Source organism: Lytechinus pictus, chromosome 3 (genome assembly GCF_037042905.1).
Source record: "Lytechinus pictus isolate F3 Inbred chromosome 3, Lp3.0, whole genome shotgun sequence".
NCBI classification, from domain to species: Eukaryota; Metazoa; Echinodermata; class Echinoidea; order Temnopleuroida; family Toxopneustidae; genus Lytechinus; species Lytechinus pictus.
The window spans coordinates 25,290,962-25,431,203 of NC_087247.1; the positions used below are offsets into that span (position 1 = coordinate 25,290,962).

General features: G+C 34.8%; 3 protein-coding genes across 4 annotated transcripts; 1 reads left to right on the plus strand and 2 right to left on the minus strand.

Moving 5' to 3' along the window:
- Positions 1-18,501: 18,501 nt before the first annotated feature.
- Positions 18,502-57,120, minus strand: LOC129255753 (SWI/SNF complex subunit SMARCC2-like). 2 transcript variants are annotated; one of them, XM_064096692.1, is made up of 26 exons: positions 56,900-57,120; positions 52,419-52,538; positions 50,743-50,828; positions 49,910-50,084; positions 49,302-49,371; positions 48,685-48,833; positions 47,977-48,054; positions 46,861-46,941; positions 46,203-46,309; positions 45,460-45,584; positions 44,123-44,226; positions 43,367-43,509; positions 42,384-42,455; positions 41,781-41,894; positions 41,132-41,297; positions 40,411-40,539; positions 39,652-39,853; positions 39,067-39,189; positions 38,276-38,538; positions 29,665-30,007; positions 29,123-29,253; positions 27,033-27,167; positions 25,418-25,817; positions 24,043-24,192; positions 22,400-22,522; positions 18,502-20,647 (listed from the first exon to the last, which is right to left on the minus strand). In XM_064096692.1, the coding sequence occupies exons 1-26, from the start codon at positions 57,065-57,067 to the stop codon at positions 20,553-20,555; spliced, it is 3,852 nt and encodes a 1,283-aa protein (XP_063952762.1). In that variant the 5' UTR covers positions 57,068-57,120; the 3' UTR covers positions 18,502-20,552. The 2 variants fall into 2 exon arrangements, with proteins under 2 accessions (XP_063952762.1, XP_063952761.1); XM_064096691.1 differs by having other exon boundaries at positions 43,367-43,512.
- A 4,806-nt stretch (positions 57,121-61,926) lies between these two features.
- On the plus strand, positions 61,927-73,731 carry LOC129257567 (ER membrane protein complex subunit 6-like). Its single transcript, XM_054895928.2, has 5 exons — positions 61,927-61,991; positions 63,575-63,738; positions 64,263-64,355; positions 65,106-65,125; positions 72,017-73,731. Exons 1-5 carry the CDS (start codon positions 61,946-61,948, stop codon positions 72,045-72,047), a joined length of 354 nt encoding a protein of 117 aa, XP_054751903.1. The 5' UTR covers positions 61,927-61,945; the 3' UTR covers positions 72,048-73,731.
- A 3,086-nt stretch (positions 73,732-76,817) lies between these two features.
- LOC129255761 (uncharacterized) lies at positions 76,818-99,635 on the minus strand. The gene is made up of 10 exons (XM_064096695.1): positions 99,134-99,635; positions 97,387-97,457; positions 94,568-94,675; positions 87,703-87,766; positions 83,913-84,004; positions 83,179-83,297; positions 82,493-82,585; positions 81,999-82,111; positions 81,355-81,432; positions 76,818-80,720 (listed from the first exon to the last, which is right to left on the minus strand). Exons 1-10 carry the CDS (start codon positions 99,419-99,421, stop codon positions 80,595-80,597), a joined length of 1,152 nt encoding a protein of 383 aa, XP_063952765.1. The 5' UTR covers positions 99,422-99,635; the 3' UTR covers positions 76,818-80,594.
- Positions 99,636-140,242: the final 40,607 nt, after the last annotated feature.

Sequence of the window (140,242 nt, forward strand, 5' to 3'; positions counted from 1 at the left end):
ACTCCGTCTATGGTTTTGTAGGAGATGCTGTTTGGAGAAAAAGAACTCTACATAAATAGGTCTTTTCCAGGTGAGATCTGTTCTACAAGGACAATTTTGGCAGAACCTCAACAGGGGGACATGTCCTGTTGGTCCCAAAGAAAGCAAATTCACATTCTGCCATATTATGAAATATTTCAAATAAGATTTCTTACTCGTATTCAGAATGGAAAAAAAGGTGATAATACACATCTGTCCTTCTCGAGGATTTAACCTGTATTGCTTCTATTATGTTGCCAGCAGAGTTGCATTCACTTCATTGCTAACAATTAATGATAAACAATCCCATGTAATTAATTAGAAGACAATTAAGTTACAGACATAATGTTGCTCACATTAACATCTAGATAATTCTGTCTCGCGCATGACATGTGATGCGACAAGGCCACACAATGACAACTTTGTCAAAGGGTAAGAATGTTAGAGGCTACACCCTTGTCTACATACCACTACCCTGTAGGGTAGATCTGGGATTTCATTATACATGAGAACAAAAGCTTGGTTGATCTCCACAGAATTTGACAAGCGAAAGAAATATAAAATAAATTATTGCACTTTCCATTCCAAACTTTAAAAGGGGCATTTTTTTATATAAGGAGGTTGTCAATGTACAATTTTGGCCAAGAAGGGGGGTCACAGGCTCATTATGATCCGTACCTGCTGTTACAACATGCACTTAAGCATAATTTGATGCATCAGACTCATATACCCATTGATCAGAGTCTAGAACAGAGGTTACAAAAAGGACCGTAGACTTTGTATGCACAACTATAAACATACGGCAATAACTGGAAAAATGTGGTTATGAGACTGGCTTTGATTTCATATCAAATGTTGCACTTCTCGCTCAAAAAAAAAATGACGTAATTTCAGCCAAAAGAATCATACCATGGTACTGATGGGTTTTAATTCCTTTCTTCTTGATATGTCAACATCTACTGCTGATTATGGCTATGGACTATGGATAATGGCAAATTTGTATATTGTGCTAAGTGCAAAACTAGCTTGTAACTTGAAAATTAGTATTTGTCACATAAGTAGCAAAAATGCCCCGTTTATGAAATTTGTGCATATTGTGCATAATTGTTCTTTCACAATTACAAATACCATGGTACTAAGGGTGCTTTTTCGTCTTCTACCCTAACATGATGCCCTAATGTGAGCTCTGACACCGAATGTTGATAATGCACTGATGCCCTGTTCAAATGTTTGGTACCAAAACTTTTTTTCTGTTTATGCCAGCAATTTAGTTTACAACTCTCTATCAATTCTTCAACATCTACTACTGATAACAAAGCAGCATCCATCATGGAGTGTATAAAAAACTGTCAGGACACTTTATTATTTTTGGACACTTTATTATTTTTCTAAATATCAGATAATGATGGAATATCCTTCCATCACTAAATAACCAAGACTCCGTTTTACAAATATCCGAGTATGTAAAGGGGAATGGTGGAAGCTCAACAGTAGAGTATATTTACCTCATGGTTTCGATCCTCCAGCCAAGTCATATATCAAAGACTTATCAAAATGGCTCAGCATTTAGATTAGAGTAGGGGAATAACAACTTCTCAGGTTATGCAGAGTCAGCTGGTAACTCACTTTCATTATTTAAGTGGCTATCTTGGGGTAAAACATTTTTATCATTTCATACTATTTATCTAAAAAACATTAATTCTATGACAAATTCATCAATCAATTGTTCTGATTTCAGAAGCTTAGAAGAGTATTTTGTAAAGTGTCAATGATAAAAAAATTATGTGATACTAGGATTAACTTAAGCAAATTCAGCTTTAAGTACATTTAGCTGAATACAAAGTCAATTTTTACATTCTGTAGATTATTTCAGATATAAAGGCTACTAAAGCACAAGAAAGGAATAATAATAAATATACAGTTCTTGTATAGCACATATCACAATTATGAATAATGTCTCCATGCGCTTCCAAAGGACTTGGATATTATTACCCCAGCTGTAGCTTGGCAGCCATAATTACTAAGATTACAGCGCACATGCATTTCAAGGAATCAATTCCTGCCAGGTACCCATTCACCTCACCTAGGTTGAGTGCAGCGCAATGTGGATAAATTTCTTGCCGAAGGAAATTACGCCATGGCTGGGATTCGAACCCACGACTCTCTGTTTCAAAGTCCGGAGACTAATCCACTGGGTCACAATAGACACAATAGACCTTCAACTCTACGGCCGGTATTCTCAAATGAGGTTTCAAATGTACTTGGTACAAAACCATTAATTGTGCAGATTTCTTTTATTATTGCGCTTTCCTCTTAGTACCCTTTGCCAAAAGCACACATTTTTTTTTATACACAATAAAATAAGCGCAATTATGTAAAAAAAAAAATCTACATAGTCCATGGTTTTGTGTCATGGTACAGTTCAAACCTCTTTTGAGAATACGGGCAAACATGCATTTGGAGACCAGTAGAAAGGGCAGGTGGATCTAAATGGAGGTCTGGTATGTCACCTCAAGTCAAGCCCCAGTGATCTGAAGATGGGATTGGCACCTCTGCAGACTCAGTGATCAATTATCCAATGCATTCAACGATAGTCATTATCACTTTGCCAGGAGCATCACCTATAACACAAGGTAGACGTGTGTCTAATGAGCCATGGACCGTTGTCAATTATAAAGATGGGAAGGGCAATAGAGTCATATGACAATACTACATGAAAATGTTTTTCAGTACAGGTAGAGGCCTACTTTAACAAGAGTACTTGTTATTTTCATTGTAGGATACCACAATTCATATAAAGTGTTTTGCTCTACATGTATATCCCAATTTCCATGAAATGATTGTGTGGTTTTGTTGTTTTATAATGAAGAAGGGGAAAAATTACATTAGGTCTAAATGGCAGTAAAGTTCATAAATCGCTTGCTCACAAAAATTGTCTGGAACATCCTCCTTGACAATGTTACATTGACAGTAAGATATTGTATTTTGGTATATAAAATATACTCATTTAGTTTACATTGAGTATATTCCCAATTAAATCATTTCATATTGATCTTAGAAAATATGATGATGACATCATACATTATTTAAGACTTTATACAGGGAAATTACTAATACAAATCTAGTTGGACAATTTTGTACGAAGGTGTCCTCTATCCATACATGTGTTGCATGGAGAACATACTGGGTCAAAACCACTATCTCGGCGCAATTGGAAAGTCAACAAATCAGAAAAATAAACTTTGTCCAACACATATCATTTAATTGTGAAAAGAATGCATGTATTGTCAAGTTAATATCCGTTGATTATTGGCTTTTGAATTTTGCTGATTGACTCAATTTTCACGTTTTCGTAATGACATGTATAATTCAGTGTGAAACCTACGTTACAGAGCATTACACCTTTAATAGTCGTGGTGAAATCTATTTCTATATATTGAGTAGAACTTATTTGCCACTTCTGAAATAATCAATTTGGTGCCAAAAATTGTACGATAATGGTCTATTACTTCCCTTGAGTTTGATTGCGAAAACCACTGAGGGGAATTGAAGTTTGAAAACATTAATTTCTATAAAAAAATGTGACTGTCAAAATCATGATTTGTATCTTTTTACTTCGAACAATAAATCTGAAAAATAAAGGTAAGATTTAATCATTTATAAAGTCATGTAATGATTAAGTTTACAGGATGTTCATCAAATTCAACGAACGGGCAGCATGTAATATGTAATTGTCTCATTAAATATGGTAACGTAGGTTTCATGAAAGGTAACGTAAATTACATGTTATAAAAATCTGAAAATAACTACGAAGGTTTAGAATTGTATGCACGAAAATAATTGAAAGTTGATTGGTTACATTCTCAAACAATATCATGAAACTAAATGGACCCAACTATTATCACAAAATGGTTTTAATCCACGGGAAATTTAGATTACATGGTGCTCAGAATATGGGCATTTTATATTCAAATGTAAAGTGCCAGACATGTGGAAGTGAGTGATAATCAAAACGCGGTAAGTTGTGTTTTCAGATAATGGTATTTATATCAACTCCCTCTTTCTGTTTGCAATTTTAATTAAATGTAGAGAGTGAAAATTAGAAATAAAGTTACTTTGAAAAGAGTAACGTATGTTACTTTAATATCTGACAATGCTAAACAATTGTCCTACCACAACTAACATTTAAAATCTGCTAGTTTGGATGAAATATAACACCAATGTGCCAAGAAATTGCAATTGCAACTTTAAAATTTAACTATTTACAAGTCTTTTTGAACTTTACCAAGGTATGAAATACTGAAAGTGTGGAAGAACTATAACACCAATTTGAAATTGTGAATAAAGTTAAACTATAACTCTTATAGATCAACTATACGTCAAACATATATGGAAATGTGGTTGATCATCAAAACGTGGTTACCTTTATTTTCCCGATGACTTTTATATCAATTCCCCATTTTGATTACAAATTTTGAGTACGTTTACATAGCGAAAATTACTAATAAAATTATTTTGAAAAGAGTAACGTATTTTAACTTCAATATTTGACAATGTAAAACAATTATTTCATCTCAGCTAACATTCAAGATCTGAAATTGTGGATGAACCATAAAACCTAATGTGCAAAGAACTCGCAACTTAAAAATTCAACAATTAGCCTTTTTGAGCTATAAGCAGTATAACTATACTATGGACTGTTGATTTGCATTCCGAAGAAGGTGTAATGAAAGTTGAAAGAGAGAGATGAAATGAGGAAAAGGGAGATTGCAGTAAGTAGATACAAGATGAAAAACAAGAAGAAATTAACCCCCCCCCCCATTATTATATTCCAAATCTTATTAAAAGGTGTCGCGTTTATCTGATATCAACAACTTCTTGACACAAATATGCCTTATACTGCTATTCATATTTTTTTCTTCTCTTTCATTACAAAAAATATTAAGGTATATATACATATATTTTTTTAAAGAAGGCAATTATATAAATTGATATATATATAAAAGAAATTTGAGGGAAGGAAATCAACAATAATACATTTGATAAACCGATATACGCCCCTCCTTTATATTGCGAAAAATAAAATTTGATCATGGGCTTGGGAAAAATCTTAACTACATGTACATGCACTCCAAGGTGGATAACTTTTTCTTCACTTTTAGAGTGGTATTTGACTTTAAGTTTGCTTTTATCGTTTAATGGATATTTATGCCACACAAACTTTCACAACTGAAAGAATTACTGATCGTTTTTCTTGCAATTTCTTTTACTGACATTGCTATTGTTTAATACCTGTAACCAGCCATGCACTGACTGATCCATTTCTTGCAATTTTCTTTTACGGACATTGCTATTGTTTAAAGCATTTAACCATCCATGCATGACTGTTCACATGAAAATGTCATGTCATACTGGAAGAGGAATATTTTCTTGTCCGGTTGACATAAATATGGAATATTTTAACTTTTATAAGTGTCCAAGAACTTTTTTTTGCCGATTGTAGTATTAAAAACTCGGTACCAAATCCTGAAACCTACGTTACTATAATTTGAAACCTACGTTACTATAATGAGGTGGATAAAATATTAGCATATGAACTTTGTTATATACCTTAATTCAACCAATTGAGAGAGATCTTATTTTTAAAGAATATTGGCAAGTATAAATGTAAGAAATGTATAGACAGTGCAGCAAAATACCGAATCTTTTAAAGAGCTAGTTTTATCTTTAAATATTTCATGAAAATAAAAATTGAACGGAACATAAACAATGCTTGAAGTGATAGTAATTGTACTTTTTTTCTTTTTTTTGTTCCCGAAATTCCACTGGTAATGAAATTGAATGTAGTACTAGCTTATTATAAACATAAAGTTACAATTAGCAAGATTAAATCCCCTTATATCATCTTTGTATGGGAGAACTTCTATTTTGAAACATACGTTACTAGAGTTGAAACATACGTAACATCATTATTACTAGCTTCCAAGGTATAAAATATCGATTTAAGAGTAATTTCACATTCTTAAACTTTTGTTTGATTTTCTACCACTTCTTAAGAAGCCCTTGACTAATGGTTGCACCTTAAATACACTCAAATATTTAGAGGAGTAGAACCTTTAAAAATTTTGATGGAATCGAATACTTACTAGTCAGCTTGTGATGCAAGGGATTAGAAAAATGGGACGAGATCCACCATAGACTTGTAAAAAGTTGTTGCTTAGCTATATAGGCTTTCTGAGAATGATCGTAGATGGCTCATCTTCGTTATATATCGAGAAAATTTCTTTTAACGCCAAAAAGGCCGAGGTCTGCACATACGGTAACGTAAGTTTCACAACGTAAGTTACATGATGGAGTAAATAAATAGTTGCTGATCCAAAATTGCTCTTTGCAAGTATGATTTCGTTGGCCCTCTGACTTTCCTTTTATCAATGCTAACTGCTGATATACATATCAGCATCTAAAGTCTATACACATTTCCCCAAAACGGTAACGTAAGTTTCATCTCTTAACGCTACGTTTCTATAAATTGCATTTAGTTTGGTTTTGATAAGATAATTCTTATACTTAGGAATGGGAGTACATATGTATCATTTCTTATCATATACCCGAGGTGTCAAATAAATAAAAATAAACATATTTACGATGACATAGAGTAATTAATTATTGATCTAAAATACGGTAACGTAAGTTTCACTACATTTGGGGACACATTTGGTTTTATCCGCATGTGAAAACAAAACATTTTTATCAAAAACTTTTGATTGTATTTTGTGGAGGGATCACTTATATGTATATTAATTTAGTTTTAGGGCAGTTGCTATTTACTTTATTTTGGCAAGATACAGAAATTTAGAAAATATATGACCGGCGACACGCTGTTTTTCACTATTACAACGGATGGGTTTGCTAATTTCTCATTATATACCAAAAGAAGGTCAATAATATGACTTTCTTTTTAAAGAATGGATCTCATATAATAAATAGAATAGCTTAACTCGACCATTCTATATCGATTTTATTTTTAATTGGACCCATAACATGCGGGACACGAATTTCACGCAATTGCGCCGAGATAGTGGTTTTGACCCTACTATGTGAGCATGTCTCCTGCATGCACAGTTACATCAAATGATCAAAGAAAATCTACATATCAGTATCAATGGGAATAAAATATTCCAAAGGTACCTATTCCATTTTCAATAAAATTTGAACTTAAAGTACAAATTGACAATTCCCCCTTATTTTCAAGAGCATGTACAGAATATCCCATGGGAACAGATTATAACAAAAGATGTACTTCATGAGGCAAAATAAGTATTAAGAGTCAACAATATTTTGGCACAAACATTCATATTTTCTTATCAGGGGGTCTCTTATACAAAAGAATTTGATGGGGATGTGAACAGGACTAACTCAGACGTGCAACAAGTAAATAATAGCTCCACCCTATATATGAAAAAAAAAAGCAAAACAAAGGTGCAGAAATTCACAGATATTTCTGACAGCAGGCCAAGTATCCATCAATACATACTTCTACATAGCAACAGCCATTCTTGGTAGATGTGCATGTTGGGAGAAATGTGGCAATTGGAAAGAAGATACAGGCCGAGAGGTAATCTTAGGTGTTCTCCATTTATAAGCCATGAAAATACCTTACAATTTCTAATAAACTGTTAAAGATCACTCATCCTAGCTGTGACCACCCCCCCCCCCTGCTCATTAAAGTAGTGAAAAAATCATTATTTTTAAATAAAATCACATTTCAATAAAATAGAAAAAGATGAATAAAATTCACAAATGTATTAACAGAGGTAAAAAAAAAATCGAAGAAAAGTCAACATGACGTGAGGTAACAAAAGCTACATCGGGGGGGGGGAGGGGTGGCAGTGGATAATTAGACCATCCCACCCTCGGCCTAGCAGTCGCCATTTTCCACCATTAATAAACTTATTCATTTAGATTTCTACCCCACCAAACCAGGGCAGGCTCGAAGAAGAACATATAATTGTCACTCAGTCTCAGATAAGTACCATTCACACAGTAAGGGAGCATCTTTACTGTGGATGTCACTGGTAGATCTAAATGTGATCTCGTCATTTTTCAATCGACTGTTGCTTGTATTTATCATCAAGGTGCAAATAAAATTTCAAGCCCATATATGATATAGCTCAGGATTACTGAAAAATTGTCCTGCTCCTGGCCTAGATCTACTCGAGTCTCGAGGTGATTATTATCACTTGTCATACTAGATTAAAACACTGTATGGTCAAGTCGTCAAGATCTGTAAAATCAGATGTCGAGTGAACGTGAATGGACCCAGACGATTGGGCCTGAATTGTTACATTATTTTACGATACATAAAGAATAAATTAAATCTGAACAGATCTAAACGAAAATGCTTGAAATTTAACACAAGATGCCTGAACTGTAATAGTAGTAATTGAACTATTGTGAAATAGATGACTGTTTACATTACTCACTGGTCCGCCTTGATACCATCATCAGTTCACCTGGCTTGGCTTTGTTTCGGGCTTTGTTTTTCAGGCATGCACGACCGATCCAGGTACCATGCACAAGACGCAAAATGGAGTACATGAGATAATACATCGCGCCTTTACGTCTAGCAGCCAGTCTCATATTTTGCTAACAGGTGCATGTGGATGACGTCATCATCGCAGACGACAACGAAAATCCGTGATCAAACCAAAAATACCATTCCGAATTTTTTTTTTCATCGTTTAGTCTTCAAGTGAAAGTTTTATCAAGTTTTAGATCCAGATTGCATAATATTAGGCCTATTGGGGCTTAACGAGTACAAAAGAAATTGTGTTAATAAATCCTTTTTTGGACTGATGACTAGAGGCAATTAATACTGCCTTATGTGACCTGGTATGTGACCCCGTTATTTATCACTACCGATATTATTGTTTTGGTTCCAAAATCACCATATATTACAACGAGAGAGCACAACGAGCGAACACAAATAAATAACGTTTTGTGATAGAAATGTTGTTCAAGAATCAAAATAAGATATAATATGTTATATAGCTATAGGCCTATTTTTGGAGGACTAAGTTATACAGGCTTGCCACAGAACAGCTATGTGACGATGCATTGATACAAGCGCCTGGTTCTATTGTTCTCCTTTGTTTTGTTTTATTTTGTACGTGATTTCAAAGCGTCAAAAGCCAAAATTAAGCATGAAATAACAAAATTTTAACTTATAGTGATTAATTTGCCATATGAGCCTATTTAATGGTTTATATTTCCTGTCATTTCATTTTATTTATTGATTTCAACACGATAAACTCACTGCAGATTTCGGACTATTTTCTCATAATAACAAAAGTATCAGATAATGTTAATAGCAAAAGTCAAAATGATAAGAAAATATAACAATTGTTGAATTAATGGGGAAAATAACACAGAGTATTATATTCAGAATAAGAGGCGAATTAGAAATTTGGAAGATGTATATTAACAAATAAAATTATCTAAAAGAAAAATAACCAAAAAGGTGATATATATCAAAATCAACGAGAAAGCAGCTATTTTTTATGTCGAACATTGAGAGATAAGTTCACTTTCTACCCGACGCCTATATACGTATTTTGTGTAATTTTGAGATAGCTGGTGTTGAAAAGCATTATGATAATCAACATGATGCCAGAATGAATCTGATTGCTGCCAGATATTGCATTGCTGTATTTGGATTTCACGAGGTAGAATATCATGAATTTTATATATTGACAACAACCCCAATAATTGTGAATTTCATCTTTAATGGTTTGAATGATCTCTTAATTATTAATACATCTATTGATTCAATTCCGACAATATAGATCACCACAATGAAAATTTACAGGGGATGCGGAACCGGGGGCGCTGGTAGGGCTCCCCCCCCCCCCCCCTGGCCTCTCTCCTCACTTTTCTCAGTAATAACGTTTTCAAAAAAAGTGAAAAAGGGGCCATCAAATTGTGATTTTATGCACTTAATCAACCCCTTTTACATTTAATCCGTGCCCCCTTGTTTGAACAGAGGATGATAGAACCGCAAGTTTTATGCAAGTTATACCTAAATCTCTGGGACTTTGCCCCAGTTCTACGACTGAATCCTCTTGAACTAAAGGGGGCGCTAATAGCTCAGCGCTCTGCTCAGCGGTTATTCCGTCTTTTTTTTTTTTATCATTCAGGATGTCTTAGATCCCCTAATATTAAAGCGAAAAATGTAGGAATTCATATCTTAGGCCGTGTTAACAAGAAGTACACATTCTTCCCTCTCCTTTAATGTTAAATTAAACTTAAACCACAACATGACTGACAACCATCTCATGAATCGAATACACCAGGTCTCTGATGTATGAATAGATAGGCGGCAACATAAAACACACCAAGACGGAGTTTCTAAGAAATGGCACATTAAACCATGTAGAATGCATGCATGACTATCATGATACATTAGCATCATGGGCAATGGTTATGGCGGAGGAAGTGAGCGGTAAAGTTTAAAGACGACGTTAATGAGAAAAATAATTACCGTAAAGCCGAACATGTTATCGAAGATTTAAAATGGATGAGGACTCTCAGAAGGAAAAGGATAGAGAGTTAAAAGCGAAATATAGGATAAAATGAGAAAGGTCAAAAGCAACTATACTGTAAAAAAAATATTGGGTAAAATTTTAACCAGCACGAGGGTAAATATGTGTCCAACCAAATTTGGGAAGTATTTTACCCAATGCGGGAACATTGTCCAGTAAGGTTAGAAATAAGCAGCAAATACTTTAGAATGGGCAAAGTTTTCATCACACTGGATAAATAAAAATGCCCAAAAGAAATGTCCAATGTTGGTTGGACACATAATTACCCTCAAGAAGAATTTTACCCAATATTTGTTTAGAGTGTACATTATTTTCGACTACATTTTATGATCTTGCATTTTCATCAACCCCCCCCCCCCCCCCCAAAAAAAAAAGATAACCTACTAGTATATTAGAATATAAATATTCAAAATGTTTTTAATCAGGAGAAAGTCAGTTAATGAATGATTTTTTTAGAATGAATGGATACATATTTATTAATCAATTAATTCACAAGTCAATACATGCATAAATAAACCCATTAATAATTAGTAAACTTAAGAAAATAATTATTTAGAACCGGAAACTTTCTCCCCTTGGATATGCCTCAAGAGTCAAGTATAGTGCCGTAATGGACCAAAAAGTTAGGTTGCACAATAAAGCGTGTGGCAAGATTTCTAGATCGAGATTTCAAGATCTAGAGCGAGCAAGCAATATTGTGGGCCCTTTTCGGAAATCTAATTTTGTGTTACATTTGAAAATAATATTCAGAAAACAAGATTTTCAGCCCTTTTGACATTCCTTTTCCCCGTTTTCTCCTTCTTTTTTTTCTATTCTTTTTTTTTCTTAGTCGCATAACTTTTTTGGGCCAAGCCCCTCCAAAAAGCTCCCCACCCCTTATAATATCCTTGCTAACCACAACCTATATCCTCAATATTTTCCCCCAGTTCAAAAGTTCACCAAAGTTGTGATGTGTCTGATTGGCTGCAGATGACTTATTTCAAACATTAACAAAGGAAATCTGGCTCACCAGTCTTAAAACAATCTCACACTACCACATAGGGTGCCTAGAAAGTATCACATGAAGAAGGTTTGCTTGTCATCGTATAATGGATTTCAAGACAGAGGAGCGAGAGAGCCGTGGGCAGAGAGGGTGATTGCATCGGTTAAGAGTAGATTTTAGAAAAGGTACTGAATGTGGTTGAGTGTTCAAGGTGCTGGGGCGGACGAAGATAAAATAATAATAATAAAAAAAAAACATTGGTATGAAGGGAAATTGTGCATTTAAAAAATACTGAACAAATCATCATTTTTTTTCTCGGGGGGGGGGGGGGAATAAAAAAAAATCATACATACATGTGAAGTTAACAAAAAAGTTAAATCATCTCGTCATTATACCGTTTCGCAATGCAATGTTATAAACCTAGACTTTTATATCTTGAGTATTTTTTCTTTCTTTTTATCGTTTTACTTATTCTTCTTCTACTTCCTCTTTTCCCTTTTTTCGCTTGACAGATAAGAAGTATCTAGATCGCCTTCCGACCTTCTGTTTTGCTAGCGAATGCCCGCTGCTGTACTCGGCACGGTGGATCTCCGGGAAGGGTTCCTTGCTGCGATGGTTTTAGCAAGAATTCACAACTTGATGTATGTTCTCCATTAATCGTGTTTGTTTTATTTAAACAACTGTTGAGTTGTCACGAACTTGACATTGTCACTCAATAAATGATGACTTATTTCAATAAAGTATAAAACAAACTTAAAGAACCATCAAGATTTGTTTTCTATTGGAGACAGAACGCATCCACAAAGTAAGTCTTCACTTCTTATTACCAAACCATTTCAACATTAATGTTGATAGATGAATTGAATGAGATATTTACCCTGTTCATGCTTTTAAACAAATACCAAAATGTACCGTTTTCAGGCATGAAAATTACATATATACATGTATTAAAAATATTTTAAAAAGGGCCTGCGTCTCGCGCTCGCATTTTATAGGCCTATATTTGTTTAGTATCCTGTTTACAAATTGCGACAAACAATCCCAAAAATGTCCCTTTTCAGGTCTGTATATCCAGTAGTTAAGCTTGACTTCGTCCTCGCATTATTTGTGTAGTAACATTGGCATTATCTTCATTATTAGACAAAATAACCCCCCCCCCCCCGTTGCATCGAAATGTCGAAAATTTTAAGTTTGCGCTTCGCACTCATATTATTTGTTTAGTGAGCTACGTCCCATGTCCATTCGTCCGGATAAACAGTCCTTAGAATGTCCCTTTTTAATCAGTGTCACCACACGCTTCGCGCTCGCATTATTCATATGGTTAAATTTGTCTAGTTTGAATGTGTGTAGTAACAGTGGCATTATCTTCATTATTAGACAAAATAAACCCCCGTTGCATCGAAATGTCAAAACATTTAAGTTTGCGCTTCGCGCTCATATTATTTGTTTGGTGAGCTACGTACCATGTTCATTAGTCCGGATAAACAGTCCTTAAAATATCAATTTTTTATCAGTGTTACCACGCGCTTCGCGCCCGCATTATTTACATAGTTAAATTTGTATAGTTTTCATGATTACACAAAGTTCTTAGAATATCTCTTTATCAGGAAAGTTTATAAGAAGATTAAAGCTCGCTTCGCGCTCGCATTATACTATTTTAGTGAGGTGAATAATGTTGTTCATAAATGTCTAAAACAAAGTTTTATGTCCCCTTTTCGGGTCAGTATACCTCGCTATCGAGGGCACTTATTTAAAAATAATTGACACAAAAAGAGTTTAATGGCCCCCATGCAGTGCCTTGACCCACGGTATGACATTGATAGTGAATTATCAATACACATTCAACCGTTCCTACCCCTTTCGTGTGTCATGACGTCTTTAAAAACATGTATTTAATTTCAGTGTATAACTAAGAGGTGCTATTCTTGTGTCATGAAAAGACAAATTGGTGAAAATTGTTTACCGACCTGTTTAGGAACGGAAAACAGGTCAGTTAATTAAATTCAAACGAATAATCGTAACCTGAAGTGAATTTCACGTGAAGCATGAAAACAGAAGCAGAGGAACGTGAGTGGAAATTACTCACGGAAGCAGACGACAAGGACTTCATTCATCCTTACTTTCTTCCATTTTTTCTACATCTTGGAAGTATTTTAAGGCATGTCAATATAACCCAACCCTGCTGTTTTCACATCACTCCGACAACGAATCATTTTTCATCGGACCAACCGACTTCACCATCCACCGCCATCCACGCCCGACTTCCAGCCAAGAAAACCCACAACGACACCCTTTGAAGTGGTGTAAGATTTAAAATAGAAAATGCAAACAGAAGTTCTGTTCACGGCGCTAGAGAAAACAAAGTTGATATCGGCGATGATGACGATGACAGCGCCAATTAAGGTCAACCCGTGATGTGGAATAGATTGGGGGATAGGGTTTCTGGTGATGCACTGTGGGTATATAGGCGACGTGATGGGGGTACCATGGATACGTAAATATTGGTCCCGGGATATTGTCGATGTCTGGTATATAGGTCTACTATCATGTTGGCATTACTTTACAGGTTACATGTGGATAATGACATAAGGTAATATGAAAAGAGCTCTAAAGATGGACAGTTGAGTAACTTCCTATCAAAGATTGTGAAAAAGAAAGATGAAACGCCACTTGGTCGAACACTGATTGGTCAAGATCCCAGATCATTAAACACCTTAATGACTAAACTCAGTTACTGATCAATATGATCTGTTAGTAACAATGTGCTAATTTTGGTTTGGTACTTTGGTCTAATCATCACTAAAAAAATAATTTGCCCATCATTCCTCATTTGTGTCCCTCATCATATTAAGAAAATAAGTGCTGATATTGATACAGTTACACGTGATCGTCTTCAACATTTTGCTTCTTTTTAATTTGATTTCTCGGGATTTTCTGTTCGAACGGAGGGAGGTATATTTTTCAGCACGTACCTAAGAAGGCAATCTATTGTCAATCATTGCCTTTCTGCTTTCGTTTATGCACTGTAAATGTGATATTAATCAATAGCTCCATGTAAAATTCACATTCGGGTACAAAATAAACATGTACGTACATAATTATTATCTTCATGTTACATTAAATCATTGGTAGCAGGTAATTATCCCTGCAGTAGTTTAATGACGATAAGGAAACTGTTAGATATGTTTTCGTTTAGCAAAAACATTATCAATTGAATATAAACATATTTTGGTAGAATTAGTTTCGACTAGCCAAGTGGTACTAGTTTACAATGACGTCATTGAAGCACGAAAGTTGCAGATGAGGAAAAGTTTGAGGCAGTATCTAGCAAAATGATTGCGGCAATAAATTTGGAATCAGACATGTACGAACTATAAATTGATGAGTTTAAATTAGATTTCTTTAAAGTGATATTACAACACAGAATAAGGGAACATGATAATGCGACGAAATTAATTTCAGAAAGCTGTTATTAAAGTTCTTCTTCTTCATTTTTCTTCTCATTCGACTTCTTCATTTTTCTTCTCATTCGTCTTTTTCTTAATTTTTCTTCTCATTCATCTTCTTCTTCATCTTTTTAATATTCTTCTAATTCTTCTTCGTCTTCTTCTACCTCATCTACTTCCTCTTCTATCAGGGAATTTCACAAGAATTTAGGTCTAGCATATAATGTTTAATAACAAAATATGAAAATTAAGTTGACCCAAGCTTTAAAGTTCTAATTTCATTTCCGAATTTTGCCCTACTTTGTGGAACATGATCAATTAAAAAACAATATTTCTCTTTTCAAGCACTCTTTGGCCTAGTTAAAAAAGACATTTTTGATGACGATAGTAACAATAGTGATAATATAGTGATGATAATAATAGAGATAAAACAATCAACAAATCTGGGCTGCTAAACAACTGCCATTTTGACGGTAACAGAATTGAGATTAACCCATCTATCATGAAGAAATAAACATGTTATCATCAAAGGCCTGGATTTTATCTGATGCCAAGACAATTGGGGTGTGATTCCATTTAATTTTTTACAACTAGAAGGCGTAACTTCAAACAAACATATTTTTATATAAAAAGAAGATCACTCGAATATTTTAAAGAGACAAAATCACTTTATCTAAACTCGGCGTCAAATTTTGTTCTTAGATTATATATATATTTTTTTTTTGAGAGAGAGGAGTATGTTATCGGGGGATCTGATCGTGTCGCCATTGTGGGGATTTTTCGTCTGTGTGAATGTGATCGTAATCTGTTTGATGAACGAGGGACGGTCGCAGAAAAGGGGATCCGACCTATTAGTTTTTGACAAAGGGCATATCTACACAATGTCAAGTTTAAAAGGTTAAGGTCAGTATGAGATGATAAAAGAAGCAACGGGTAATGGATTCTGAAAATTGAATTCCAGGGCAATATAATCAAGCCTTTGGCGTTAGCTTGAACCCCAAATTACCTCTTTAAAAACGTTGGACACGAACACAATTTCAATTTGCAATTAGCATACCCAGTTCTATTCTGATCAAAATTGAAATCACATTTCTAAATGCATACCATACAAAAGGTGATTATAACAGTTTGTAATTTGGCACCCCACCTCATTCTTTGCATTCATCTTCGCCCAATCCATTTTGCAACCCTCAAATAATGTCTCGCCCTGTATCCAATCCATTCTACGTCACCTGCCGGACTCGGTTTCCTTTGCTGTACTACATGATATCAAGCACATGATCACGACACAGAAAACACCTCCATGACACAGCAAATCATGCTCCCAGGTAGAAGAAAGGAGGATAAGAGAGGGTTGTATAGGTGTGGGGGTTTGATAGGATGCGACAGCACCTTCCTGAACCCAGGTATTACACCTGTTTTCGATCACCCAAACGAGTTGGAAATGATTATTGCAAACGAGTAACATAGGCCAGTACCAATGTATGGAAAATTGTGTGGTACATACCCTGAAGAATTATGTGCAGTACGTCAACATAAAAAGATTATATTAAATAATTCAATGCTTAAACAATAAGATCTAAAAGATATGAAATAATTAGACATATCGATATTGAATAGGAATCACTGAATATCAATTGGAAATACTGTAATTAGACACCGTTAAGACAAGGGGAAATCCGGGGGGGGGGGGAATAAATCAAGCAGGAACAGAATTCTTCCGTTACAAAATTACGAACTAGCGGATCGCGTCTGATGGTCTTGTCTGCGTAACGCATTTCAAAATGTAACAGAAAAAAATGGATTTGTGGCAAACTGGCAATTATAAATATCAAACATTTTGCAATAGGCAGATAAATTGTATCAATTGTTTAATGTAAACATGTACTTGTTGCACAGACATGAGAGTTTCATGTGACATTTTGTTTTGATGCTGTAGCCCCCAGTAACCGCCGCCGTTGTCGGAAAAGTGGCGCCTATATTTCATTTATGCTATATGCTGGAAAGACAAGAAAACAACATGAACATTTTTTCGTGATGAATAAGGCCTACATATTTTCATGCAAGAAGTCGACTTAAACATAATGTAATCGCAGAAGAAAAAAGTCAAGATTCCAGTCATTTCATGTCACAATTGCATCGAATACCATGACAATAGCCATTTCACGCCATTTACTTCGCAATCGGGATATCTCACATTTGATCATTCGCGCACATTAACAGATGAATGCAGCCCAATCAGGGCATTTAACGCTCGTCAAATCTCACAAAGATATATCGCCCAAAGAGCACAATGTACTGAAAATTTTATTCAAAGGAGACACTTTATTTCGACCCTAAAATGTTACCTGATCAATATCATTAGTCACGATAAGGGGGTCATAGGAGGAACAGAATGGGGGAATGCGATCATTTGTAGAGGACATTCTCCTGTGAATTTCTTCCCGCCCACCCAACATCTGCCTCGGAATGGGAACATGAGTGAGGACGGCGGGCGGGAAAAGATCAAAAGTAAATCACGAAACGCGATCGGGGGTTTGTCATGTACACAAACGGGACTAAAATGAAGGAATCGAATTCACATAGTGTATTTGTGAGCTTAAGAATGTTTTCTCAATGATCACCCGCCGATTTGTTTAGAATTCTCGCGCGGCCTCTCCACATTTTATTTTTTATAACGAGCATACGTTTCATTTACTCGGTTTGAAATGAGAGTCCCCCTTTCTCCATGTCAAGTGTTTAGTGAGGGTCGAGACGTAAACACTTGAAATATAGACTGTAGAGTCTGTTTGGAGTTAAAGCTATATAGACATCTCTTTAACTCCTACAGAAATCAATTTGTCACACATTCTGGTTTTATTTATAGGATAGGTTAAGATAGTATACAATTAAAATCATACCTTACTTTGTGGCATAACTAATAAGTCATGAAGGTGATAACGCTTGGCTTTGATTTGCGAAAGCCTTTGCAGATCCAGATTCATTTTGTACTTGTCTGTCCATCCCTTTTACCATCTATACATTTTATTTATCTCTTTCATCCAACTCAATTATTTGCTCATTTAAGCATTGAACAATTCATTAATGCACTTATTGGTTATTTATTCATTCATTCAACATATCATTCATTTTAATAAATTCACTTAATTCAAAAGCATTCATTTCAGATTTTCAAGCTCTCTTCATGTATCCATCACTCTCTATCCATCCATCATTTATGTACACGAAAATTTTTAAATTTTTCAATCTTGCATGCATTTATTAATTCATACATTCGTTTGTTATATTTATTCTCCGTCCATAAGTCAAGTCACCCATCTATCTATTTAGTAATTTGTTTATTTATCTCTTCACCCATTCATCCATCCATCCATCCATCTATTCATTCATTCATTAATTAATTCATTCAATCAATCAATCATTCATTTACTCATCCATATATTAACCAAACAAATTATGATTTTTTTCCATTCCTTTGTTACAAAATGGCTTTATTCCTTGATGCTTACAGACACAATACAAGATATCAACAAAACAAATTACAAAAAAGTAATAAATAATAATGATAACAAAAATTAGTGGCTTTTCATTGATGGACAATACAGGGCATTAAATGAAAACCAACCAACAAAAATTACTGAACACTAAACATAATCATGATTTTAGGAGAGATGGGACACGTCTAATGTCTGAAGAAAGAAGAAATAATATAAAGGTTGATTTGTATTAGCCTATCCAACCCCCCTTTTATGAATTGATTTACAGGAGATCATCAAAACCATTCTCCCTTTCAACTTTGAATTACAACTCAGTCACATCAAGGAAATTTCACATCCTTGGTCACATTTGCCAGTATATCTTTCAAACATACAGTAAATTAAAAATAACATGAATAATGGATGCTTAACGAAAAAGTAGAAACCCCAATGTAATAATTCTCCATGAGAATACAAGTTGCCATCAAATTTATATCAATCAAGTGAAAGTTTAACTGATAAGTATTCTCAAAATATAAACCTTGATAATGTTTCTGAGGACTATGCATCACTGACTGTTCTCTCTAACATGCACAAAAATGTAGGAAGATCACTTACACTTTATGTAGAAATAGACAGACAGGGTAATGTTGTGTGTTGTATTTTATTGGATGTCTTTTAATGTATCATAAATGTTCATGATTGTGCACTATGTGTGAAGCTGAAAGGAAAACAAATGCAGTCCTGCAAACTTCGAAACAAGTCTTCAGTAATCCATGGTCCTAGAAACCTAATAATTTCCTACTTGATGCCAATATGAATCTTAACGGCAGATGAGTTACTGAATATATCATTAAAATAATTGAAGCTGGGTTTCTATTTTTTTGGGGGAGGGGGATGTGAAACACCCATTAGGTATTCTATTTTCTGCGAAGATTGGGCCAACATATTTTCTTATGTTAAATCTCTACCTGAAAGCTTGCTATTGTTGGATAAAAGTTCAGGATTAGACTTGGGAAGCCATTATGAATACAGTCAACTTTGTTCAAATTTCAAGGTAAGACTTATTAGATACCCTAATACAAGAGAACTAATGGACAAAGAAAATGAGTCCCATTTCATGGCCATTATTGGAAAAAAAAGAACTGTATGAATAAGAGTTTAAATGCTTGATGACTTTACAATTTTTATCAATATTTTCCTTTTGATGATTTATAAAATGGCATACTGCTTTTAACATGGTAGGTGGGCTATTAGTGTTTCTGAAAAGGACATTGATTTTATGACTAATTTCAGTCAAGTGCTCTTAATAGGTATAATTCAGGGTGAAAAACTTCTTTGTGTCTGTAACGATTTTATGGCGATACTGTGAAAAATGCCTTGGGGGAAAAGTAATTTGAAAAAGGGGGATTTATCTCTTTTACAATGCTAGTCTTAATGATCGTCAGGATCAAAAAGGACCATTTATCCATCTTTCAAATCTAGAGCTTTAATGTTCATGCGGATCATTAACTTAAAATATGGCAAATCTCCTCAATCTCAAAGATTTCAAAAGCACCAATGTCATTCCAAAAATATTCTTAATGTTATGATCATTTTACATTCATAACTTGTGCTTAGAGTAGAATTAAACATATTGTACAGTTTTCTGTAACAAGCAACATTTTTCCTTGATGATCAAGGAATATTCCAATCCTATTCCCCTACACTATCTTATGATTTGAACAAAAACGAGGCACTACAAGGATAGCTAAACATGTACAATATTTACATCAAAACAGGCCATGATAAATGACTTGCCTTTACAAAGACGTTTATAAATAAATTGCAATTATCTGCAAATTACACTGAACTGTTTTCTACAACTTCTTTACATCTCCTCCCTTTTAGGATATTTTATGGGCATAATAAAGCTGAAGCAACATCATTCATCTATGATAAACAGTTGAGAATCAAGATAAATGGAGAAGATTGCCTTGACTTTCAGGGAATGGTTGATGATACACGGTTGTCATGGTTACTGAGAGGGTTACGAGGAGGGTTTGGGTTCCGAGCTGGTCTCCGAATTCTCTGGTTTCTTCCCTTCTCCCCCATCACTGCTTGGTGGTTTTACTTCACCCTCAGCTGTACAACAAAGAAAGCAGATATGCAATAGTGTGAATAACTAAGGATTCATGAATATCAAATCAAGTGTATTCTAACAGGCTTATAGCCACCTAGTCTAATACCATATGGTCTAAGATCAACATGATCTATCACCACTACAGATTTAACAACTTGGTCTTAGCACCCCCTGAGCCATCTATCATTTTGTCGAATGTTTGAAAGATATTCCCAATATTCCCAAATAATCTAATATAACCATAACCATTTCATAAATTTCTTAGTAAAACTACTAAGATTAAGTGATGCTAGACCAAGTAGGTCTTACACAAGTAAAAATTTGAAGATGGATGAAATAGTAATTAGACCAATTAGTAACAACTACAAAGAAAGTGGTTGTACATACAGGTGAAATGAGATTAGACTAGGTTAAAGAACTAAAATAGTCAAAGAAAATATGACATAAAATGTTTTCTTTTCATGAAAAATAAAACAATTTTATATACTCTCTTATTCAATGTACATATCTTTTGAATGCTGGGTAGGCTTACTCATTTTTCTCACTAGAAAAGAGATAATATATAAAACTAGGAGAGGGGAATTCCATTCAATTGACCTTTTTAAAATATCATTTAAAACAGGAAGCAGACAGGTTCGGCAAATAAGTTGCCAATTTGCACCAATTATCTCCTAATGAGCAGAGTGCACCCATATTTGCCACTACATTAGACTTAGAATTAATTCCCAAATTTTATGAACTGGAGTACTTATTCCTCTCTTTCTAATGTTCATCCCATTATTTTCCAAGACTTTACTGATGTATATATTCATTTCATCCTAGTTTTAAAAATGATGTTTTGTTGGGGGGGGGGGGGGGGGTCGTGTCCTCATTTCCTTCTAATTCTTATTATCGCAGAAAGTCATGACACATCATAGAGAGCAGATTGGGATTTATGTGTAAAATGCACTCCTTCATGCTGAGTGTTGAATGTAGACAACAACACTAGAATGTTTGGCAAGCCCAGGAAAACCAAAATTTATTGAATGTAATATTTCATCACCTGACTTGACAGTTAAATATCTAAAACATGGCAGAACTTGAACATTTTATATAAACATCACTTCATGGTGGGGTTCACAAATTTTTTAGCACAATGTAAATCACTATTAATTGGGAGTGAAGACCCCTTTTGGGGGGTGGGGGCTTGTTAACTATTTTCTGTACGAAAATGCCCCCCCCCCCTTTGGAAAATCATGGATCCACTCCTGATCAACATGCATTTGGTTTCTAAGATAGTGATGTAGATCTTTGTTATCTGATATATACTATCCTCATCTCAAAACCATAACATGTCATCATACTTTACTTATGACCAGCCAACAGTGATACAAAGCACAGGTTTGCAACCAATCATATGATTTAGATCCCCTTACAATGTCTTATTTTTTTCAATTCATTACGTGTCTGAAGACTACCTAAATGACAGGATATAGATGTATAAATGGGTTTTTCTTTGTAACATTAGGACAGTATTATTTCAATTCAATTAAGAGTACACGAATACAGATTGGAGAATATTACACAATTGTTCTCCTATTTCTAATACAGATTTCTATAATTCTACTGATCTCTCTAACTCCTATGTGTTTTTATTTTCTTCATCAATCATACAATTATGATTAAAAAAAAAATCAAACATGTAACAAAATCAAAATAACCTCTTTTCATCACATAATATCTGATCCAATTTTCATAACAACTATACCACTCACCTTCTGTGCTGGTGGGTGGGGCTTCCTTGCTATCTGTTTCCATAGCAGACATCTCACCAGATGGTGGGGTTGTTTCTTTACTCTCACTAGAGGGGGTACTTCCATCTGGTTTACTTGGTACATCTGTTAAATCATAATTTACATTATATACAATCAAACTTTCATAAAATATTCTACAAGTAGAAAGTTTGCAGGAGTCACAGCAAAATATATATTTTTTTCTAAATAATCATCTGTTCTTTAGTAAGGCTTGTCAAACTTTATCAAATCTAAAGCTATTTCATCAGTCCTAGATAGTGAAAATGCTCAACTAAAAAAAATGGACAAGGGCCCCATTTATATGAATGCATAGATTATTGTGTATGACCAGTAAAATAAGCCTCACAATCAATCGCTAAGCTTTAAATCACAGGGCCCTGAAGGGACAAGAAAGGACCATAACAGTAACAAATGTAGAAGTTTTATCAAAATGTGAAGCATGTCTTCTAACTTGTAAAGAAGAATATCATACATGATCTCAATGACACACACTATGGGAGAGTAATCTGAGACATTACTCATTAGACTTCAGTATATAAATGTCAAACCATACAGGATATACATGTTTGTTCAATATATTTAACTGCAACATCTGATGTTCTGCAATTAGAACTCTCTATCTTCAGTTTTTGCTGCGAATCATGCAGAACAACATCCAGATAGTATCTTGAGACGCGGGACGATTACCCTTGAGGGTGGTATTTGAAGCATCTTTACAACTCTTTAATGAAATAGTTCCTCTAGGTGTGCTTTGGGCATTAAATAGCACAATATACACCGCTGAATGAGGTGCAGGAAATGGCAAAATGAGCAGGAGTATGTTCAGTGGTTACTATGATTGACTTGTCGACTGATTGATTCATGCTTAGACAAAAACAGAAATCAGTGGCATGTTTATCTGATGTGAATAAATGAAAGTCGTGTTATTTTTTCTGCACTTTATAAGATTTACATGGAAAGGAAGGCAGGAAACCATGTATTATACAAAGGCCGAATGTGATCAGGGAATATATTTCTCTGAGGCAGAAATACTCCAAAAGACATTTTACATCGTTAATATAATGCCAATAAAGGAAATGCAAACTCCCGGTAAGTCATATCACATTCACCAATATTTTAAAGTCATGTTTGTTAAGAAATCTAAAATTGAATTATAAATTGATGTCAGTCCAACTTTGGAAATTTTTGTTCTTTACCTTATGACTTACATGATATTTTTGTATGCTGCAATTCTATAATGAATATATGATATGAGCAAATATGAATATCTATCAGGCTGAGACCCCATAAGAGGATTGCCCAATATAGGCCAGTACAAACAGGGTTAAAGTGATTTTGTAATTTATAGGAATAATATTGATTATGATTTCAAGTGGGTAAACAATTAGTCTCTTTAGTAGTAAACTAATCAGATATCTTATGACTATTTACAGATGTGCTTTAATGCCTAAAATCTAGGATTCCATAATTCGTTATTGTTATATCAGGTGTTGCATGGGCAAGCTTTGTTTGAAAGGTTTGTATAAACTTTGAAACACTAACAAGTCTTCTGATGTTTTTTAAGGTAAATACCCCCCCCCCCAACACAATTGCTTTAAACTCACCACTGGTGTCCATTGATTCTTCGGAATCCTTTACATCACTGCCACTTGTAGTCTCCATAGGTTTGTCACTTGATTCTGGGGGTGGGGCATCTTGGGAGGGGGGCACATCAGGGGCATCAGTAACAGGAGCTCCTGCTTCAACTGATGGAGCTGAAAATAGTAAGGAAAACATAAATTTTGTCAATATTCCTCGAAGAGAATCTACAAATTCTGTTACTGATCAATTATATTGAATTTGAGCCAGTATTTGGACATCAAAATATAAATACATTGTGGTTGTAAATTTATCAATGTTAAGGTTTAACAAAGGCAGCTGCATTCTGAATATATTTTCCATGTAACATCGGGCTGCTTGTCTCAAGCTTAAATGATTAATGATATTATCAACTTGTTGATGATGACATTCCTGATGATAACCAGAGTTATCAGCTTGTTTTATTTTGTTACCATGCAGATGTCCTCAGACACAAATGACATTTCTTTAAATTTTCAATGCAATTATTTCCCTTTAAAACCTTGTCCCTAACAGCAGTCAATACAATACTTCTATATTCTATTACATTAAGTTAAAACTATTTTTCAAATATCCTGATGGTTATTACTATAACATTTAGAAATACATCTTGCCAAGCTTTTACAGACAGGGATGTTCATAGATAACACCATTCTGTCTTCTACTCTATCCCAATTGATCTCAAACCCGGAAGTCAGCTACTCCGGATTGGATAATCCATGGCAATCCCTATCGGGGGATAATCCCTCCATCCTTCCCCCTTGTCTCCCCCTTGATATCAATGAGGGGAATATGTAATCCGAGACAGGGTCATTGATCCACAATCTGGCAAAGGTTAAGAGGGAGGTCAAATGAAATGCCAATCTTCTGACGATCTCCTTCCTGGAGACAGACATGCTAGATATGCATGAAGCATACATTCAAATAAACTTTTAATGGGAATATTCAACAGAGAGATTGAGACACCCCTTGATGAACACTCGAGTCTGTATATTTGATGTGGATTAAATAACAGAGGAAAATTTCATTACTTTATTCTATTTCTGGATAGATAGATAGGAGCTTGATTGAGTGCCCTGAAAAGTTCCTATACAATGAAATCAATCTCTCTTTTTTTGTCACTCAATTTCAATGGTGTAAAGACACATTTAGTGATTTTCCCAACATTGATTAGTGGAAAAGAAGTGGTCCTTCACCAAATTCATAAAATCAGAAAATGCAATGGTCACTAGAGTGGCCCTTGCATGATTCTCAGGTTAACAGCCCATCCCTGGAATCATCAGTCTCCTTTAGAGGGATATAGTATGGCTCCTAATGCAAACAATAGCACAATGTATTATTCTTGATAAAGAGCAGCTATACCTAGCTGGGGAGGTTGATTGGAGTTGCCTTGTTCTTGACCAGTAGCGGGCACTGCTTCCCCCGATGCATCCTGGGACTGCTCAGTTGGCATGCTACCAGATCCTGCTGGTTGCTGTGTTTGTGGTTGCACAGATGGTTGGACACCGGGTTGCTGACTAGGTTGCTGTGGTGGCACGGCTCCCGCAGATGTCACTGATGTTGCCGTTGATGTAGTCACTTGTGTCATGCTACTAGGTTGCGGTGCTGCCGAGGATGGCTGTTGAGTAAAGCCCGATGACTGTGCCTGGGACATGGCTGCCATAGCCTGGGCGTGCTGGCGTGCCCTCATCTCGGCTACTCTAAGCTGCTCCTGATGGAACTGCTGACGATCGGCCAGAAGTTGCTGTCTCTGGTACTCCAACTTTATGACAAGAAAATAAATAAAATAAAAAAAGGTAATTTTGAAGTCCATAATGCCAAGTATAAAGGTAATAAGGATTATTTTCCATTTTTTCCATGCCATCTTGCAATGATCTCAGCTAGTATTTCAAAGTATTTTATCATCCTATCATACTTCAATATATATCTATTAATCTTACTACAAATACTTTTGAATTGCTTGATGATCCATTTCTAAACTTGAAAACAGTCCTTTTTAACTAAGAGTGCATATTGATATTAATAAAATTGCAAAATTTGAAGTAATAAATATCTTTATTTCAATTTCATACTTTTTGAATAACAGATTAGAAAACTAGGTCATTTATGTCACAAAGGTGATGAAAAAGTAGAAGGGCGTGAAAAAGGGGCAGCAGCGTTTGGCACAAAGGCTATGGAAGAGCAATCACACACAGCTTGATCTCCCAGGATCTGCTTCAAGAGAAAATGAATGACACACTCCAGTTTGATAATGGACAGCTTTGATTTGTGAACCGTGACGTAGAAATAGCAGGCTCGTTAATCTAAAGCTGGTCACATGATCTATGGATGATGTCAGGTGATAATTAATAAACCAAGAAAATCTAATGCTTGATAAACCCCAGCATTCACATCAGATCATTTCTAGTTTTCCCCTCAAACCTCTTTTTTTTAAATATTCAGTCAGATAAGCAATGAACCCTTTTATCCAGGTTCGTCTGAATACCAACTATCATTCCTTTTTGGTGATAAGAATATTTACATTGGAGAAGAACAAAAACTGAAAAAATGGAGTCAACTATCATTATAAAATAATTTTTTTCAAACACCCACACACATTCTAATCCAACAGAACACGACATCACTAATGAACTGTTGAACTACATGCCTTTATGTTATGTCTACTACATACAGACAAAAAAAGATACATAAGAACTACAGTAAAAATGAAACAAATAAAAACTGTGATAGAAAGAGAAATATAGTTAGAGACAGCTATAGGGAGGAGGGGGGGGGGGTAGAGAGAGAAAGAAAAAGAGAGAAGCATAGAACGAGAATATCTTGATTACTTATCTAGGATTGTTTTAAAAAAAAGATCACAATAAGAATAAAATAATTTCACAACATGGAAAACAAAGATGAAACTGATGATAAAATAATGATCATTATGGTACTTTTTCTCCAATCAAAATCCATCTTTTGCTTTGGTACTACTCACAGCTTCTCTCTCCCTGTCCATGATTGTCTCTAGCTCCTCAAAATGACGGAGCTTGATCTCCAGCTTCTTCATCTGTGTCTCCACCAGGAGGGCTACTAAGCTCTTGATCTTTCTCTCTTCCATTGCAGCAAGGTGCTATAGATGAAAATAAACAGAAAATCAATACATTAGCTTCCACTTTCATTACTGTTCCAGTGTAAACAAAGCAGTCAAATTTAAAGTAGTATGGTGCAGAATGGCTCAGGAGAACATTATATCCAAAACCGCGTAATCAGCATTGTCAAATCTACAAAAAAGAAACCCAGAGAAACTTGTGATTATACCCGACATACTATTATAATCTGAATCTAAGTAGATAGGTTCATTAATTTGACATTAATAGTTCTAGGGGTTTCACTCATCAAATCTTAATACATCTTTGTATTTTTTTATCCTATAAATCATGGAGGTAGAAAAATGCAGGTTTACTATAGTTGAGGCTAATTTCAATCGATTGTAACTCTTTACAAGAAAGAACATTAGATATACTTGTACTAAAATAAATGTATTAGGGTGAAATCAAAGACAATGTGTTTATTTTCTAGTGATCTTACTGATAGTGTCGCTTCTGTAACCCCTTTCTTTCAATTCAATACCTGTCACAAAAGCAATTGAACCCCATATCACCTTGTAGGCATCGAATCATGTGGAACATAGAAAGAGGGAGGGAGACATGAAGAGAATATAATGTATTATAAAACCACCTCTTTTAGTATGACTGATTATCAAATCTTATTCTAGCGTTAACAATATTGTCTGCTTAAATCAATATTTGACTCAGATTCTTTCAAACACCAAAGGATGTGAACGTGAGAATATGTAAAAAAAATAAAGTTTTGTACGACATTTCTACCATTCTCTCAAGCGTTTTCTTATTCTATAAATGATGAACTGAGTACAATACAACCGGCCTTCCCTTTTCACCTATACATAACCTTTAACATGAATGGCTATTACTAATCAGGGAAATTTCAAATCATACAGTTAACAATAGTGGCAAATATGCCTGATGAAACAGATTCTTAAAGATAATATGCTGTCTTTATGCAAGAATGGCATTAATGCCATTTATTACAATATATGAATTAAGGACCTTCTTTCAATACGCCATATAACTGCTACATGTACCTGTAGCATTTTCTTTTATCAACTGATCAAGTGGAACTGAATTCACTGGACCTTGTATGCCCTTCAGTGTTAAGTAGCAGGTATGTATTAGTTTTGTCATGGTCTTTATTTGCTTAAGGATTGACTATGTACATCAACTTTGTGTTCCACTTGGTAGTTTGCAAGCACAGGTGCATCACATTCTATTAATTCCTCAACAGAAAATTAAAAAAAAATTTAACCATCTATAAAAGAGAGTCCATGCTTTTTACCTGAGGAAATCGAAGTGTCAATTGTCCTAAATTGATTTCAATCTTTCTCTTTCACACCCTGACCTTTTCCCCACTCAGTTTGGAATATGTATATATCATTTTATGCTTTATAATATATTTACATTATCTGTGACAGTTAATAGTGCAGATGCAAGATGTACAGAGTGTATCATCTCCTCTCAGGGATTTAGCCCCCAAAATACTCAAAAGAGCCCTGGAAACCCCCCCCCCCCCCAAAAAAAAAAGAACCATGGGAATCTCCATTCATTGCAATGTTAAAGCTCATCCAATGTTGCAGAGTTAGGCAGTAAGTTGTGAAAAGTAGCCCCTAAAATGAAAAAAAAAAATATATATATATTTTTTCTGCCTGTATTTCCTTTCCCTTATTCATATTACACATGGTGAACCATAAACCTTCTCCACGTTATATTTTGTTTGTTCTTCTATCTCTCTCCCTTCCTTCCAATTTTGTTAAACGTTGGCTTGATCAATTAATTCCTGCAAAATAAATTTCAAATGATCTCTCTATCTCATTCTGTTGTATTCTAATCCCATTTTTACTGTAACGGCTGATAGAATAGACATGTCAAGGTTGCCATGAGTTTGGATAGTCTCCTAACTTCTTTTCTCCCACCCCCACTCTTTCTTTTCCTCTTCTTTCTATTTTCTTACCTTTGCTTTGACTGCAGCAGCCGCCAGTGCAGAAGCGGCAGCAGTTGCAAGGTTTCCAGTGTCTATATTCTCTTCAAACTTTTTAACTTTGTCTGGTTTTTCTTTGGCCTCCTCTTCTTTTGCCTCTTCTCCTGTAAAAAGGAAATGAAATGGACCATATCAGAACACTTTACATTCACGTTACCAGCTTTGTTTCATTAAGTTCTTATCAATGACAAGTTACAAGTTGCATAACTTCTGAATTCTTTATTTGATAGGACGCGAGCATATTTTCATTGAAATATGTAATTGCTATGAATAACAATTTGAATGTAACAAGTTTCTCTTTCTTAACAGATTAGCCAAGTGCAGGAAATCAAATGGATAACTTAGTTCATAAATGGTAATAAAATAACTATATGTACGAACTGGAATCAAAATCTATAAAGTAGTAGTGTCAATGATCATTCTTCAACTTTTTTCTAAATATTTTTGTTAAGCAATCAAATCCACAGTAATATCTGATCAATTTTTTAATACCAATATGAAATAGCAGCAATTACCTTCTTTCTTTTCACCAGCATCTCCACCTGCATCCATCTTTTCTACTGCTCCTTCTCCGCTCTCTCCATCCTTCTTCTCTCCCTCCTCTCCATCAGTCATTCCTTCCGTCTCTCCGGACTCCTTCTTGATCTCTATGGCTGGTGGTGTCAGTTCCTTTGGTGATTGAGAAGGTTGCTGCTCTTGAAGCTGTGTTGGGGCGGGTGGTGCCGTGGTGCCATTGCTGGTGTCCATCGGTTGTGCTTGGTCCTCGCCTTCTTTTGCAGCGCCGTCTGTTGACGTTGGAGTCTCATCCTGGGAAGGCGGTTTGGCCGGGGATTTGTTCTCTTCTTTCACGATGGGCACCTGCGGCAATGATTCAGAAGTCAAGTGTTTATTTATTTTTTATGATTTAATAGAACAATTGCACATCTCATTTGAATGGAAATTAATGTATTGGAATCATGTTAGGATGCCACTGTAAAAGGAAACACTTTCGTTGAAAACAAAAGATGTACTTACATCCTGGATCCATGTACTTGTGGAGTAATACAATGTACAATTTGGGGGAAATAACAGGAGCTTTAACAATTTTCATACAAGTCATAAACAAGTAAATATTTAGCCTGCCCCCCACAAAAAAAAAACACCCCAGGGTATAAAATACTGAAAATTTGACAGTTGAACAGTTGACATTTGAATATGAATCTAGTTATATACATAATTAAATCATATCAGTCTGGGTGTTCATGGCATACATGCTCCAAGAAAGGTTCAATGTTTTAATGTCATTCAGTGAATCAGTGTTCACTCACTCTTCCTGGAAATTCAGAATGCAAGTAGCTGGGAAAACATATCAAGCAAGAAAATGAAAGGAAATATGATAGCATGGAATGCTGTACTTGAAACACCCTTCCTGGCTTTACTAGTATCCTTAAAAAAGGTAAAAAATAGATTGTATACATAGATAAGCAATGTACAGTACGTATGCTAAACACAAGATACATGAAATACCCAAAGTAAGCATTTAATTCGACTGTTATTCCCTCTTCAATCTCTTGTCTCTTTATAGAGTTATCAATGAAGATTTACAATTTACTGGAAAAAAAAGAAAACCATTTAGAGCAGGGACATCCCTCTCACGTCCCTGTTTAGAGGAAATAACTTAAAGGTCAAGTCCACCTCAGAAAAATGTTGATTTGAATCAATAGAGAAAAATCAGACGAGCACAATGCTGAAAATTTCATCAAAATCGGATGTAAAATAAGAAAGTTATGACATTTCAAAGTTTCGCTTATTTTTAACAAAATAGTTATATGAACGAGCCAGTTACATCCAAATGAGAGAGTCGATGACATCACTCACTCACTATTTCTTTTGTTTTTTATTGTTTGAATTATACAATATTTCAATTTTTACGGATTTGACGATTAGGACCTCCTTGCCTGAAGCACAAAATGTTAAAATAATGGAATTCCAGGTGTTCAGGGAGGAATGAAACTTCATTTCACATGACAATGACGAGAAAATCAAAATATTTCATATTTCATATAATAAAAAACAAAAGAAATAGTGAGTGAGTGACATCATCGACTCTCTCATTTGGATGTAACTGGCTCGTTCACATAACTATTTTGTTAGAAATAAGCTAAACTTTAAAATGTCATAACTTTCTTATTTTACATCCGATTTTGATGAAATTTTCAGTGTTATGCTGGTTGAATTTTCCTCTTTTTATTCAAATCACGTTTTTGTTGGGGTGGACTTGTCCTTTAAGGGGAGGGGCAGACTCTTAAGAAGTTCCAAGTTCCTTTACTAGTGTGATGAAGAAGAAAATATTGAAAAAAAGTTGATAAAATGTTTGAGGGTACATACATAAACATGTCAATGATGTCACGTGTATGAATATGAGTAAAGGCAACGATCATCTGTATCATTCTCTGAAAAAAATACTTAGACATGTTTCACAAGAGAAAATGAAAAAAAAAGCTGCCCCACAATATGTGTACTCCTTTACAACACTTTACTCTGTGATAAAGGAATACAAAATAATTATGTATGCTTTGAATTACGACGTTCTAACAGATCGAGAGGGACTGTAATGGTGACATTGATTGCTCTTTGAGTTCTGACCATATGGTCTACCAATATGGCTTCTATACACAGTTTCAATTTGCAAATAAAATTTGCTTTCATACAATAAGAAAATATTTAGTCGAGTCCAATTACATATAATTACTAAGGATCATTACATTAATTTTAAAACCACTAACCTTTGTGCTTAAACTTTATGCATATTATTTCTTAAATCGACTTAAATGATGCAAACGTACAATGTAGGAAGTATTCAATATTGACTGAATGGATAATTGCTACAGGTCATGAACACTGCACATTAAGTTAGACCATATCATCAATTACATGGACGCCAACCCATACACAGTAGGCTATACATGTACAGTAAGAGGGAAAAATATAAATATATTTTTATATAAAACAAATCTCAGTTTCCTTCTATGTAAACTAAACCTAAAATAAGTTTGCAAATATCTATATAATCTGCTTTTTGGAACTAAATTTCTAGAGGGAAAATTCACCCTAATGCCAGGTTGATTTTCATAAAAGCAGCAGAATGAAAAAAATACATATCATTAAAAGTTTGACAAAAAACCATCAAAAAATATAGAGTGACATACATGTAGTTTTCAAAGTTAGATTTTGAAAAGTCACATGCGAGCTGTTTGAAGAAACGCTTTCTGGGGTGTATTTTCTGGAAATATTCAGAATGTTCATTCTACACACACATTGCTTGACAGTGTAGTTTATTGAGATTGATTCAGCCCAAATTTCTTTTGGAAATCATTTGATATCACATTCATTGTACAACATTTGATCTACTGAATTAAATCTAATGTATGGATGATAGAAGTGCAAATTATATGAAATAAAATATAGGTGGGGGGCCTTTTAATCAGAATTTATTTAATAACAAAGGGATACCAATCAATAAATCAAACTTTAGAAGCATAAAGGCATATTCAGTGTTATACTGTGCAACAGACAGTGGTTAGTATCATACCCTGAAATCTATTTCCTTCTCTCTCCCTCCAAAAAAAAAATGCATGAAATATTTCTAAATAATAGGATAAATCATAACAATCATCCTTGATTGATGACCTAATTTTCTTCAAATGATAAAAGGTCATTTCTTTCTTCTCTTGAAAAGCTAATAAGCCACTCATTCTAAGTGGATATCCTAACAAATTTTGATTTGAAAATTTTATACAATTAAAGGTCCTGGACAAGTGATTTTGATGGAGTAAGTAGATCAATATCTCTCATGTTCATTATGCTATAATCATTATAATTTTGTGCCTGTGATAGAATTAAAGCAAATTTGTAATCAATGGAAATAATAACAAGTAGTTCTTAGCATTGATGGTGAGTGATTAAAGAAATAATGGGGGAAACGCAAATAGTTGATGACTCATTACAAAATTCTATTCATGCATTGATGTACCGTAGATATCTCTAGATAATACAAAACATTTTCAATAAAAAGTTGTCTCTACAGTATTTATACCTGAATTGCTTTTGTATGGTGTCTATAGACAATTCTGACTAAACTAGGCTTCATGAATTAAGAAGACATACAAAATACATGTAATTGTAAATAACTTGTCCTAAATTTCCACCTATGTGCAAAAACAGAGCTCTGCATACAAATTGTACCCTCTTAAAACAGCAATGACAAAGAATGGTTAAAACAAAATTTTGTTAGCTTAGAAGAAAAAGGTAGTTATGTAATTAACTTCCGTCATCATCATCATCATCACTATTAGTAGCAGTATCAGTATTATTGTTATAATTAACGAAATTACTATCAATATAATTTTTAGTATTATCATTTTTTATTGTTAGTACAAATTTGTTACTTAAATATAAACTTGCAGAATTAAATTTTTACAAATAGAAAAATTATTCAAGATAGTTAACTTAATACTTGAAATCAATCCAAGGCCAATACTCTGAATTATGCTTTAAAATCATGCGAAATGTACATGTATTTTGTTTTTAAATCACATAAAGCCAAAATATTAAAATGTTCACTGTTTATACATGTTTGTGTTTACTGGAACCAAAATAGTGGTTATTTCTGAACAAATCTTAATAACCATATACTGAGATCATGAATCAAACATCTGTAGTTGAAAATAAGGCCACTTTGGATATCAGCATTGAATTCAAACAACTGATTTGGGTTTTTAGCTATATACATGCAACTACATACTCCATCTCTCGAGAAACTACAGGTACATGTAAATATACTGTAGTTACTTGCGAGAAAGTAGAAAAAAAGTGTTGATGTAACATGCTTGAATTTTTTTTTTCAAGTGCATGTCATTCATTGCTCATCAGCAGTCAATTACCCTATTCTATGAATCTATTCCGTGTCCTTGTCATATCTCATGACCAAACAAGACAATCGAGTGAAATGGAACAAATCCAAGACAATAGAACACCTGTCCAAGTGAGAACAGGAAAAGGCTATAATGGAACTTATTTTACCAAGAATGTCATATCAGAAAGGAAAGGAGTGTTCTAAACAGCTTCCAATCTTGGGAGTCAAGCGCTAACAAGATTACCTCAATCCAAATAATGAGTTCATATTATAAAAAGAAATAATGTTCTTGCATGGGTACTTTGAATTGACAATGCCCCCCCCCCAAAAAAAAAAAAAAAAAAAAGAATTGAAGAAAAGATGAGACACAGAAATATCAAGGAAAACAATACCAAACACATTTTGGTAAAGTTAAAAGTTTTCTCCACTTCCTGAATTACTGAAAGATTTTTTATTTTTGTTAATTCAATGATAGCTAATTTAAGCTGAATAATCCTAAACCCATTTTTACATTTTCAATGAGGACACAATATTGCTTACTTTTTTGTGGCTAAAACCCTTTTCAAGTCATACCAGAGGAAAACTGATGAGCAATAACAAAAATTTGATGGATTTTCTTTTTTTGCCTAACTATAAAAAAGTCCCATTTATGTTTAAATGCATACAGTACGGTATGCTGTTCAATTATGATTCCTTTAGCCCAGAGAGGTGTGTTAATAAGGTTCTTAGGTACTACAGAATAAATTTGTGTAACTTAAGCTCCTTTTCAAGTTCAGTCTGATGGCTGCTCTCTTTTCAAAGATAAGTCAATGCAGAATTCTTCATAAGTATTAAGATATTCTTTTTTAATTTAATGAACAAGTAATATCTACATTTTCAAAAGCAATATTATTAAGTCGGAGTAGAATAATTCCTAGTAATACACAAACCACTTGATTCAAATTCAGATCTAATTTTATTACAAATGAAACTTGTCCAACAGTTAGGATGATCAGCGTCCTTAGAGAGTACAAAAGTAGGGTACTTTTTTTGTGACCTTTGGCTATTAAAAGGCAATAGCTTAAGGTCAATTCCATCCTCAATGACTTAACTCAAAAGTACAAAGACCAAGTTCCATCTTATCAAATATTACCAAACACCTTTAAGAACAAGCGCTTCTGGTAGAGAATGACTCACACTTTATCCATAGTCAAGGCATAAGGATGTCACAACAGTAACCCACTCTGTTCTAATAATTCAATAAGGAAATTCAAGAACAACAGGTCTTTGTTGACTAAGCACTGCATGTGGTGCAGCAGCAACAAGTGTTTTAATATCTACAGGAATAGCTTATACACCTGTAATACATCAAATAAATCATTTTTGGCAGTGTGTAGGAGTGCATGGTTCTCATCACAAAATATGTCTTTTAAGTCAGTGATGATTTTGGCTGAATGGGAGGCCATTTTTCCCCTTGGTAATTTGATATCCCCACTTTGAGAAGAAGGAAATTTGCAAATGTAAAAAAAAGTAGCTTTATGAATCTAATTAAAAACAGTCATGAACAAGATCGTCTTTGTTTTGTCATGATCACTGAAGCAAAATATTTAACTTATTATTCAGCCGGCATGACAACTGCTATGTGCAGTACTACATGCACATACAAGTTCATTTACACTGTATTTGTAACTCCTGATAAAACAAGCATAATGTAGGATCAGAAAACAGAAGTATGAAAAATGTGTGCTTATGAGTTCACATGAAAAGTATTAGAAGATGAGCAAACTATTTGCATATCATTGATGATATTGAATAAATCTGTATCATTTAGATCATTAAAAAAAAAAAAATCAAATTTGTAATTCCATGTACATTGTACATGGAAACAAAACGTTTACGTTTCATTACTGATTAAGTTCAATATAAACTTAAAAGGAATATTTGGGAACATTTGAATAAGTAACAATAATCATGGTAAACTTCTGAACCTTTAGCATACCATAAGAGTTAATCAATCTTAACTTTAAAACTTCAGCTCAAGAGGTGGCGCTATTTCATTATTCTAAGGAGAGCAATGAAGACTGCATGTCATGAAAAATAGGCATATAATTAAAATTTATAAAGCTACTTCATGTAATAATGTACATGAACTCATACTGCATCTAAATCATTTGTGAAGTTGTATTTGAATTCTAAAAAAAATGATTATATGGCTGCTAGCTTTAATAAACATAATACCAATTATGTAATGACAGTAAACCTTTTTTCAAAGACATTACATGTTGAACTCTGAATTTGAAGTTCATTTTATCAAGATATCCTAATTTTTGCCGAATAGATAAAATATTAAGTATGAGCTTCTGATGTATCATGAATTACATATTTGTATCATGCATTCTATGTACATGTAAATGAGTTGCAGCTTTAAATATGACTCAACTATCATCACCAATAACATGGTACACAAAACACACCAGCTCTAACATACATGGAAATTGTTTTAAAACAAATGGAATGTCTTTAGAAGTCATGCCTGCATTACACAAATTTAATATACACATGTAGCAGCATCCCTGACTTTGAAAACAACTACATGTATAGTAAGATGAATATATTCTGCAAAAAGAGAGAAAAGGCACTCATTTGATAATAAAATCCGAAGTTTGTCGACCTCAAATCACCTTGACCTTGACTACGTTTGACTTTGTAATATCCAATAACAAACTCATCATTTGTCAGGTATTTTTTTCCTAAGAAATAAAAATACACTGTCCCACGTGTGCTTTGTTTGTGTTGCTAATCTTCAGTGTGATTGTTTGTCAGCTTAGATTTCATGATTTCAGAATGTTCAGTTCATACAAATGTACCAGATCTGGATCTATTATTATATTGTGACAATTAACCTTGGTTTACTGACTGTCTCATGAAAACTGTGTTTACTGCAACTACTTTCATTAATCTTTAGCCATTCTTTAATCATTCTAATATAATACTGAGTAAGACTAAGACAAGAACTTGTTATTCATAATAAATTATATAATTTCACTAAAGATAGCACTTACAGATATCATTATATCTAAGAGCTACGCAGATATTTTATTATCCCAGTTACCAGTCAGGCAATGTATGCATATATTCTTCATCTTTTGAGCCATTTGTCACTATTATACATGAGTAACTTACTGATATATATATCAATATGTGAAACCATTACATTAAGATACGATTGCAACAAAATCGTAGAGTGTGCACCAACCTGCAACGCGCTGCGACTCCAATCCGATTTGCTGCAGAAGAATAGCAGGTTAAATCTTCCTGCAAGACCTCTGCGATTTTGATAATTTGAGCCAATCAGATTTGCCCTAGATGACTAATTACTCAATGGTTAATAGCAAAACTTGCCAAACAGACTTAAAAACATCATCATTATTCTCAAAATTAGAGGTACGCAAAATGCTCAAATTAAAAAAGGAGATTTTTGACGTCATTACCAACTTTCAGCCTTCACTCGTTTTTACATCTTTTCTGGTTCACAGTACGCAGTAATTTTTTAAGGATTTACCTTTTAATAAAATATGTGAACCCCCTCTCCTTCACCCCTTCTCTTTCTCTCTCTCTCTCTTTCTAATCTTAGTATTTCCCCTCTTCTTCACTCAAACTGTACTTTACTCATCAGTTATTGTCATTCCTAACCACATGATGAAACAATAATACCACAATGCAGGCCATCAAACATTATCAGGGGCTTTTTGCAGAAGGAGATGCAATCAAACACAAATCCAAAAATCAAACACAACTTGATTTTCAACGAATCAGAAACACAGATTGGGGACTTGTGTTTGGTTATTTATAATAATGATGCAACTTAGAAATCACCCACATCCTTTTGCAGTGTTTCATGTGCTTTAGCTTTGCTGCCATCCTACCACACAGGCATAACAAGGAATGAATATTATTTCCTGCCAGGTACCCTGTTACTACACAAGGGTTAAGGAATTGAAAATTTGGATAAGTACCTTGCTTAAGGAATATAACACCATTGCTGGGATTGAAAATAGTGACCCTCTGATTGAGAAATTTCTACAACGGGATGCTAAAAAAAAAAAAAATCCAAAATCAAGCACCGGAATTGTTGACCAATCAGAGGCATGCACTTGGGACTTCAGGATTTATAAAAAAGAATTTTGATTAAATACAACTGTTTCTTAAACAAGCCCCATCACCATAAGTATGTTCACAACCACAATGCTCACCTGATCTTTGCTGTCCTCCTCCTTGTCTCCTTCCGTAGCAGTGGCGGTCCACTCCTTGTCTCCACCTTCTCCTGGCTTCTGCTGCTGCTGCTGCTCCTGATCCTTGGTCTCCCCCTCCTGCTGCTCATTGGTACCTGCAATGCCACTCACACCCAGGAGGTACCTGTTGTCCAGGAGACCCTTCTCTGCTGCATCCTCGACCCTGCGGATATGGACGTCTACCAGGGTGGTGGGCACCTCGTCTTTCATCTTGGCAAACTCCTCTGAGGTGGGAGGAAAGTGTAAAATAAATTTATGATTACTTTTCACTAAGAACAGGTTGCTTCTGACGAATTTGTTACTCTTTGAAGCAATTATACACAATCTATAACACAAGATGATTTTGTTTATGTAATTGCAGCAATAACAATGCCTAATCAGGTAGACTGCTTTAAAATGTATTAAGATCAACACTATTATTACATACAGCTAACAATCCTGAAAATTCAATAATTTCATAAAATTATTTGAAGTGATCTATATAACTCTTTTCCAATGTTAATGTATCCAGGGTTTAATGTTATTTCAAAATGGTTGTTTGGGAAAATATTGCAACCAATTTCTGTAGTCTTAGGCAAAAAGTAAGTGTTTATCATATTTTTAAAATACTATTGGGTGTGTATCTTCTTCCACTGCTGGCTATGCAATTATTATCTTAATGTCAACAAAAAGTTATCATCAGTTTATATTCAGACTGATACTAGCAAAATTTACAAAACAGAATGCAATCAGAAAGTACCAAGATCACTCACCAATAGCTGCCTTTGCTGCTGCACTTGCCACTCTAGGGTCTACTGCTGAAGCAAGGAATGCCACAGTACTCATCAAGGGATTCCCTGACTGACTGAATGGGATGGGTTGGTAGGCAAGAGGACCTGTAACATCAAACAAAAACCATGGTCAGTTAATATTTGGTAAAATGAACAAGGGCATCAATACAACTATGAATTGATCCTAAGTTCAATGACTAAATGAACCTGATAACCATATTAAATCTAAGACAATAACCACATTTCTGATATAATTGTTTTTTCACTTATTGCTGATAGACCATCATTGATAAATGGGTCTACGATAGGTAGACTAAGGGTCGAAGAACACATTTCCATCAGCTTAAGTTGAAATCGGAAATATGTAAGTTAAAATTATTATCGTTGACAAGGATCCCAAGGCAAGAAAACTTTGATTTGGGATATTAGCAATTCAATCCAACTACGCTGAAATGGAAAAAAAAGTATCCCATGCACAAGAACAGGACACTAGTCCATCATAAAATCATAAGTAACATCTTTATGGAACACTCCAATGATAGTAATCTAGAAGCAACCTTTACTCACCTAGGGCTGATGGACCATCATGGAGATAAGGATCTTCGATAGGAAGTCTGAGGAACTGAAGAATACACTCATCTTGGGTTCTGCTACCGACATGTTCTGAGACCTTGTTCCAATCATCCTTGTACATCTCAAGGGCTTCAAGTAAGAGCAAGGTCTCTTGGTCTGTCCAATCCTTGATGTTACTGGATGATGTTCCCTTGGCCTAAATAGAAATAATTCAAAAAGAATTTAGGTTTGTGGGATTGGTTATATTTTAAGTAGCAATTTCTGTACGATACTAGACGTATTTTTCGCTAGAGAAGTTTACTTTGACCTAATGACATCCTATGCAGTGTGTTCATCTTTCAGGATAAAGGATGCTCAATGCATGGAATACATGCATATCAAAACTGATTGAATTTACCCAAGCCAAACAAACGGCATCATTTTAGTAACAGGAGCTTGTATATTGCCAATGATTAGGCTTATAACAATGGGCCTTGCTTAAATCACATATGAAGCTGATGAAGCCAACAGCTGTCAAATGGTTTTAACATGTTAAACATTAAATTGTTAATTTGAATGTTGTATAACACATAGTTTACTTTATTCTGACATTAAAGTCAATGTATCAAGGCAACTTTGTCTCACTGTCTCCCTGATAACTGTGGTATTGTACCTGTGGAAGTCTACACAAAGCAGGACCAAAGTCTATTGCTACTGTCTACAACTTTTCGGGGGTAATAAGGGAAAATTATGTAGTTCGAATATGTTGCACACCTTAGATATTTGAGACTTCTTTGTTGCATACATATCTTGTCTAAGCCCAAAGTTTGTCAGGTCTGTGCTCTTTGTATCCTTAGCACTGTCCTTATCCGTCATGCTCATCATCTGAGTTGAGTTGGATTGCTGCAAAGAAGATGAATAATCATTTGTTCATGGACTGTTATCTTATCAGCAGATCTAGTTAAGATAGTTAAGATATCATCATCATCATCATCAACATCATCATCATCATCACCCCCTACCATCTCCCCTTCCTCCTCCTTCTTGATGATTCATTCATTTGGTATTTGAAAGTTAGAACAAAAAGCTAAACAGACTGATAAAGAATAAACAGGAGAAATATTATATACCTTTCCCCTGTTGCTCTTCCAGGGGGGTGTTTCACAAAGATTTAAGTATGACTTAAGTCGCACTTAAATGCCTACGCGTACATGATATGGAACGCGCGATCTTATTGATAGACACGCAGTAGTGCGCGTCCTCATGACACGATCTGACCAATGCGGTCAAGCCTTTCATACCGTACGCAACTTGGTATTTAAGTGCGACTCTAAGTCATACTTAAATCTTTGTGAAACACCCCCCTGATCTTCCCAGAAAGAAAGAACAAAGAAATTTGAAATTAAAATGCCATGCGAGACATAAAAAAAATGCTCTCTGCTATACAATTTGACAAATTCTATTATTATCATCAGTATTATATTTCTATGTTTACCTTTGATCCACTTCCCGACTTGCTGGCCTGTACCGGCTGCAGGCCTGAAGGGGTGTCGGCCAGAACATGGAAGTGTGAGGTAGGGGGAGGTCCCATGGGCGTGGCCTTGTTGTCAGCATCTACCTGGTAATTGACCAAACCCCACTGCTCCAGGAATGCATGTACCCTGTATCAAAACAAAATTGGTTCACAATAATTTCTGTGGCTTTGTGTTTTTTAAGATGTACAGGGGGCAAGGCAAGGGGGCATGTTGGGGATATACATAAAAAAGTATTCATCAACATAACATTTAAGCTTCAACCTGTTTACATAGAAACATAATAAAATACACTGACCATATAAAAATGGATTTACAGTCTCAAAATATGTTGTTGTGTAATGAGCAACAAAATATTCAGGCTTTTTATAATAATCTACAATCATACTTGAATGAAATACACTGACTACTCTATTTTCAATGGACTTGTTGCACAGACCATAGGTTCACAGTTGAGCAACAGGGCATCTACAAGATTACCAAACCTCAATTATACTACTACAAAAAAAAACATAAATGACTGTTTTATATGATTGAGTCAGAAACGGTAGTTTTAAGTTTTAATCCTTGTTTAAAAACAATCCATATCTTTCTCCTCTCCCTATGACTTACCTCATAATAGCACTCACATCCCCAGCCAAGTTTCTTCTACATGCAGTGAATGTCAAATATTCTGTTGGGTTCAGCCGATAAGTGTCGATCATAAAGTTGCGATATGCCATGAATCTAAGAAAAAAAAAATCAGCAATGAACAATAAGAACTGGGAATACGAATATCAATACCTTCAATTGTAAGAATGTTGACAATTTTTTGATTGATACTAAATGCAAAATATGTTAAAGTATAAGCAGTGAAAAGTGAACATTTAAACCTTTCTCCACAATATTTCAATAGATTTTGAAATAAGAACTTTTTTAATAAGAACAGAATAGCAACTCCTTTTTTCTTTTAAAATCTCCCATGTTTAATCTCTGCAAAATACAACCAAATCCTACGAGCAATAAAGACCATATGAACGCAAAGTTTGTTTCTTTTGAATATAATTTAGACAATGACTAAAGGCAATTTCCCCAAATAGAAACTGTATCAAGACTCCCTTACTTGAGTACGTTTATAAAGAATATGCTATGTCTTGAGCAGTCATGATAGAAAAAATTGACTCAAGTGGGATACTCCGTTGAATAAAGAGATTTATTGTCTAAATTGCTACTCACACTTCAGGTGTTTTTGACTTGTTCTTGGTGTTGAAGAATTCAGGAAGGGCTCTCCTCTCTATGGCATGGATACTGGGAATGAGAGAGATAGATGAAAATGTGTTCTTATGGATAAAATAATAATGCACAACAAAACTGCTGTTTTAACTGAACATACAACATGGGGAAGTTTGCAGTAAAATAACAGATTTTGAATGATATTATTGTAGTTTGCAAGAAGTCAATTACAAACACTCAAATCTGTTTTTTTAATAAAAACCTTGAGGCCTGTATTTTGAATGTCAGTTTCACTTAATGGTAAATTCCAGTTCTGGTAACGATCTCAAAATGACTTTTTACAGAATCTAATATAATGACCACCCAAGTGTCTGTTTGTATGAATAAAAAATATGTGCCAAAGGATTCTGGAAGAAATTTTGTAATTGCTGAGAAATAAAGCAAAATAAGCGCGGATTCGGTCACTTCCGTCGGGTCTTTATTCCAGCAATAATAATACACTGTCCAACGTGTGCCTATCTGTGTTGGCGATCTTCAGTGTGATCGTATTTCTGCTAAGATTTTATGATTTCACAAAGTTCAGTTTATGTAACTGTACCAGATCTAGATCCACGATGATATAGTCATACTTAACCTTGGTTTTACAGACTTTCTCACGAAATTAGTGTTTTACTGCAACTACTGTAATTAAGCTTTAAAACACAAGCTAAATATTTGGCACATGAATAGGGATCCAAATGTGACACAAATCTTTAAGCAGTAGATGTTCAACCTTTCATGGTTTTTTTTGGTGGACTCAACAAAATCTGTCAAGGAGTAGACACAAGTTTCATTAATACGAAAGCACAGAACCCAAAACTGGAAGACTAAATAAAAAAATTAACACTGCAGAAAAGGGTTTTACACTTTCGACATCTGATAACCCACAGTATGAAGTAACTGATTAACATATTTCAACATTAATATAATAAGCCTTGTTTTCTCACCTGTTGTAGTCAAACCATGCAGAATAGCTTGGTACCACGATGTGATGGGTCTGCTCTGTAACATTATCTTCATGGATATCCGGTGCACCATTCCTGTCTTTCTCTTCTCCATTGACAATGGAACTGCTTTGGGATTCATCAGGCTGATATGGAGGACAATTTAGTAAAGAATTATACCTTTCTTTTTGGCTTCTCAAAAAGTAAACCGATACATATCGAGCGATAAATGGAAATAACTATACTATCATGATCATGGGATAATAAAATGCAATTTCTGATTAAGCTTAAAACCCTTATTTTTACAGAAACAACTGCGCTCTCAAAATAAAAGAGAAGAAGAACACAATTATTTTCTGCTCATTGACAATAAATATTCTTTTGTGTTATTATTTTCCTATTCTACTTGAGGATGGTTTTACTAAAGAGTATCTGATAGTATTTATTCCTTGAGAAACCAAGTACAATGGTTACTTAAGCTAAAGTCAGGGCAAAAATATTCAGAGTTCTTTGGGATTATCTCTGATATCTGGTGTAACACTATCATACTGTAGAAGTGGACACTGTTTCATAAAGCTTGTAAGCGATGGTAAGTATCATGCTGTTCAAAGCCACTGAAGTTGTGCCTTTGATGGGCTGACAACAAATTTGACATGTTTTATTGATACAATTTTGTTTTGTTTGTGAAACAGGTCCCTGGTGTTGCAATAAATACACATTTCACAGATACAAAATATTAATTGCCAAGTTGATTGTTACCTTATTGATGTCCATGGGCTCTTCCTTGTTTTCATCTAGATCCATCATTGTTCCACTTTTGACAGGTTGCATTTCATTGTCTTTACCACTCCTACTGCCTGGAACTACAAACATTATCACGAAAATGAAATAAAGTGAACAAGAGAAACTGCAAGCTGATCTAGTTGTTTTACTTTCTCCCTCTCGCTTTGACTGTAAAGCACTTCTAACATACACCAATTGATGACTCATTCAACTGATGATTAATATTAATCTAGCTGAAAGCAATATCAGAATCAATCTGCTTAGTGCTTGATGTAATTTTGACTTCCAATGGTTGCAATCTGGATCTTAATTCTATAAACTGCTGTACATGTATTTGGATGAATCACAATGATCACGATATACAACTGAAACTGTTCTAAATAAGGCAATTCTTTGTTACTGAAGCCATAAAATCGAGTAGACAGGCGACTGGAAGATTGGAAAATCTCCATGGAAATGGCAATTTGACAATGAAAATAGATACATCATCTGACAGAATTAGAACATATATAGATTTAATTATGATGATAAAGCATCATAAAAAAAAAATCAAAAGAAAATAGATGCCTATTTTTATCTTAACTCACAAGCTTCTGTTGGAAGACAATGGCACTTACTGATGACAGATCTCAATGATTGTGTGTCAATTTTACTTTTCTTTTCTAAAACAAGCAAATACTCCAAGAAAATAGAGATTCTAATTAATAATTATGATTACATAAATTCCCTAGTTATTATAATCCCTTTTTTATGTTTCAATATTCTTTTCACATGCCGTTTCATTTCCCAACATCACTGAAAAATCAAATGTAGTCAGATCATCCATATGTTGTAAGCTTCAATTACATAGCTCAAGGTATGATGATGAAACCTTACCAAAAAAAAAAATTTCTGGTAAAAGAAATTCTTTTGTTAAAATGCACATTTTAAAACTACAAACAAAATCAAGAATCATGAAAAAGAATAGTATTTCCCAAATCCTCAATGTTTTGTTAGGAAATTCTGGGCGTTGGGCTTCTCTACAACTGTAGCAGTAATTCTGGCAAAATTAAAGCTTTTGTGTTAGTATAGACATTATTGAATTTTTGGCTGCATTACAGTGACGCCATTAATTCTTTTTTTCTGGGAAAACTATTAAAAAACCATTTCTGTGATTGAGAATGGCATAAACTAAGATTCTGAGCAGAGCCATTATAGTATTTGAAAGCAACAGCGTTCATATGAAAGAAGGAGAGAGAGATAGAAAAAAAACCCATGAAGGTACAGAAAATATGAGACATATTTAGTACAATTATTAATTTAAAATGACTTACCAACTTTTGGTAGCTCCACCTCCTGCAGAGATGGGACAGAGGGAGGATTCTCCAGGTCTTTTGTTAGATCCTCCTCTTCATCTTTGGCTCCACGTTTCTTGGGTCCTGGTGCTGGGCTCCTGCCACTAGACAAAAAGGACAGTGCTCTCATTGCATAAAACTATGCTATGCTAGAAATCTATTTGCTCCCAGCCAATCAAATAACATCATTTCACAGCTTATAAATATAATCTAACTTGTTACTGATGATAAGTTTCAATGAAATATGGTCTATTGATGAATTCCCTAATCCAACAATTATTACATATACGCCTATACTAGAAACACTAGCTAAAACAATATTTTCATTGCTTGTGTTGACAGGTTAACTGATACATATTTCATTTTCTTATTCCCACCCCCAAATAAAACCTCCATTTTGAATTTTTGTATTCGAAATGCCATTAGTTACCAAACAATTTTGTTTCTGAAGCTGAGTAATGCATCACAGCTAGATAATGATAATAAAGCTCAGGCTTAATTCACCTCCCCCCTTTCCAATGATCCCCATCATGATGATTATAGCAGAGATGATTTTTCAAGAAGTTCTAAATTCAGCTTTATTCTGTACGGAATCGCTTACATTGATGAATAAATTCCTGAAAAGTGACTACTCTGCTATACGATAGAAAACAGGAATAGACAGCATAATTCATAAACACAAAACAAATATGGTATGAATATCATAATAAAAAAATACTCACGGTTTCTTTCTTCGTTTGTCAGGTGGTGGAGATGGCGATCGCTTCCTTTTCTTACCAGGGCCCCCTCGCTTGTTCATACCTCTCTCATGGTCACCATCGGTAGAACCCTAGAAGAAAGATCATGACCAATAAGATTAGATTCTTAGACTTGTCTACACTTGTAGTACAAAGACAAAATATAAATACAAAGACAATCAATGATTCAATATATCTATCCCGCTTTGCAAATTTGTATATTGTCCACAAACCTATTATTATGAAATATATTCACACATTCATTCATTGTGTCCATAAAAGGACAATGGTTCACACTTGTATTCATTCTTGCTTAAAATAAAATTCATAGAGTCACATTTCAACATCAATAATCAAATAGACATAACCAATATAAGACAGTATTACATAAAAAATATACTACATTTGCATGACATTGCAAGATTTATTTGTTGACATAAATAACCTTATGTCACAATCAAAATAGTAACTTTTTTCCCCAATCCAAATGTTTCATTTACTAGTCCAGTTTTATAATTCTTAAAGAAAGGTTTTTGTATACTGTAGTCTGAAGTTAATTTGGGCTTGAACATGGAGCAGAAATTAAAACAGGAGCTTTTCACATTAAACATGAAATCATTTCAGCTTGTAAACATGAACTCACATCATCTGCAATGGGCCTTGCTGGGTATGCACGTCTCCGGGTGCGTCCAATAGCTGGGGTAATGGCAACTCTATCATCTCCCTGATCAAACATAATATACATCAAAAGGGGAAACAATATTACTGAAAAAAGTATGGTAAGGGGTTCTAAAACTACACAGGTCATAAAGCTACACACCACTCATTAAGCATGCAATTTCAATGGCAAAATGTGCACTCTCTACAGGAACTGTGACTGCAGTGTGATGAACGATTCCTATTCATGTTTTCTACAGAGGCTGCAAAAAGTACTAAAATGCAGAGAAAACCTCCAACAGATGGAGTTATACTCACTTCAATTTCACATTTTCCTACAATAATATTAACATATTTAGAAATTGAGGCACAGGAAATACAATTTTCTTACATAAGAAATTAAGTGCGTAGCTTTAGGACCCCTTCTAAATCCAGCTGCAAAATCGAGAGGTGTTTGAAAAATTCAGCGGGATTTTCATTTTTTAGTGCGTTTTGTAATATTTTGATCTAGGGTAATGTAAATGTAATGTAAAATTTCTCACAAATCAGAGTAGGTCAATTTGTTCACACATTGAAATTGTCCTAGTTTTTATCATTTGAAAACAAATGTGTTTTGTATATTTCTTGATATTAACACAATAATGAACAATAACATGTTTTTCCTTTGTATAATGGAAATTAATACTGTGCTGTTCTTAGAAAACATGACAACATGACTTAATGTGCTATGTACTTCCAACAAGTGAATGCCTTTTTCATAGCATTAAACTGTTTAATTAAATCTATTAAAACATATTTTTATTACGAACAGCTACACTCACACTTATGTAGGTGCATTATTTCACGAGCATTGCTAAAAAAAAATAAAGAAATTGTTTGGTATGCAAGATTTCAATCTTAGTTATTGCAATATTATGCTCTACAATGAAATAAAATTTCCAACATTATGCTGGAAAACTCATGTTTTTGCTATTTTCATTCATACTGCTTGAAACATAATTTTTCTTCTTCAATATTTGCAATGGCATGACTATCCTGATAACTTATTACTAAGGATCCTATAAGTACAGACAGAAGTTGACATGAAAAATAAAACACTTACGTCCAATTGCATCTCATAATCTTCTTCATTCATCCATTCGTTGAACTCATCCAGATCTAAGATCCATTTGGCATTCACCTGCATTCAAAACAAAGAAAAATAATAAATTGATTAACAAAAAAGAATATTGTTCTAGTAGGATCCTAACCTCTATCATGATCTGTATTTTGTGTGAGAGACACGTTGAGGGTTAGGCATATAATTATACAAGCTTTAGATGGCATTCATAAACCTTCTTGCTGATGATACTGAACCATCAAAAGCAAATGTAAAGTCAACCCACAGATTGTGCAGATGCACATAATAGTGGGTGCGTTGTGGTCTAGTGGTTCTGGCTCTCGCCTTTCAAACAAAGGGTCGTGGGTTCAAATCCTAGCCATGGTGTGTTTTCCTTCAGCAAGAAATTTATCCACACTGTGCTGCACTCGACCCAGGTGAGGTAAATGGGTACTGGCAGGAAGTAATTCCTCAAAAAGCTGTGCGCACCAGAATCGGTAGACTAGCTCAGCCGGGGTAAAATAGGAGCGCCTTGAGCACCTAGCAAGGTAGATACGTGCGCTATACACATCCTATATCATTTATCATTAATACAAGGGTGAAGAACATACGGTGGAACTTTGTCTGGATGTCGATCCATGAATGATTCAATGCACCGATCAAGGAAATTTACAAACCTTAACACCTAACTATCAAATGAAAGAGTCTCACCTCCCATGGGCCGTCCATTGTAGAAAGGTGTTCAGGATCACCATGTACTTCTGAGGATGGGACCCAGGTATCATAGCTGTCTGGGTAGTACCACCAATGCACCAGGGTGGAGCGCTCTTTACGTCCAATGGGTCTCAGATACTCCTCACCTGAAACAATACAAGTTAATTAAATATAAAACAAACGCTTAATATCTGCACCATACTACCCATTGGAGTATCACATGGACAAACTGCTGCAAAGTATTATTATAATTTGGTATTTGGATTCAGAATTAACAAAGTTCATCTTATCCATTGCTTGACCTCAAATGACCTATGTCCTGATCAGTGATCTTGACCATGTGTATTAAGCTCGAATGCCAGTTTGAATCATCAACGAAGGTTTGAATCATTCATTTCCATTTGGATTTATTCATAAAGAGAGACAATGTTTTATAATTTAGTACTCTTTATATTGCTGTTTATATTGATAAATGTGATGCAGTATCAACAGTTGATACCAAACTTCATATCAAGTGTATCCTATGAGATATATGCAATACATTCTACAGCATGTTGTGCTGATATATCATCTGCAGAGATTCAATGAGATGTAATATGATGTATGTAGTATACCTTCAGCCAGGGGTATTGGAGGAGAGAATACAAGGTGAGTCGCTACTTCGGGGTCTTCAGAAACTGTACCCTGCAAAATAAATCAGAACAATATTTCAGTCACACATATTCCACAACAGGAGAGGATGAATTGAAATGATTACATTTTAGTATACTGTAGGACGTGGTTCCTAATTCCTACTCTTTGACTTATCTCATATTAATACAGGCAGGCAAGGTGGCAACATTCAATTACAGTCTCAGCCTACAATATTACAACTGGGAAGATAATATCTTTCTTTATTTTATTTTTTTCAGATATAATACCATTTCAACAAACTTGTTTAAAAAAAAAATACAATAGAACTCCGAAGCATAGGACATAACAACCATTTTCAATAGCATCAATCATCAATTTTGAGTCTTCTTATTGCGTCTTATGTTAAACAAAACAGAGACTACAGAGTACTGACTGATATTAAGTGAAACCTGTACATGAAACTACTCATGAAAAACAGACTTCAACATACTGGAGAAAAGATGAGAAAACACATTCAATGAAAAAAGACATTGTGGTCTTTATACAAAGGTGATCCTTGTAAGCAGGGGTGAATGAGGCTGTACTGTACCTGGTGTCTCTTTACAATATCAGTGAGCTTAGCAGCAAGCTTTGGCTCCACACTGTTGTGGATGCAGACCTGGGGCAAGACAAAACACTTGTTCTGGATCAGTGTCTTGGAGATCTGCATGAACATCTCTACGTTGCGGTCCATGCGTGACGGGGAGTGGAAGTCAAATCGTCTCCTGGTTTGATCATCAAAAGAGTAGATCAAAAGATAACAGTCAGATTTAAGATAAGAAACATTGAATAAATATAAAAGTAGGGTAAAGGAAATTTGCATTGAAATTTGTAAAAGAAAGTATGTACACTACAGTATACAAATGAGCAATTCCATCAAATAATCAACCTATTGGGCCTCCAACTCCCAACTTCGTCCCTTTTTACGTGACTCCACGAATCACTCAAACAATTATAATTTGATGGTATTGAAAATTTTCATTTGAATAAGTACACAGAGAAAAGATCATTTTAGGGAGTTCCACATACTTACAGGCATATGGAATTGCCCAAATACATGTACTGACAGATACTTACGGTTAGGTGTACGTGATTGCCACTGTCATTTTTGTGATCTCTTTCAAATGAACAAAGTTATACATGTATATGGCTGCAGTGAACAAGCACATATTCACTACACAAATTAAGCATAGTAATTATCACCAAGGAATTCAATGTTTGCAATGCCATGCAACAAGAAAAAAGAAAGGCATGATTAAGTGATGAACGCACGCTAGATACATTAACACTGTGTATAATGTTAAACAAGAAATGAACATGAAATATATGAAATGTAGTAATATCATGTGGAAAACATGATAAAGAGGGTAAAATATTACTTACCATCCCTGTTCACTCTTGAATCGGTATACAGCCATTAGAACATTGCAAAGACCCCCTCCTGACTTGAAATCCAGAAAGACTTTTTGCTGTAAGATAAAGTAGTTTCAGTGGATTTAATAAGGAGTTACTTACTTACTTATTTTCCCTTTGTCAGATGTCAGTAAATTTGTAGAAAGCTCAAAAGCTCATTTTATAAGACACATTGTTCATTACAAGTACAAATTGATAATTGTTTTTACCATGCTACTTAAATATGTCTGCAGTGAATACCAATAATCTGCCACCAGAAGAAGTGTAAAAGTATGTTATTTTACAAATGTAGTTCAAGAATTTCCTGACTTTCTAGGACCATACAAGTATCATTGTGATCAGGTTTATATTGTTTTGAGGTCATTAGAAGAGCAATTGATCTTTGCTCTGTCAGCTTACTATAAAGTTGATGATTAATCATGCCCATGCCTGGAGTTAGGCTATATGTAAGTGGCAAGAGCACTATGTTGCTTTGGGACATAAAATAGTCCCGCTACAGAAAAAAAAAAGTCCTTGATTTTCCATCATTTTAATTCACTGGTGTACATGAATTTAAACAGAGTAAAGATGCTACGCCAAACAGGTATCTACAACAAGTGGAATGCCTCTGGCCGTCTCACCTGCATCACGCGATTCAATATAGCAGCAGTGTTGATTTTGAAAACTACTATAACTCGCACAAGATGTTCAGTGATACTTGGTTACTCTTATTTCCACGTTTTATGAACTAGACCAATACACTTATAGAGATATGATGGCAATTCAACAAATACCCCCAACGTGGCCAAAGTTCTTTGACCTTACATGACCTTTGACCTTGATCATGTGACCTGAAACTCGCACAGGATGTTCAGTGATACTTGATTACTATTATGTCCAAGTTTTATGAACTAGACCAACACACTTTCAAATTTATGGCTGTAATTCAACAAATACCCCCAATTTGGCCAAAGTTCATTGACCCTAAATGACCTTTGACCTTGATCATGTGACCTGAAACTTGCACAGGATGTTCAGTAATACTTGATTACTATTATGTCCAAGTTTCATGAATCAGATCCATAAACTTTCAAAGTTATGATGGTAATTCAACAGATACCCCCAATTCGGCCAAAGTTCATTGACCCTAAATGACCTTTGACCTTGGTCATGTGACGTGAAACTCATGCAGGATGTTCAGTGATACTTGATTAACCTTATGTATAAGTTTCATGAACTAGGTCCATATATTTTCTAAGTTATGATGACATTTCAAAAACTTAACCTTAGGTTAAGATTTTGATGTTGATTCCCCCAACATGGTCTAAGTTCATTGACCCTAAATGACCTTTGACCTTGGTCATGTGACATGAAACTCAGGCAGGATGTTCAGTAATACTTGATTAACCTTATGGCCAAGTTTCATGAACTAGGTCCATATACTTTCTAAGTTATGCTGTCATTTCAAAAACTTAACCTCAGGTTAAGATTTGGTGTTGACGCCGCCGCCGCCGTCGCCGTCGGAAAAGCGGCGCCTATAGTCTCACTCTGCTATGCAGGTGAGACAAAAATGATTGATAAGACAGAGGCACAAGATTTTTCTTATCATTATTCTTGGCAGAAAGTCAGAAATACTAAATAGGTAAAATTAGATTTGATTTACTTACAGGTACTCTGGTCAGAGGAGGGTTGCTGACATGTCTCCCAAAGGCATCTTCCTGGAACTGTATAAGCTGAGCGAGCATACTTGCAATGCTCTTATTGGTGGGAGGCTCAGCCTGGATCCACTGGAAGACAAAAAATACATTAAAACATAAAACATTTCCACCTCACCCTGAAGTTTCTTGATAACACTTTTACATTGCAAGTATGTTGTGCTAAAAACAGATTGTCTATCATAAAGTACCCCTACATGCAGTTCAAAATCTCTTTTTCAAGATTTGCCATCTTCACATAGACTTGTAATGAAACCCAATATTAACACATTATTAAACTAGCACGCTAGGTTAGGGTTGACATTTGACAGCTGAAGGAATTTTCCTTTATTTTTTTTATCCAGAGAAATCCTTTTAACAAACAAAATCCTAGAAGACAGGAAGATCCTCTATTTCAAACCGACGACCAGGTACTTTCCACTTACATTTAGAAGTTTGTACACTTACATTGTATGAACAAGTAATTTCTAAATGATTCGGCCCCTAAAGGAATCAAGAGATGATGGCTACATATTAGTTTATATGCCAAGTTTGAAGCAATCCTTGAATTGACACGAATCCCACTTAAAATATTGAAAAAATAGAGAGAGAGAGAGGTAGATCTATGGAATTTCTATAGACAAAAAGGACAAAGCCTTAGACACTAGAGGAGCAAAATGAATGAAAGACTATCTCCATTATGCGAGACAAATCTCTAATATTGGAGACTTGCTCTGGAAAAGGATAAAAGAAACATCAACAACATCATAAATTATACCTGCCATCTTATGCTTGTGGTCTAGTATTAAATTGTCAGGTCAGAGCTCTACGTTGTACTGATATACATGTAATTGCATTGGTTTGAATCCAGCTCTTGTTGGCTAGTAATTCTTTCAGTAATAAATTGATAATAGCATTTACTCCGTTGAAGAAACTAGATGCGACATTATTTGTATTATAATTATAATTATCAAGCCAGGGTGCTCCTACCCCGGACGGCTCGAAGTGGGCCGGAGCCCAGAAGGTAACCATAGGCTGCCACTGGTAACAAATGCTAACATGGGTACCTTTGAGGTTGGTGTGCCCAAAACACCAAAAATTACAGAAAAAAAAATCATGCACCCACATCAATTCTAAGGATGGAGGTCTAATGGACAGCAGAATCCTAACATCAAGGCAGTAACCTTACCCTCGAAAAAGGGGGGAAAAGGCAGTGTTCTTTCACTCGCTTTCAAAATTGCAAACAAACCTGGCTGATCGATATACCGAGGGCGCATGCGCGAATTGGCCTGCCTTTTCCCCCCTTTTCGAGGGTCTGGCTACTGCCTTGTTGTAAGGATTCTGCTGTCTGTTAGACCTTCATCCATAAAATTGAGGTGGGTGCATGATTTTTTTTTATTTTGGGTGTTTTTGGTACCCCAACCTCGATGATACCCATGTTAGTATTTGTTACCTGTGGCAGCCTATGGTTACCTTCTGGACTCCGGCCCGCAAAGCGGGCCAGAGCACTGTGGGTTAGGGTGCTCCACAAAGTAATGTATACAGTAATAACTGTAATGTGATAACATATCATGAATTATATCAATAAGATTATCTTTTTTGTTTACAAATTTGTAAACAAATTATAATTTTCTCCTATTAAAGCTGTTTCATTTACAAGATTATCTTTCCATTCAAAAAACAGATATGTCATGAATCTTTATCAATTTTGAGATTATTTGATAACATATCATACAACACAGTCAGTAGAGGCGCACGGCCAATATAGGAGACTGTCTCCTATGAGAGAGATTCTCTAAATAAAAATGTGATAAGCAGATTCCTCATGAAAAATTACCCATTTTCACCGTCTACTTTAAAAATTCACCGTCTACTTTTGTTTTGATAAGGATTTTTGTTGTCATCCACACACAAAACAAATGGGCTTCTGACCTCAGTGAGACAAAATTCTGGGTGGAAAAAATTACGCTTTTGTTGGTGTCGTTTCTTTTGTTCTTTTACAAAGCAAGTCTCCCATATTGGAGAGTCTCCCGGCATTGGCCGTGCGCCTCTACTGACAGTATGCTCCGGGAACAAGCATGTACACATAAAATATTATACATCATATTGATATGATTATGTTTCCACCTCAAAACTGTTTGCCGATCTTTATGAATCTTTTGAGACTAAATATAAGGAATGTGATTTTCTATTTACTGGTAAATAAAAATGGAAAATTTGTCTTGGTTCTTTATTTGTCATGAGAAAATTCAATATATTTACACAATGTACCTTGGCTACAAAATGCTTTGCATGTTTTCTACAGTATAATGAAACAGAATTTCCCTTAGAGATTAACTCATCTGTTCATTAAGCAGTAGAAGTGCACGGCCAATATGGAAGACTGTCTCCCATGAGAGAGATTATCTCCAATATCAGAGACTTTTGTAAAGAATTTGGGTATCCAATTTCAGAGACAGTCTCCAGTTTGGGAGACCAATTTCCTTTGTTTACATTTGCTGCAAAAGGATTACCTTGGCGGCAAATAAAAATGTGATAAGCAGATTCCTCATGAAAAATTACCCCTTTTCACCGTCTACTTTAAAAATTCACCATCTACTTTTGTTTTGATAAGGATTTTTGTTGTCATCAACACACAAAACAAATGGGCTTCTGACCTCAGCGAGACAAAATTTTTGATGGAAAAAAATATGCTTTTGTTGGTGTTGTTTCTTTTGTTCTTTTGTAAAGCAAGTTTCCAATATGGGAGATTGTCTCCCCTATTGGATAGAGTCTCCCATATTGGCCGTGCGCCTCTACTGTTAAGTTTGAAACGGAATTACAAATTTTCAGAAACAGAAAAGATCATTAAAAAAAACAGAACACTGTAACTACCATTATTATGTCTATTATTACATATTATTCCAGGGCACTCTGTCTTTTCGAAGACCATGTTACACCCTAAATTTTATTATCAATCATGTTTCCATCTCAAAATCTTCATTCATTTCTGCCGACAACTGACAAGTATACTAGTACTACTCAAGTACTATTATTACATTCGCTCCATCCAAATAATATGTCAACATCTTCTTTAGACCAAAAGCTTCAGTCTCTGTATTTTGGTTGTTCCGCTGAACTACGTTGGCTCCACTCACCATACATAGACTGAAGGGGATGGGGCCCCGTACCTACAGCCAACGTATAGTGAACTAGCGTTTTATAGATCGCGATTTAAAACTGTTTTTTAAGCAAAATTGAAAGTTTCATGGTTTCCATTATCAGGGAAATATAAAAAACTTAAGTAATTGCATACCTTGGGCCGGAGTTATTGAAAAAAATCCTCTGGATGATTGAGAAATCTGTCATCTAAGACATTTTCACCTGACCTGACGGTTTTTCTTGCAAGTTGCCATCTTGAATGACGTCATTATCGTTATTAACTTAATGTCTCGAATCGATATATCGCGATTATAACTAGTACTAGTACTAGTATAAGTAGTATCGTTTATCTTCGGTTTCGTTCGCATATGGAGCAGATCGTATAATATCGAAAGCAATATCGATATCACATTCGTGATTGTTGACGTTCGTTTGTAAATATTTTATAGTGTGGCTGCCATTTTGACCATTTTTATCGTGTTCAACCCAATTAAACATCGGTAAAGTATATTTTTCATGCCTTTTTCATCTATATCGTTTAAAGTATTTAAACATTTAAATATCAACTTTTAAAAGTTTGTTGTTTATACATCCTTAGATTGTAAATTCGATGTGTAAAATTACATCAAACTTTGGACTGTGAATTGACAAAAGGGAGGGAATGAGAACACATGCGAGCCCACACGTACACCCTACCGTCGGTAAATGGGGATTACAGTAAAATGTCAGAAATTGTTGAATAAATCCCCAGAAACGACGGTTATTCCTGTCTACATCTTCTTGTGCACACAGCTGCCAACAAATTCCCTTTTTTTTTTTTATCAATGTCAGATCTATTCTAGCCTGTTAACAGAAAATTAACAATATCTTTTTTTGCTGATTCAATTTTGATTGTTTGAAATTGAATCACTGACTTGTGACTTTGTCTTTGTGTTGAATTTGAACTGCGGAATCTAACTATATTTTTCACATTAAATAAAAGACAGAGACACAACATAGGAATAGATGAGAGAATGAATTACAATTCCTCTTGATACATTTAGCTGAAAATGACCGCAAATGTCAGCTATGTTGGAAAACTCGCCATAAAATAAAGACTCGGTCTCGGGTTCAGCTTAGCCTTACTAGGGCTCCAGGCAAGCCCAGGCACAGGCCTTGGCTCCGGGGCGCTGCCGCCATGGCCGCGGCGCGGCGAAGCAAGTAGAATTCGCAGCCGCACACGAATTATCTCAGACTCGGAAAAGGTACGGTAGTTTGATCGAGCATTATATTGACTGTAATATGACAATTTCTGGCCCCTAAACAATACTCACCCTCTTGCAATTTCTTTGAAGCCATGATTTCACATTATCAAGCTGGGAAGCAATGTCAGCGGACTCAAAAAACTTGAAATCAGCACCACCGTCCTTCTTTCGGATAGCCATCTTTTGTCTTTCTCGTCTTTTGTACACCCGCAATAATTGAACGAAACTGTCGTTCATTTTTGAGCGGCATGGAGCTGGTGGTCAAGTTTTGCGTTGCCAATTTTATTACTAACAGGTATTTTAAAATGATTGCTGCTCGCATGCCAGTAAATCAAAAAAGTAAAATAACAAAGGATAGCCTTATTCTTAATTGTAACAGAGAAAAATTTATTACATTCAAACATGACAAATCTTCAATGTAGATCTTCATAAAAGTTGAGGAACTCGGTAGGCCTATAGCAAGAAAAATGTGGAGCAGATCGGCCCCGAGATCGGCCTACTGAAAAGACAATTGTCAGCATAGGCGGATCCAGGGGGGGGGGGGGGGCCCAAGGGGCCCGGCCCCCCCCCTATTGGCGGAGCAAAAAAAAAGGAAAGAAAGAAAAAACAGGGGGAAAAGGAGGGAAAAGAGGAGAAAAAGAAGAGGATTAAGATGAGTTGATAAAATAAGATGAGGGGAAGACTTAATTGGAAAAAGCTTTCATGTCACTCATGGTATAAAAATTTCGCTCGCGCTTCGCGCTCGCATTGCCTGTTAGGTGATTTTCATATCTTGTTCAATATGAAGTTTAAAAATCAAGTTTGGAAGTCAATATACAAAACATATTTCACCTCGGAAATCGAACTTTCATTATTTTGTGTGATTTACAAATTGTTTTTAAAAAGTGCTTTGTAAAGATGTCAGTTTTATGGTCTAAAATATTAACATTTTCTGCTCGTGCTGCGCGCTCGCAAATTTTGATTTATCAGGTACCTATTATTTTTGTGTATTCCATTAAATTTTCAAAATATTCTTTTCAGGTCTGAAAGTCAAAACGTATCAGCTAGCGCTGCACGCTCGCATTTTGATCGGCGAGTTATGTATATGTCGCAATATTGATTATACAACAAACTATACTTTAAATCCCCTTTTCATGACAGTTCATCAAAAACTTTGGCTCGCGATTTGTGCTCGCATTAATGGTTAAAATATATTAACTTGATGCATCTTATTTATAATTACACAAGTGCTTGAAATGTCCAGTTTTCAGGCCATAATATCATCAGATTTTGCGTCCTCAGGCGTTAATGAATAAGACATTAATTTAATGATTAAATTGTCCATTTTGTTTCATCTCGCACTTAGCAAGAGGAATAGGAAGACAGTTATCATTTTGATATGCATTTCCTAAGGATGTCCCGGTCCTATGTTAAAACTCAAAGTAATAATAATTAAAATATCAGCTCTTTATTAAGTGCGATCCATATCCACCTCACAATTTTCCTACAAAGTGCTTGAAATATAGAGCTGAAATTGACTGTTTTTTCAGATCGGAATATTAAATAGTTTAAACTCGCGCTTCGCGCTCGCTTTGATTTTCATAATAAAAGATGTATTAAGAATGCCTAGATTCAATATCTAAATATGAAACACGCGCGCGTATTCAGATAGTCAACTTGTTCTCTATTTAAATCATTATCCAGTTTCAGATCACCGTAAATATCAAAAATTTTCTGCTCACGCTTTGTGCTCGCATTATTAATGTAGGTAGACCCCTACTCATTCTTTCATGATTTACAAAACATGAATAGTGTCCCGTTTGTAGGTCTAAATCTCGATTTTTCCGCACGCGCTTCGCGTTCACATCAATTGTTTAATTATAATCCTGTTCACGATTACAAAAATTGATTAAAATGTTACATTCTTTATGTAGAAAAGTAAAAAATTTTCAGCTCGCGCTTCGCTCTCGCATTATTTGATTGTTGAAATATGTAACGTCTTCATGCCTAAGTGCAAGCAGTCCTTAACAGGTACATTTTCGATCTGTTCAAAACGTATATAAAAAAATTCTGCTCGCGCTCTGCGCTCGCATTATTAATGTAAGGAAGATCCCCACTTGCATCCTTTTCATGATTTACAAAACCTGAATAGAGTGTCATGTTCAGTAGGTTTAAATCTCGAATTTTTCCGCTCGCGCTTCGCGTTCGCATCATTATTGTTTACTTATATACCTATTCTGTTTAAGTTACAAAAAGTGCTTCCATTTCTTAGGTAAATTTGTCATAAAATTTCAGCTTGCGCTTCGCGCTCGCATTATTTGATTTTTAAAATATGTAGCGTCTTCATGGCTAACTGCAATATTTAACAATACCTTTTCCATCAGTTCGTTTCTGCTCGCGCTTCACGGTCGTAGTAATTTTTCATTTGCATACACATCTTTTTCAGGATAACAAACATTGCCCAGAATGTTCAAGAACTTAGAAAAAAAACCCACAATATTTCCCCCAAAAAATAGCTCGCGCTTCGCGCTCGCATTGTATAAATAAGGATTATGGTATTATATATTTATGTTTATTCATAAGAATAAAGCTAAGAAGTGACTATTAGGACTACCCCTTCAAAGAAACAAAAAAATCCCGGCAAAAATCATCTTCGAGCGGCCGATCGGGGAAAATATTGCTGGAAAAAATCCGGCCCCCCCCCCTATTGGCGAAGGCTGGATCCGTCTCTGGTCAGGTTATGTTCCCCAATGTGCCAAGCCTCTAGCACTAGTAATCTAGTATATTCAAATTCTCATTAAAACATAAACTATAACCCCCTTTACAAAAATTGAAACTCAGTTGTACATAAAAATAAACACACGTACGGAACACGGCGCAATTGTGAGAGCCAGCATAGAGACCATTATGTCTATATAGTGAAGGCTCTCATATCATGGACCTATAGGTCCATGCTCATATCAAACTCCAGCAGGGGCCAGTAGGCCTATATTCAGATGTTCGAGAAGATTCATACAAGGATGTTTAGCCAAGGCAAAGTGATATGAATTATGAATTAACTTATCCGGGGGACTTATAAAAGGGATGGCCCGGGCTGAAATATTTATATCTTAATACATAGAGTAGAATTCACTGAGCAAAATGCCGAAAATTCCATCAAAAACGGATCACAAATAATAAAGTTATTGAAGTTTAAAGTTTACCAATATTTTGTGAAAATAGTCGTCATGAATATTCATTAGGTGGGCCGATGATGTCCCACTTTCTTATGTTATTACATAAAATCATAATTTTTTCATTATTTCATACTTGTGTGAATAACTTCTCCTTATAATGAAATAAGTTTCATCAATAAATATTTTATGCACTAAGTCAGTTGTCAATCCAATTTTTCTAGTTCTTGGAGGAAAAAAATTGAATAAACCTAATTTCATATAATAAAATACAAAAGAACAAGTTGGGATGTGACATCATCAGCCCACCTAATGAATATTCATGACGACTGTTTTCACAAAATATTGCTAAACTTTAAAATTCAATAACTTTGTTATTTGTTATCCGATTTTGATGAAATTTTCGGCATTTTGCTAAGTGATCTTCTACTCTATTTATTAAGTTATAACCACTTTCAGCCCAGACCATCCCTTTAAGTACGAAATCTAAAATAGTTGTGAAATATAGGGAGGATCAGCAAGCCATGCACGAAGCCAAAAGATAAAAAACAGCAATAAAATTTGAAATGAATGGTGAAATCAAGATAGGGCCTACTTTCTTTAGTGGAGGAAGTTAAAATTCATGGTGATAATTTACTAATGGAAGACGAAATGACAAACATGACTGGTTATATAATCGAAATGAGAAGTAATATTTTCTCCCTTTTATTTTCTGAAGACTTGTATTTTATTTTTGCACTTGTCTCCACTTTAAGTATGAGCCTTATTTTTTCTTCCAATGGACATTTATTTACTCGCTAAAAAGGACTATTTCAAATAGGGCCTATTGACAGAAAGAGTTCATCTAATTCCTATACTTTTTTCATCTCTCCACTCATTTGTGTATTTCTTCTTTTCCGCAAGCGGACCGTATATTAATTTTCACGGTTTGTTTATTTGTTTTTATTTCTGCATAAATTGATAGTCGTAATTACAAAACGAGGTTGTACATTTCGTTAAGGGAAGTCCACTCCAACAAATAAAAATCAACACTGAACATCATCTAAATCGGATGTAATGAAATTTTTGAGGAGGGTTATTTAAATAAAATATATATCGGATTTCCTTTATATTGCACCGTGAGGCGTGAGCAAAGAAATGAAGTGTCTTTTTTTTTTTTGCTGTTTCTGTTGGCAAACGCGGGGACTGGGGGCGGGGCAACCGCAGAACCCTGCCTGAACCCTTCCTTCCTTCTAGTAACGGGACTGATCATCAAAGACGGGGAGTTCCAAAATTCTTGGCATCCTCTCTTTTGTTCTATCTTACTTTAAATTTTTTTAAATTAAAAATTATTGTCAATCTGAACGTTTTATTCGTTTTTTAGTATGTATACCTGGTCCGAATCTGAATTAAAGAATGAATTTATAAAGTGATTACTTAAACTTAATTATAACTAAATAAATTAAATAAAATGAAGAAAAAGGGCCCTTATATAAGATAGGCCTGTGCACTGCATGGTGATGCATCGCTGGCTATAGTCTCCTATTCTACTGATACATGAATAAAAAAAGGGGGGGGGGGGCTGCATGCATTATCATGATTATTATGATTGTTGTTATTATGATTATTACCTTTTTTGTTTGTTTTCACCTTCATTAAAATATCCTCCCCATAATGTGATAAAAATGTATTTAACTCACATAGAACTGGTAATTCAACTGCTTGGCAGCAACATAAAGTTCTACGAAAATTAACTAATCGGTATTTTCATTTTGATCACAATGGAGTTGCTATTTTGCGCCTAGAGAAAAAAAAAATGACAATAAAAGTACCATTACGTAAATTTTTTCCTTATTTTATCATGATATAAATAATAAACAATAAAATATATTTATTTTTTTTTTTTTAATAAAACGATACAAAATCTATTATTTTTTTATTCAAATTAATTTGCTGTTTGTAAATTGATAGTCAAAATATATTTATGGCGACTTCCCGAGAACTACACATTAATTCTGCAATGATGAAGGGTAAACAGATAATAGTTTTTACTCTTAATTAATTCAAATTTAAACGATTGATTCAAGAATAAGGCTAAGATCGAACCAGAGTACGGGAAAATGTGATTTTCGTGTTCAACTCTATGTTATTTTTGTTGTGTTGTAGGTACAAATTATAATAATTGCAGTCGTGCTACAGTTGTGTGGCCCCATTCATTAGGAATTGTGTACGATGGCTCGATATGCAATGTGAACGCTTACGGGGCGCTAATGCAGTTTAGTATCCCCGTTGCAAATATGATCAAACTTGATTTAGAACATTATATCATAACCTTGTTCATTGAATGAGTGAGGCTAGAGATAATTCTGGTTTCCGCTGATGCTTGCAAATATTTTGGGTTCTAACATTAAGTTCAAGTTTGACAAATGACAGAACAAATCAGACAATAATATATTTCTGGACATTAATATTATTTTTACAATTTGTATGCCTAGAAATCTAGACTCTATTTTTCTTCTTCTTCCGTTGAGTACAGTCCTCTTTACAGAGTATAGTCATACTTGGCTGAGGCTGCAATCACAAAAACACATGATATTTGGTGCAGTTGAACAAAAGTAAAAACTAAACTATAAAGTCTATAGTGCAAGTATAAAGATGCATCTCAACTGGAGAGATAACGGAGGGTGAGTGGTTCCAGGTGGCTCCTGAAAGACTCAGTTGAAGGAGCCAAAACCACTGTTGTAGGCAGGACATTCCACAAGCAGATGGTACTTTGGAAAAGCTGTGTTGGTAGGAGAGGATTCTACAATGCTGTTGTTTGAATTGTAGGCAATGTCCTTTGGTTCAGACAAGGCATACAGGAAAGGTGGTGCAGCTGGGATGGCGATTAGACCATTGTCATTGACGATTCTGTACATCATGATGACTTTGTTGTGAGCTCGTCGTTCACGAAGAGACTGCCACGGTGCCACCGTAGTTCTTTCATCATCTGAGTGACACTGCTCTGTCGGTCATAATAACCTTTTACAAATCTAGCTGCACGCCGCTGAACCATTTCAGTCTTAGTGATAAGCTCTTTGGTATGAGGGTCCCAAACTAAAGAAGAGTACTCAACAATTGGACGAACGTAGGTCTTATACGCTCTCTCCTTTAAGCTAGCTGGGCATTTCCTCAAGTTGCGTCGAAGGAAGCCAAGAGTGCTGTTACTCTTTTTACAGATGGCGTTTTATTGCAATATTCAATATTATCAAATTAGTGCTGTTTCTGAGGAGTTTTTGAACATTTTCTGGGGTTTGTTTTGGTCTGATTGATACAGTGGAGCCAGACAAAGTCTCAGTGGAGCATATCCCTAAGGCCTGACACTAGACCTAATAATCAGTCTACTCTAGACTATAAGTATAAAGTCAGAATCTAAATTGTAATGCCCACCCAAAACAGTTTGTCACAAGTGACACAACCATTCATGCATTGTCATGGTTGTGGTTATATGGGAGTTATTTATAGTTTTATCAAGGCATTATTTTAGCTGTTTAACCTTCTTATTATTAAACCTATTCTTTATTTGTGATTCACGCTCTCTCTTCACTTGATATTTTTTGTTCTCATTTTCAAGAGCAACCAGTAATATACAATGAATTGGCCATAAGGGGAAATATGTCCATATTGGACTATTGCCGTACATTCATGTCAGCTATATCTGGATCAGCAGCAGGTATACTTGGTCTTACTGGACTTTATGGCTTCATCTTTTATTTCATCACAGCATTTTCTCTATCAGTGAGTACTGTTCTTGATGCTTCCTCATTCACAAAACTTTTGGTTTTTTTTGTAAGAGCCACCAAGATGTCATTATTTTGAGTTAAAGATGGGATATGGATTTTATTTTCCATTCAAGATGTTTACAAAATCATGTTTTGATGCAGGACTTGAACATGTTTGGGCTATTTAAATACCTAACAGAAAAAGAGCTGAAATTCAACTGACCATGATAAAAATATTCTTTCTGTTCACTTCTACATGTATGATGTACACAGTACACTAAGGTATGATACCTGGAATAATTTTACTTTAAAATTTATTTGCATTTCAGATTTAAGTGAAGACCTTTCTCAACTATGTTTAGTACAGTATTATGCCCTATAATTATGCAGTCATGAAAGCTTTTGATGTGATGCCAGGAAGAATGTTCCATTTAATATATTTGAGAGAACTGTCCTCAGGTGTGCATGTAGAGTGCAAGTATTCTTTGTTCTGGGGAAAAAGTGTGATAAAATGGTACAATGTAAATTTTTTCTCAACAGTTCATGTTGTTCTTGAAGACTGGTGGACAATGGCACAAATATTTCAGGATGAGACGACCTCTCTTGACACATGGACTGTTTGGTGGACTTTTTGTATCCTTTCCAGAATGAACTCTTTTAGAAATATTCTGATTTGCAATCACCTTTTTATAGTTATTTTTATTATTATTTTTTATCATTATGCCTCCACTGTAGATAGATTGCCAGATGCATCATTGTTTTGGGTTGCCCGTCCTGTTTTGTTCTCGCAGTAACTAAACTGTTTAATGATTAACTGGTCTAAGTATGCACTTAAAAGAGGTGTTGATCTGATTAAAAGTGGGTAATCAAGGTCAAAGGTCACTGTGTATTAACTTAGGGCCATTTGATTGATCAATTTAAAGCATATAACCAGTATGCATATTGGCAGGACAATAATCTGATTAGATTTTGGGGTCACAAGGTAAAAGTTGGGTCATTACATACCTGAAAATGCCTTATTTTTGTGATTATTATAGAACTGTTTCATGGTTCATGTACTTTAAGCAAGTGAGTTAGGATTAGTCTTATTCAACTAAAAGTAATGTATTATGATTTTACACACCAGTTAGATATATATGTAAATGGAGTAGTTGAAGCGAGGAAAATGACCACTTACAATTTATGTCTATAATTTTGTGATCTATATAATTTGTATAATTTGTAAATCAAAATTTTGAAGTCAGCTACATTTTATTAATCCCAGGTGATTTGACATACATGCAAGATTTACATCACATACATGTATCCTGTGTATTGAATTTCAAGTTGTACTGTGTAACAGTTTCTGATGTTTATTTTCCTTTACTTCTTTTTTTGTCTCAGACATACATCTTATTTTGGACGTATCCTTTACATTATGACTTCAACACTTATGTGGAAGAAAGTTTTCCATTTCCTCATTCCTGAAATAGGAATTTAGGAAGAAAAAAATATGTGAGGGTATAAAAAATTAACGGGTATTGCTTTATCATGGTATTGAAACTAGAATTGCATCAATTTCATGTGAAGTTACCAGAATGAAGTTCTGAGGCCCGTTTCATGAAGAGCTACAACTATTATAACTTACAACTTTGGCATTCTGGGTCAACTTCCATGCCAAGAAGGCTTAACAGCCTATCAAAATCAAGGTCTTTGGTAGTTGCCATAATAGTCCAGGAAAAATAAGGTTTGACCGCAAACAAATTGCAATAGAATTTTTTTCAACGCAATGCATTTCCATGAAGTCCCCAAAATGACATACTAAAAGTCCAGAAAAATCCAATTAGTGGAAAGATGTCTAATTTGCATAAATCCAAAATGGCGGCTACCGGAAGAACTTTTGATGATTATTGATAGTAGTACAAACATTGTTCTGGTCATAGCACTTTCAAAAATTATGATAAAAGCATGAAAATTTCACCAGTGTTATATCTTACCATAGGATTCATTATAAAATCAGAATGCAAGTCAAATTTGACCTCCGCTGACCTCTAGAGGTCAATGAACTTAAGGTCAATGACCTCTAAATATCAGAAAATTGATGTTTTGCATCATTAGTACATAAAAATATGGTTATAATGAAAACAAAATGATTAAATATTGACTTTCAAGATATCTTGATATTTTAGAAAGAATTTGGTGGATTATAAATCTTGACCTTTGACCATGGAGAGATGGAAAAGGTCAATGACCTTAACATTTTAGAATGTTGACACGTAGCATCTCTGATTTATAAACAGGCTTCTAGTGTAAAAATTGCAATACAATTAATTTGAGCACGATGCATTTCCATGATGTCACCAAAATGACATTAGAAAAGTCCAGAAAATCCATTTAGTGGAAAGATGTCTAATTTGCATAAATCCAAAATGGCGGCTATCGTGAGAATTTTTTATGTTTATTGATAGTAATACAAACATTGTTCTGATCATAGCACTTTAAAAAAATATGATAAATGCATGAAATTTTCACCAGTGTTATATCTTACCATAGGCTTCATTTTGAAATCAGGATGCAAGTCAAATTTGATTTCCGCTGACCTCTAGAGGTCAGTTCAATGACCTCTAAATATCAGAAAATTTATGTTTTGCATCATTAGTACATAATAAATATGGTTATAATGAAGACAAAATGATTAAATATTGAATTTCAAGGTATCTTGATATTTTAGAAAGAATTTGGTGGGTTTCAATCTTGAGCCTTTGACCCTGGAGAGATGGAAAAAGTCAATGACCTTAACATTTATAATATTGACACGTAGCATCTCTTATTTATGAACAGGTGTCTAGTGTAAAAATTGCAATACAATTTATTTCAGCACAATGCATTTTCATGAAGTCACCAAAATGACATACTAAAAGTCCAGAAAAATCCATGAAGTGGAAAGACGTCTAATTTGCATAAATCCAAAATGGCGACCATCATGAAAACTTTTCATGATTATTAGTACAATCACTGGTCTGATCAAAGCACTTTTAAAAATTATTATTGAAGCATTGAACTTTCATCAGCGTTATATCTTACCATATGCTTCATTTCAAAATTAGAATGCAAGTTCGATTTGACCTCCGCTGATCTGTTGAGGTAAAATACATTAAGGTCAATGACCTCAAAATATAAAAAATGATATTTTGCATCATTAGCTAATGATAAAAATAGTAATAATGAAAACAAAATTATTTGATATTGACTTCCGAGGTGTCCTGATATTTTAGAAAGAATTTGGCGGGTTATAAACTTTGACCTTTGAACACTGGAGAGCTAGAAAGGGTCAATGACCTTAACATTTTGGAATGTTGATGCTAAGCATCACTGTTTTATGATAAACAGGCCTCAAGGTGTAAAAATTGTAATACTATTTATTTCAACACAGGGCATCTCCATGAAGTCTCCAAAAATGACATACCAAAAGTCCAGAAAAATCCAAGTGGTGGAAAAGCGTCTAATTTGCATAAAAAGTTATCCAAAATTATTAATCGTAGTAGTACAAACACTGGTCTGATCATAACACTAAGAATATGATTAAAGCATGAAACTTTCATCGCTGTTATATAATTTATTATAGGTTTCATTTCAAAAATCGGATGAAATTCAGATTTGACCTGTGCTGAACTCTAGAGGCAATGACCTAAAGGATTATTGACGTCGGAATATCATAAAAATTTATGTTTTGTATTATGATAATTCGTTTTACACATTGTTAGATTGTGAGAATAGTTACTTGTAATTTTGACTTGTAAGGTCCCTTGATACATGAGAAAATTTGCGAGTATTAAAAGTTGTAACCTTTATCCCTGAAACTTTCAAACGTCATTGTACTTAGAATAATAAACATAACTAGTTTACTATCCAGCTTCTGCTGAATAGAACAACCCAGTACAAGCTACACCAAAGTGGATATCTTCCAAGTGACCAGTCCAATGGAGACTTCACCTGGATATTGAACTTGAAGGAACAAAGAAGGGAAAGACAGCACGCTTCGGTGACACCCCTCTGAGTAAATGAAACATTTTCATCTGCCGCCCAGATGTTCATTTAATCATCTCGTCATGTCTACATCTCTTGTGGAAAAGGATAAGATGATATCTTAGATCTCGTCATGTCTACATGTATCCTGTGTGAGAGATGATCAGATGGCAAGACCTTGGATCTCACCATTATTTACATTGTGTGGGAAAGATCGGATCAGATCTAAAAAATTGTCATCTTATCCTTTTCCCTCAGAGATGTAGAAATGACGAGATCCCAGATCTTGCCATCTGATCATCTCTCTTACAGGATGTAGACATGACGAGATCTGAGATCTTGCCATCTGATCATCTCTTCTAAAAGATGTACACATGACGAGATCACAGATCTTGTCATCTGATCATCTCTCCCACAGGATGTAGACATATAACTAGATCCGAGATTTCGTCATCTTATCTTTTTTCCTTAAGATATGTAGACAGGACGAGATGATTATATGAACACATTAAGCTTCCATACTTAAGAATGGCTTGTCAGCCTGTTTAACAATGTGCTACACAGTCCCATCTCCCAGAAATTTTGAGGAAGGCTAAAGTAATTCCTCAAACCTGGGAAATATCCAAATGTGCCTAAAAACTACAGGCCAATCGCCCTATTCTGATATCTCTATACAAGCTACTTGAGCATCTCATCCTAAACAAAAAGATGTTCCCATTATAGAACAACATATCATATTCATAACCAGGCTGGTTTTTAACTTTGGAAATAATATACAGGCGAGGTTCTCAACCAGACTCAGTTCACTGAGGACTTCCGACTTAATTCGGTAACTAACTAACGGGTGTAGAAAATTTTGTTGAATTAGCAGCTGCATCTGATACTGTGGTCTACTCGTACAACTTTACAAATCATTGATGACATTCATTTGACCAAACTCATCAAACTTCTACTAGAAAACAGACATCTCTTTATGGATCTCAACAGCAAGACCAGCAGGTAAAGAATTCAAAAGAATTGACTCTCTCAGGGTAGTGTTCTTGCTTGAGTCCAGTCTTCAAACCCAAAGACCAAGGTTAGCTTGTTTTATCCCCATAATCCTCAGGCTTTGAGGAAACTCAAAACAACCTATGGTTTGAATTCCATTCCAGCACTGCAACCATGCAATATATATTGGTGTCACCCTTGATCAGTCACATTAAGAGTGAAGGGGGGTAATAACCTTCTCCGGAACTGACAGACCCCTCCACCAATACTCTGCTACAAGAGTATGCAAGTGCTGTCTTGGACACGTCTACCTCTATAGACAACACTTGTGGGACTATCACAAACTATCTGAAGCCCAAAAATGTGAATAGTGTATGTCCTGTCAGGTATTGCCCATCTGATATACGCAGATCAGTAGCTATATACCCCAGAGCTCTCAGCGGATATATAGCGTCCATCAGATCTATGATGCCAAACTAGTTGAAAAAGGCTAAAATCTAGGAAACATATTTTTAATTCTGTCCAACCTCTGACAGTCACCATTATGACTAAGTGCAAGTTATGGGAAGAGAAGTGCAGTACCAACCAGCATCGTGGTAAGCTGCATCTCCCTTTTAAAGAGCAAATACAACAGGTTACAATCTAGCCAAGTAGAAAAACTTGCAAGTCTCTTGGGATGTATACATAAATGATAATTGCAAAAAATCAATTGAGGCATTTCACATATCATTTCAAAACCTCCCAAAGCTCTAACCTCAGTCAGGAATGTACACGCCAAAAAAGACCTGGGGCCCGTTTCATAAAGAGTTACAACTGTTGTAACGTTGTCATTATGACAACTACCATGGTAACCTTGATTTTGATTGGCTGCTGAACTCTAATGCCATGGTAGTTGCCATAATGGCAAAGTTACTCTGTATGGAACGTGCCCCTGGAATTACAACTATACAGATGATATAGTTTTGTTATTTTAACAGATCATTTGGGTAAAGATTGCAGATCTCAACATTTGACTGCTGAGGAAAGTGACAGGTCAATTACCTTAAAACAACAATTTATCATATCAATTACCAGTGATGCCGAGTACCAATACTTTTACATTTTAAGGTCAAATTTGTTTAGAGATCCTCAAATTTCAAACATAATTTTATATAACATATGCTAATCAAGAACTCTGGATGCAAAACATCAATATTTTTAAGTCATTGGCGTTAAGGTCATTGTCCTTAAGAGGTCAGGAGAGGTCAAATCTGAATTGCATTGGAATTTTTAAATGAAGCCTTCGGTAAGATATTACACTGGTGAAAATTAAATACTTTTTAAGTGCTATGATCAGACCAGTGTTTTTACTATTATTTGTAAAAATGAAATATTCTCACGATGGCCTCCATTTTGGATTAATGCAAACTAGATATCTTTCCACTACATGGATTTTTCTGGACTTTTAGTATGTCATTTTGGGGACTTCATGATATGCATTGTGCTGAAATAAAGTGTTTTGCATTTTTTTCACGAGAGGCCTGTTTATCATAAATATGCTAAGTATCAATATTGTGATATGTTAAGTTTATTGAACTTTGCCAGTGCTCCAGGGTCGAAGATCAACATTTATGATACACAAAATTCTTTCTAGAATATCAGGTTACCTTGAAAAGTCAATATTTATTTAATAATTTTGTTTGCATTATTACAATATTTATCATGAGCTAATGATGCAAAACATAATTTTTCTGATATTTAAGGTCGTTGACCTTAAGGTCATTGACCCGGAGAGGTCAGCAGAGGCCAAATCTGACTTGCATCCTAATTTTAATAAAAAGCCTATGGTAAGATATAACACTGGTGAAAGGTAAATGCTTTAATCATATTTTTTAAAGTGCTATGATCAGACAAGTGTTTGTACTACTATAAGTAATCATTACTGAAAATTCTTACGATGGCCGCCATTTTGGATTTATGCAAATAAGACGTCTTTCCACTGCATGGATTTTAGAAACACTTTTAGTATGAAATTTTGGGGACTTCAAGGAAATGCATTGTGGTAAAAAAATTGTGTTTTAATTTGTGTGTGGTTGACCCCCTAAATCGGTAATTTTTCCTGGACTATAAAGCCAACAAATTTTTCACAAATTGGAAATGAAATGTGGTTGCGTTAATTTTGATACACACTGTACAACATGATATAGCCAGAGGGCGTGACTTTGACAGCCCCCAGAGAGGGGGTAGGCGTCAATGTGCCAGCCCTTTTATGTAGCTGATAGAGGAAAGCCTAATCTTAATTAAGTGTTTAAAAAGCGTAGATAAATGCATACAATTTTTAACTACTGTACTGTATACACTAAATACGTTATACATATTAGTCTACGAAAATGCATACAAAATGCGACATTTGTGAAATTTGAATAGTCAACTTTGATACCTTATAAATTTGTTAAAAAGAATGACACCAATTTAAAATTGCATCCACATAATAATAGTATATCAATGAAGTTTTCTGAAACATTTCAAGGTAATCGCTTCATTTTTCTTAGAATTATGTAAAATCATGTATTTCCAAAATTTTCAATTTTTGGGAAAAAATGACAAAAATGCAGTTTTCTACTAAAAAATCTCGGCCAAATTTTCTAGTTATCCCCTATAAATAGTACCAAATTATAGGAAATTTATTTTTCTTTCATATGACACTAATTTTGTGGTGATTAAATGTTCATATCAAAATCTATGTACGAAAATTCAAATTTTGTGAAAATTTGGCGGCCATTTTGGATTTATGCAAATTAGACGTCTTTCCACTACTGGGATTTTTTTGGACTTTTAGTATGTCATTTTGGGGACTTCAAGGAAATGCATTGTGTTAAAAAAAATTCTATTGCAATTTGTTTGCGGTTGACCCCCAAAATCAGTTATTTTTCCTGGACTATAATGACAGAATGACAATAGTTGTAACTCTTTATGAAAAGGATACCAAAACTGTTGTAGCCTACTGATGACAAGATCATAAGGTTATGGGTGTATTGGTTATAACTTAGATTGGTGATGCCTGCTTTGTTTTATCCTTCATGATCTAATCTCATTTGATTTATTAGTAGGACCATGAAGCATTAAAGTTTCCAATCCATCACAAATGACATTGACCAATCAATGTAATTATTGCATGTGGAATTGTGCATATTGTTCAACTATCAGCCAGTAAGAATTATGATTTGAAATGTTCAATTGATCACAAATCTTGTGTAAACAGGCCCAGATCATTTGATAACCATTTAGTCTAATTGTTAACTTCCATAACTAGATTCGAACAGATTTCTGTATGGCATGGTGCACGTGTACTGACCCAAGATGAGAACGAGACTCCATACACCACAGAGAGCCCTCCTAAATAGCCACCAGCCATCATAGCAACCATCATTTGCCATCAAGATGAAAGATGCTCTCCTCTTCATCAGATATAATCCTCCAAGGAAACCGATGTGGCATAGGGAGGAAACCCATTCTGGCCATTTGCTTCTGACATTACATTCCCACATAGGCATAACCTGTTGATTATTATATAAGTTTATTCCATAGACTAAGCACAGTGATTACCAGGTTCATTTAGCCAGTGGGCGACTTAGATAAGGACAATGTTGAGTGGTGGGGCAAGACCAACTCCCGCTAAAATATTGAAATCGGGCCAGTGTGGGGACGATGATCCTAAAAATATTACCAATAGTTTGTGTGAGGTGGTGCGAATATTGTCTGCTAAATATAAAATCGTATTGACGATTTAGGAACCACAAGCAACTATCCATTGTCATCATCATGTCAAGACAAGAGAATGGGAAATGTAGAAAAGCCGCTCCACTATGAAAGATGCATAGCCCCTTTATAATGGGATTCAAAAGTGCCTTGTGTCTTTGACAGTAGCTATGTCACATTCCCCATTCTTTTTTCTATGAAAAAGTGTTGCAAGATTCCTGCATGAAAGATGTGGCACTAACTTTCAGTAATACCTCGGTCACATTTGCTCTACGGCAGCCGTACGGCGAGTCAAAAACCGCCATTTTATTCAAACCACCTATAAGTATCTGATACAAAAATGTTAAAACGGCTGTTTTCGTACAGCCGCCGTAGAGCAAATATGACCGAGATATAAGGATCCTTGTGAATTTACCAACCCCAGCTTTCTTGGGTAAAATTGTTATTTCATTTTCATTAATACAATGAAGCATCCAGTTCTTAATATAACAGCTCACACTTATACAAATAAGGGCATTACATGTATGTCTAGATGTTGACTTATGAGGACCTTTCTATTATATAAACAACCGATAACTATCATGGATTAATCTATATAATACAGAAATATTTGATTCTATTATGCATTTCCTTTCTTTTAGGTGATGTGAAGACTTTGAATTAGTTTTAAATTATTACAAGAGATATTTCTGATATTTTTTTGACAAGGGCAATCAAATACCAGTCTATAGGCTTATATCAAAGCAGGATTGCATATTTTCTTTAGAAGTGGGTTTGGGTAGCACTAAATAGGAACAGGCAGGTACCGTAATGAGTGTTCAGTGCAGTCTAAAAACAGATATACATAACCTTTTTTTTCTTCATGTAAGTTCAGTAACAGACCGTGTGGGGGACATGCTCAATGCATTATCTGACTGGAAATGCATTAACTTATGCAGTATATTCATCATGTATTTCTGACTATCTGCCACTGCCCATCTTTTTTTTAACCCCTTTTTATGCAAAGGAAATTATTTTGTATCCACATGAATTAAGCTCACAAAATTAATGATTATGTTGAATTTTGAAGAAAAAATTATTAATTTTTAAAGTAAATCCACCATCAAACTTAGTTGCTCTGCAAGAGTCTGCATATCAAATCACTAACGTTTTGTATAAAGTTTATGTGTTCTAGCAACTCGAGTGAGTGGTGATAAGATACAGAAAACAGTTGGTATGTCAGTTACTATTTGAGATATGTTTGTGCAATTATTTATGATTAAAACTGATGTAAACTACATTTTGTGACTAAGACATTTGATTTTTCTGTATCTATACTTAATACTTTACTTTGGTTTTTGCTGGAAAGAAAATGTTCAGTGGATGTAAAGAATTTACTTTTTTTCATACAAAGAATGAAAATGGTGAATAACATGAACATTGGATGAATTCTTTTCATTTGTGCAAAAAAAAATTACCTTGACAAGGTTTTTTTTTTTTTTACCCTTCCAGGTTTGCAATAATCAGTTGATATTAATAGTATCAATCTAATTTGAAAAGATGCTTAGTACCACAAGATCTAAAACTGGTATGCTCAATATTTGAATAGCACATTATTACGAGCAAAAGCAAGAACAGAGAAAATTAAATCAATGAAAACAGAAGCTAAAAAACTTGGTATTTCATTTTTTGCACCAGAAGTGTTATGTTGTGTAAATGAAATACCCAACAAAATTGATATTATAAGAATTAGAGAGACCCAGTGGATGAGCAATCATAAGGTGCTATATCCGTGGTTTAATTTTCAACGAAATATTTTGTCGACGAGTCTACAAAAAGTGGATAGAAAGGAGTGAATAGTAAAATTTGTATCATTGTTTCTGAATTTTATTAAAGAACTATTGTTTAATGATCAGTGCATGTGATGAGTCACATGAATAGTTTTTCCAATAACTCAATTCATATCTATAACATGTTTTGCAATGAATTGATATTAAGGTTATGTGGTTCTTATAATCATGGCAATACAGTCATCAATGATGTATCCAGATGAGATTGCAGATTACAAGTAAGTCATTTTAAGTAAATCGGTGAGAAACTTGTTTCATTAAACTCATTATCAATGACAAGTTAGGTGCAATTTCATTACTGAGATAATTACAATATTGAATTCCAGCATTTGTTGCATGTTTTATGACATGAACCAAGATCGGAAATGCTTTGTTCAACAATAAATACAGCATAAGTCTTGATATCTTTTTTCAGAATATTGTATACTTTAATATTCAATACACCATATTAAATGTATGCATCCTAGTAGGTTACACATTAATCTATTAAAAAAATCAACCACAACACTCTTTGACTCCTCACATTGCACATCACAAAATATCACACAAATACCGTATATTATGTTTTATCATATAAATTTTGTGAAGAAAGGCAACCATCAATTTTATTACGCACTCAAGAAAACAGAACAATAATATACTGAATATCAATGTATCAGGATCACTAAATTCCTTTAGTAATATTATTCATTTAGTAATATTAATTGAATGAACTAACCTGAATATCTGATTATGAATTAATATTAGTACTGTATTTGTTATAGTGTATACAATTTTTTACCATATTCTTAATTCTTGAAAAAATATTTAATTGAACATGTATTGCATAATTTAAATTCACCTCTACATCACAAGAGATTAAAGACTTTCTTTTTTCCCATTAATACAAAAATACTAACATCTAGAATGGTCTTGCTTGCATCTTGTACACTTAGAGAGGGTACATGTAAATAGTACACTTAAAGGTAAATTCCAGTTTTGGTAACGATCTCAAAATGACTTTTTACAGAATCCAATATAATGACCACCCAAGTGTCTGTATGTATGAATAAAAAATATGTGCCAAAGGATTCTGGAAGAAATTGTGTAATTGCTGAGAAATAAGCAAAATAAGCGCGGATTCGGGCACTTCCGTCGGGTCTTTATTCCAGCAATAATAATATACTGTCCCACGTGTGCCTATCTGTGTTGGCGATCTTCAGTGTGATCGTTTTTCAGCTTAGATTTTATGATTTCACGGAGTTCAGTTTATGTAACTGTACCAGATCTAGATCCACGATGATATAGTAATATTTAAACTTGGTTTTACAGACTTTCTCACTAATTCAGTGTTAACTGCTACTACTATCATTTAGCTTTAACCACTTGAGGCTTTAAGAAGATCATAATTTAGTATCAACGCTTTCATGCAAAAAGGCGATGAGCGTTCAAATACATCATTTATAGACTCGCTTCATGGTGAAATGACACAACAAAATGAATAATGAATGACCCTATAGTAGTGACGTATCACTGCTATTCATCGGTGAGGTTCAGTAAAGCATATATCTTCTTGAAAATATCAACAATGGACAATAACGAATCAAAGAAATTAAATTACAATTCTAAAAAGAAAAAAGTGGCAAAAGAAATAAATATACACAACTCAAATAAAAACAAACCATGAATAAATTTTACTTGTGAAAATGAAGTCACATTCGAAGCATATTCAAAACTCCGATGTCAAACTGATAAATTCAATTGAAAAAGAAAAAAACTCCATTTACAAAACTGAATCTTGACCAATATAGTCAGAGAGGCTGAATTAGGGTATTTTAACAACAGTTAAAGTATTGGGAAACATTTCTATAAACTAATATGCATATTTAAAGGTTCATACTACCTTGTCTGATGTTAAAGGTCAAGTCCACCTCAGAAAAATGTTGATTTGAATCAATAGAGAAAAATCAGACAAGCACAATGCTGAAAATTTCATCAAAATCGGATGTAAAATAAGAAAGTTATGACATTTCAAAGTTTCGCTTATTTTTAACAAAATAGTTATATGAACGAGCCAGTTACATCCAAATGAGAGAGTTGATGATGTCCTTCACTCACTATTTCTTTTGTTTTTTATTGTTTGAATTATACAATATTTCAATTTTTACGAATTTGATGATTAGGACCCCCTTGCCTGAAGCACAAAATGTTAAAGTAATGGAATTCCACGTGTTCAGGGAGGAATGAAACTTCATTTCACATGACAATGACGAGAAAATCAAAATATTTCATATTTCATATAATAAAATACAAAAGAAATAGTGAGTGAGTGATGTCATCAGTTCCCTCATTTGCATACCGACCGAGATGTGCATATAACTGTTTTGTGAAATGAAGCGAAACTTTAAAATGTCATAACTTTCTTATTTTACATCCGATTTTGATGAAATTTTCAGTGTTATGCTTGTTGAATTTTTCTCTTTTTATTCAAATCAAGTTTCTGTTGGGGTGGACTTGTCCTTTAAGGTTATAAAACGAGACAATACCACACAAAATGCAAGGTATTTACATAAAAAATATATTTTCACTTAATCACTAGAAATGTGAAATATCTTATTATTTAATTAAAATGTAATTTGTTGCAGACAACAGATCATCAATCACAATTCAAAATCACATATATTTTATTCTGCATGCATTATATTCACATAACTACTATACAGAAATAACTCAACATTGAGGCTTTGAGCACACAAACACATTTCATGGTTTCAAATTGGTCACTAGTACTGCACTGTCTAAAAATATAAACATATCCAAAATAGTTGGTCACTCTACACATACTACATTGGAATTATATTAATAGGGGAAAGATTGGTCAAATGGCCTTGTAGTTACCTGTAAAAACAAACCAGTAATACATACATGTATATACACGGTAGAATATTAGTAGTCTTTATTCAATTTATGTAGGAATAAGAACAGACATTGAAAAAATAAATATTGTACAGTTCCTGTGTATGCACCAAACTGTTGCAAATATAAAAGGCCTGAGAGGCATGAGCACAAGGGGGGGGGGCACCTATTTTTGCTAAAAATTGTGTGTTGTGCCTTAAATTTTTGTAAGGAAATTACTTCCTACTTTGGAGTGAAACCCTGCATTTTTTATTTGCTTGTAAATTGTTGTTAGGCAGCTGATTTGGGGAATGAGAAACATTTTCATTTTTGTTTTAGTTTCTCAGAAAATTTGAAAGAAATCAGAATACATTATGTGCCCCATCTTTGATACAATTCTGGATCAGCCCCTGTCAATGCATACAAACATATGTTACAAAGAGAATGATAGTTGCTGTTTGAATGGTCATCAATAAAAAAAATTATGTGGAAATTCTCAGTGGATTGGTTTTATCTGCAATCCCCCCCCATATAATAAAAACAGTTCATATTTGATTAAAAATAATAATAGGTATAATACAGATGTAGATATATAATGCCGACTTTGAAACAACGATGAATATGATTCATAAACAGTACCATTCAAATGATAATAAAATGCCATGTTCATTGACCCTAAATGACCTTTGGTCTAGATTATGTGACCTGATTACCCTTTACGTCCAAGTTTCATGAACTTGATCGATAAACTTTGAAAGTTATGACATTTAAAAACAACACCCCCCACCTATGACCTCAATCAAGTGACCTAAAACTTGGGGGGATGGATGATCAGTGATACTTGAATACCCTATGTCCAAGTTTCATAAATAGGTCCATATATCTTTAAAGTGGATTTCAAATACTTAACCTTGGTTAAGAATTCAATGTTGACCCTGCCGATAACGCCTGAAATTGGCACAGACATGTAGTCTTGGTCTGCTATGCAGGCGAGACAACAACAATAACTATAGTATTGGGGGTATATTAGACAATATACTTCTGCTGAAGAGTATTAGCAGAGCAGGGCTAAATGCACTTGTAATGCCTGATGAAATTATTGGAAATAAATGATCATTAAATCAAAGACATCAACTTCCGCCAATGTATACCTGTAATATTACAAGGATATAAATTTCAGATAGGAATAATATTTCAAAGCATGTTGTAGAAAAATATATTCAATGCTTAAAGCAAAAATTACTTACATTTACATGGAGAGATTTGTAAACACATTAAAAAATGTTCCTCAATATAAAAAAAATCATTACTTTTCTGTCTTAAAACAAAGATTTATGTGATACAGTATAAAATAGCATGATGCAACACATATCCAAAGTGCTATAAATAATGAAAAGGCATAGAGATGTTGGCTTGTATTGTGATATGTGCTCAAAGAAAAATACAGGCAACCAAGGAAGAGGAAGATAATAAATGTTAATCTACAAATCCCCAAATATGAAAAATGTTAGGGAATTTTCATATGGATTTGACAGAAAAGGCTATTAGGTGAATGGCTATGTAAAGTTTAGGATGTTCAAGATATGTAGCACCTTTTATTGCATTCAAGGAATCCCTGGAATATTTTCATTACCATTTTGGATGCATGAAGTACAAGATACATGTAAAATGATATGAAATAAATAAGTTTAAAAACTTATACAGTGCATATCAATAAAAAGTTTACACTTTGGAAAAGTTCTGGGAATTGAAAAATATACAACATGGGGACAATTTTTCACAAATATTCTTGGGTTTGGGTCTCATCTATCAAATGAAAGTAAAAAATTTTGACAGAATGTTACACTTGAGTGAGCACTGTCCATTTTTGTAAAGCTTGCAGAAATCTGTTTGCACAGAAATGCTCATTTTCACGCTGTGTCAAGGTAAAAAGGTGAAATCAAACTGACCGTGTGGTACACTTCCCACACATTTCTTTTGCATTTATAGCCAATTGATATAAAACAGATACATTTAAACATTTTCTAACGACATTACCACCCAAATTAACATTTTAACCCTAGGTAAGCACAATCTTTATCCTTTTTTGTGCCAGCTGGATCAGTAGACATAACTGAATGTAAACAAATGTTTACTTCAGACATCTCCAACATTATTTCACTCGGTTTTTATAATTTGAAGTGGGTTCATATTTCATTTACTACTTGTTTCTCCACACTTTTCCCAAGCTTGACAATGATTAACAGAAGGGAAATCAAGCCCAAGCCATTTCATGTGAATCAGAGCTCTGTGTAAAGCAGATATCATCACAATGGCCTAAGTGTATGGGCAGGGGGGTGCATTGTCGCTCTATGAAGTTAAAAAGGTAAAAAGATAACTTAAAATCAATCTTAATAGCTAAAGTTCATGTGTTCATGATAAATGTCTACATTTATTCATATAAACTATTTCCAAGTTCTGCGCAAATCATTTTTCATGAACTTTTCAAAAGTGGTGCTCAATCAAGCGGAAAAAATATTTTACTGTTATATCGTCATTTGCTTAATGAGATCTGCACCAATGTTTAAATGTGGAAAAAGCTTCAGGATATTACAAAAATATAATTGTACAGGATTATTTCAAAGGGTAAACTTTTTTATGATACGCACTGCATAACTCTGAGACATGGAAGGGAATTCCAAATATTAATCAACGTTTTTGTACATGTATGCCCCACCCCCATTCTTTCTTTACTTCATAAACTGCTGGAGCCATGATAATTTGAAATCATTGCAACTTTTCATATGAATTAGAGAACAGAGAGAGATCTTTTTAGGATAAAGGTTGGACAAACTTTATGAAATTACCCAAAACATATCATTCTCATGCAAATGAACAAAAGGAATATTGGCATGAAATAGATGACAAATTATATACCATGATTGCCAAACATTTATATAAAGTACCACTGAGAGAGAGACCATCTGGCTTACAACTCATTTTTTTCATGATTTCTTTCCATTTAACTCATTCAAACGATCCCATAGCAATTGTTAATAAGTACTCTGCATTTAGTATCACACAGCACTATTAAGCATGCCATATTGTTAGAAATCTCATTAATTCTATATGTGAGTGAATATTTCAAAGACACATTCGTAACACAACTACTAACTTTTTGAAAATTAATTTTAATCATTTTCAGAATTGTCAAAAAACAACAATACTAGAAATCAAGAACTGACCAAGTAGTTTCTTTCATTCTTTATGTCGTTAAATATCCTAAGCACCATCTTGGGTCCTGTTCAAGACTTGTTATAATAACAAATGACAATTTCTAAAAAGTTAACTATCAGCTATATTATTATTTCAGTAGCTTATATTACAGTAATTGCAAACTTTTCATAACAAGTTATATGAAATAGCCCAGGTATCTTTAGAATATCTAGTCATCTTCACGTTACTTTCCTGGTCCAAATGGATTTGGTTCATCGGGTTTGATATCACTCAAGGTGTGGTTGACCTCACGATGGTGGGCTTCATCAGCACGGATGGCTCGGAACAGATCGATATAATCTGCATCAGGCTGTCAAGAAAACAAAGGATAGCATGCAAAATGGTCAACTGCATAATCCTGTCAAGAACATGGACAAAGGTAAAGGTTATCACTGTTCTGATTTATAATGTATAATTTTATTTCTATAAAGGGCATTGAGAGTCCTTACAGGTCTGAAATGGGCTAAAAACTACATCATCATCACCATCATCATTAATGGACATGTTGAACATGATGGTAAAGATTCCTCTATGACCTCAAATGACCTTTGACCCAACAATGATGGGAAGATCACCTGACTTTCTAAACTTTGCTTGTAAGCATATCACTAGCTATGGAGTTATTTGACCTAGCTATCACTAAAAAAATATACAAAATATCATTAACAAAAACTACAACAAAGTGTTGACACAGAGAAAGACAGAAAGATATACATGGAGGTATAACTAGATCATATTTAATGACAAATCATAATTTGATGATATATTCCCGAGCTCTTTCAATACATTATGTTCACATGTTCTTATATAGCCTTGGACCTGATAAAATTATAAAATTCTGGTTATTTTCAAATGAGGGATTATTAAACAAACACAAATATTGGAACAACTGTCTTTCAAGACTAATTAAAATTCACTTAAAAATGCCAACTGAATGAACTTACTTGTAACTTCCAATAATTAATGGAGATCTCTGGTGCTATCTTATCTTTCCACTTTGGCAAAGCATCTTCTCTCAAATCCTAAATATATATAAAAACAAGAATCATAAAACAGTTATTTAAACTGTCAGACAAAACCATGTTAACCATATGAAAAAGATGGTCAGTCATAACCAAATACATCAAGAAGTATACTAATCACATACAACAATATTATATAGTTAGTATTTCAAATCATATCATATCAATTTGTTATAGGGTGGTTTATAATTTGCTTTATAAGCAATATTCTTTGGTTTTTAAAAAGCAGAACAGAAGAAAAATATCAAGAGATTATTGATAAGGATTTTCAATTTTCAGATCTTAAAAATGTTAGATATTCCTGAGTTTCATACTGTCACCGACAGATTGCAATTTCATAGTTTTGATGTCTGAAACATTATTATACAAACATTGTCTATTTCATTAAAATTTTAATTGGCATTGTAAATAAACAAACCATGCTATCCTTCACCACCACCACCACCATCATGATCACCATCATCGTCATCATTCTCATCATCATCCTCATCATAATCCTCCTCATCATCATCCGCACCATCATTATCAACATCATCATCAGTCATTATCATCATCATTCGATATACCTTGAGAAGCTTAGTGTACGTAATGACTGCTTCTTCCTCAAGATAACCTACAAATCGATGGCAGAACTTTGGACTTATCAAGTAGGAGATGAAGAATATGTTCACAAATATACCTGAAAAACATTACAAAAATAAAAACAAAACAAATCAATGCGTAAGATATCATAAACAAAGATAATCCCGAATATATTTCAAAACTTTTCATAAAAATAAGAACGGAGTGACACCATTTTTTCGTACACAATACATTTTCATTCATTCCACAATAGCAATTTACATTTTTCAATTCATACCACATTTATACAATTTGTTCACGTTCCTCAATACAATTTTGGCACATTTCTGGTCTTCAATTCTCCTTAATAACACAACTTCCTTTCATATTTTACCTTGTTAAACATTCTACACCACCCCCTTCTGGTATGCTTTTGAATACTCCCATAATAACATTTGACAATTAAGTTTTTATTATGATTAATTTACCCTCATCTTACCTTGTGCACCTAACACCATCAAACGAAAGAACATTGATGGTTGCTTGATCTCAAGAGCTGTCATCAGATGCATTCTTTCATTTTCAGCTTCCTCTGAAAATATAAAAGGTATATAGAGCAAAGTTTCATACGGTATTCAACTGACAGGCTGTCTCACAAATGGCCAAGTTGGGTTTTTGTAAAATTCAAGCATTAGTGGCAAATGGCACTATCTGAAGGCATAACACTTTATACCATAAACTTACTACAAAATGAATTCCCATTTTCAAGCTGCTTCATTATACTCTTATCATTTCAACCACCACCATCAATGACAGCTATCAGCAGCACTATTTTCATCATCCCAAATATCCACACCACACCATTAACACCAAAGCGGTCATCATTCAACTTCATCATCAGTATCATTATGATCATCATCATCATCATCACCATCATCATCATCTCTATCATCATCACCATCAACGTCAACATCATTATCACCATCGTCATCATTATCATCCTCCTCATCCACCTCCTCACCATCATTATCATCATCATCACAATTATCCTCACAATCATCATTGCTATCAAGACTATCAATACTCTCAATGCAAGATCATTACGATAAACACCACCACCGCTGCCACCACCACCCCAAACCACCACACCCTCCAAGACCGACATCACTCTCTCTCTTTGGTTACCTAATAGAGTATGAATCCAGCCATGGTCTCTCTGCATCCTTCTTAAGGAGCGAAGATGTCTTGACATAGCTGCCACCATGCCAGGAACTCCTGCTACCGTTTCCAGGAATATGATACGACTAAGGGAATGAAATGTATCAACATTGAATTTTAATTGAAAGGTAGTTAAATGTTAGCACACATTAAAATGATAATAAACAAAAATACATACAAGACCCTTCATAGTTATTCTTTAACAATCAGTAATCAAGACTTTATCTACATTCAAATACATCCTAGGTTAGCTGCCTTGCGGATGGAAAAATAGGAGCTTCTGAGAAAATTTTAATGTTCCTATTCAGTGTTATAAAAGCTTATCTAAACAAATAATGACATTATGGGTCAATAATTACATATGAATCAAAGGCATTTGCACTACAGACTTTAAATATTTACCAAACCTTTCAGCTGGGAGTAATCAAAGTCCTGATATTGATATAAACATGTCTCCTAAATATATTCAGGAAACATTGAGAAGTCTGATATTGTTATAATTCTCGACAATGAATGCTCACACTGAGGAAGTAAAATAAACTTGACAAAGCAATATCAAAATAAGATTATGGTAATTGATATTTTATTTTTTATTTACACAAATTTTTTTTCTTTCTATTTTTACAAATCAAATCAATAACACCTGTAAAGAAAATAGCAACTGCCAGGTGGTCTTGATGGCAATGTAAATATTTACTCACTAGATCCATTTCCTTTCTGTTCGCTTGCCCCAGGTGAACCCAGAAAAGAGGTCAAAATTTGTACGGAGCGCTTTGCATGCCCAGTAGGCTGCCTGAATGTAAATAGATAAATATAGTGTTGGTGTCAAGAAATCATCTAGTATACAAATATTCAATGTTGATGAGTGCGATCGTTCCGAATATTGCATGAGTGTGCAAGTTGAAACAGTCTATTCAACGACGCGAAGCGGAGTTGAATAGGCTGTATCAACTTGCAACGAATGTAATATTCGGAACGTCGCACGAATACAACATTGAATATTTGTTTTATACAACACCGATAGCTTACACTTTAGACTAGATCTAGAAAGGCTAGATCTGTAGTATATGACTAACGCGCATTAGATCTTATTTTGCTTACAATGTTGTCTTTTGAGCGTCGAGTAGATTTACTCCAGTAATCCCAGGAGAGTCAAGTACTTTCAACATAGATCCATAAAGTCATAGATCCATGAAGTCTAATTTGTGAATGAATTTCATAAAACCCAGAAGGAAACCCAGAAGGTACGCAGCCGTACACTGGGAATAATTTGCTTAGCAACGTACGTACGCGCAGTGCTACGTACATCGGTCAGAGATATACAAAAACGTGATTACGCGCGTATACCGCTAATTCGCTTAACGTGTACGGGGCTATCAATGGGTTCAGTGTGCCCAGGGATCTTGCAGTGCTGGCTCATTTACTTAAGCGTGCTATAGTCGACTATAGCACGAGCGTGCAATAGTCGACTATAGCACGGCTAGCATATCTTAGCGTGCTATAGCTGATTCCTCTGAATGTCATGTGACACGCTTTCATCCAATCAGCTGTCAAGGATCTATACATGTGTTGTATAATATACAAATAGCGAATAGGCATGAGTGCGATGGTGCGAGATTTCGCATGAGGTGAAAGTGAATAGAGCGTCTCTTTCTCTTTTCACCGAATGCAAAATCTCGGACCATTGCACGAATAAGAATATTCGCTATTTGTGCTGTACAACGCCTCAGAATTTAGCGAAAATATGAAAAAACAAGAGTTTTTCCCTGCAGTAATCTATGAAAAGGGAGCAAAAAAATTGAAAGCGAAAAGCAAAATCCCACAAGCGCACATGACCTTGGGCAGCATTGCGGATTTTGCCAGCAGGCTTATACGCGTATTGCACCTTCATTTTACTGAGCGCAATGAATTAAATCTTATTGTGACATCACCTCCTAAAGCCGTTCAATGGTACATTTTGGATGGTACCTCTTGTGTGCAACGGTACGAATGTTTGACATTCAGCCTCTCATTTGCTCCCGTACAACAAGCTAAGTAAGCGTTGTACAATTCTCGCTACCCCAAATAGCGATTTTGCCGAGATCCGGGAAAATCCCTGTAACGCGCATTGCATTATGGGATAGCTTTTCGGTATTACAACTTCCTGTTCGGAAGTCCAATGCACTGTTTTGCCATTCAGATCAACAGTGCCGTCATGCACAACAACACAACGCTCGGAAAGTTCATGATCAGTGCACAACCCTCTCTCTCACGATACAGTTTAACGGCCTTTTCTGCTAAAGTCACTAATTCTGCCCGACGATTTCCATTACACGGTATTCCTCTGTCAGTTAAGATTTTTTTAAGTTCCGAAACTGATTTTTTTATCCATTTTGTGGTCGACGAAAAATTGAATGGAATGAATGCTGTATATATTTAGCGTCTAGTCGAATACGATCGTGATGTCAGGCCGGTCGTTAAATGCAAAATTTTAAGATATTCATTTTTTGTTTACTATTTTTATAACCAAATAAAAACATAAATAAAAATTATTTTCACGTGAAATATATATATATTTTTTTATTTATAATTCAAATGGAATCAAAACTGACCAAATTAAATAAAAAGTATTATAATCTGTACATATTACGCTGATTGGCATCGATTTCAGCGTGGTGGGAAACTCCGTATCGCGAACCTCGCGCAAGCATGACTCTGAACCGGAAGTGGTGATGACGACCCGACGGAGTGAAAATTATCTCGTCTCGCGCATTATGAGATTTTTGTTCCTATTTGGGGTACGTAGCGAGAATTGAGCCTATTCCACTGATCAACAGTTATACATTTCATCAAACAAGTAATAGACAAAAGATCATCTTTTAGACATATTAGAAGAAAATTATAAATATGGTCAATGGTCCAAACGGCATAATCGGTCGTTATGAGATAAACATGGTAAAGTAGTTGGAAAAATTGAAATTTGGCACAATGTAGGACAGTGGCTTATCCTGGGACAGATCTTTTGAAATTATCAGAAGAAAATGATTTAACTGATTTAACAAAATGGTCGATGGGCTAAATGGCATTAATACAGTTCAAATTGTCATTAGATAAAGATAATACATGTAGTAGACAAATTGGACATTTGTGGTGGCAAGCTGTGCCCCCGATTTTTTGCTTGTCAAAAAGTTTGTAGGGAAAATGACCCCTGTGATTGGTAATAACTACATTATTTTTACATTATCATTAAAGGACAAGTCCACCCCAACAAGACGTTGATTTGAATAAAAAGAGAAAAATCCAACAAACATAACAATGAAAATTTCATCAAAATCGGATGTAAAATAAGAAAGTTATATTTCCAAATTTAACTTAATTTCACAAAATATTTATATGCACATCCTGGTCGGTATGCAAATGAGGAGACTGATGACGTCATCCACTCACTTTTTCTTTTGTATTTTATAATATGAAATATTCTAATTTTCTCCTCATTGTCAAGTGAAACAATGATTAATTCCTCCCTGAAAATGTGGAATTAGCATTGTTTAATACCATATGGTTCAGTCAAGTTGGTTGATCTGTAAAAAATGAAATATTGTATGATTCAAACAATAAAAAAACAAAAGAAATAGTGAGTGAGGGACATCATCGACTGTCTCATTTGCATGTTACTGAGTTGTTCATATCACTGTTTGGGGAAAAATATTAAAGTGAAACTTTAAACTGTCATAACTTTCTTACTTTACATCCGATTTTGATGAAATTTTCAGCACTATGCTACTTTGATTTTTCTCTATATTCAAATTAATTTTTTTTCCTGGGTGAACTTGACCTTTAAGGATTCATGCAAAGGTTTCCATTATTGGTGAAAAATTATCACACTTCATTTCTCATCATAAATAACAAAAGAAATACTGTGGTTCCCTCATTTATTTTACTCCCATAATGTGCATTGATCACTGTTTTGTTAAAAAAATTAGCAAAATCTTTGAAATGACATTAACTTTTTTTATTTTACATCTCATTTAGATGAAATTTTAATTGCTATGCTCTGCTCCACAGTACAATATTAATCTAATCAGCAAATACACTCCAGTCAGGTCCCTACGTTCATCAAACTCTGGTTCCCTAGTTATTCCTAAATCAGTTAAGACATGGGGGGTTCGGGCTTTTGCTCACGCTGGCCCTGTTCTATGGAATGATCTTCCCCTAACAATCCGTGAATGCACGTCCATTGATACATTTAAACGTTACCTTAAGACTCGTCTATTCAATGCCTCTTACTCTTAATTGTTCCTGAATCTATTACTATTATATTTGTACCTGTTCTCTTTCGTTCTTTCTTTCTTCTTTCACTGCGCCTTGGGCACTCTGCCGAGTGGATTTGGCGCATTACAAATCACATCTATTATTATTTGTTTATTTCCCTCTATCTATTCAAATCGTTTTTGTTGTTGTTGAGATGGACTTAAAATTTAAATCACTTGAATAAAGAGAGTGAAAACATACCTTGTCAACTTTTTCTTTGGGTGGATTATGTGTGATCTGTACAGCATCAAGTTCCTCCTCAGACCTGCAAAAAGTACAAAACATAAACTTATTGTTTAAGTCTTTACAAGTCTCACACACCTACTCATATCACATACTGCAGGCTCTATTAATAACCCTAGAGCATGCCCTTAGCAGATTGACAACTTGTGTTTTGCTGTGCAGAGTCATAATGCATAAATTAACATTTTGAGCACACATTTACTTAAGTAAAAATAAATGAAAGAAACATTTTTGTTACAAATTTGATTTCATAGGCTATGTTAGTATAATTAGGTGTACATAGCCAATCTGTATGCAGAGCTGCCAACATTGGGATGATAGAATCCAGTAGATTTCGCGGAGGTATGATTTTGTGAGGGAGCGGCGGAACGTTGTCCCACGGATGGGAATTTTGGGTAGCAAAACACATTAAGAAACAGCATTTGATAGTAACCAAACCAACAGCTGTCTAAGCCATAAAAAAAAAATTCTGATAGATTAAATGCACATTAGAGAGAATTCATGAATTGTCATTGACTAAATATACACTTCAGGCGATTTTTTAAATTCATAAAATAATGCATTCAACATGAAAATACCTTTAATTGGCCAGAGGGGAAGGGGCTGCAGTAGTGGTAAACATGGTAAATTAGCTTTATATGTGGACTGTTTAAAGTCTCTGAGGGATTCCTGTGAAAATTGTCACACAGTCCCATTCTGCTTGAAAAGTATCTTTATACTTCGACAAGTATTTTGTCGTCTTGGTCTTGGATGACTCCATCTCCATGATCTCCATGGTCACTGGCGATGCGATTGTACTGTAGTGTGGATGAATCGGGACGGGGCGTGCTTCGCACAGCTCAGCCAGCCAGCGCCAGGCCAGCTCACTCACGAAAGAGAAAATGTTCGAATCCGATCAACCCAAGTGAAAGTAGGCGAAAAAAATCCACTTTGCTTCTAATTCTTCAGGATTGTCAATAAAATTATTCCTGAAACTGAAAGTCGAGGTGTAAAAGTAATCCACTTGTTAATCCCATCGTTGATCCACAGTTTCAGCTTGAATAAGGCGCAAGCAAGCTTACGAAAAATGTCTCGCGGTGCTCGGGAACTTTCCTTCTCGGAGCTTCCTGGTGCAGCGCGGCCGGCTGGAGCCGCGCCGGGGCGCATCGGGGGCCGTGTGCATGGAGTACCGCTGAAGAGTTTTCATCACACACATTTCAGAACCCGGAAATAAAATGGCTTGTTAGACTACTTCACCAGTCGTTCAGTAAAATTATCTTCATTTACATAGGAAATCAATGTACGATTATACAAAAACTGGTAGAATTTACTGGGTAAAATGAAAATGTGATAAGGAGGTTCCACGTGGGTGCTAGGGAGTTGAACATGCTAGACTCATTAAACAGTCGTTTGTATGAATTTTACAATTTAACAGCTAAAAATCTTGATTATCCGGGAGATTTTGGCATGGGGTCGGGAGAACGGGAGATTGGATCGAAATCCAGTATTCTCCCGCAGGATCCGGGAGACTTGGAAGCTCTGCTGTATGCTTAAAAAAAAATCAAATGACTTGTGTCTATAACTATGAAAGCTCTATCAGGCTACAACCCTATGACCAACGTGTCCTACGTGAGCTCGAGGGCAGTATTACTGACATTAATGGATTTGATATTTTATGTCTCGATAGGTCAAAGGCTTCCACTAATAAATCAAAAGGCAGGAGAGAGAGAGTCTGCATAGATGTGAACAAGCGATGGTGCCAAACATTTCATTAAGCCGTCTATTATTATTTCTAATGGTCATTTTGCCTCCGACGAAGATTCTGTTAGGATCGAAAGCTTAGGCCCCTTTTGACTTCCTATTATTTCTAATCTATATAAACCTCATGTATTTTAAACAATTATCTTGTTATTCATGTTTTCAAATATCTTGCAAAAATCATAATATGAAATTTCAAGACAGATGAAATAAAATTGATGTCTTTTCTCATGGTGAAGCACGATTTACCTCCTCTAATTTTGAACAAAATTACATATGTAGTTCCATTCAATTTATTCCCTCTTAAAAAAAAATATATACAAATCAATACAATACAATATTCAATACATATCAATACTAGTATAGTGGGGATCATAAAAGGCACAAATAATGGCTTACTAAAAATGACCCCATACAGTACAAGTAAATATACAAAGATAAAATAACATGACTACAATGTGTAATTTGAAACAAGGGAGGGCAAGAACAAAAGAAAGGAAACATTCAGTATGCAAATTAAACCTGCATCAATCAGGTTAATGTAAATAGGAAGTGTCTTTTATACAGACATTTTATTTGTTTTACACTCTTACTGGAAATTTCAATATTGAATGTTCAGGATCTCTTTTGATTTCAGGTGATGAGACACTTATTTGGAAATCTAAATATGTGCACTATCTTTCCTCAGCTTCCTTAAAGAAATAGCTAGATTACCTGGAAGTGATAGTGTGTCTCCATTGCCTTCACTAATAACATTGTAAGCAATAACTATTGCTCACAATGTAAATAAAATTGCTTTTTCAGAAGCATGAATTCCAGAGTTAATCCAATTTGATTCCACAGTTCTGCTTCAAAACGTAGTGCCATTATAGGAGGCCTACCTTGAAGCCCTAGACTTTAAAAGGAGGTACCATTGCACATAAAAGAAATCAATATGCTTTACCCGCACTTGATTTTTACATTGTTCATAGAGAAAATAAATGCAAGCATGCTTCAAGACTGGGAGCTCCTCAAATATCTAAATTGTGCATTGAGTCAAATTGAGATTGCAGTCAAATAAATGTTTATATTACATGACACAGTAGCGTAAGCAGGATTTTTGAAAGGGGGGTTCGAGTTTAATGAAAATTTAACAGGCAAAAAGAAATAAAAAGGTTTTCAAAAAAATCTGAGGGGGAGGGGTTTGAACCCCTGTAACCCCCCCCCCCCCCGCGCTTATGCACCTGACATGACAACTTAAATGAAAGGTACAAAATTATATTTTTAAAACTCAATTGAAATATCCCAATGGTTCACACTTGGGATGCATGGAAAACCTTTGCAAGATTTATTTAAACAGTGAGGTTATTAGTACCTATTCAATAGCAATTTAGAATTGCAACAATTATATACACACATGCCCCCCCCCCCCAAGAATATTTATGATTGAAACACTGATTTTAAATCAGGCTTTTTCCCATGCATGAATCATATTTATAACTGAATGACCTTCCAAGATATACATGTATGTGACTTTCTCCTTCTTTGGAATCATTTAAGAAACATCTCAAAACTCTACTTTAATCAATAATCTTTACATGTATTAGTTATTATAATTTTATATTTTATCATTGTGTAAAGCGCTGTGAAACGATGATATATTGTAAGAGCGTTATATAAATGAACATATTATTATCAACTGATTTGTAGAAAAAAGACCTCCAGGTGGTATCAATAATAACCCAAGCCAATAGGCCTACACTGCCAAGATAATCAATAGATCCCAATGTTCAGTGTTGAAACTGGCAAGTGGAATATAAGCAGTCAGCTGTGCAGAGCAGCAAAGTAAATAATAAATAAACATTTAAAAAGGAGAGAGAGGGGGGATAGACAGGAGGCAGTGAGCCTTAATGTACAACTGTAATGTGAATTCAAGTTTATTCATATTGATGCAGTGCTGAATACAACTCATGTGTTATTGAAAGTCAATATTTTAGTTTTGGTGAAATCCCCAAATTGCAATAAACTACATGAATGTTTATGCCCTAGACAAGGTATGATGTGGATTGTGGAGAATATAAATTCAGAATGTGTTTAGATAAATTTGTAATTTTACATAAAAAATCACTTGTTTAAAGGCTTATTCATACTCATCGACTGTCAATGGGTTATATTGTATACAATGAACATAACCTTACCATCTAATCAGTCCTATATATTCACTTAAAAGTAATAACAAGTAACCACAAGAAGTAAAAACTTAAAAGTAATAACATACAGTCAAAAACTAATACAGCAAAACTACAATTTTCTAATAAAGCTTCTAAAGTCTGAAATATGGTGCACTTTATACCATCTACAAGCGTATCCAGAATTTTGCACTCGGGGGCCTGACCTAATTTTGGCACCCCCTCCCTGCCAATCAAACATAGGTGCCTTAAATGAATGTTGAATTATCTTATTTCATAAAACTAGCACATCAATGATGTGGAGCTCATCCGGCATCTCGCAACAAAATTTAACACAATTTTAATTTCAGCCCAGTTGACACTGTAGTGAATTATATTGGTGACATAAATTGAGGATATAGAATTGAAATTGATGAAGAAATGACATAGAAGCACTTTTTGTGATCTATGAATAAATTTCATATAAAATAAGCATAAATAACTTTCTAGTCAAAATTTCTTAACTCTGTGTAGAACCTTGGTGAACCTCATGTAGCTCTCAGATGGAACAAAAATAATCAAAATCAATCAACAAATAAATAAGTAATTTTCGTGAGTTTTGAAAATATATGAATAAATTAGCATATTTAATGAATTTCAAAATTCTGTGTTGAAATTTTGTATCACCACCTCGAGCTATCATATAAAGCAAACAAAATTGATCAACAAATAAAGAAGATAAAAACATTTTTTGTGATTTATGAATAAATTAGCATAAATAATTTTCCAGACAAAATTTTAAAATTTTATGTACAAGTTTGGTGAACCTCATGCAGCTCTACCAGATGGAAGAAAAAAAATAAAAATCTGTCAACAAATAAAGAAGAAGAGACATTTTCTGTGATTTATGAATAAATTTTGCATAAATTAGCATAGATAATTTTCTACTGAAAATTTCAAAATTCTGTGTAGAAGTTTGGTAAACCTCATGAAGTTTTACCAGATGGAAGATAAAAAATCAACATCTGTCAACAAATAAAGAAGAAGAGGCATTTTCTGTGATTTCTGAATAAATTTTGCATAAATTAGCATAAATAATTTTCTACTGAAAATTTCACAATTCTGTGTAGAAGTTTGGTGAACCTCATGAAGTTCTACCAGATGGAAGAAAAAAAATCAAAATCGGTCAACAATTAAAGAAGAAAAAGCATTTTATGTGAATTTTTAAAAATATGAATAAATTAATTTTGCATAAATTAGCATAAAAATTGTTCTAGTCAAAATTTCGAAATTCTGTGTAGAAGTTTGGTGAACCTCATGAAGCTCTACCAGATGGAAGAAAAAAAATCAAAATCGGTCAACAAATAAAGAAGCATTTTTAGTGAATTTTTGAAAATGCGCATAAATTAGCATATTTAAAGAATTTCAAAATTCTGTGTGGAAGTTTTGAATCCCCCACCTAGTGCTATCATATAAAGCAAACAGAATTGAAATCGGACTTGAAATGGCGAAGAAGTAGCATTTTGAAATTGTGGACGGACGACAGACGACGGACGCCACGCCATGGCATAAGCTCATCTTGCCCTTCGGGCCGGATGAGCTAAAAAGGGCAATTGAAGACCACTTTTTTAATGATGTGTCCATGAAAAACAAAATATCAAAGAATATGATGTAATACCGCTTTTTAAAGTGAATAAATGCGACCAAAGCATAGAATTTTAAGCACTTGGGGTTTCAATCAGTAATTTAACTTCTCATCAGAGTAGGCCCTACTAGAATTATGTATCTACCTAAACAATTGATGCAAAGCACAAGCTGAAAAATTTTGACCTAAAATTTGGATAATCATGAACAGGATAGGTATTCTAACTAAACATTGGCTGCGGGTGGCAAATTCACGTTTCATGTGGGTTTTGCGCCCCCATATGAAACATGAATTAGCCCCTCTCCCCCGGTCAAACCTCATAATTGTGCCCCAAAGGTCAAACATCAATTTGGTGCCCCCCAGGTAGAACATTAATTTGGTGCCCCCAGGTCAAACATCGAATTGGCGACCCAAAGGTCGAATTTGGAACCCCCCCAGGTCGAACATCAATTTGACGCCCCCTGGTCAAACAACAAATCGGCGCCCCAAATGCAAAATATAAATTGCGCACCTCCCTATTTTTTACTTTCTTTTCTTCTCTCTTCCCCTTTTCGTTCCTTTTTTTCCCTTAGAATCGAATCATTTTTTCCTTCTGTCTTTTTCCCTTTCTCTTCTTTTTTCCCTATTTTTTCTGCTCTTCTCTTTCCTTCTTCATTTATTTTGGTGTCCCCCCTTTTCGCCTATGGGGGGAGGGCAGCCCCGAAAGCTCCCGTATATGGGGGGGGGGCAGCCCCGAAAGCCCCCTCCCCCAGAATACGCACATGATCTATAACTCCTTAAAGGGGAAGTTTACCCTGACAAAAAAAAATTTTGGTAAAAATACCAGAAAAAATATTGAGTGTCTGAGGAAAATCCATCAAAGATGAAAGTTATTAGAATTTATGACGTCATATGCAAGCAGCTGCCTCTTATGCTATGTAATATAAACTTGAATTCTTTAATGGTTATGATAATGATTTTTTTTCTGTCAGAAATGGGTGTGAAATGATTTGTCTGTTGATAAACTGAAGGCACAATAAGAAAACATTTTAAACTTATTGAGAAAATGATTTTTTTTACTCCATGGCATTTGTGGAAGCTGCTTGTATATGATGTCACAAATCAAAAACTTCAATTTTTTTTTCTTTAATTAATTTTCCTCAAACCTTCACAATTTTTTAAAATTTATTTGTGGGTATTAAAATATGATGTTAAGTATCCAAAATATGTTTCATAAATTTCAAAATAATATAATTTTAAGACCGCATTGTATTTCTTCCAATGGAACCAAAATTCCTAACATACAGATACTTACCAGATAGGGTGGGGCATTAAATAATCATGGCTGCCAGGTCTAACATCTTTAGTTTGGATATCTTCGATTGATGCTTTGCCACTTTTTTCTGCAAGATTCTTGCGGGTCCTGAATAAGAGAATTATAAAAAGAACAAGGAGCAAAAGAAAGAAAAGGTGAAATTGTGATATATTTTTTTAAAATATAATGAAGTCAATATCTGTCCCATAATAGGATTTTTATTTTGAAGAGGTCAAAATTTTTACTTACTGGCTTAGCTCACTCACAATTCTTTTCAGAAATTGCCCTCTCAAACAATGTTTGGCTCAATCTGCCACTCACTGCACAGTCACACACACATATAGGCCCATATATTGACATTTTTTTTTTTTTTTTTTTTTAATAATGTTTTTATTCTGATTTCATGAACCAAAAAAAAATACATAACATTTCAAATTAACATTTCAAATCACATAATACTTTACATTTCATATTTTCACTTTTTTTTTCACCAACTTAATAAAATCATGAATCATATATATCTTAAAGAAAACAATGAAATCAGTTATTATAAAAATGCTTAAAGACCAAAACTTCCCCCTCCCCCTCCCTCCCCCCGCCCCAACACACACACATACACACAACACACACACACAACACACCACTGTCCAGAAGATCTGCTCACACTCATCATAAATAAATCATGTTTAAAAGTACAGAACAATTCGATAAACAATTTTGAATATAACAAGCTCATGGGAGAAGCATTACATATATTGAAAGTAAATAAAGACTTACAACTTAACCTTATCACAATTTTACTGTTTCCCATTTTTGCAAGTGCCACCCTAATTTCCCCATTTTAATAGCTATTTTCTTTTCTTGATCCTTATATTCTAATATAAGTTTATGTATATCGTCAATGGTTGGTAATACCCCCTCCTTTCTAAATATAAATAATATATATTTTACCATAAAGATAGTAGTATTACAACTTTTTATTCTATTTGTATTGCCTGACAAACCAACAAATATATCCCGCCATTTCAAGTCCTTTATTTCATCTAATTCAAATCGCTGTATCAAAATTTCCCATATCAGTTTGACCTTTAAGCAAGACAAAAATATATGTGAATATGTTTCTGTTTCCCGTTTACAGTACGAACAGAGATTATCTTCAACAAATCCAAATCTAAACAAATTAACTCTAGTGTGAATTGCCCCATGCAGAAGCTTAAATTGAAATTCCCTCTGTCTTCCAATTAATAATGTTATTCTTGGTCTAAAAAACATTCACCAATTTCTTTCTCTGTATAATTATAATTATTTTGTCCATCTCTTATCTGTAAATCATATGTCTTTTGCAATTCTTTAATAAAATATTCATGTATTTTTCTTGATGGTACCTCCTTAAAGCTAATTTCCCTCCCCAACAGAAGCAAGTTTATATTATAGTTAATTTGGTCTATCTCACAAAACTGTATCGAACCTAACTCATTTCTCCAATCACTTGGAATTGCATGATATATTTCACCTATTGTAAACAAAAGATCACTTCCCATACCAAGATTCAAAAAGTATGCGACCGGTTTAACATGTCCATTGTCAATGATATGTTCAACCTTAATTAACCCTCGTTCTAATAAATCTTTATCAAATATCATATTTTTTATACAAATATTCTTATTATTGAAAATGATTGGATTTTTAGAACCATTGAAATGTCTTAAATTATCAATCTCTTGCCAAGCATCTAGCATTTCCAAATAATAAGATGGAATATTCAACTTACTTTTTATCTTTTTCATTTCATAATCACATAGAAAAATTAACCTTCCTCCAACTGAACTTAGGGAATAATCAAAAAATAACTTTTACCCCAGATTTCTTTCTCCATACAAAAGTCTTTTACCCACATTATACGCTGCGTTCTAACAAATATTTCAAAATTTATCATTTTAACCCCACCACAATTATGATTCTGATACATAATTTTTCTTTTAATACGATCTTTCCCTCCCCATATAAAATCGAATGATAATTTCTCGATTTCTTTATACACCCATGAGGGGACAACAAGGATGGATGAAACATAATTTAACTTTGTCAATGCATATGTTTTCAATAAATGTATTTTTCCCATAATAGTCAAGTCTCGTTGTTTCCACCAACCTAAAAGCTTTTTTATTTTACTTAATATTTCTTTTTAGTTCAGATCATCTTTTAATTTAAAATCAACTGAAAATATTACTCCTAAAATTTTAACTTCCCTAACATATTTTCCAAATACATATACAGGGTCATTTGTTTTTCCATTTTCCTTACCCATGTACATAAAATGTGTCTTGTCCATATTTACCTTTAAGCCACTGACTTTTTCAAATTCTTCAAAAATATAATGCAACCTTTTTATTGAATCCATGTCTTTCAAAAAAATTGTCATATCATCGGCATACAATACCTGTCTTATACCTGTACACATAGGTATGTACACATAAACCCACACCCACATAAATATGCATGTAATCCCCCCCTTGGCCTCCCTCTATGAAGACCTTTTTTTTCCTTCATAATCTAATGGAATATAGTGTTTACACTATAGAGCATCTATTAAGATATGACATTTGCCATTAGAATAGAAACTGGACATTTTCTTCACCAATATTTTTCCAACTGAAAGTGAATGTGAACTTTAGTTCATACAGAGCTAATTATTTAATAAATAAATCTTTGTGTATCAACATAGTGAAACCCAAACCCAACAAACCTTTCATTCTCCTTTTAAGTGATAATTTTTTTTTTTTTTTGGGGGGGGGTTCTTCTGACTTCTTCATACTTACTTGAAATGTGGAGAAGGATTAGACTTCACTTCACCATCAGCTCCTGGTGATTGTGTAGTGTAGCGATTCGCCTATTACGAAAAAAAAAGACAATTGCTTTAGGATTTTTAGAGATCAGGATAGTACACCATAGGCCTAGAAAAACATGTAACTCTGCCAAAATATTCGTATTTTCTAAATGGATTTTCAAAATAATTGGTTCAATTCACCTTTGAGCATATGTAGTGACCAGGTGAGGTTTCCAGTCATGGGAACGATCCTCAGGGGGGGGCACTCAGTATATAATGCATAATGGGTATGTGCCGCGGAGGAGGCCCCCATTTTTACACTCAAATTTCCGTTCCAGGGCATAGCATTTTTATCTTATTGAGAAAAAGAACAAAGAAAGCCGCTCCAAAGCAAAGTATTTTCTTCTTATCGAGAGAAAAGAAATAAATCCGCTCCAAAGCTTCGCATATTTTTCGTTACGCCGTTCCGGCCGCATTGATCCACTACAATGAGCTGCAATTTTGGTGAAAAGCAGCCGCAGAGCACTGTCCGACCATCGCCTCTGCGCGAGCACACCCGGCGCCCGTACCGCCGGGCTATGCATGCACGTATGCCCGTTCAATTGGGATGCACACACAGGTGACCCGTTCCAAGGACCCCCGTTTTCAAACATTTGTAGTTCTGAAGCCCGTTCCGAGGACCCTCCTTTTCACATTAAGCCAGCTCCAAGGCCCCTGGTTTTTGTCTCGCCCGCGGCACATACCTACCACTTTTTTGGTAGAGTACCCCCCCCGGGAATGATCTCAACACCTCAGCTGCAACTAATTTATTCTTTTAAGACCAATCAGTAGCATTCATATGACTTGTAGTATAGCTATATCTAGGTAGAATTACATTCCTAAATTTGTCAAATTAAATAACCATCAACACCCTCTATAATACAAAAGGTTCCTAGTTACATCAGTTGCAAGAATTCCTTTAATATTTTTTTTCATAATTTATCATATATCTATTCAATACAAAATTTAGTTAAAAGTTTACTTAAATTGCTTTTTCATAAGAGTATATATATATATATATATATATATATATATATATATATATAAATATATACAGGGGCCGCGGAAGCGGGGGGGGGGGGCTGGGGGGCTTCAAACCTTGTACAAAAATATAAAAATGTGATTGTGATTTTTTGCATGGTCAGCCCCCACCCCCCCACCCCACTTTGAAAATCGTTCCGCAGCCCCTAATATAATTATAGGCTGCTCATGGTATGCAGCCAAAAAAGACACATTTTTTGAACACACATGCACTCAGGCCTAGATACAAATGACCATCTGCAGCTGGTAAATTTGTTTTTATCAATACCAACATATGGGGAATAACTGGCATATGGCAGTACATCCATTAATCAAATAATTCCCACAACTATCAAGTATCACACAGGGGCCGCGGAAGCGGGGGGGGGGGGGGCTGGGGGGCTTCAGCCCCCCCACACTTTTTTCCAAAACCGTGTACAAAAACATAAAAATTGCCATATGGTTGTGATTCTTTGCATGGTCAGCCCCCCCACTTTGAAAACCGTTCCGCGGCCCCTGTCACATACTGAAGTTGTATATGAATGTATTGTAGTAACCTCGCCCAATGCTCAATATGTCAATATTCTTCATGTAGGCCTAAAATCTGTGCATCCACGGCCCTGCACCCTACCCCCTCCTCTCAACATGCACACCCCAATCAACCAAATCCTGAAAATTACCTGGATAAGTGATATGCTGTGACATGATTGCTGGCAGGCATTTACTACTGAATTTGACTCAGCATGATCAAATGACGAGATATTACGACTAAATATCGAAAATCTTGCTGGCCTATTCTCTGACACATTGGACAGCAGGCGATGTCCGGCTTTCCGTTCACCGGTGTTTGTGACCTGAGCGGTCGCCAGTCCTCCTCCGCCACTCCACCAGTGTGGACCGCAGACCGAAGTCACAGTCCGCGGCAAAATCTGGGCCGAAAATTTGCTGGATACAGAGCCTAGAATCATTGTAGACGGTAGAATACAGAAATAAGGTATTTTTCAGGATGCCTTGAATTTAACTCAAATGTTATTTATCCGCTGTTTATCATGCAATCCTGGTGATCATCTCATGTTAGGAGCTCCACGGAAACTACTGCGGTAGATATACGATATGTTTTGGTTTTAAGGTGATGCCTGCCTGCGGTTGTTATTATACTACCATGATATCCGGGTATATATTATGTTGACACACTAGCCAACATTGCATCATAACTTATCGTGGAATAACTGCATGCAGTAGAACTTGCAAGAAGGATTGTTATTGCTTTCCAACAGTTCCAGGCATTGCTAGTAATCTAAAAATGATAAACATCATTTTAGGCCCGGGTTTAGGCCACTGACAGTCCACGCCCACTTTCCTTTTACACCCAGCATCAGGCGGGTCTTTAAAAATCAAACTCACTTTTTTAGATGGAAATATTGTATGTCATGATTACACGCATATAAATGAATACAAACGATAATAGGCCTAATTAGCAAATTCATACTTTAAAAACTTAATTTTCGTTTTTATTGAAATTGGCTTGAGGGTTTTTTTTTTCAAAGCCATTGCTATACTCTTTCGAGTTTTCACATTACGTTTCTTGAAAGAATCAATTTTGGGTAGGCCCTGTATGTAATTTGTGAAATTCAAAATGAAATGTATATTGCAATGATATTAGTTTGGTCACAAACCAAATGAAAGAAATTCAGGCATCGTTTAAAAAAAGCATTCTCTTTTAAAAGGATTTAAACAAAAAAAGTCAAGAAGTTTTTCATACCGTCAAATAATTGAACACATAAAAATCATTATGGTGGAAGAGTTGAATTATATTGTCCCGTGCAGACAGAAAGCATTGTTTAAGCCCGTCACTCTGACAGCAAGTTGTCTAAACTTTTTTGTAATTGTTAAAACTTTTCAAACAACTTGTTTACAAAGTCTAAACATAAATTTGACAAGCAAAAAAGGTCTTAAGCATTTTAGGGGGGTGGGTAAGCCGCTGGTTCAAACCTGTAACCCCCCTGCGTATACCCCGCTGGTTTTTAGAGTGATGGGCTTAGAAAAACGTGCATAAAATTTTAAACAGCGTTATTATATGTATATGACACGAGGGGTACAAAATGTAGTATATGCATATTTAATTAAGATTAGTTTGTTCGAAAAGGGGTTCGTTTCATAAATAATAACAAATTTACAATAAAAGTTGCCAGCTACTGAAATCCTTCAGTCTGATTGGCTGATGGTAAATTTAAAAAAATCGTGCATTCATTATGACAAGTACGTAGTTATGAACCTGGACCTATGCAGGTTCATCAATATCAACAACATAATCGTCATGAGTATTTTCAGAGTCAACAGTTTCAAGTTATACAGTGCGTATCAAAAAAAGTTTACACTTTGAAAAACCCCTGGGAATAAAAAATATACAACATGTGGGTAATTTTTCCACACATAATCTTGGGTTTGGGTCTCATCTATCCGATAAAAGTAAAAGTTTTGACAGAATGTTACACTTGAGTGAGCACTGTCCATTTTTGTAAAGCTCGCAGAAATGCTCGTTTTCACGCTGTGTCAAGGGGGAAAGGGTGAAATCAAACTTACCCTGCGAAACATTTCTCATACATTTCCCTTGCACTTTTATTCAATTGAAACAAAACGGATACATTCAAGCATTTTGTAACAATTTTGCCACCCAAATTGAAATTTCAACACTTAGTAAGCACAACTTTTACCCTTTTTGTGCCAGCTGGATCTGAGGACATAACTAAATCTGAACAAAAGTTTATATCAGAAAGTCTCCAGCATTTTTTCACTAAGTCTTTATCATTTAAAGTTGGTTTACATTTCATCTTTGATTTAATACTTGTTTCTCCACACTTTTTCCAAGCTTGACAATGATTAACAAAATGAAAATCAAGCCTAAGCCATGTCATGTAAATCACAGCTCAGTGTAAAGCAAATATCGTCACGATGGCCTCGGTGTGTGGGGGAATGGGGTGGGGCGCATGCACTCTGTTTTGGGCAAGGAAACAAGTTTAAAAGGTAAATGATATCTTCAAATCAATTTTACTTGCTAAATTCCACGTGTTCTCCATGATTAAGGTCTACTTTTATTCGCACAACTATTTCAAAGTTCTGCGCAAATCATTTTTCACTAACTTTTCAAAACGGTAAGTGGTGCTCACTCAAGCGGAAATATTATTATTATTACTTATTATTTGTACTGCGCTTTTCCCATTAGGCCCAAAGCGCTTACAATGAATTAATTAAATGTAATATTTTAAAAACTACAAAGTACGAAAGAGATGAGTTTTTAATGACTTTTTGAAAATTGCTAATGTTGGAGACTGTCTAATTATTAGTGGCAGGTCGTTCCAGGATTTTGAAGCCGACAGCGTAAAAGTTCTGTCACCAGCCAATGTACGAGTTAATGAATATGTGAGGCGAAGGTGATCACTGGCCGACCTAAGTGCTCTAGTTGGTGTATACAGATTCAAGCAGTTACTTAAATACTGTGGAGCCTGTTTATTCAGTGTTTTGTAGACAATCAAGAGTAATTTGAACGTAATTCTCTGTTTAAAAGGAAGCCAGTGAAGAGAATTAAAGAGTGGTTGGGACAGGCGCGTAGCCAGGGGGTGGGGCGGTGGGGGCGGTCGCCCCCCCCAAAACGTCCCCAAAAAGAAAAAAAAGAAGGGGAAAAGGAGAGGAGAAAAGGAAAAGCAAAGGAAGGAAAGGAAAGAAAGGTAGCTTTGTGGGTTTTTCTTTTTATTCTTTTTTTTCTAAAAAAAGAAACTCCTTCACTCTTGCTCTAAATTCATATATATGAATTTTGCTCCCGCGCTGTGCGCGGTTAAATGACAATATTGCAGTTCTCCTTTGTTTCCCCTCGACCTTTCTCTAACCCTGTTTTTCCACCTCAGCTATGTGTGTTTCTTGCCAGTCAAAGTTCAAATATATACATTAGGGCATGAAATTAGAGTAAGGATAGGCCGAAGTATATGAAGTTATCTTTTTTAATTGATCGCGCAACTTCTGGTCGGGTCGGCTCCGGGCGGGTAAAATCTTTATATCAATTTCTGCCGTCACCTCCATATAGGCAACTTCTCCCACTTTTCAGCTCATTACTAAACAACCATAATTTGGGGGGAAACAGGTTCCTAATTAAAAAAGAGGAAGGTATAACATTCGTGTCGTATTAAATAAAATAAAAAGTACAAAATTTTTTATGAAATTCTACTAAACTTCATGTCATTTCCCTGCACATTCATCTCCTGTCCTGTTTTGCGCCCTCAGTTTGAAATTTTGACACTTAAGTTTCTTTATCATTCAAAATGAAGCGCATCGGGATAAGTCAAAGAAATTATATATCATTCTGTTTTATATAATTTCAATAAATCACAGAAGTTTCAACTTTTTGTGCACTATTTTCCTTGTAATGAAGTTCAATAATCTTTGAAGAAAATCAATTGAATAATTAGAGCCGATGGTGGTATTAGAGATATCTGCATTTGATGAAACGTCCGCCCTTTGAAATTTCAGAGTTTCATTGCTCTGCACTTGGAGGAATATCTTCCTCCCGGCATATATCCTTCTTCTCCTCTGTTTTGCGAGTTAAGATATGCACTGTCGCTAAATTGTTTGTAATCAAATCTGATCTTTCCAAGAGAAGTATTCAATATAACTTAGAGGATACCCTTTTCTCGGGACCCTTTTCTTTGCAAAAAAATTGATAAAACACTTTAGCTTCCGCGCTTCGCGCGGGGTTAATGTTATTTTAACTTCCTCCATTTTATCAATTTTTTTGTGCTTTCACAATCACTTTTGAAAACAAGGTTCAATATCACAATAAAGTCAACTGAATTGGGGCTGATATAGGTACTAGAGACAAGAGAGACGGCTCCTTTTCATTTTAATTCATGAAACACCGAAAGCTTCGCGCTCCGCGCGGGAGGGGGAAACTCCCCCTCCCTGTACCCACCCCCTAGGGAGCGCGCATCGCGCGCTCTGGTGTTGGCACGCTTCGCGTGCATTTACCGCCCCCTCCAAAACGAAATCCTGGCTACGCGGTTGGGTTGGGAAGGATGATCTCGGGAAACCTGTAAAATTAATCGTGCTGCCCAATTTTGTAGTCGTTGAATACGGGTTAATTTATTAGAGGGAATTGTAGAAAGGAGCCCATTGCAATAATCGATACGAGACAGAACCAATGAACGAACAGCATTGTGACAGACAGACTGCTCAATGAACCGTCTGATTCTAGAAATGTTCCTTAGATAAAAAGTGACTGTGCTACCAGGGCGGAAATCTCTCCCAAAAGGTAGGGGGGACACAGGCAGTGGCGTAGCTAGGATTTTTTTCCTGGGGGGCACTGGGGGTCCTTGCTTTTTCTGGAGGGCACCATTTTTTTCGATGTGTGTGTATGTGTCACAAGGGCGTATCCGACTTTCGCCAATAGGGGACGGGGCCTGAAATTATCTTCACCTATATTTCCCCCTATCAGTCACTTCTTAGTTTTATTCTTATAAAACATAAACATGAAATAATCTCATAAGCCTTATAAAAAGTGTGAGCGCGAAGCGCGAGCGATTTTTTTTTTACTTTCATTTATTTTGTCCTGAAAATTTAATATTCTGGGCAATGTTATGTGTGATCCTGAACAAGATTCGTTTGTAACTAGATGGTTACTGCGAATGCCAAGCGTGAGCAGAAATTTTTATTAACTGTTCTAGCATTATCGAAAAGGGACCTGTTAAAGACTGCTTACAGTTACCCATGAAGACGGTATATATTTGAATAATGCGAGCGCGAAGCGCGAGCAATTTTTTTTGATATTCCGACCTAAAAAGTGGTCATTCTAAGCACTTTTTGTATTAATAAATGGGATAGGTATGTAACTAAACAATTGATGCGAGCGCGAAGCGCGAGAGGAAGAAAATTTAGATTTTAGACCTAAAAGCGGGACACTCTATTCATATTTTGTAAATCATAAATAGGATATAGTTAATTGGGTATCATTAATAATGCAATCGTGAAGCGTGAGGAGACAATATTGATATTCTGATGTGAAACTGGATAATTAACACATTAAGTACAAGTACACATTAAATAAAGAGCATGCAGGCTATCGCGCATGTTTTAGATTTAGACCTAGAATCTGGGCATTTTGAATAAATTTGTTTCATGGAACATTATGGAATACACGTAGACAATAGGAACTTTACAAATAAAAAAATGTGACCACGCAGCGTGAGCTAAAAATGCTGATATGTAGACCATAAAACGGACATTAAGAGCACTTAAATTAGTAAATGAAAAAAAAAATAATGAAAGTTCGATGTTCGAGCTAAAATATGTTTGTATATTGGCTTCAAAACTTGCTCCATATTTTCCCCGATCGGCAGCTCGAAGATGATTTTTGTTTGTTTCTCTGAAGGGGTAGTCTCATTAGTCACTTCTTAATTTTATTTTATAAATTAATATATGATATCATAATCCTTATTTATATGAGGCGAGTGCGAAGCGCGTGCTAAATATTTTGGAAATTTTATGTAATTTTTCCTAAAATTTGAACTGATTCTGGACAAAGTTTGTTATCCTGAAAAAGATGTGCATCCAACTTAATAATTACCACGAACACAAAGCGCGAGCAGAAATGAATTGATGGACAAGATACCTGTTAAAGTAGCATTTAACAATCAAATAATGCGAGCGCGAAGCGCGAGCTGATTTTGTTGTTGTTGACATTTTCACCTAAAGAATGGAAATTCTACACTCTAAAAAATATTGGGTAAAAATGCTCCATGAGGGTGATTATGAGTCCACCAACATTGGGCATTTCTTTTGGGTATTTTTATTTATCCAATGTGATGAAAGTTTTGCCCATTCTAAAGTAATTGCTGCTTATTTTTTAAACATACTGGACAATATGCTTCCCGCATTGGGTAAAATATTGCCCCAAATTGGTTGGACTCATAATTACCCTCGTGGTAGTAAAAATGTTACCCAATATTTTTTACAGTGTAAGCACTTTTTGTAACTCAAGCTGAATAGGTGTATAAGTAAACAATTAATGCGAGCGGAAAATTTCGAGATTTAGTCCTATAATATTTACTGAATGAGACACTCTATTCATGTTTTGTAAATCCTGAAAAGGATGAGTATCAATAATGCGAGCGCAAAGCGCGAGCAGAAAAATTTTATATAGGTTTGAACTGGTACCTGTTGAAAAGGTATCTGTTAAGTACTGCTTGCACTTAGCCATGAAGGCGTTACATATTTCAACAATAAAAAAATGCGAGCGCGAGTTGAACAACTTTGAACTTTCTAAAGAAGAATGGAAAATTTTAATCATTTTTTGTAATCGTGAACAGGAATAGCTATATAATTTAACGATTGATGCGAGCGCGAAGCGCGAGCAGAAAAAAAAATCGAGATTTAGACCTAAAAATGGGCCACTCCTATTTATGTTTTGTAAATCATCAAAAGGATGAGTAATATGGGGTCTTCCTACATTAATAATGCGAGCACAAAGCGCGAGCAGAAAAAATTTCATATTATGATATAAATCTGGATAATTATTTAAATTAGAGAACAAGTTGAGTATCTGAATAAACATGCGCGAGCGTGTTTTATATTTAGACCTAGAATCTAGGCATTTTAAATACAACTTTAATCATGAAAATCATGAAACTTTGATATTCCGATCTGAAAAAGAGTCAATTTCAGCTTTATATTTCAAGCACTTTGCAGAAAAATTTTAAGGTGGATATGGATCGCACTTAAATATATTATTACTTTGAGTTTTGACATAGGACCGGGACATCCTTACGACATGTCATCATATGAAAATGATGACTATCTTCCTATTCCTCTTGCTAAGCGCGAGATGAAACAAAAATGAAAATTTAATTATTAAATTAATATCATATTTATTAATGCCTAATGAGGGCGCGAAATCTGATGATATCATGGCATAAAAACTGGACATTTCACGTTTGTGATTATGAATTGGATGCATCAGTTAATATATTTTTAACCATTAATGCGAGCGCAAATCGCGAGCAAAATTTTTTGATAAACTGTAATGAAAAGGGGATTTTTGTTGTTTCAATATTGAAACATTTATATAACTCGCCAATCAAAATGCGAGCGTGCAGCGCGCTAGCTGATACGTCTTGACAATCAGAGCTGAAAAGGGAAATTTTGAAAACTTTATGGAATACACGAAAATAATAGGTACCTGATAAATCAAAATTTGAGAGCGCGCAGCGCAAGCAGCAAATGTTAACATTCAGACCATAAAAATGACATTTTTACAGAGCACTTTTTAAAAACCAATTTGTAAATTACACAAAATAATGAAAGTTCGATTTCCGAGGTGAAAAATGTTTTGTATATTGACTTCCAAACTTGATATTCGAACTCCATATTGAACAAGGTATATAAATCACCCAAGAGGCAATGCGAGCGTGAAGCGCGAGCGAAAATTGTATATAGTGGCACGAAAGATTCTTTTTATTTTCCAAGTCTTCCCCATATCTTATTTTATGCACTCGTCGTCCTTCTCTTCTTTTTCTCCTCTTTTTTCCCTCGGCCCCCTGGATCCGCCTATGGGGACAAGGGGCGGGAAAATTTAAATTTGACAAGCAAAAAAAGGTTATCATCGCCAGAGTTAGGTCATCTCGTCCCAAAATACATGTTTTATTTCGATTTAGATTGATGTATTTCTTACCATCATAAAAGACCAAAATAGTAGGGGGGACATTTGATATTGTGTCCCCCCTACTATTTTGAGTAGGGGGGACACGTCCCCCCTGTCCCCCCTGGGATTTCCGCCCATGTGTGCTACAGATATGAGAGATATGGTACGACATTGACATGCGGGAATAAAATATGACACCAAGGTTTCGTATTTTTTCTGATGGTCTTATGAGTGTACCAGTTATATCGTCAATTGCTTAAATGGATCTGGCCAATGTTAAAATGTGGAAAAATCTTCAGGATATTACAAATGTATAATTTTACCGGATTTTTTCTAAGTGTAAACTTTTTTTTTGATACGCACTGTATAAGGCAGTTTATAATCACTCGCGTCGCGTGCGGGTTCGTAATCACTCGCGTTTTTAATTTTTGGCGATTTTTTTTTATTTCGGTGCGATTTTTATTTAACGGTGTCTTCAATGGGACAGACATGCAGGGAAAATAAAATGAAATTGAAATTCGAGTTTCGTTTTAAGCCGGCAATTAAGTGCCTTAAAATAAAATGTACTCGACTACTGTTTTAACATAACAAACAAGCAAATCAGCAATGTGGCTCAACTAACTTAGAATAGATCCGGACTTCTACTGTGTCTTATACGAGGACTCCGAGTCGGAACTTGCCATATCTGCCACATCGATATTACATCGTATCATTCCCATATGCGGACATGCCTGCATGCAATGGCCCCAAGGCGGCCGGACCCGGCCGCGGTCGGACACGACGTGCATCGGTAGCATGGAGCAAGCTAACGTGAGTCGAGCTGAGTTAGATCCCACGTTATATATGAGGCGCCGATTGTACCAATATTATATAGAACAATTATTTGTTATATAATCATTATTCATTAAATAATAACTATTATTTATATATAATTTACATTCTATTTGTAAATAATTACTATTATATAAAATAACATTTCTAATTATTTATATATGATTCCAAGTAATACTTCATTACTTGTAAATAATAATAGTTCGACATTCCATTATTTATAAATAATGATTATTTGTTTTTCATTATCTATGAATAATAATTTTTGTGTTTCATTATTTATAAATAATGACACTGCATACTTCATTATTTATGAATAATTGCAATTCGTTTTTTTATTATTTATAAATAAGTCTGTCGAGTTTTCTATTATTTGTTAATGATAATTATATATTAACAATGCCAGTGCACATTTCTTTATTTATAAATAATTTGTTGAGTCTCCCATTATTTATAAATAATGAAAATTCATCGTGTTTCATTATTTACAAATAACATTTTTGTTTGAATATCCCATTATTTATAAATAATCATTATTTATAAACGATTTTTACAGTTTGCCATTATATACAAATAATCGTTATTTATATACAAATAACCATTATTTATAAATATTGAAAAACAAATAATCATTATTTATAAATAATGAAAAACAAATTATCATTATTCATAAATAATGAAAAAAAAATAATTATTTACAAATAATTAAAAAGAAATAATCATTATTTATAAATAATGAAAAACAAACAATCAGTATTTATAAATAATGAAAAACAAATAATCATTATTTATAAAATACTGAAAAACAAATAATCAGTATTTATAAATAATGAAAAACAAATAATAATTATTTATAAATAATAGAATGTCGAACTATTATTATTTACAAATAATGAAGTATTACCTGGAATTATATATAAATAATTAGAAATGTTATTTTATATAATAGTAATTATTTACAAATAGAATGTAAATTATATATAAATAATAGTTATTATTTAATGAATAATGATTATGTAACAAATAATTGTTCTATATAATATTGGTACGATCGGCGTCTCATATGTAACGTGGGATCTAACTCGGCTCGACTCACGTTAGCTTGCTCCATGCTACCGATGCACGTCGTGTCCGACCGCGGCCGGGTCCGGCCGCCTTGGGGGCATTGCATGCAGGCATGTCCGCATATGGGAATGATACGATGTAATATCGATGTGGCAGATATGGCAAGTTCCGACTCGGAGTCCTCGTATAAGACACAGTAGAAGTCCGGATCTATTCTAAGTTAGTTGAGCCACATGGCTAATTTGCTTGTTTGTTATGTTAAAACAGTAGTCGAGTACATCTTATTTAAGGCACTTGCCGGCTTAAAACGAATTTCAATTTCATTTTATTTTCCCAGCGTGTTTGTCCCATTGAAGACACCGTTAGAAAAAAAATCGCACCGAAATGAAAAAAAATCGCCAAAAATCAAAAACGCGTGTGATTACCAACGCGACGCGAGTGATTACGAACGCGAGTGAATATAATAAGCCCTGTATAATGGGAGAGGTACATGGAGTAGTTTCCACCAACCGCCAGATAATTGAGCCATGATATTTGATTTAATTGTGATTCTAAAGTTTCTTTTTAATTATATTAAAGAGGGGCCTATCCCTGTTTCGATAAGCTTTTTACTTGCGGTTATCATAAAGTAAAATTTGTAGTTAAATTGCCATGATTGTTTATGCATCGTGTAATTGTTGATTTAAATGCAAATTTAGTTTATCATTTTATATATATCAATTTTCCGCTCTTTACCATCTTCAGTTTCCATGTTTTTTAAAATACTTTATTAAATGTAATGAAACAAAAAATAACTGTGATTAGCAACTTGAAAAAATTGAAAGCTACATAATTATGACTACATATACAAAACTGATAATATATAATAAACATCGTAAACAAATCAAGAATAATTGTCTGCGTCGGTGTTGAAATTATGTGGTTGATAAAACCATTTATATAATTATGTGAAAAAAAGAATAAACTTTTACAGAAATTAAAGATACCTAATTTGCATATCATTTATCGTAATACTGTTTCACTTTGACCATAATAATATCTTCTGATTAACCATTGCAATGTTGAGTCCCCCAAATTTTATTGATAAACATACCAAGTCCTATATGCAACATCAATACCACAAAATTATTTGCCAGAAACAAAATGACTGCAAAAACTTCCAGTCAGTTCTGTTTCCAATAAAGATCAAATGGCCATTGTAATCCTATAGAAAGTTAAGATTTTTTCATTAAAAAATGTATATGTATCAAGACAATCAATAAAACACATTGATCTTTAATTATGGAAGGAGACCCAATGTCAGGGGCGGATCTAGGATTTTTGAAAAGGGGGAAAATAGGAAAATTTGACAAGCAAAAAAAAAAGGTTCTCACTTGTGTTAGAACGACATATTCCCATTACAAATATCTCCTCAGACTCCCAAGGGGGGAAGGGGGCACACTTATGTATTAACGACATATTATCATTAAAAATATTGGCTCTGACTCTCAAGGGGGGGGGGGCACAGGCCGGACGGTGCCCGCACCCTCCCCTTGATCCGCCAATGTGTTATTGATCACCTCGGATCGCCAAGTATAAAAGAGATTGCAGAATTCGGGAGGGGGGGGAGCCGATGACGTCAGACACTCCCTTTTCCTTTGAATTCTATTTTGATGGTATAGATTAACCTGGTTTGATGGTGGAGATGTTTTAAGATGGTTTGATATTTATTGACAGTGTGAATTGACCATTAGGGAGTTTTCGTACCGGCACGCAGAACGCTTTCAAGAACATAGAAAATGTATTGTCAAATGCCCTCCATGACAACGGGCAACCAACATGACAAAGAAGTCTTTGTCGAAAATTGGTACATAAAAACAGCAGTTTTGTCCTGGACTCTGGACAAACAAAATATTTGCACAATTTTTTCAATAGCTCCAAAACTTAAGATTATCTGCTGTTCCGGTTCACCGATATTCGACAAAGACTTCTCAGCTGTTCGTTGTGATTTGACTTTCTGATTTTCAAAACATTTACTATATACAAGTTTTCTTGAATTCGTTATGCGTAGATCGAAAACTCGCCAATTTTACCACGCAACAATTACACACGCATCCCCTCTCTTTCCACACTAATTCTTGTGAAAAGTCGCCTTTTGAGCAAGATATATTATTTTTCTATACCATAGTGAATTAGATCATTTGTCGTTTATCATGCTTGTTTTGATGTCATAATATTAAATGAAAATTTTGAGGGGCATATTTCTTTATTTTATATATGCATACATTGCATATCAGATTTCTTAAGAATATTTGTTATAAATGGCGATATATAAGATCAAAACCACTATAATTTCTGTTGCAATGTCTTCGAGATTCTTCAAATATCTATTTCTAAAGGTAGCTTTGTGTTTTTTTTTCTTTTTATTCTTTATTATTTTTTTCTCAAAAGAGGAACTCTTGCTCTAAATTTATATATAAATTTTGCTTTCGCGCTGCGCGCGGTTAAATTACAATACTGAAGTTCTCCATTGTTTCCCAATCCTGTTTTTCCACCTCAGCTATTATGTGTTTCTTGCCAGTTAAAGTTCAAATGTACACATTAGGGCATGGAATTAGAGTAAGGTTGGCCGAAGTATATGAAGTTATCTTTTTTTTTTAAATTGATCGCGCAACTTCTGGTCGGGTCGGCTGCGGGCGGGTAAAATCTTTATATCAATTTCTGCCGTCACCTCCATAAAGTCAACTTCTCCCGCTTTTCAGCTCATTACTAAACAACCATAATTTTAAAAGAGGAAGGTATAAAATTCGTGTCGTATTAAATGAAAAATTACAATATTTTTTTATCAAATTCTATTAGATTTCATGTCATTTCCCGGCACATTCATCTCCTGTCCTGTTTTGCGCCCTCAGTTTGAAATTTTGAATGACACTTAAGTTTCTTTATAATTCAAAATGAAGCGCTTCAGGATATAAGTCAAAGAAATTAGGCATATTTTTTTATATAATTTCAATAAATCACAGAAGTTTCAACTTTTTCCGCACTATTTCCTTGTAATGAAGTTCAATAATCTTAGAAAATCAATTGAATTAGAGCCGATGGGGTATTAGAGATATCTGCATTTGATGAAACGTCCGCTCTTTGAAATTCCAGAGTTTCATTGCTCTGCGCGGGGAGGAATATCTTCCTCCCGGCATATACACTTCTTCTCCTCTGTTTTACGAGTTAAGATATGCACTGTCGCTAAATTGTTTGTAATAAAATCTGATCTTTCCAAGGGAAGTATTCAATATATCATTGAGAATACCCTTTTCTCGGGACCCTTTTCATGGCAAAAAAAATTGATAAAACGCTTCAGCTTACGCGCTTCGCGCGGGGTTATTATTATATTGATTTCCTCCGTTGTATTCCTTTTTTGTGCGTTCACAATCACTTTTGAAAACATGGTTCATGAAAACAAGGTTCAAAATCACAATATAGTCAACTCAATTGGAGCTGATATAGGTACTAGAGACAAGAGAGACGGCTCCTTTTCATTTTAATTTATGAAACACCAAAAGCTTCGCGCTTCGCGCGGGAGGGGGAAACTCCTCCTCCCTGCACCCACCCCCTAGGGTGCCCGCTTCGCGCGCTCTGTAAGTGTTGGCACGCTTTGCGTGCATTTACCGCCCCCTCCAAAATGAAATCCTGGCTACGCGGTTGTCGTAAAGGTAGACAAGGGTCAACTTGTCTCGTTTTTTGCGCAGCCATGGGGAATTAGAAGACGGTGAAAGTGGCCATATAGCTGCCAGATTTTTGGAAGGGGAATTGATCTGGTTGATCCGTTTTGCTCCATTCAGTCCAACAATATTGTAGGATCCCTTTATAACATTCCTGCCCAATCATTATACTTCTACTATTATCATCATCATCATCAATGTCACCGCACCCATCATCAACAATGTCATCCATCATCATCACATCATCATCATCACCATCACCATTACCATCATCATCATCACTACCATCACCATCATCATCACCATCATCATCATCATCATCACCATCACCATTACCATCATCATCATCACTACCATCACCATCATCATCACCATCATCATCACCATCATCATCACCATCACCATCACCACCTCCACCACCATCATCATTGTCGTCGTCGTCATCATCACCACCAATATCATCATCATTACCACCATCACCACCACCATCTTCACAACTGCCGTCATACCTTTCATCAACTCATCAATACAATCGTCATGGTTGTGCATCATTTTCTTTAAATATAAATCTCTCATCAAGTTCTTAATAATTCATAATCATACGTCATCATGGCGATCGATCCATATATAATTCATTGAAAAAATAAAAGCAATTACTCATACTCATACTAGAATAATCATGAAAGACAATCGTAATTTTATTTCTGAATTAAAGTGATTTCTAAATTATGAGTAAAAAGAAAATACATTTCTTACATTGAAATTCATTAAACTCAAACATAATAAAGCAGATATAGAAATAAACCTAGTTTGTCTATTTATCTTACATAACAAGCATTGTACATGTGTATATATATATATAGGGAACAATTAGAATGATAAAATAAAAGTTTTATCTACTTTTGTAACCTTAGGTACAAATTTCTATTGTGCTGTTTTAACAGCTGGCCCTGCATGCAGAACAAATATTATCTCTATTCTCTTTTATACAAAACGAGTACCTTGGCTAGAAGGCATGATGTATTATGTTGGCCCACACAATTGGCCAGGGATTGAAGCATCATGTTCATCAGGTGGGCGCTCTGGGCCTACCGATTGAGCCATCATGCCCATGCAGCGTTCTGTAGTTAATACCGCAGTTCATTTTTGGTCTGCATTCTCTAGAGTACTATTTTGTTCATGATTATGATTATTGAGAAAACAATAACTACTTGAACAATTATTGCCTATTTATATCTATCAGACATTATTAGTAGGGTGTTCCCTAAAGCTGTCCATTAGAAAAGACGAGTTTTTCGCATTTACTACGGGTAAATTCTCTACCACGCATCGATTCCTATGATGCAATTAAAATCACAATGGAGAGCTGAAAGGCTTTTAGCAAAAGTTGGTCGACTTGGACAGCAGATCATCCGAAGATTTGCACCGGACGAACAATTGCAAATATGTTGTAGTCCAGAGTCAAGAGATTCCGATGCTGTCCCGGTCCATCAACTGTCGACGAAAGCCTCTGAGCTCTCCATTGTGATTTCACTTGCATTTTCAAAGGAATTGGTGCGTTGTAGAAAATTTTCCCGTAGTAAATGCGAAAAGTCTTTACAAGAGGGGCAAATACGTTGTGTATAACCTTATGCTTCCTTCCAAGGTAAATCAGATGTGAATCCTTATAAGCTAACTTATAGCACCTAAGAGAACATGTTCGTGCAACTTTACGATTTCATGAAACACCTACCAGAATCCAAAACTTATAAAAAGCAATAACATAAGACAAGTTGAAAAATAAGTTATGGATATGTGATTATATTCTCAAACTACCTTGCATCACAATAAGGATGCGCCCATACAACTCCTGCTTAAAAAAAATAAAAAAAAATTAGTGAGACATTGACCTGATAAAAACACAGGTAAATGATCAGGACTAAATAAACAATGTTTGCTAAAACACACGCCACAAAACCATCCGAAATTCCATTCCCACAATACACTGTAAAATCGCTAACAACTGTTGTTCACGATTTTAAACAAGTTGTTTAATAAAAGTTTAAACGATGTCAAAAAATAGTTTAAACAATTGCTTAAAAGTTCAGAGTGACGGGCTTTAGCAACGTGCTTACAGTGTATAGGCTTACTAACAATATGGCACATTACATTTAGAGACGCCACATGGTGGGTCTATGTATATGATATGCACTCGGAAAATATACATAGTGCAATATAAAACTAAATTCTAGATATCATAAAATATTCAGTAATGAGTTGTTTCATAATTTAGAACACTTTAAAAGGTTCGTTGAAAAAAATATGTACTAAACTTGACACACAGAAAGACCAGATATTTTTCATCATATATTGAAGCAAATTTCTTCAAGTTTTCTAATACATTCAGTTTAGAATACAAAATAATGAATAGAAAATTCAATGCAACATTTGTTCCGTTCACAGCATCAATAATCTAAGCCCCGTTCCACTATGCCGATTTGGGCTACGATTTAACAATTAAACCTTCAGATCGGGCAAGATCGGGGGGGAAATGGATCATTTTACCGGCCAGTCAGCGAAAAATAATTTGCAGTAATACAAGTTTTCCAAAGGGACGGGGATTTATTACGTCCGCATGCCGCTGTTAGTACGCCAAGAAAGACTTGATTACGCTCATCCCACGACCGCGTGCCGTGTTGCTTACGTTTTTCCCGCTTCCCCCGCGATTCAAAATGCGCGTTTTCCAATCGAGAAGATCGGCATAAAATTTTGAACATGTTCAAAAATTGTATCCGATCACGCCGATCTGAATAATATGCCCGCTGTTACCCCGTCTGTACTACGTTGTTATTACGCTGCTCGCGATTTCAACCGATTCCTATCCCGCTCACCGACCCCGGTCACCGCCAATCTAATGATCGGGATGGATCGGGGTTTCAGATCGTGAAAGTAGAATGGGGCTCTCATATTGTTGAAAAATCATTTGCCTGTACAATTTTGCCACACCATTTACAGTAGATTTTCCGTCATTTTTCATGCAACAACTCAATCATTGTCAACACCACCTGCTGACGAACGAATAAGGGCCGAGTTAAGAGTTCAATAGCTAGATTGTTGAAACATCAGTTGTCGATAAAAGACAAATAAAATCAGAATGATGTTCTATAACAATGGACAAATTTTGAGTGCACAGTGAATGAAGGTAATGCAATGAGATACATCTTTTGGATGGGTCATTTACATAGGGAATTTAAATTTCGAAATTAATTGAACATGCAAATCAGGAGAGATATATGCATGTCCACGTATTGGACAATTTGTTTTTAATGATTTTAGATGCAGCATTGAATCTGAGCAAAACCTTCAAATATGTGAGTTATCTTAAGACATGTCTACTACACAGCCAAATGTTCAGATAAGACGTACTTACATGTACATAATGCTAACGATTGGGGCAATTTAAACGCATGGGGCACTTTTATTGACTTTTTTTTGCCATACTGGAGTCCGTTGCAGACAGAGTTGCGTTTAAAAAAGGGGTTTAAACGCAAGTCAAAAAATCAATCGCAAGTCCCAAATGCGCGCTGTTGATTGGGTGAAAATCAAGTTGCGCATGATTTTTAGAGTTGCGATATTGATTGCAACTCTTTCTGCAACGGACCCCAGATGGGATAGGTCAATTTGGTCTACCCTGTGAAAACATTACTTGATAATACAAAATATGATCATGATCACATTCCTGTCCAATCGTGAAATAGCCTTGAAATATTGATATTAAAAAATGCATCATTAAAAATGCTAATTAAAAGTAAAAATTAAATTCGGTGCTATTCTTTCATTGAAATGTCTCACATTACAATAACAAATACTCTGTGAGGTGAGCAAATTTTGTTCAGACATTTATATAGAATACATTTTCTGACTAAAGGGTGGTCAATATACCCCCCCCCCAAAAAAAAAAAAATGAGGCTAAGGAAGGCTAAAGAAGAGAAAATAATTTTGCCAATTTCTCAAAGAGAGATACTCGGTGGTATAACTATTTCATTTTATCACCACTTCTAGTTTCACACATGCATGTACTGTATACATACTATATATACAACAGAGACGTTGTTCTCATTTTAGTACTTCTTGTACATGTGTGTCAGTAAACGTAATAAAACATAATATTTCACTTATTTCATGACTTTTAAGTATTTTCAATATTTTCTGTTACGTTGAAGAATCTACTCAACTCTGCATTTCAGAAAAGTATAATTTTGATACCGGCTGTTTTTTACCGGTCCCACCGCGTTATTACCGATTAATGCATATTTCAATCAATCACAAGCAGTTTCGAGATCACTTTGGTTAAGGCCCCTGACTCGATCTATAGAATCCTCTTATCATTGGTAAAAAAAAACATCCTTGCTTCATTATGTCCCACATCATATAATAATGCGAAATTTGTCTGAACTTTCCTAAGTTTGTTTTTCATAAAGTATTTCAACATCAATAATTGTATTTCGCCCATAGAACAATACTTGTCTCCATTGATGATTGTACGCAACAATAACTTCGAACCGTTGGGTTGTATTTTGATGGAGAAATACTGTAGACTTTGACCCCTAATATTAAGATGTATTGTCTGCGACATTTGACGCACAACATAAAGCTTTTCAGCCTTCAGTTGGTCTTAAAGGCCCAAATGCATATTATTTTTTGTCGCGGTCTGTATACGTGGCAGGTAGAATACCAGTATTGCCCCCGATGAAAATTCCTACATTTGCACCGGCCCCTAGAAGCCCTGCTTGAACGTGTCCATTGTCTTTGTTTTTTCCCAAATAAGGTTGTTAGGTATATACAGTTATGAAACATACCCAGAATAAATCCGTATAAGAAAATCACACACCGCGCACAGACACCAAACGAATAAGAGGTAACTGGCAGAAAAATAGAGGGCTAATACTACAACAAGCTAGACGGCAGGGTATAGGGCACTCGTGGGAACACACACGCAAAAATGGCATGTGCTGGTTGAGGCGTAGAGTGAGTTATAATGCAAAAAGCAGGAAAAGTGCATGGAAAAGAGCAAAAAAATATATATTTCTGAGTTTGTCATATTTCGTTAAACGGTGTCCCTCCTAAACGGTGCGATTCCTTGATTAGCTGTATTGCAAGAAGTGTCAAATTTATTCACAGATATATGACAAGTTAAACTTGTGCACAGGTCTCATCAAATACATATCAAATAGTACAATAAATAGCCATATAAGGGAGAGCCCCTCCCCCCATGCCTTGCAGAAAAAGACATGTCGGATAATTGATTTTTGGTTTCCAACATAAGTGATAAAACACAAACTAATCAATATCAGTGTCAAGTATATACATGACATAAAATACGATAGAAAACAAGATGGTTTATAATAACATTCACCCTATAGCCATGCATAATAACAAATAATCTAAAAGTGAAAAGGCATGGAGCTATATATTTTTTGGACAGACATTAATTCATCATAATTATAAAGGCACACCTTGATAAAAAGGGCAACTTTTTTATTGACACATTGACCATGTTTACGGTGCATATGAGAAACAGAGAAACTATGGCGGAAAGTTATGAGGGGGAGGGGGGGGGGCAAGAGAGCCATGGAACCTCTGGGGAAGAGGGGGGGACGAGAGAGACGGAAAGGGGAGTGGAGAAAGAGAGTGTGAGTGAGAGAAGTGGAGAAACAGTGAGAAAAGAAATGGAGAGATGGAGGATATTCATGATGAGTAACTTATATAAGTTTGCTATTAAGACACAAATTCTGAATTTTGACACAACATAACATCTTATGTATTTCATTTTAAGACTACACCATGTTGTAACATCATCCATCTCCAGGGGCCTCTTTGTATCAACGATTATTGTAACTTTGGAACCATCATGATTATGCATGACTATTATTGATAATGCAATTATCAATGAAACTGTGTGAAATATTTGTATATCTTCATTTCAGCGTTAGGAACTGGATACTTCTCATTCTGTGTTACATTTTGAACTAATCTTTAACCTGATCACCTCACGTAACCTAAACTAAGTCATCATATTGCTGCATGACAATACTCCCAAATAAAAATAAAGTTAAATAACAAAGACACAGCAAAAACTGTTTCGACCAGACGATACAAAGTAGGTCCCTTTAAAAATTTGCTTGAGTGTTAGGCCTTTCCTGAAATGTTCATCTTATATACCTCTTCATACCATCTGGCTACGTTTCTTTATTTTCTTCTTCCTTTACTTCCTCCTTCTTTTTCTTCTTCTCTGTAGCCGCTTTTTCTAGTTCCTCAACTTTCTTCTTCGACTCTTCGAGTTCAGCTTTCGTTTTGTCTAAAGTTCCCTTCGTTTCGTCCAATTCTTTCTAAAATTTTGAAATGTAAACAAAAAGAAAACAAAAGCCCCATTAGAAAATTATTTTCAACGGAACACCTTAAGTCCATTATGCGATAAATAAGCACTCTCTTTTACTATTTTATTATTTCAGTATTATTTTCACATGTTAGATATTGCAGTTATAAAAAAAAAAGGGAGACACATATACACGTGGAACATGTTAATCGGAAAAACACTTGATGGCCTACAATGAACATAATTCAGCAGATAAAAAATAACCTAAACAGTTAAAGAAATCCTAAATAAATAGAAAATAAGAAAGATTAAGAAAATAAACAGCAAGTGTATATACAAACAAGGAGGGGAGTAGCCCCCCAAAAAACTCATCGAAACCATCGGGCTTAATTTTATGCGGAAAGATCGACGTTTACGCTTTGTGTTGAGATGATTGTATTCTTCAACAGAATGGAATTTTAATGGTCTTGAAATAATCATACTCCACGATTTGTATTCAGTGTTCCATCTTGGGATATGAAATGATGAAATCATAATCATCTAATATTTTCATACTTGAGTATGATATGTGTTCCATGTAACAAATTAAGTTACATCAATGATTATCTTACACATTAAATCATAATTCAAGGGGTATATGCCTATCATATCGGGGACTGGAACTCAATTAGGTAAGGTACAACAGTATGCCAAATAGTATGAGTCAAGTGAGAGGCTGTCATCGGCTTAAAATTATGATTTAGAAGTGTATTCCAAATAGGGGTCATGGGGCACTTGGATAAGCAGTTGCTAAGGTAACTTCCATGTAATCCTTGATATCAATTCTTCCCCTTCTTTGGGTATATTGCCCAACGCCCCACAGTGGGAGCCAACCGGGCAGATTGACTGGTGATGATGATGATGAAGTTGATAGTGATGATGTAGATGATGATGATGGTGATGACGTTGATGACAGTGATTATGTAGGTGATGCCGTTCATGCTGGTGGTGGTGGTGATGATGATAATGATTATGACGATGATGGCAATGATTACGTAGATGATGATCATCATGATTATATGTTTGTATAGCATACTATTACTAACCTCGCAATACGTGTGAGTGGATGATGGTGAATCCGACGATGATAATAATCATGGAGATGATATGTTATATGTAATTAATCCTCGATATTACAGCAATGGTACCTGTCTCAAATGGGTCTCAAAGAATAAACCTACCTGTAATGCACCTATCTTTTTAACTGCACCCTGCTTTTCAGAATTTAATTTATCCTTCTCCTTTTTCAATTTGTCCGTTGCTTCTGACACTTCATTCCTCTCCCCCTCCGCCGCCTCCTTTTGCTTGATCGCGTCTTCGAGTTTGGTTTTCTGTTCCTCGAGCTCTTTTACTAAGTTGTTGTTATCTATATCCTTGCTGTCAACAATCTCTATCAGAAAAGTGTTCTCCTTTGTCAAAACCCAAGATTTTGAAGCTAAAAACGAAATGACGAGTGCGCAAATGCACACCAAACTTAATGATTTGTAATTTGTCGTTGTCGCCATTTCTAAAGCCACGTTGCAAAATGCCTGTAGACAGAATTACACAGACACGTTCACGTAAAGCGCTTCTGCTTACCTGAATCATATCACGCTTTAATAAGTAAATACAAATCGAGAGGAATATGGACTGGGTTTTGTGCTTCCCTTTATTATCAATATGTCGTCATGCATTGCCAACGTTCATCGCGAGTGCAAAGATATCAATGTGCTCATGGCCTGTGTGTGAAACTAATGCTCCACGACCCTGTAGTCATGGTAGTAGATTGCGGTTCATGAAAAGTGATCTTAATTATAGACCTGTATACTTTAAACCCGGACTTTAAAAAACCCTAAAGGTTATATAATCCGAAAAATACCAGCTTGCCAAAACATAGCAACAACTATTTGTATGCGACTACATTCTAAAGTGGTTTAGATCTTTAGTAACATTCAAAAGAATACCTCCATCGTTCCTAGGTCCCCAGGAAAGAAAATGACACAACTTTGACAGTATGACTGATTTAATGTGGAGTGTAAACGTGGACATTAAGAGGCGGACTTTGCCGAACGAGAGTGTAATCCCGATATTAAACGCGCCTGTCCTGGATGGGAAAGTGATGAATCATGGCGCCCTATATAGGCCTAATGTCCTTCGTTCGATTTTCAAAATTTGTTAGAAGGTCCACGTTAGACTCGTAGCTATGCTTGATGTATATTTATATACATACATATATACAATCATGAATGTTATTATTTCAGTTCTTGTCTCTGTGAGCTTTATTGTATCCCTGAGGAAGACGTATGTTTAACGTCGAAAATTTGGAATTCAAAATAAACTGTTGGAACTAAGTACAATGCATTACCACTTTGCCACATTAATATCTTCTATGTCCAACACGTGGAACGTAATATCGTTATATATAGATATAGATATATAAACTCCTCAAAAACGTTTGGGAATCTGATTTTGATCGATAGTCCCTCCTCGGTTTTAATGAATATTAATAGGTAATTGATACCAATGAATAAATAATTTCATTCTCAGTAAAATTATACCCTATACATGATACGATTATGGTTTACATGGAGGTGCAGTGCCTTAAAACGTGGGGCAAGGTCAAAATTCAAAAGTTGCAAAATGACACAATATTGAAAGTCATTGTACTTTTTTCCCATGGTGATGAGTGAGTTTCTCAGCGGTCTCTTTTGTTTTCATGCACCTCTCAATATCAACATTAACATGAAATCAAACACATCTATGCACAAGCAAACACAAAGGCCTAACAATCAAACATGCATGGGTATTTCTAACCACGTTTCAAACCATTACTATTATAATAATAATAATAATAAAGGTATATTTACCCAGGGTAGCCACTTCAGTTCCGAAAACTGTTCTCCCAGCGGGCCCTGCTATTATTACCCGGCTAAGCTAGGCCATGGAGCTATTAATAGCTCTATGGCTAGGCTACCTATTCTGTGCACAAAGCTTTTTTTTAGGAATTACTTCCTGCCGGTACCCATTTACCTCACCTGGGTAATAATAATAATAGTATTATTATTATTTTGTTTGTCGTCACCTGTGCCATGTTGTCTCACAGAACCATCACTACATAAACCACAACAAAACATAAAAAACGAAGGAGCAGGGGCTTCAGTTGATTTGAATGGATTTTCATCTCTATTCACACAGACAAAAGAATCATATTCTTTATCATATTTATTGACCCGTCATGACTATTTCTGCTCGTTTTGCAGCTTTTCAATTCAGACCTCATCCAACACTTTTGAATCCTGCTCTTTTCGTGATGCATATAATCATGACAAGCATGGTATCATTTTCAAGAAAACTAAATGATCTTTTGAATGATATCAAATATGCATTGTGTAAAATTGGGAGTTTGGAGAAATTAATGGCCAAACTCAGATTTCCAAACTTTTTTTGAGGGGTTTATACATATATATATATATGTTTCTCTTGTACTTCAGATACCTGAAGAAGGCCCAAATATGGCCGAAAGCTTGTTGTGAATAAACTTGATGAACTTAACCCCGGCTACTTCGATTGCTTTATTCTCGCTGTATCTACATATAGCATCCTCTCAAATATATATATATATATATATATATATATATGTGTATGTATATATATATTTGTATGTAGGTGCCAGGTGCACATACCTGAATATCTTCTAGAAAAATTCTTCAAAAAAAACTACATTCAGTAACTGAATGACATCACGTCTAAATTCCTTTTTTTCTCAAAGTGGCCAATAAATTATAAGAATGAAGTATTCAATTCAATCATGGTTGATTTCGTATAAAAACAATACATGTAAAATATGTAAGTACAATTATTAAAAAGAAAGAAAGAAAATTATGGTATTTGAAGAAGGAAATTATTTGTTTTGTAAAGTTTATTTTATAATCAGATATTGTTGGCTTACAAATCAACGAAATTCTCCGCTTCATCCAAAAACTTCAGACCCTTCAAAATACAAGCTCATTATGCCACTGCCTATATATTCTATCACTGACATACTGATGATTGGTGAGGCATTGGCGCCTTAACCCCCATCCATTGTCAAAAGTTGATTAAAAAAATATATATCATTGTATTGCATGTTAATTGCATGAATCAAAACGATAATTTCAGATTTTCTTTTATTGAATCTTTTAAATTTCTTTTCTTTTATGGCTATTTACAGATCCAATCTATGAAATTTAAAATAGTGAAGTATGTATTGTATTTGGGACTCTTCTCGAGATTCTGCAACTAATATAAGTGATAGATCACGATCAGTGGCTAACTACGGGGGGCATGGGGGGCACGTGCCCCCTCCCCCCAATCGGCTGGCAAAAAAAAAACGGGGAAAAGGAGAAAAAGAGGGAGAAAGGAAGAGAAGCGTAGTGGGAAAGAATAAATTATCGTTCATTATAATTATAATTTGTTATATTATATTACATAAGAAATATTTTTTCATAACTTTATGAAACATAATTTGCTCAGGGCCTATGTCTTCGTTGTTCCCGGTGCTCGCATTGTCTGTTTAAAGAGGTATATAAAATCCTGTTGTACTAAAACCTCACGTTATATATTTCCTCGCATTTTTCGAGTTGAAAGCTCTTCTTCAGGTCTGAATTTCCTAAATTTTCAGCTCGCGCTTCGCGCTCGCAATATTTGATTAGTGAGATGCGTATGTTAATCATGATTACAATGACTACAAATCCTTCATGTGTTTAGATGTAATTCTAACAAAATCAGCAAGCGCTTGGCACTCGCATATTATGGTGAGATATGTATAGGGGAAGGCGGGGTAAGTTGTGACACTTTTTGCATTTTGCATGTTAGAATTAATATGACTAAAAATATTGTAGTATTAAGTACCTTTCCTTTAAATTTGATTCTTGGGAAATATTTTTTCACCTATATATAACTTTCTACTCTCACACTGAAAGCCATTGTGACCTTTGAAAAAAAAACGATGTCAAATGGCTCAACTTACCCATCTGTGGGGTAAGCTGTGCCACCTTCTGGGGGTAGGTTGGGCCACAAACACTATGTACAAAATATATGGGGGAACAACCGGCATGTCAATTTTTTATTTAAAGTCTTTTCACTTGCTAATTGTCTATAAATACTAACATCCTCTAAAAGTAAAAGAACTGTCATGTGAATTTTCTCTGTTCTGCCTGGATACCAATGGCTACATTACCATAACAACTACCATGGCTCAACTTGCCCCATGTTGGCTGGCACAAATTACCCCAGTCCAAACTTAATGCGATATTTTCACATCCACACATTTCTTATACATCCATCATGTAAAAGACTATGACAAGAATGGGAATCCATACCTGGACTAACAATATTGTTCTTATTTCTTTATATCTAAAGACGTGTGTGGGTAAAAAGCACTGATCTATTTCACACCCTTTTTTTTACTTTTTTGGCTGAAATTTGTAATTTTCCCTCTAATAAAGTATTTTTTGTTTCAAAGTTGAAAACAATGTGGTGGGGTTAAGGGTTATGTAATGGGTCATCAATGCATGACACCATCACAATGTCCGACTCATTCATTATTGGCCTGGGGGTGGTGGCTCAACTTTCCCATATACTCAACTTACCCCGCCTCCCCCTACTCTTAATGGATTCCTAAAATTTAGTCCTTAAAATGTCCCTATTTGGGGTCAATATAAACAAAAATTTCAGCTCGCGCTTCGCGCTCGCATTGTTTGTTTAGCGAGACAGTTACGTATCATGATTATAAAAATTTGCTTATAATGTCCCTTTTTAGGTCTGAATATAAAAATTTTCAGCTCGCGCTTCGCGCTCACATTATTTGATCAGTGACATACATATCCGTTTCATGGCACTGTCCTTAAAATTTCTCTATTAGGTCAGTATACCCAACTTCGCGCGCTCACTAAATGACTCAAAAATTTTCCTGGTGCCTCCCCCCCAATGCCGTGACCCACGGTACGCCACTGATCACGATAGAGGAGACAACATAAAAAACAAAAATCACAGAAATACACATACATTTGTTTCTTTTATTGATAGGAAGAGCATGCCAATCACAATGAGAGCCAATACAAATCAATTCAATAGTATAAATACTGATATATCTGGTAAATTGACAAAAATTACGGTCAAACTTATTTTTAGTCACAGTGTGCACCTTATAAATCTAACTAATTTACAAAATAGGAATGTGATATTATTTTCTTTATTCAGCAGGATAATCATCAATATACTGTGATATATCATCAACAAATTGATATGTTAAACCTTTGTCGATTTGAGTTGACTATATATATATATATATATATATATATATATAAACTCCTCAAAAAAAGTTTGGAAATCTAACTTTAATCGATAATCCCTCCGCGGTTTTAGAAAATATCAATGTTTAATTAATATTAATGAATAGAGCATTCAATTTTCTTTAAAATGATACCCTACATGATGTGATTTTGGTTCACATGGAGGTGCAGTGCCTTGAAATGTGGGGCAAGGTCAAAATTCAAAAGTTGCAAAATGACACAATATTGAAAGTCACTGTTCTTTTTTTCCGTGGTGATGAGTTTCTCAGCGGTTTCTTTTGACTTTGATCGATAATTCCTCATCGGTTTAGTAAATATCAATTTGTAATTAATATCATTGAACAGATCATTTAATTTTCTTTAAAATGATACCCTACATGATATGATTATGGTTCACATGGAGGTGCAGTGCCTTGAAATGTGGGGCAAGGTCAAACTTCAAAAGTTGCAAAATGACACAATATTGAAAGTCGATGTTCTTTTTTCAGTGGTGATGAGTGAGTTTCTGAGCGGTTTCTTTTAATTGTTTTCATGCACCTTAACATCAACATTAACATGGAATCAAACACACCTCTGCACAAGCAAACACATAACAAACAAACAAACATGCATGGGTATTTCAAACCACGACTCAATGTTTCAAACCATGTTATCTCACAGAACCATCACTACTGTACTGCAGGGGCTTGATTTGAATGGATTTTCATCTCTATTGACACAGACAAAAGAATCATGTTCTGTATTGACCCTTCATTACTATTTTTGCTCGTTTTGCAGCTTTTCAATTCAGACCCCATCCAACACTTTTGAATCCTGCTCTTTTCGTGATGGCATGATCATAACAAGCATGGTATCATTTTAAAGAGAATTAAATGATCTTTTGAATGATGTAAAATATTCATTATGTAAAAGTGGGAGTTGGGAGAAATTAATGGCCAAACACAGATTTCCAATCTTTTTTTGAGGGGTTATATATATATATATATATATATATATATATATATATATATATATATATATATATATATATATATATACAAATATATACATATTTTCTACATCTGTGTTTAAGGCGATTTTTTTTCTTTCAATGCTCGTAATGTGCCTTAACGCCCTCTACTTTCGTCTTTATTGTGTATTATGACGGAATAAACCCATTCATAGACTTCGCCCTATCGTAGGATGTATGCATATATATATATACATTTATCTATCGTGCATCATACCTATCAAACAAATGATGAGTTTAACCCATCCCCATACTACTAGATAAACTCAAACACAGCCAGTAGATTATACATCATAGACTAAGTAGTAAAAAATATAATCTAATACTGCTTTACCGGCAGTAAAGAGAAAGATAATTTTCAAAACATTATCATCAAAATCAATCCGGTAGGCACAGAGAGATTTGCATCTGATTTGAAGTGACCAAATGTATAACATCAATCATCTAACTGGCAAGCACCTGTGTAAATACATTTATTTTCCTGCTGCCTATTCCATATTATAGTAGCCGAGTTGGAGAATATTTATTTTGAGCTGCTTCATAGAGTCAGTGCAATTTTATTGAGAAAATGCTGAAGATAAGTAAATTAGATGAAATCTGAACCCATATTTTTCATTCTTGCAACTGTCAAATGTAGGCCTATGTGTACAAAGCATGATCATTAAAACCAATACAAGTAAAATATGTCTGTATTGATGCAGTTTACTATCTAATATCAAGCAATGCTATGTATATATTATTGCAGTATGATTTTTGTTCAAATAGTAGAAATTGCTTTAATTTCGCGCTTGATATATTGGAACTTAAAATTTCGCTCAGCACTTTACAAATATATAACCCAGTCACTGAATTTCAGCTCAAAATGACTAGCGACATCTTTTAGTTTTTAGATATGTCACTGAAATTGCTGATTAAGAGGTAAATTAAAAAGTGCAATAAATGTATACATGTGTTCCTCAGATGACATCATGAGACATCAACAGACCTGCCAACCTTCTACAACAACAAAAATAGTATTTTAAGAAGGAAAAATAGTATTTTTTGACAAAAAAGAGTATTTTAAAAAATTTGTTTCAAAGTAACAATCGCCAGCCTGTTGTAGTGAGATCGGTGAAAAAACGTGTGAAATGACTCAATTTGAAAACTTGATAATTCACCCTTTTAAACATGTGCTCGTTGGCAAGAATTTACTTGTTCTGTTCATACAACAAGTTTCTGGCCCGACAGTGATTTTTACCGGTCTGGGACCGTTGGACCGACGCTAGTGTCACGTGCTGTGTATAATACATACTCCATGATTGGAAATTTAAAAAAAAAGTAACAAATCATACAAAAAAGTATTGGTGTATTCATAGCAAAAAAAGAGAGGAACAAATACTCTAAAAAGGGAACGGTTGGCATATCTGCATCAGTACGTGACAGTGCATTTATAAACACAAATACTACATACCATTGAGGCAATAAGTATAAGAATTTAATGCACAAGCTACTTTTGGAACCATTCTAAAATAGAACAGTAATCTTTGTCTCAAATGTAACTAGTCTGTGTAATTTTTCTAATTCCCAAGCAAAATAATGTTTATTACATGTTTTACAAGATACTGATGTGCGTCCTTGTTATATGATAAACCACCGTCGTCTACATACAAGTGATTGGGCAATAACTAGTTAAAGGGGAATCCAACCCAAATAAAAACTTGCGTTTACAGGAAAACGAAATATCAGACAAGTTGATAGGTGAAAGTTTGAACAATATCGGACAAACAATTAGAAAGTTATGAATTTTTAAAAGTTGTACATATTGGTAATCACTATACCCATGGAGACTTCAAATTGGCCGCATATATGTGATGTCATAGTGATGCAAGGCAAGGACTACTCTTCCATGTACTCCAATACATAAAATGGCTAAAATGTCATTTATCCCAAAAGTTTTACTTCAAATCATATTTTTCTTTCATGAGGACATACACAAATATTATACCTGGGTTATATTTAGATTACTGCCCCAGGGGGGTGGGTACTTATAGGAGAAAACCACAAATCCCTGATTATTAAGTAGAAGGCCTATGGGAAAGTTTATTTATTTATTTTATTTCCAGGCAAAAGACAACAAGAATATGTACAAGAAGGAGAAATTACCACCGACTAGTGCCTGAGGATGACTAAAAGAAAAGCAAGTTTCTGTTATGAAGCTGTCCTTGCACTTTGTCATAATTTACTTACACAGTTGCCAATTTGAAATCTACATAGTCTTAATTTTAAAGCAACTATAACTTTTTTATTGCTTGTCCGATTTCTTTCAAACTTTCACCATTCTGTTTAATCATAGAGCTATTACAGATGGTTTAATTTATTTATCTCCTTTTCACCACAACATTTTATGGCCAAGGCTGGATTCCCCTTTAATGGTACTAACAAACATTTGCCTGCGAGCAAAATAAATGACTGGTCATGTGATTAGATTTCAATCAATCATTTTATTAGGATCCAAATCGCCATTTATAATTAGAACATTTACCACTTCTTCAAATTCTTGGCTCTCTGTGAGGAGATTGTCAAAGTTGAGGGAGAAGAAAGACTGTTCAGTCAGGGCACCCACATGTCCTTTCTCGCATTGAATCTTGATAGCTTGATAAAGTTTGTACAACTGCTCACCAGCAGATTCCTAGCAACAATGAAAAAGAGGGGAAATATCTAGGATTGCTGTGGAGATTTTAATTCATTATTTAAAATCCCTTTCCGGTTATTGTAGCAAAAGAAAGGATTTGTATGAAAAAGTTGAGGATTCATTGAAATCTTTTGCTTTCTTCTTATTGAAGAGCATGATAGTAAATACATCTCACTTGATTAAAAAAATACACCAAATTCAACTTACATGTTTCAGAAAACAAATGTTTTATATGCAGGAATACAGCAATATTGCGACAATAAATGTTTCCTCTTTGAGGGTGTTATATAAATTTACTATATTAAGTAACAATGTATTCCTATGTATAGAAAAATCATCTGAAATGCATCTGTGTGCTAAAATGTGTTGAACGGCCGTAATATGTGACCAACATAAAACCATTATAAGGGTATACCAATAGGTAAATACAATCTAACTGTAAAAGTGTAATTTTGAGATAAACATATCACTCAGACTAAATATGAAATAAAAAATTATTTACAAATAAAGTATTCTACAGTTTACACTAACCTTAATTAACTTAAACATGGCTGGAGCAATCTAGTTGTTCAGCATTTTATCTTCCAAAGATTCTGTCCTGGAAATAAGGAAAGAAAAAAGTACTTGAAGCAAACAATTTTCAATAGAATCACTGATAGTAATCAAAAGAAATCATACCCAAGTTGAAGAAACAGAGAAGAAAGGGATAGTTTGAACATAATGGAACAAACAAGAAATTAATGAATTTTCAAAGTCGTGAAAATATAACAATATTATATCTGTGATGAAGTCATCACCATCACCACCACCACCACCACCACCACCACCACCACCACCATCAACATCATCATCATCATCATCACCACCATCACCACCACCATCGTCGTCGTTGTCATCATCATCATCATCATCATCACCACCACCACCCACCACCATCATCATATTCATCCTCATCATCATCATCATCACTACAATGCCATACACAGACATGACAGATCATGTAGTGTCTCTACCTTTCAAATAGTTGTTTTAGCCTCTGTCTACCCTTTTTACACAGGATTTTCTTAGCCCCGGACTATCGCTAACCCCGTACTATCCTTAACCCCGTACTATTTTTTTTCCTTTTCACACATGCCAAATTGTTATTGCTAACCCCGGATAAGGAATGCTTGCTTTTCACGCACGAAACTCGCTAACCCCGGACTAGTGGTAGCTCATTCACTCGTAACCTTTTTACACACGCTAAAATTTCCTTAACCCCGTATTATAGGTGGGGCTAAATTGCCACCTATAGTACGGGGTTAAGCTTAGCCCACTTTCGTTTTACACTTGCGATCTTAACCCCGTACTATCGCTCTTAGCACCGCAATTGCTGGGATAACCCTGCTTTTTTGCAGGGCCAAATAATCCCGTACTAAAGGTGGGGTTAGCCCACTTTGCAAAAATGCTGTGTAAAAAGAAAGTGGGCTAAGCTTAACCCCGTACTATAGGTGGGGCTAAATGGCAATTTAGCCCCACCTATAGTACGGGGTTAAGGAAATTTTAGCGTGTGTAAAAAGGGTATCACTCATTAGAGTTGTCAGGACACTGCAATACCAAAATATAAACAGTTTTGATTACAGGATAATTTAACAAAATGATGTTCTGTGTGTTCTATGTGCTCTTTATCTGGTGTTCTATGTGATCTTTATCTGAATAATTAAAACTTATTAAGATATCAAACATATCTTTTCATGCATGTTGGATGCAGAGTTGTAACATTCTGGATTCCATTACACATCTACGTGTATATAAATATTAAGCTTAATAAATTTCATTTTATACTCTTATCATTTCCTAAATTGGATCAGTGCACTATACCATTTTTTATATTTCAATATTCATGAGATAAAAAAGACTCACATCACCCAAAGATGAATTACTTTTCCACTCCCTGGGGAGCATTCTAATAAGAGCTAGTAATCTCATTGTAATGGCTAAGCATACCATTTTGGCTTTCCATGTCCTACTGGGTTCCCACTTCCCTAGAAGGATGGGGCCATGGGATTCCAACCCAGTGGCCCGTATTCGGAAGTCGGGTTTGAAATTTAAAATTTGGACTAAAGCTTTGATTTAAATATGGATAGCCAAGTGTGACATAATCTCTAACAGTAGAGGTTCATATAGTATCAGCTCATTTGACTCTCAATCATTCTTAACTGTCTAGGAAGGATAACATTAAGAAGATAATTGTCTTCACCATTAAAGAACCAGGAAAGAGCACAGTAAGCATAAGACATATCCCATGTGAACAAATTTTGACATGTTTGGCTTCCCATAATTTTAGCACAGAATTGGACCATGGTCTAAACTGAACCCGAGTTTAGAATATGGGCAAACGAGTACGAGACGAGAGTCAGAACAACTATGCAATAACACTCTCATACTTACTCTGTGAAATATTTAAACTTCTTTTCCATGACAAGAACTACCAAGAGCAGTGATGCTATGTTAGCCCTGTTAACAAAAGGTGAACAATCTTATTAAGGATATTTGTATTTTTCATTAACATTTGGTATTGAAATCTTGATTAAATTATTTGAGGTAAACATGTAGGTCTACTATGAGAAGGAGATGGAAAAAAGTTTCTTTTTCAATCCATCAAGACAGACAAAAATGCATCAAAGTTTGTTAATGCATTTCAGGAATAACATAAAAACCAGTCCCTTTGTTGTCCATGACCATTTTCAAATATTTATTTATATTAACTTCTTACACAGAGTATATTTTACATGTAAAGACATGCAATTTACAGTAAAAAAAAGATCAGAAATCTATCTCCCATTATGTAAAACTTGGCTTGACTCTATCTTGAATATGTGGAATTGTCTTCAATGAAACTTGTTATGAATCAATCAAGAGCCTCTTTATCATGAAATCTCCAAATATCAAAGCATTTGCTACATCATATAATAGAACACATATCTAATTCAATTGTATCTGATTGCAATGAATAAAATGAAACTTTACATGAATAGAATCTATAGATGAATTTATAGATCAACGAGAGTCTGTGACTTGTAAAATAGTCCATTATCCCTTTCCTTTAGCAAGTAAGTCACTGGGGCGGCACCCTGGTGGCACCTGATTATTTCCAGTTAAAAGTCACCATAGAAATTAAAGATCATGATCTTGGGTGACTTTGCAGCATTAATAAAGGGCATCAAACACTACATGTACTTGTTAAGATTTTGCAATTGTATCACAATACCATGCAATTATCAGCTGCAGAAAAGAGTAACTCCAGGGGCCCGTTTCATAAAACTTTTGACTTGCAACTGTAAAAACTCTCATATCTATGACAAATCTGGCTGCAATTGCAACTTGTCATGGTTGCAAATATCCGTTTCATGAAGCAATAACAAATTGTTATCGTTAATAAAAATAAATAAATGACAAATATTTCGTGAACAAGCCTGATATGCAGCTCGCGGCCGTTTTTTTTCTTTACACACGTCGTCTGCGAGAGAATTTTGTTGGTGACAAAATTTACGTAAAATTATTTTTAAAAAAGGGGGGGTGAAAATATTAGGTTTTCAAGTCAAAACATCAAAAGTTCTCAGCTCGCGCTTCTGTATCGTGATAAGAATGTCCTGGTTTAAAGTCTAAATCTCAACAAAAATTTCAGCTCGCGCTTCGCGCTCGCATCAACATTTAGTGACATCAATATTCTATCCACAATTTTCCTTCATGTTGATGTTGGACAGTGCTTCAAATTTCACTTTCGGGTCAGAACTATACCAAAAATTTCAGCTCGTGCTTTGCACTCGCATTATGTTTGAGATACACAGCTTGTTTAATAAATAAATGACAAATATTTCGTGAACAAGCCTGATATGCAGCTCGCGGCCGTTTTTTTTCTTTACACACGTCGTCTGCGAGAGAATTTTGTTGGTGACAAAATTTACGTAAAATTATTTTTAAAAAAGGGGGGGGTGAAAATATTAGGTTTTCAAGTCAAAACATCAAAAGTTCTCAGCTCGCGCTTCTGTATCGTGATAAGAATGTCCTGGTTTAAAGTCTAAATCTCAACAAAAATTTCAGCTCGCGCTTCGCGCTCGCATCAACATTTAGTGACATCAATATTCTATCCACAATTTTCCTTCATGTTGATGTTGGACAGTGCTTCAAATTTCACTTTCGGGTCAGAACTATACCAAAAATTTCAGCTCGTGCTTTGCACTCGCATTATGTTTGAGATACACAGCTTGTTTAATTACAGATACAAAAACTGAGTTTGTTTTAATGTAAAAACATGTAAAAATGTTCAGTTTTCAAGTCAAAATATATATATTAAAAAAAAATCAACTCGCGCTCCGCGCTGGCATTATGTTTATTGACATATACACAGCTTGTTCAATTACAGACGCAGAAACTGAGTTTGTTTTATTGTAGAAACATGTAAAAACGTTTAGTTTTCAAGTCAAAATAAAAACAATCAGCTCGTATTAATGTTTGAGATACACACCTTGTTCAATTATATATGCGGAATCTAAGTTTGTTCCTTATAAATACAAAAACGTGTGAAAATGTTAAATTTTCAAGTAAAAATATCAAGAGTTGTCAGCTCGTACTTCCTTCATGTTGGACAGTGCTTAAAATGTTCCCTTTCAGGTCAATAAATTAAAATTGGCGCTCTATTTGATTAGTGAGAAATGTATTATATTCACGAGTCCCTGTAAACAGTTGATAAATACGTTTTTTCAAAAAGGTTGATTAAAAGTATTAGCTCGCGCTCACATGAAATGCTATATATGCATTTTATTCACGCAAAAAGTGCTTACAATGCCCAGTTTTCTGGTCGGAGATCAAAATTTCAGCTCGTTTAGATACCCCCCATGATGATTACAAAAGCTGCTCACAATTTTAGGGTGGCCATGAGCGAGTTTATGGGCGTGGTCTCTCCCTACAGAGTTAAACAAGACACGTCTTGACTCCTCGATTGCCTGTGGTGATCTGACTGGAGGTGGTGTACCAACCTCGACCTCAGGGTTTATTTTGCATGAATAATTTGTTTAACAATAAATATTCAAATAAGATCATTCGTTTACAAAAAGTACATGAATATAAAAGGATTTCAAATTAATATAAATGAGCTCTATTAATTAAAAATGACTTTTACTAAAGGTTAAACCATTCAGAGTAAATCAACTAAACAATGGAATGAATATGAAGAAAAGAACATTGCAAAAATATTGTATAAGGAATGCAAAGCAGGAGATGAAAGGATGGCAATGAAGAAGGGAATGTGAAAACTAAAAGATGTAACTGATCCTGGGTATGGCGAAAGAAAATGTGACTAAGGAGAATGTAGAATACTTCCAAAATTCATGGTTGCCGGAAGTCGGTAAAAAAAAAAGGAACACTGTAACTTCCATTTTTATGTCTATCATTTCATACTATTCCAGGGCGCTCTGTCTTTTCGAAGACTTTGTTACAACCTAAATTATAATATCAATCATGTTTCCATCTCAAAATATTCATACATTTCTGCTGACAAATATCACCATTTGCTTCATCTATCACATCCAAATATGTCAACATCTTCTTGTGCATGCAGCTGCCAACAAATTCCTTTGTTTATTATCAATGTCAGATCTATTCTAGCCCAGTATCTTTTGCCGATTCAATTTTGGTTGTTTGAATCACTTGTAGAGTAAAGTCGCCAAACATCGGACGGTTCCAATCAGGCCTCTATAAACAAAAAATTCATCACTTGCCCTGCACGCATTCGCTTGCCCGATAGAAAAAACTGCTTGCCCAATTTGTTTTATTATATTCTTTGTTTTTTCATTATTTTTTCTGACGGTAGATCTACTACATTTATTTTTGAAAGTCATACAAAATAACAACACTTGAAAATCGTGTACAGTAAAGAACACACATTTAAAAAGTTATTTTCAACAAAGTAGGCCTGAGTAATTACGTATATTTTGAAAAAAAAACTTTCGCTATTTATAAACGGGCAGTTAAGAATTAAACAAGTAGAGCGCCTCTGGCAGTCTCACCTGCATCGCGCGATTCAATTCAACTGCTTGGCAGCAACAAAAAGTTCAACGAAAATTAACTTATCGGTATTTTCATTTTGATCACAATGGAGTTGCTATTTTGTTCTTAGAGAAAAAAAATTACAATAAAACTATCATTACGATATATTTTGTTCTTATTTTTTTTTATGATATAAATAATAGGAAATGGAATATTTATCTTCATTTTTTTTAAAGAAAAGGATAAAAATTTATTGTTTTTACACAAGTTAATTTGTTGTTTGTAAATTGATAGTCAAAATATATTATTGCTACTTCCCGAGAACTACACGTTAATTCTGCAATGATGAAGGGTGAACGTATAAAATACGTACAATAAATATAGGCATACATGTAAAGGAAAGCCACCCCATGCCTTGGGGGAAAAGACTTCGGATAACTGTTTTTTTTTATTCCAACATAAGTGACAAGACACAAACTAATCAATATCAATGTCAAGTATATACATAGCATATAATACGATAGAAATAAAAATGATTCATAATAACATTCACCCTAGCCATGTATGCATAAAAACAAACAATCTTAAATGGAAAGGCATGCAGCTATATTTTTTTTGACAGAAATGTATTTATCATATTAGGCACAACTTGATTAATGAAAAAAAATTGGCAACTTTTTTATTGACATATTGACCATGTTTACGGTGCAAATGAGAAACAGAGAAATATCAGAAAGCTATGGGGGGAGAGGGGGGGAGAGCCCTTGAGCCTCTGGGGGAGGCGAGAGAGGGAAGGGAAGTGGATAAATAGTGTGAGTGAGAGAAGTGGAGAAACAGTGAGAAAAAGAGATAGAGAGATGGAGGAAATTCATGATGAGTAACTAATATAAATTTGCTATTAATTCTGAAATTTGTAACAACATAACATCTTATGTATTTCATTTTAAGACTTCACCATGTTGTAACATCATCCATCCCCAGGGGCCTCATGTATTAACGATTATTGTAACTTTGCTACCATCATGATTATGCATGACTATTATTGATAATGCAATTATCAATGGAACCAAAGAGATATGTGTGAAATATTTGTATATCATTTCAGCGTTAGGAACGGGATACATTTCATTCTGTGTTACATTTTAAACTAATTTTTTACCCGATCACCTCGCGTAACCTAAACTATATAAGTCATCATATTGCTGCATGAAAATACCCCCAAATAAAAATAAAGTTGAATAACAAAGACACAGCAAAAACTGTTTCGACCAGACGGTAAAAAGTAGGTCCCTTTAAAAATTTGTTTGAGTGTTAGGCCTTTCCTGGAATGTTCATCTTATATACCTCTTCATCCCATCTGGCTACGTTTCTTTCTTTTCTTCTTCCTTTACTTCCTCATTTTTCTTCTTCTCTGGAGCCGCTTTTGCTAGTTCCTCAACTTTCTTCTTCGACTCTTCGAGTTCAGCTTTCGTTTTGCCTAAAGTTCCCTTCGTTTCGTCCAATTCTTTCTAAAATTTGAAATGTAAACAAAAAGAAAACAAAAGCCCCATTAGAAAATTATTTTCAACGGAAAACCGTAAGTCATGCATTATGCGATAAATAAGCACTCTCCATTACTATTTTATTATTTCAGTATTATTTTCACACGTCAGCCATTACAATTATGAAAAAAACCCATTACGCGTGGAACATGTAAATAGAAAAAATACTTGATAGCCTACAATGAACATAATTTAAAAGATAAAAAAAACTTTAACAGTTTTAAAGAAATCCTAAATAAATAGAACGACATTAAAAAAGATTAAGGAAATAAACAGAAAGTGTATACAAGAAGGGGGGGGGGTGGGTAGAAAAAAAATCAAAATCATTGGGCTTAATTTTAAGCGGAAAGACGTAAACATTTTGTTTTGAGTGAAGAATTGTATTTCTTTAATAGAATGGAATCTTGTTTAAAGAGTAATGGACCATGGTAATTATCCTCCACGATTTGTATTCAGTGTTCCATCTTGCGATATGAAATCATGAAATCATAATCTAATATTTTCATACTTGTGTATGATATGTGTTCCTTGTAACAAAAGAAGTTACAGTAATGATTATCTTACACATTAAATAAAAAATCAATGGGTATGCCTATCATATCGGGAACTGGAACTCAAGGCAAGGTACAACAGTGACAAATAGTATGAATCAAATAAGAGGATGTCAGTGTCATCGGCCTAATATTATAATTTAGAAGCGTATTTCAAATAAGGGTCAAGGGGCACTTGGATAAACAGGTGCTATGGTATAACTTCCATGGAATCCTTGACCTTGATTATTCTCCTTCTTTGGGTATATTGCCCAACGCCCCACAGGGGGGGGGGGGGGGCAACCGGGCAGATTGACTGGTGATGATGAAGTTGATTTGGTGGTGATGATGATTATGATGATGGTGATGATTATGGTGATGGTGATGATGATGATTATGGTGATGACGTTGATGATGATGATTATGGTGATGATGATGATGTTGGTGATGATGTTGATGGTGATGATGAAGATGTTGGTGATGATGATGATGGTGATGATGATGGTGATGATGTTGATGACAGTGATTATGTAGGTGATGCCGTTCATGCTGGTAGTAATGATGATGATGATGGTGATGATGTTGATGACAGTGATTATGTAGGTGATGCCGTTCATGCTGGTAGTAATGATGATGATGTAGATGATGATGATGTTGATGATGGCAATGATTATATATAGATGACCATGATGATGATGATGGTGAATCCGACGGTATAATAAAATTATGCGGATGATGATGTTATAGGTAATTAATCCTCGCTATTACAGCAATGGTACCTGTCTCAAAGAGTAAACTCACCTGTAATTCATCTCTCTTTTTAACTGCATCCTCCTTTTCAGAATTTAATTTATCTTTCTCCTTTTTCAATTTGTCCGTTGCTTCTGACGCTTTATTCTTCTCCCCCTCTGTCGCCTCCTTTTGCTTGATCGCGTCTTCGAGTTTGGCCTCGAGCTCTTTTACTAAGTTGTTGTTATCTATATCCTTGCTGTCAGCAAACTCTATCAGATAAGTGTTCTCCTTTGTCAAAAGCCAACATTTTGAAGCTAAAAACATAATGACGAGTGCACAAATGCACACCAAACTTAATGATTTGTAATTTGTCGTTGTCGCCATTTAAGCCACGTTGCAAAATGCCTATAGAGAGAATTACACAGACACGTTAATGTGAAGCGCTTAGACTGCATACCTGAATCATATCACACTTTAATAAGTAAATACAAATCGAGAGGAATATGGACTGGGTTTTGTGCTTCCCTTTAATATGTCGTCATGCATTGCCAACGTTCATCGCGAGTGCAAAGATATCAATGTGCTCATGGCTTGTGTGTGAAACTAATGCTCCAGACCCTGTATTAGATTGCGGTTCATGAAAACTGATCTTCAAGTTTTATATATAGACCTGGGGGCCGTTTCATAAAGCTGTTCGTAAGTTAAGAGCGACTTTAAGAACGACTGGTGATCCTTTCTTTGGTAAATGGTATACACCATTGGCGATGGTTTAGCGCATACGAAAGGATCACCAGTCATTCTTAAAGTCGCTCTTAACTTACGAACAGCTTTATGAAACGGCCCCCAGTATACTTAACTTGAATGCATACAAAAAAAAAACAATGTAAAATACGTACAATAAATATAGGCATACATGTAAGGGAGAGCCCCCCCCCCCATGCCTTGGGAAAAGGACATGTCGGATAAGTGATTTTTTTGTTTTCAACATAAGACATAATCCGAAAAATACCAGAGGCTTGCTAAGACATAGCAATAACTATTTGTATGCAACTCAGGTTCAAAGAATACCTCGATCGTTCCAAGGTTCCCAGGAAAGAAAATGACACAACTTTGTTAGTATGGCTGATTTAATGTGGAGTGTAAACGTGGACATTAAGAGGCGGACTTTGCCGAACGAAATGTGTAACCCCGATAACACGCCTGTCCTGGGAAACTGATGAATCATGGCGCCCTATACTAAATTTAGTATATCATACTAGATTTCGAAAGCTGCTGTACTACCGATCCCTTGACACGTTGGGATAATATTGTCTTCCGTTCGATTGTCAAAGTTTTTGAAAAGGTCCACGTTAGACTGGTAGCTAAGCTTGATTTTTTTATGTTTCAATGATTTTTTTTTACAAATACTTTACACAAACAAAAACACCACTTATATAATATATATATATATACTTGGATGTTGTATCTCCTTATATTTTTTCAGACGCTTCTGACGAAGTCTTATTAAAGACGAAAGCTAAAGCTAAAATGGTGTCCTGTGTCATCTTTTGAGTTGGCCTCATCACAATATGTTTCATACTCACACCTCAAGAGCGTTTGGTACAAGTAAACTTGTCATCACATTATACACACACACACACACACACACATATATATATATATATATATATAATATTTCGGGCAGAATATGTCGATTGAAGGTCATCGTCTGCATGTGAAGTGTGGGGGGGGGGGGGTAATGACAACGACGCCACTTTTTTTTTAGGCCTACAACTTTTCATCTTTAGTGTTTGAATTAAGAGAAACATGCTCCTAGTTAAAGAATTGCGCATGACAAGTTTTTATTGGCATTTCAACATGAACTTAACTTGTTTCAATGTAGACATATTTTTGGGGGGAAGAAAAATCGAATATGGCGTTCGGCATTACCCGATTTTACCCATAAATCTTACATGCGGACTGGACATCGAAATACAGATTAGCGGTTTATCACATCACTTTGTATTTTTATATTGTTCACACCTAATAATCAATGCAGTCAGTTGGTAAATTAGCACCATGGGCAATCACTTCAAGTTTTATATATACAACATTAAAGCCCTGGTGTAGGCCTAAATGGTGTTTTCTTTTCTTTACGACCAGTATTACCAATATGCCGTACTTATATCTTATACGTTGGATTTTCAGAGCCTCTTTTTAATTCCTAGTCCTGGGGCCCGTAACACAAAACTTAGCAATGATCGTAGAACATTTTCTACGATTGATTCCATTGACTACAATGTACAATCAATCGTGAA

Coding starts and splice junctions, on each gene's coding strand:
- LOC129255753 (XM_064096691.1), bottom strand. CDS start 57,067: ATGAACGACAGTTTCGTTCAATTATTGCGGGTGTACAAAAGACGAGAA. Junction 46,310..46,860: donor CAAGGCCCATTGCAGATGAT/GTGAGTTCATGT, acceptor TCTTTCTTCTAG/GGTTCTACCGATGGTGACCA. Junction 40,540..41,131: donor AGTCGGGAAGTGGATCAAAG/GTAAACATAGAA, acceptor TCTTCTTTGCAG/CAATCCAACTCAACTCAGAT.
- LOC129257567 (XM_054895928.2), top strand. CDS start 61,946: ATGGCGACTTCCCGAGAACTACACATTAATTCTGCAATGATGAAGG. Junction 63,739..64,262: donor TCACAGCATTTTCTCTATCA/GTGAGTACTGTT, acceptor TTTTCTCAACAG/TTCATGTTGTTCTTGAAGAC. Junction 64,356..65,105: donor GACTGTTTGGTGGACTTTTT/GTATCCTTTCCA, acceptor TTTTTGTCTCAG/ACATACATCTTATTTTGGAC.
- LOC129255761 (XM_064096695.1), bottom strand. CDS start 99,421: ATGATTCTAGGCTCTGTATCCAGCAAATTTTCGGCCCAGATTTTGCCG. Junction 97,458..99,133: donor ACAGCATATCACTTATCCAG/GTAATTTTCAGG, acceptor TTTTCGTAATAG/GCGAATCGCTACACTACACA. Junction 87,767..94,567: donor TTAATGCCCCACCCTATCTG/GTAAGTATCTGT, acceptor TACTTTTTGCAG/GTCTGAGGAGGAACTTGATG.